This window comes from Sciurus vulgaris (assembly GCF_902686455.1).
Source record: "Sciurus vulgaris genome assembly, chromosome: X".
NCBI classification, from domain to species: Eukaryota; Metazoa; Chordata; class Mammalia; order Rodentia; family Sciuridae; genus Sciurus; species Sciurus vulgaris.
Window position 1 is genome coordinate 48,188,326 of NC_136471.1, and position 144,179 is coordinate 48,332,504.

The window sequence follows — 144,179 nt, forward strand, 5'->3', positions numbered from 1 at the left end:
AGGGTGATGGCAAGAGGCAGACAAAGGCAGCTGTGGGTGTGGGTGAAGGTCCCAGGGGCTGGGGTGCAGGGTCCCAGGTGTCCCTCTCTCCCAGGGTCTCTTTACTTGGTTCCCTCCCCATCTTTCTCAGCTGAGGACCTCCACGGAGTTGGACAAGCTGAAAGGGCTGAAGCTGGAAGAGCTGTGGCTGGAAGGGAACCCCTTGTGCAGTGCCTTCCCAGACCAGTCTGCCTATGTAAGGTAGATAATGCCTGATGATGCCCGTCATCCTTCCAGGGTACCTGTTTCCCCCGGGGGCCTGAGCTGCCCCTGATGTCCCCGTCTGCAGGAGGATGCAGCCCTGGTCCTCTGGAAGGACCACAGGCCGCGCCCTCTCCTCTGTCTGTGTCCCTCAGCTTTGCCTACAGGTCTGCTTTCCTTCCTCCGATCTGCTCCCCGTTTTCTCCTGGACTGCACTGTGTTTCCTGCCCCTCTGCACTGGCCTCCTCCAGCAAGCCCTCCCAAGATGGGGCTGGGCTTCCCTCCCCTCGCCTAGGAGTGGCCCTTCTTGCCTTTCTCCAAAGAGTCCCCCCACCTGTCCCAGGCTGACGTGGAGATTTTCATGCCCCGTGCTGAGGACTGAGGCCCTGGGTGGCTACCATCATGACATCTGATCCTCTAGGCCACTGGTGGGAACTGTCTTCTCCTTGGGGAGAAATGTGGGTCCCTGAGTCAAGGAGCCAGAAGTGGGCCACTGCCAGTGAGCAGAGGGCTTCCCAAGACAGGAGGGGAAGGCAGAGGGCAGAAGAGGAGGAGGAGGATGGGCGGGGGAGGCGGCGGCAGCAGCGGCAGGAGGGCAGGCCTCTCGGGGACACTGCGGCTCCCTCCCTCGCTCCACATCACATCATCCTACCTGGGCCCTCAGAGGAACCTGGGTAGCCCAAGTCAAGATGGTTCCTCGGGCAAGGCACCGACTCAGACAGGCACAGGTGCACAGGGACCATCAGGAGGGAACCTGGTGACCATGAGAGGGGACCACAGACCCTCCCTCCCTTGCTGAGCTGGGGCCTGACCCTTCACTCCTGGTTCTGAGAATGACTCTTGCCCCGGTGGCGGCTCCTTTTCCCATATCTACCCAGCTCTGGGCTCACACAGGAGGCAAAGGCCCCAGCCCAGCAGGTGCATGTTTTCATTCCTGCCTCGGGCAGGCCCCAGGGCCACCAGGGGCAGGTGAAGGAGTGGGCTGCGGTGGGGGAGCCGGTTTCTTCTCACTGCCGCCTTGACCTCCCGCACCAGGGTAGAGCATCTTCCCCTTCCCTCTGCTTTGATTCCTCTTTCCCCATCTCTCCCGCCCCTGCCCTGACTCCCTTTCAGTCGCCATACCCCTGCCTTCCCCTCCCTGCCTCACTCACCAAACCCCCACCCCGCCCCAGCATCCTGTCCTGGGGGGCAGGGGATGACCTGGTCTTGGTCAGGCCAGGCCGTGCCCCATAGAATGCTGGACACCCAGCATGGTAGCAGAGCCCCGGGCCCCCACCCTGTCCCCTGCTCCCTGCAGAGCCTTCCGTGGGCCCTGGACAAGGGGGTCAGGCAGTGTAGGCAGGAGCTACCCAGGGGAAGGAGAGGGAGGAGAGCAACAGGGAGAGAGTCTGCACAACCAACTGTCACATCACTTCATTAGATTTTTCATTTGCACAGCGCCATCCAGGATTGTTTTCCCAAGTTGCTACGCCTGGTAAGTGCTTACCTCTGTTCTCCTCCCCTCTTCCTCACTTACGCGACCCCCACTGCCCCCAAGCCTTGTGGGTCTCGCCTAGATTACGTGTGCACTACGTAATCCTCCATGTTAGAGGACATGGATCCTCCCTGGCGTGGACATTTTCCCCGGGAAGAACACACGTGCATGCACACGCACACCCACCCACGGGATGCATGTAAAGGTCGAGTCTCCCAGGAGCTCATGATGCAGACACCCAGTGCAGTCCCACCCATGGAATTTCCAGGGCCATTGTATACCTGGCCTCTGGCCCTTGTTCCCCCTTGAGTCTATTCATCTCCTTGGCCATGCAGTGCCACCACCCTGAGCTGCACTGCTGACTTCCTCTTCCCTTCTCAAGGATGGCCAGGATTTACCAGTATCAATCGTAATTGACAGCGAAGCACCTGAAATAATAAGACCTTGTAAGGTGAGGAGGGATCATCAAGATTTGAGGTGTTGAAAGGAGGTTTTGTCAATCACAGAGTTTCAAGGTGTCTTCATTTCAGGAAAGCTATAAAGGATCTGATAACCTGAAGAGTCTACTATTGCAATTCCTACTTCAGTAAGTTTTCCTGGAATCTTGAGGAAGGGGAGGGCCGGGACAGGCTGGGCTAACTTAGTACAGGTCTGCTCATAGAGTTTTGAGCTATCATTTGGGGGCTAGACCACAGAGATAGCCTGTCCTCTTTGCTTCTCCACAGGTATTACCTCATCTATGACTATGGAGATAGACAGGGCCTCCTTGATGCTTACCACGATGAGGCCTGCTTCTCCTTGACCATTCCCTTCAACCCTGAGGACCCAGACCCGTGAGTATTGCAATTCAGACTCTGGTCTGGCACCATTTAGCTCTCTCCTGGAAATACCTGTAGTGGTTGGACCACCACCTTCTATTCCTCTTTTTCTTTAGGAACAGCTTGGAAGAGTATTTCAAGGATAATAGAAATATAAAGAAGCACAAGGACCCGTGTAAGTCTGTGATTAGAGAAACTTGGCATGAGAAAATGATATGAAGGACTCAATAACTAACCATAGGGGCAAGGGTATGGCAGTCCCCATCTTTGCTTTTTCCCCATACAGTTCTGCGTATGCAGCTGCTGAAGCACACAAAATATGACATTGTAAACTGCATCAGTATATTGCCAAAAACTCAGCATGACTTTAACTCCTATGTGGTAGACCTATGCGTCCAAACCGTGAGTACCTACTTCCTCCCTCAGGCAAGCGTAGAATTCTCGATGTAAATAGTATATTTCCAAAGAATCATGAAAGCCCTAGAGTTTTGTTCTTCCCTTTCAGGAAATGATGCTCTGTTTTTCTGTCAATGGGTTGTTCAAGGAGGGTGAGTATCTAAAGTGTCTCTCACCCCATGACTCCCTTCTCCTGACTGGTTTCCCTCCCAGGATTCTCTGAGCCTACTTCCTTTTCCTTCTTTTCTTTTGCTTTTTGTTCCCTTCTTTTTTTCCCTCCTGCTATTGGGGACCAGACCCAGGGCCTCACACATGCTAGGCAAGTACTTTACCATTGAGTTCTATCCCCAGCCTCATTCCTTCCTTTCTTTTCCCTTCCCTCATTACTCACTTTTTGTTTTCTCAACCTATTTTTCCCATGAAAGATACTGATCTGTTCTACATCCATGCCTGTCTTCCCTGCACAACTCAGGCATTAGGAACACAGGCTGTGGAGTTTGATGGCTCTCATTCCAGGTTCTTAATGTGTTAACTCTAGCCTGTTACTTAACCCTTCATTTTCCTCGTTTGAAAAATGGGGGCTGGGGCTGTAGCTCAGTGGTAGAGCACTTACCTAGCACTTGTGAGGCACTGGGTTTGATCCTTAGCACCACTTAAAAATAAAAATAAAATAAAATAAATGCATGCTTTCCACCTACAACTACAATTTTTAAAAAATAGAACAAAGAAAAATTGGGTAAGAATACCCATCTGGGGAAGCTGTGAAAAATGAATCAAGCGAGCTTGTGTTTTTCAAGGAATTCATGTTAGGGGGTCTTTTCAGTAGGAGTTGATTTATTTCTACTGTAACTGCCTCAGACCCTGAAATCTCCTGATTCCCAGTAAAAAGTGTTTAGAGTCTGGCTTCCTTCAGGGTGCACAAGAGTATCAAGAGTATCCCCTTACTGGGGAACACTGTGAGTATGTAAACATGAATATGCAGGTCTAAGGGGGTATCATTGTTTATTGTCATTGAAGTGGAAGGAAAGTCTCAGGGTTCTGTTCGTGCCTTCACCCGGACCTTCATCTTAACTTCTGGCACCAATTCCAGGTAAGCACTACGTTGTGGATGGCAGTGGTAACACCATCCAAGCTTCCATCCAATGGTGTGATTAATGTAGTCCTGGGATCTTCTCAACACTGGGGAAAGCCAACAGATAGATTCAAGGGGAAGTCTAGAATGGTAGTTAAGAGCATAGAATCTACAGTCAGAATAAATTCTCTTCTTTACCCCATACTTATTACTTAGCTGTGTGACCTTTGTCAAATTATAAGACTTTTCTGTGGCTAGTTGACTTCCTCTGTAAATGGGGAAGAGGGCCCACTTTTAAATAAAGGGTAAATGGATTGGAGTTAAATCTACAATCTAATGAAGGAAGTAGACAATCTCTCCAAAGTAGGCTCTGTGGCAGGGGTAAAGAAAGGGCACCAGCCAAGGGAGCTAGGGGGTGGGCAGTGTAGGGGTTTGAAAGGAATCTGGTTGCTAAGTAGCAGTGGAAACAGGATCACCATTGTGAGGGTGCGGTTGTCCATTTGTCTAATTATCTTAGGACTCACCTTTCCTCTAGTCTGTGCATCGTGAATGATGAGATGATTGTGAGGAATGCCAGCCCCAAAGAGACCCAGAGTGCCTTCTCCATTCCCATGCTCCCACCTTCCTCCAGCTATGTGCCTGACCAAGAGCAGCAGGGAACAGCACAGCCTTTCTCCACCCAGTCTGAGGAGCAGAATCTCAAGTGCACTCAGAAGTGAGTGCTGGGAGTCTCTGGGGATAGATTTGAGTTGGAAGAAGTGGGAATTTACTAATGGAAATTTTCATTTAATTTGTAAAAATAATTTTTGTTATGTTTTGCTTCCAAAGATGGGCTCATGGAAAAATATATATTGATTTTATTGTGATAATGTAAGTAACTTAAAACAATGCAATGTTTAAATCAAATAGCATGATCTCATATATATCAAATTCTAAGGAAACCACTGAAAACAAAATTAATATGTAAGGTTAAGGTTAGCATTGTTTCGGGTTATACAATCAATATACAAAACTCAACCATATCGCCATATACTAGTAATGAACAATCAGAAAATAAAGAAAAAAATTCAATTTCCAATAGCAACAAAAAGTAGCATATTAGTCCAGGCATGGTGGCACATGCCTGTAATCCCAGCCTTCAGGAGGGTGAGGCAGGAGGATTGTGAGTTTGAGACCAGCCTCAGCAAATTAAGTGAGACCTTGTCTCAAAATAAAAAGGACTGAGGATTTATCTCAGTTGTTAAGCACCTCTGGGTTCAATCCCAAGTATAAAAAAGTAACACATTTAGGAATATATTTAACAAAAAGTGTAAAACATGTACTCTGAAATCAACAAAACATGGTAGAAATGAATTAAAGACTTAAATAAATGGATGTTCCTGGACTGGAAGACTTAATATTGTTCAGATGGCAATACTTCCCAAATTTATATTGCATATTCAGTGTAAATGCAACCTATATCAAAATTTAGCTTCCTTCTTTGTAGAAATTTACAAATTAATCCTAAAATTCACAAGAAAATACAAGAAACCTAAAATAGTAAAATAATTTTGAAAAAGAACAAAGTTGGAGGACTCACTAAAAAGTTGCTGTAAACTTAGAGTAATCAATTTGTACTGGATAGTATAGGCCTAAGAATAGATATGTATATGAATAGAATAAAATAAGGGTCCAAGTACAAAAAACAACCATTATGGTCAGTTGTTTTTCAACCAGAGTGCCAAAATAGTTATGAGGTAAAGAATAACCTGTATAAAAATTGGTTTAGGAACAACTGGGTATCCACTTACAAATGACTTTGTTCCACACTCTCATGCCAGAAACAAAAGCAAATCAAAAGGGGGTCAAAACCCTAAATGTTAAAGCAAAAACATTAAATTTTTTAGAAGAAATCACAGGAGTAAATCTTTGAAATGTTCACTCAGACAATGATACCTGACATATGACAGCAAAAGTGCAGGCAAAAAAGGAAAAATTTAGTGGACTTCATCAGAATTTCTAACTTTTTTTTGCATTAAAGGTCACTATAAAGTGAAAATGCAATCCAAAAATAAGAGAAAGTATTTGTATATTTTGTGTCTGATAAGGGACCCGTATCCAGAATCTATTTAAAAAACTCTTCAAATACAATAATAAAAAGACATGTAACCCAATTAATATGGGTAGAGATCTAAATAGCCATTTGTCAAAAAAAAGACACACAAATACATAAAAAGTACTTGGAAATATACTAAGCATCATTAGTCATCTGGGAAATGCAAATCAGAAATAAACTGAGTTACCACTTGATTCACACCAGAATGATTGTGATTTTTTTTTAAATGGAAATAACAAGTGTTGGCAAAGATATGGATTAATTGGAACCTTCCTACATGGCTAATGAGAATGGAAAATTGTAAGCTTGTGTGGGTTGGCAGTTCCTCACAAGGTTAAACATGGGGTTGCCATATAAACAAACAATTATACCAAGACAGATGAACACTTAGGTTCACATGAAAACTTGTACACAAATGTTCATAGCAACATTATCAGTAATAGCCCCAAAGTGGAAACAACCCAAATGTTCATCAGTTTATGAATGGATAAACGTGAGATACACACACACACACACACACACACACACACACACACAGGCACACACACATATATATAATGAGATATTATTAAGCAATAAAATAGAATTAAATTATAATATACTCTATAACATGGTTGAACCTTGAAAATATTATGCTTAAGTGAAATAGCCAGTCATGATAGACTACAATTATCATATCAGTCCATTTATAAAAAATCCCCAAATGAACAGATCCATAAGGACACAAAGCAGAATAAGGTTACCCAGGTCTGGAGAAAAGTAGAAATGAGGAGTGACTGCCAACAGGTAAGGAGTTGTGTTTGGTTTTGTTAAGATGATGAAAATGTTTTGACATTGGATAATTGTACAATCTTGTAAATATAGTAGAAAACCACTGAATTATACACTTTAAGATGGCAAATACTATAATATATACCTGAATTTAAAAGTGAGTGGAACATTTTTATTTTTGAATTTCAGTTTGTTATTTTTTTGAGCATCTTTGATATCATTATGTGTTAAAATTCTTCATTCTTCTGAACACTCCTGATTTTCTGCTTTGAATTCTGATGAGCATGAATGTTAGTCACAGATATTTTAGTTTTCACAAGGTCTTTATTCATCATTACAATGGTGTTCATTCTGGCTTGTGTGTCCCAGTGTAAGAGGTGCATTAAGAGGCGGCATTTTGTGACCAGTGTGCATGTCCTGTGAAGTCGTAGAGATTGCCTATTTTTCAGGTGCCTTGAAGACAAGAAGGAGGACTAACCAGAGGTGGTCAGGTCTTCACTGTGCTGAAGGTGAGGTGCGGGGATCAATTGGGTGAAAAATGGATGTCTCTGAACCTTTGGGAAGGTATTGGCCTGGGAATGGGGATGGCACTGGAATTCAGGGCACCTGGTTCTTCTAACATCCCAACTCCTTCCTTCCTTCCAAGTCAAGATTCCAGAGGAGGCCTTCAAACAGATGCCCTGAAAGGAGCCTTTGAATGTCATTTTCATTTTAATCCAAATTATTGTGTCTCTGTCACTAACTTAGGGCCATGCCCATGGCTGAGGTTGGCAGCCTGGCTAATCAAGAAGCCAAAGTTAACTTGTAGGCCAGGTAACATAACTATCCAATGTATTTTTTCCCACTGAATATGGCTGTTTATTATCACAATAAAGAGTGATACTGCGTGTTGCATTTGTGCATCCTGGGTTGCTTTTCCCCTGCCCCAGCCATGAGCCAATGGAGTCAGGACTGAAAGGCCATGTGTACCACCATCCCACCCAGTTCATCCCTGCCTGTTTATAATTCTCATGAGAAAGGACACATGCTACTTTAGTGATTGGCTTTTGGAGACATTGAGGCTCTTGGAGATGCTCTTTGAGGAGGCCCACAGAAGCAGGCATGTACCCTGGCACAACAGGTGCTTCTGAAGGGATGCCTCCTGGCTATTGGAGGCTGCAGAAGGAAAGGATTGAGAGAAGGATGGAAAATAGATAGGGAGGTGAGGTCTCACATATTTTACTTCTCATTCCTAGTCATTTGAGCATTTTTGTAAACAATTCCATGCTCAGCTTTGTGATTTGTGCATAGATGAATGGGAAATCTGCCTCACCACAGCTTTCCCCATACTTCCATCTGTCTCCCCACCCATCTTCCCACCCCCTCCCCTTCCTGATGGTGCTCTGGGAGGAGACTCCCATTGTCACCTGCAGAGGGAAGGAGAGTCAGCATGTCTGCCCAGTGCATCCTTCACACAGCTAATTGCAGATGCTCAGTGTCCATGATCTTGAGTGGCTTCAGCCACCTATGTTCTCTTCCAAATAACAACAACATTGTGGTCATTTCTGTGGGACTTTCCTATTGATTGGCAGAAGTACCAAATTGCACATAAGTGGCAAAGAGGTCATCTGCACAGTACATTTTCCACACTTCTGGAAGGCTTGCACTTTAGAAAACAGGCATAATTTTTTAATTAAAATAATAGCAGTACAGTGTTTTCAGTTTACAATCCTATAAATGACACAGGTAAAGTACCACCAGTTGGCAATATTTGCTTCCACTTCTTGGGTGTTTGGCAGAAATAATTTCCTACCACCTGCCACTTTTTGATTCTTGATGTATGTTTACATTAGGGAGCCATATATTGAAGGGTGGATTTCTGAAAACTAGATACTGAGGCAATAGTCAGCATTACATAAAGAATAATAAGGACAACTGTTCTTCTAAATAGGACCCCAATGGTTAGAGCCAAGCTCCTATAACTTACTAAGCCTTGGTCTTCTTACATTGAAAGCAGAATTTCACCACACACTTCTTGGCCTCATAGGGAGGAACAGAGATACTCTCCTGTGGGATTAACAATCACAGTGTCTGGCTCAACTCAGGCTCTCTCGGCTGCCTGGGTTCCCTTGTAGGCAGGAGCCATGGAAATGGCCCCTCTACTTCCTCTCTCTACACCATCGGGCTTCCACACCCTCCACCTCCTTCCCTAGCCAGATCAGACAACAGGGTTTCCTTCCACTCATCCACCTGACAATTCCCACAGCTGCCTTTGGCCCATGCCACCAGGCAAGCAAATGCTAACCCTGAGATGCCCCCTGTATGCATTTGTGTGTGTACACACACACTTCCCCTGTGTGCAAATTTTCCTATTTCTCCATGTGTTCACAACACTTGTTATACCCCCTCCTTTTTCTTTTTGTTGTTCTTTTTTTTGAAAGAGTTGTACACTCACTGAGACCCTCATCAGATAAATGATTTTCAAACATTATTTCTGCTCTGTAGGTAGTCTTTTCACTTAATTCATCCTCTTCTGAACAGTTTTCTACTTTGGCAAAATCCAATAAAGCCTTTTTCCTTTGGTTACTTATGTTTTTGGTGATCTGTACATATTATACACATGCATTAAAATATCACACTGTACCCCAGAAATATGTACAATTATTATAGGTTAGTAAAAAATATTTTACATTTTGAGGTGGAAATACTAACTACCATGATGTGACCATGACACATTGCATATTATATACATGTATCAAATTATCACACTATACTTCATAAAAATGTAAACTTGAAATAATAATAAAGATGTTCATTCCCACATCCAAGTTTCTGTATGTTTTCTCCCAGGAGTTATGGTTTTAGCCCTTTTAGTTTGGTCTTTGATCTATGTTCAGTTAATTTTTGGATATAATGTGCAGAATGGATCCAAACTCACTCTTTTGCATGTGGTTATCTAGTTTTCCAAGCCCCATTTATGGAAGACACTTTTGTTTGTTCTATTGAATGATCTTGGTTCCCTTCCTAAATATCAATTGATCATAAATATGTAGGTTTATTTCCAAACTCTCAATTCTATTGCATTCATCTAATGTGTACCACTCTGTCAGTACCATACTATTTTTATTAGCATACTTTCATACTGTGTTTTGAAATTGGGAGATATGAGTCCTTTAATTTCAGTCATCTTTTTATTTTTTTAATTTTTAATTTATTTTTATTGCAAACAAATGGGATACATATTGTTTCTGTTTGTACATGGAGTAATAGCTTACCATTTGCATAATCATACATTTACATAGGGTAATGAAGTTTGATTCATTCTGTTATTTTTTTCTTCCCCCCAACCCCTCCCACACTTTTCCCACTATACAGTCCCTCCTTCCTCCATTCTTGCACGCCTCCCACCCCCATTATGTATCATCATCCGCTTATTAGTGAGATCATTCATCCTTTGGATTTTTGAGATTGGCTTATCTCACTTAGCATGATGTTCTCCAATTTCATCCATTTACCTGCAAATGCCATAATTTTATTATTCTTTATAGCTGAGTAATATTCCATTGTATAAACATTCCACAGTTTCTATATCCATTCATCAATTGAAGGACATGTAGGTTGGTTCCACAGTCTGGCTATTGTGAATTGAGCAGCTATGAACATTGATGTGGCTGTATCTCTGTAGTATGCTGATTTTAAGTCCTTTGGGTATAGGCCAAGGAGTGGGATAGCTGGGTCAAATGGAGGGTCCATTCCAAGTTTTGTAAGGAATCTCCACACTGCTTTCCAGAGTGGCTGCACCAATTTGCAGCCCAAACAGCAATGTATGAGTGTACTTTTTCCCCACATCCTCTCCAACACCTATTGTTGCTTGTATTCTTGATAATAGCCATTTGAATTGGCGTGAGATGGAATCTTAGTGTAGTTTTGATTTGCCATTCTCTTATTACTAAAGATGATAAACATTTTTTCATATGTTTGTTGATTGCTTGTAAATCTTCTTCTGTGATGTATGTGTTCATTTCCTTAGCCCATTTGTTGATTGGGTTATTTGTATTCTTGTTGTAGAGTTTTTTGAGTTCTTTACATATTCTGGAAATTAGTGCTCTGTCTGAAGTATGAGTGGCAAAGATATTCTCCCACTCTGTGGGCTCTCTCTTCACATTGCTGATAGTTTCCTATGCTGAGAGAAAGCTATTTACTTTGAATCTGTCCCAGTTATTGATTCTTGCTTTTATTTCTTGTGCTATGGGAGTCCTGTAAGGAAGTCTGATCCTAAGCCAACAAGGTGAAGATTTGGACCTACTTTTTCTTCTATAAGATGTAGGGTCTCTGGTGTGATTTCAAGGTCCTTGATCCATTGTGAGTTGATTTTTGTGCAGGGTGAGAGATAGGGGTTTAGTTTCATTCTGTTGCATATGGATTTCCAGTTTCCCAGCACCATTTGTTGAAGAGGCTACCTTTTTTCCATCGCATATTTTTGGCCCCTTCGTCTAGTATGAGAAAATTGTATTTATTTGGGTTTGTGTCCGTGTCCTCTATTCTGTACCATTGATCTACCTGTCTATTTTGGTGCCAATACCATGCCTTTTTGTTACTATTGCTTTGTAATATAGTTGAAGTCCTGGTATTGCGATACCCCCTGTTTCATTCTTCCTGCTAAGGATTGCTTTAGCTATTCTGGGTTTCTTATTCTTCCAGATGAATTTCATGATTGCTTGCTCTATTACTGTAAGGTACGTCATTGGGATTTTAATTGGAATTGCATTGAATCTATATAGCACTTTAGGTAGTATGGCCAGTTTGACAATATTAATTCTGCCTATCCAAGAACATGGAAGATCTATCCATCTTCTAAGGTCTTCCTCAATTTCTTTCTTCAGTGTTTTGTAGTTTTCATTGTAGAGAACTTTTACTTCTTTGGTTAGATTGATGCCCAAGTATTTTTTTTTTTTGAGGCTATTGCAAATGGAGTTGTTTTCCTCGTTTCCCTTTCAGCTGTTTCATTGCTTGCGTATAAAAATGCTTTAAATTTATGCGTGTTGATTTTACAGCCTGCTATTTTGCTGAATTCATTGATGAGTTCTAGAAGTTTTCTGGAGGAGGTTTTTGAATCCTCTAAATATAGAATCATGTCATCTGCAAATAGTGACAGCTTGAGTTCCTCTTTTCCTATTCATATTCCTTTAATTTCTTTAGTCTGCCTAATTGCTCTGGCTAGAGTTTCGAGGACAATGTTGAATAGAAGAGGTGAAAGAGGACATCCCTGTCTTGTTCCCATTTTTAAAGGGAATGCTTTCAGTTTTTCTCCATCAAGAATGATGTTGGCCATGGGTTAGCATAAATTGCCTTTACAATGTTCAGGTATGTTCCTACTATCCCTATTTTTTCTATTGTTTTCAGCATGAAGGGGTGTTGTATATTGTCAAATGCTTTTTCTGCATCAAATGAAATAACCATATGATTCTTATCCTTAAGTCTATTGATATGATAGATTATGTTTATTGATTTACGGATGTTGAACAATCCTTGCATTCCAGGAATGAACCCCACTTGATCGTGGTGCACAATTTTCTTAATATGTTTTTGGATACGGTTTGCCAATATTTTGTTAAGGATCTTTGCATCTATATTCATCAAGGATATTGGTCTAAAATTTTCTTTCCTTGATGTGTCTTTTGCTGGTTTGGGTATGAGGGCGATATTAGCTTCATAGAATGAGTTTGGTAGGGTACCCTCCTTTTCTATTTCCTGGAATACTTTGAGAAGTATTGGAATGAGTTCTTCTTTGAAGGTCTTGTAGAACTCGGCTGAGAATCCATCTGGTCCTGGGCTTTTCTTGGATGGTAGATTTTTAATGGCTTCTTCTATTTCATTGCTTGATATTGATCTGTTTAAATTGTGTATGTCCTCCTGGTTCAGTTTGGGAGGAGCATATGTCTCCAGAAATTTGTCAATGTCTTCGGTAGATTCTATGTTGTTGGAATACAGATTTTCAAAGTAGCTTCTCATTATGTTCTGTATTTCAATGGTGTCTGTCGTGATATTTCCTTTTGCATCATGTATTTTAGTAATTTGAGTCTTCTCTCTCCTTCTCTTTGTTAGTGTGGCTAAGGGTTTATCTATTTTGTTTAATTTCTCAAAGAACCAACTTTTTGTTTTGTCAATATTTTTGAATAGTTTCTTTTGTTTCAATTTCATTGATTTCAGCTCTGATTTTAATGATTTCCTGTCTTCTACTACTTTTGCTGTTATTTTGTTCTTCTTTTTCTAGGGCTTTGAGCTGTAATTTTAGGTCATTTAGTTGTAGACTTTTCATTCTTTTCTGGAATGCACTCCATGCAGTGAATTTTCCTCTTAGTACCGCTTTCATAGTGTCCCAAAGATTTTGATATGATGTATCGTCGTTCTCATTGACCTTTAAGAATTTTTTTATCTCCTCCCTGATGTTTTCTGTTATCCATGTTTCATTCAATAACATATTATTTAATCTCCAGGTGTTGGAGTAATTTCTGTTTTTTATTTTGTCATTGATTTCTGTTCTCAGTCCATTATGACCTGATAGAACACAAGGCAGTATCTCTATTTTTTTGCATTTCCTAAGGGCTGCTTTGGGCATTACATATGGTCTATTTTCAGGAAGGTTCCACGTGCTGCTGAGAAGAAAGTGAGTCCACTCATTGATGGATGGAATATTCTATACATGTCTATTAAGTCTAGGTTATTGATTGTGTTATTGAGTTGTATGGTTTCTTTGGTTGGTTTTTGTTTGGAAGATCTATCTAGTGGTGACAGCGGAGCATTAAATAACATGGTTGACAACCAAGAATTCTATACCGAGCAAAACTATTTTGTTGAGAACATTCTGTAGCACAGGCTTTCTATCTGAAAATTCTTTTAACTTTTGTTTATCATGGAAGGATTTTATTTCATCTTCAAATCTGAAGTTTAGTTTTGTGGGTATAGGATTCTTGGTTGGCAACCATGTCCTTTCAGAGTTTGAAATATGTTGGTCCAGGCCCTTCTAGCTTTTAGAGTCTGGGTTGAGAAGTCGACTGCTATCTGTGTTGGTCTCCCCCTATATGTATTCTGATGCTTTTCTCTTGCAGCCTTCAAAATTCTATCTTTATTTTGAATGTTAGGCATTTTCATGATAATGTGCCTTGGTGTGGACCTGTTGTGATTTTGTGCATTTGGTGTTCTGTAAGCCTCTTCTGTTTGATTTTCCATTTAATTCTTCAGGTTTGGGAAAATTTCTGCTATTATTTCATTGTATAGGTTGTTCATTCCTTTGTTTTTTATCTCTGTGCCTTCCTCATTCCCAATAATTCTTAAATTTGGTCTTTTCATGATGTCCCATAGTTCTTGGAGATTCTGTTCATGTTTTCTTACCATCTTCTCTGTTTGGGCAACTTTATTTTCAAGATTAAATATTTTTCCTCACTGTCTGAGGTTCTGTCTTCCAAGTGGTCTGTGTAGTCTTTTGGTGATGCTTTCCATTGAGTTTTTTATTTGGTTTATTGTTTCCCTCATTTCAAGATTTCTGTTTGGTTTTTTTTGATAATCTCTATCTCTTTGTTGAAATGATCTTTTGCTTCCTGCACTTGCTCTTTCAGCTTATTGTTATTATCATTCATTGCTTGCATTTGCTCTCTTATCTCATCCTTTGCTTCACGAATCATCTTAATCATGTATAATTTGAAATCCTTTTCTGACATTTCTTCTAACATACTGTCATTGGATTTTAATAGAATCTAGATTTGTTTGGATCATTTTCTTCCCTTCCCTTGTTTTTTCCTGTTGTTCATGTATCTTCCCCTCTAGCAGTGCAGATTGGGGTGTTGCAGATTTCCCCCTATCAGCTTATAATGGCCCTATAGGTTTCCAAAACCCTTTCTTTAAGGGGAGATCAATATTAGCAGTGCCCAATTCAGACACTATGCAATCCTAGACCAAATAGGCCCTATGAGGACAATAACAAAATTGTCATAATAGACAGAATGAGTTCAAATATTATCTTCAGTAAAACAAATGGATTTGCAATAAGGTCTGCAGTTTCAAATGGAGGAGAAAGAGGATGCAGAGGGATATAGAATGTGGCTGTTAATGGGATAAGAAAAGAATATACAGAAGTTCTAGATAATAGAAAGGGTGAGAGTGTAATCAAAAGAAATTGGATGTTAGCATGCAAAAAAGGGAGAAAGAGACTCTGAGCGAACAGGTAAACAAAAGGAAAAGAGAGCAAGAAAAGTAAAGAAATAAAAACTTAAACTTTTTTAATAAGGAGAAAAAAGAAAATCTACAGTATAACAGTCATATAGTAATGAAACCTCCCAGTGTTCAGTAGCCTGATGCATGAGAAGTACCTGACAATGGGCTTCAAGTCTCCAGCAGGCGTCTCAGGATGGGATTTGCCCCACCTAAAGATCAGAGCTAGGGCTTCCACGATTATCCAAGATGGCCGCTCTGGCTTCGAAATGTGTTGGCAAATGGGGAGCTGCAGCTCAGGGTGTGGCCATGGTCAGCAGGAAGTCCTGGAGGCGGTATGCGGTTAGTCAGGCAGGGATCCTGGAGGTCAGGTGTGTTTGGTATGGTTGGGGGATCCTGGAGGCTGGGTGCAGTCAGTCGGGGATCCCGGTGATAGGGCGCAGTCAGTTGGTGTGGGCGTCCTGGTAGCAGGGAGCAGTCAGTCGGTGTCGGTGTGAGGATCCCAGAGGCAGGGAGTGATTGGTTGGGCTGAGGGATCCTGGAGATGGGGCTCAGTCAGTCCGGCCAGGGGTCCTACAGGGCTTGGCTGTTGTCTCAAAATGGCGGCAGCCATGTGTAATCAAACCTGCAGGTACTGTAACAGTGAACTTCCAGGCAACAGCAGGCAGCTGGTGCTCCACTGGTGGTCAGCGATCAGTTTGCTGACTGTTGTTGGATGATTGGGAGGTGAACCCCGTGTGTTGGGAGATGGATAGGTGTAAGGCAGGTGATGGACAGGTGAGAGGCAGGCAAATGACGGATGATAGGTACCTGACAGTGAGCAATCTGTACTCACAGATTGATATGCTGGCAGATTGCAGGTGATCACAACAGTCAAATGGGGTAAACAGCAGGGGATCAAAAAAAAACTGCCTTACCAAGAAACAGATATCCTCTGCTTGAAACTGGAGTTACGGAGTGACAAGGAACGCAGCCTCCCTCTAGTCTGCCATCTTGGATCTCGCCTCAGTCATCTTTTTCTAACAGTTACACATTCAACATAAAACTATAGTTAGGCTGGGGGTGTATCTCAGTGGTGGAGTATTTGTCCAGCATGTGTGAGGCCCTGCATTTGATTCCCTGCACACACACAAACACACACACACACACACACACACACACACACACACACACACACACATTCCCTATAGATAGAACTGAAATATGTAAAAAAGAAGGGACTCAACCATGTTCCTGTGGATAGGGATGAGTGATCTTGGGTTATCTTACTCTGATCTTCATTCTCCTTTCGTAGACACAATAGGAAAATTGTCACATTGTCACATGTTCAACTACAGGGTGAAGTAGCAGATATAGGAAAGAATATATAATTAAATGAAAGTTTTCAGATAGGTGTTGTCAGAGTTAATTCGGTCCTATTTTTTTTTCACATTTTCCTTAAACATTAAACCTCTTTTTTATACTAACGTCCCATTCCTTGATTCCTCTAATTTTCTCTTATTTGCATATATTCTGGCATCTTCCTTTCCTTTCAATCATGACTACAAACTCCAGAATGTCATACATACTCAAAGCAAAATTCTCAATTCCCTTGCAGTATCAGTAGGAATGCTAAATCTTAGGATATTAGAAAATATCTTGGGATATTAGAAAGTGGTAAATGCACACTTGTGCCAGGTTCAGTTTTTCCAACACTGAACCACTATGAGTTGAATTCCAACCATTAAATTTCAAAATATATATCCTATCCCTTCCACAAAACAAAAAGTAATGTCAAGTGAAAAAAATTTGGAAAAGTCTTTTATAACTTCCTAATACATTTCCTGTTTCCATACTTTACTGCATTTTTACCATCAGTCAGAACCAATTGGTTTGTGTAACTCCTCTCCCCATTAATGCTAGTAAAGTCATTACTGCTGTGGAAGATATAGTTGACACCTTCATTTCACTTTAAAGCCAGAGCTAGTTCATGATTATTGTTTTCACTGTTCATAATTGCTGAATTCATCATTCCTCTTTACTGTTGGCAATTAATGTTGAAAATGTAATTGTAGGATCTGGGTATTTTAACACTATTTATTGTTTGTAATAGTTGTTACTATTGTTTATTTTGCCCCCATTCTGTGAAGTGCTGGGGACCTAGAGGGACACTAAAATTCATAGGTTAGAGATTCTGCTGCTGAGCTCAAAATTCCCTGCTATTACCCCAACTCAAATAAGTGAGGAGACAAAAGACCCAAACCATCAACAATGACCCAAGGAGGAGCAACCAGAGAGTAAACCAAGTTTCCACCACTTGGCATCTACCCAGATATCAAAATCAGAAAGAAGTCCCAGAACAAATTACACACAAAAGGACATGCACAAAAAAAGTTAGAGGAATCCACTTCAATTGAGTCACAAGACTAAGATATCTGACAACATGAAAAAAACAGACAAATGACCCCCTAAAATCCACAATTCCCCAACAAAGAATCCCACTGATAGTGAAGTAGACAAAACTCAGATAAAGATCATTAAAAACTGATTATCAAAATGTTCAATGAACTAAAAGAAGATCTAAGGAAGGAATTAAGAGAGCAATTAGAGGAGACAAAAGAACACTGTAATAAAGAAATAGAAATAGTGAAAAGAAACCAAGAAGAACTTCTATAAATGAAAAAAATGATCAATCAAATTAAAAACTCACTTGAAGGCATCATTAACAGATTAGATTATGTGGAAAATAGAACCAAAGCCCTTGAAGGCAGAACTTCAGGCACTGAAGATAGGTTAGTTGATATGGAGTAAACAGATGCATGCTCATAATATATAAGCACTCTCAGACAACTTTAAAAGACCAAACCTGAGAATCATTGGGATAGAAGAGAACATGGAGATACAAACTAAAAGTATATAGAACATTTTCAATGAGAAAGATACACAAAATTCTCCCATATGAGAAATGAGATAGACATCCACATACAAGTTGCTTACAGGACCCCAAATCACTGAGTCAAATGAGAAGCTTGCCAAAACATATCATGATCAAAATGCCTGACATAGAAAATAAGGAAAGGAGGTGTAAAGCTGCAAGAGAGAATCATCAGGTTACATTTAGAGGTAAATCAATAAGGCTCACTTATGATTTTTCAGTTCAGACCCTAAAATCAAGGAGGGACTGGAATTAATTATTCCAAGCCCTAAAAGAAAACAACTGTCAGCCAAGATCACTATACCCAGGAAAACCCAGCTCTCAAGTGTGAGGCAGAAGAATTGAGAGTTCAAAGCCAGCCTCAGCAAAAGTGAGGCCCTAAGCAACTCAGTGAGACCCTTTCTCTAAATAAAATACAAAATAGGGTTGAGAATGTGGGTCAGTGGTCAAGTGCCCCTGAGTTCAATCCCCTGGTATCACCCCCCAAAAAGAATCAATCAAATACAAAACAGATGAGTGAAAGGAAGTTTGGTAGAATAGAAGAAGGAGAATGGGAGAGGGGAAGGAGGATGGAAAGAAAAAAGGGTGAGGGAAGAGAGGGGGATCATGAGCTAAATTCAATTTTCATGCAAGTATGAGTGTGTCAGGATGAACCCACCTACTACGCTGTCTTAGTCAGCTATTTCACTGCTGTGACTAAATGATCTGACCAGCACAATTATAGAGGAGGAAAGGTATATTGGGGGGCTCACAGTTTCAGAGGTCTTAGTCCATAGAAGGCCAGTTCCATTCCTCAGGGCTCGAGGTGAGGCAGAACATCACAGCCAAAGAGCATGCCAAAGGGAAACAGCTTGCATCATCAGGAAGCAGAGACTCTATTCTCCAGACACAAAATATATACCCCCTAGCCACGCCCCAATTCCCACTTCCTCCAGTCACACCCTACTACTTCAATTAATCCCATCAGGGATTAATTCACTGATTAAGACTCTTACAGCTCAATTATTTCTCCTCAAAGCTTCTGAACCACATGGTCAGGTTAGTCACAGCAACAATCCCACTTCTCAGTACCAATTTCTGTTTTAATTAGCTTTTTCACTGCTGTGACTAAATGATTTGACCAGCACAATTATAGAGGAGGAAAGGTTTATTTGAGGGCTCAAGGTTTCAGAGGTCTTAGTCCATAGAAAGCCAGCTCCTTCCTCAGGGCTCAAGTTGAGGCAGAACATCATGGCAGAAGAGTGTGGCAGAGGGAAGCAGCCTGCATCATCAGGAAGCAGAGAGAGAGGGAGACTCCACTTGCCAGTGTTGTGCCCAGTGGCTCGAGACCCCACAAAGACCACCAGAGACCACGATCAATGCAAGCAACAAAGAGTCATTTATTAGCAAGCTCGAGCCTGGTCCTCCACGCACTCGGTAACCGGTGACGCTAAGAGGCCCCAAGCCCTTGTTTAGCAGGGTTTTTATAATGAAAGGCAAGCAGTTTTACAGTGTTCTTTTTAATTGGTTAACATATAAAATTGTATACAAAGCATGTTATTTTAAGTTCTGGGTCACCCTGACCTCCGAGAGGAGGGTTATCATTATCTTTAAGTTTGCTTTTGTGCCAGCAAAGTTTGTTTTTGGGTCAGCCACCTAGCCTTTACAGATAAGAGACGAAAATTCTTTGCAGCTTTTATGAGGGGTTGAGGGCAGTTTGGGAAGAGCCTCATATTTGTATTTATACAGGTGCGGGCTCTTTCTATCTTTACACCAGATACAAAATATGTACCCCAAAGCCATGTCCCAATTCCCACCTCCCCCAGCCACACCCTACCACCTCAATTAATCCCATCAGGGATTAATTCACTGATTGTGTTGACTCCTACAACCCATTCATTTCTTCTCTAAACCTTCTTGCATTGTCTCACACATGAGCTTTTGGGGGACACTTCATATACAAAACATATGTATAACTATAAAGCTCTAATAATAATAATAACCAAAATGGGATTTTAATTCATAATGAATAAAAAGGCTATAGCATAAGGGTACACAATAACAAATATGAGGTTGTGGAAAATTGGATTCTTTATATATTGCTGAATGAAATGAGAAAACTGCACAAATATTTTGGAAATTATTTTGGCAAATTGTTAACTATAAAGAAAATTATATGGAGATATTTACAATATCTAAATATAAAAATGCATAATTTTCAGTAAAGGATTCTGGGAAATTCAAAATTTTGAGGAAGGGAGATCCTTTGTATATAAGCCTTTGTTTATGACACTTCATTAAGCACAAATGTAGCTAATTTAAGTTCCATTTAAAAATTTTTAATAATATAGGTCTAGAATTAAACAATAAAAATATATGCAAAGTTTGGAGGGATAAATAATTCCCAAGATTATAAGAAGTGAAAACAACCCCTAAAGATAAACATTTCTGTAAGTTCAGATGGGCTTGGCGGACTCAACGGTGGGACCAAATGTAAACTCAGCGGGCTTGGCGGGCACAGCAGCCAAATGAAATGGGACATTAAGTGGCTGAAGCAAGCTTTATTTTAATTTGGCTCTTGGGTGAAATTCCCAGACCCCCAGGTGTATAGGGACATGGAGAAAATCTCAGGAGGCCCTGGCTGCCCAGGGTTTTTATAGACTAGGATGGGAGGGGGTCCTGTTGAGTGACAGGTGGGTGTGAAGGGTCAGTGGAACTTTCCATCCACCTTGCTGCTATACTTCTAGTCACCTTTGGTGGGCTGGTCTTTGTTCTGGCTGCTCAGCTTTGTCCCCTACAGTCACCTAATTTCTGACCTAACGATTTCCATTTCTTTTAAATTCTTACTTTCTGGAATATCATAAATAGAAGCAAGTTTGAAAGTCAAATAAACTGAGAACAACAATATAAAATGGTCAGCATAAAGATTTAATACAGATAATTATTCTGTGACTTTAAAAATTTTTTTTTGTGTGTGTGGCATTGGGGATGGAACTTAGGGCTTTGTGCATACTATACAAGCCAATTACAACTGAGTCACATCCCAGTCTTAATACAGCTTTGTATATAAAAATTATGAAGTGTACATTAGACAAATGATACAAATAGAAAGTTTACTAGAGAGAAATCATAACTAGTTAACAAATGTGAAAAACCTTAACCTCATTAGAAAGTTTCAAAAATCCAAAGTAAGGCAACTAGATACCATTTATTCTCTATGTTAGGCATTTTGATTATGATGTGTCTTTGTGATTTTATTTTTTGATCTTGTCTATTTGGGGTTGTATATGTATCCTATATGAGAATGCACATATCATTCCTGAGGTTTGGAAATTTTTTGTTATTATTTCACTGAAAAATTCTTTTTTTTTTTTTTTTTTTTTTGTGGTGCTGGGAATTTGAACCCAGGGCCTTGTGCTTATAAGACAAGCACTCTACCAACTGAGCTATATCTCCAGCCCTGAAGAATTCCTAATGCGATTAGCCTGTTATCTCCATGCCCTCTTCAAGTTCAATAACTCTGAAATTTGTTTTCTTAATGTTGTCCCACAGCTCTTATATACTCTAGTCTTTTATTCTTTTCTTACTGTTTGAGTATTCAAGTATATATATCCTGTTTTCAAGGCCTAACGTTCTGTTTTCTACAAAATATGTTAGTGATACTTTCAAATAAAGTTTTTGTTTGATTTATTGTGTCTTTTTTCATTTATAGGAATTCTGTTTGATTTCTTCTCAGAAACTTTCTTTATTGAAATGATTTTTCACCTCCCGTATTTTGCTATCTGAATCTGTTACTTAGATCTTCATTTAGTTCATTAAATATTTTAATAATCAGGTTTCATGGTATTTCTCTGGAATTTCATTCATTTCCATACCTGTGGGTTCCTTTGTTAGGGGATTGCAAATTTTGTGGAGATATTTATTTGCCTTTTTCCTTATGTTTTCAGAGGTCTTAGATTTGTGCATCTGTTGAGATGAATTCCTGTTCCACTTTTTTTTTTAACCTTTTGAAATTCGCTCTTTTTACTCAAGATAATGTCTGTAAGAGTAATCCAAGTTGTTTACATCAATAGTTGATTCCTTTACATTGCTAATTAATATTCTGTTGTTATATGAATCCATTTACTCTTTGAACTCCATTTGGATTATTTTTCTTTTTGGGAAATTATGAATAAAGCCATGTAAACATTTGTGTGCACATTTTTGTGTGGATGTGAGTTAGGTAATTCCTAGGAGTATAACTGCTGCTTCATATGAGTAAGAACTTGTTCAACTTTAGAATAAATTGCCATAGTGCTTTTGGAATGTCTATATCATTTTCCATTCCTACCAGCAGTGTAGGAGAATTTCTCTTGCTCCACATTGTAAATCATGTGGTTGAGACAGATTTTTTTTTTATTATAGTTATCCAAATAAGAGTGTAGTGGTATCTCAATACAGTTTTAATTTGAATATTCCTAATTGTTAATGATGTTTAATATTTTTAATTTATTTTTCCTTTATATATTCTTTTTTAAAATAATTTATTTTGATTCATTATAAAAAAATGGGGTACAACTTGTTTCTCTGGTTGTACATGAAGTAGAGTTATACCATTTGTGAAATGATACATGTACATAGGTGATGATGTTTGTCTCATTGTTATTTTTCCTTCCCCCCACCCTCCCATCCCTCTTTTTCCTCTATACAATCCATCCTTCCTCCATTCTTGCCTCTTTTATGAAGAGACTCTTTTTGTGAGTGGTCCTGTGTTTTAGCTTCAACACATAAGCTCAGTGTTAATTTCAACCTCCAACATCTCTTTGAAAGAAGAGAGTACTAAAGAAACAGTAGTAGTTTAAAAGCAGACCATGTATTAACATATAATATAAATGTAATAACTGATAGTCTTTACAACTCTAGAAACCCAAGAGAAACAGGTGTGAGGATTGCTATAATTAGGGGGGCTGGGTTTGTAGCTTGGTAGTACAGCACTTGCCTAGCCCATGTGAGGCACTGGGTTTGATCCTCAGCACCACATAAAAATAAATAAATAAAATAAAGGTATTGTGTCCATCTAAAAGTAAAAAAAAAAAAATTTTAAAGGGTTACACATTAGTACCATATTGAATTGGAAGACAGGATAAAAAATAAACAAAATAGAAAAAAGGAAAGAAAAGGAAAAAGGGAAAGAAGAAAGTTGGGGAGGGTGAGGAGACAGGTTCAAATGGGAAGTGAAAAGTGAGTTCAGAACATCAGGTTGGATATGGAATAGTTATATATTGGGAAGACTAGTTATTGGTTAATATTAAACATCCAGCAGTTCAGATTACGTTTTCCAGAAGTTTTTGAAATAGAGTCTTTTGTATCTACTGTTTCAAATTTTTGAAACTGCCACTGCAAGGAACCCTTCAAAATTTAAAATGCCTTTGAGTTCATCTCTGATCTAAATGAGCAAAATTTGTTACATGAGTCTACGCAGAATTCAACTCCTTCCTTGCCTGGCCAACATTTTTAGAGTGCATGCGTATAAACAGTTTTTCACTTTCAAAATGGCATTATTGTGTCCTGGGGTGAGAGTGTGAGTCTGTCAGGACAATTGACCAGCTCCTTCACCTGATTCCTCTGTAGACCTATCTGGCTTGAATCACTTCTCTCATTCAGAATCCCTATCTTTAATATGTTTGGGTGGGTGGTCTTGGGACTTTCCTTGCAATCTTCCTTAGTTCCAGAGCCTCATTCCTGTCAGCCACACTCTTCAGCTCACAAATCAGTCAGTCAGTCTATCAATTTACAAGGGAAGTACCCTTTTTTTTCCACTTCAAAGCCTCAACAGGGTCAAAATATCTCTTTTATATTCAGAGTGGGGCTAGGTTTGGGCACCAAACATCAAGTCAAATGTATAGCTTAAGTGGCTGTTTGGTTTTAAATAAACATAATACACTCACACAGTCACATCAAAGTTTATAGCAGTACATTTCACAATAGCTAAGCTATGGAGTCAACCTACGTGCCCTTCAACAGATAAATGCATAAAGGAAATGTGGTATATATACACAACAGAGAATTACTTAGCCATTAAAAAGAATGACTTTATGAAGTTTGCCAGTAAATGGATGGATCTGGAGACTATCATGCCAAGTGAAATAAGTCAAAGGTCAAATGTTTTCACTGGTGTGTGGAAGCTAGCCCACATAAGAGGGGGAGGGGCAGCATAGAAATTCAGTAGAATGAAGGGAAGGGAGGGGGCATAAGAAAAGGAAAAACAATGGAATGGATCTGACATAATTTTCTTATGTACATATATGAATACACCACAGTGAATCTCACCATCATGTCCACAAAAACGAGGTGTTAATTAGAATTAAATACATTCCGTGCTTGTATAATTATATCACAATGGGTTCTACTGTCATGTATAATTAAAAAGAACCAATAAAAATAATAAAATAAAATTTATAAAAGTAATCGTACCAAGTACCAGACCAAAAGAAAGAAAGAAAAAGAAAGAAATTCAGCCACTCAGGCAGGAGAAAGAAAAAAATGTGAGTTTTGAAAAAGAGTGGTAAGCTGCAATAGTTCCAAGTCTGCTTAATAGATCCCATCAAGCTGTTGTCAGTGCTTCCCCAACTCTGATCACCTCTGCTAGACTAGTCAAGTATCGTAGTTGGGGATTATCAGTTGTCTCTCTAGCCAGGAGCCCACAGGCTTTCTCCCGGCTAAGTACAACCCAGGTTTTCTGAGTTTATGATCTGCTCCAGTTGTGGATATGTTGATTGGCATCTGTTTTTCTTAAGCTAAAAAGTGACTTTCTTCTTGATGAAAAAATGCTTCCCTTCCCCCACTGAGTCGCAGCACACCCAAAACTGCCTTGGTCTGTTGCCTCTTTTGGTTTTATGTTCTAGGTACTGCCATGCTTTTTCCTGTTTCCTGATTGCAGTTTGCTGCTGCAGAACTTCTGATTTATTCTTGTAGAGCTGCTGTAGCACTGTGAATTCCTCTGAGTCACAATATTCCTTCTCATTGGACTAAATTTTTAAGTATAACATTGGTTGTGTGTGTGTGTATTCTGTGAATGCATGTGTGCACAAGAACCTGTTCTCTCTACTTTATGCACTTCATGGTTGCTCTCTTGTGGATTTTCCCTTGTCTAAATCCTTGTTCTCATAACTCCAGGTACCAGTCAAAAAAGGTAGGATTTTGTATAAGAAAATTGATACTTGGGGGCTGGGGAGATAGCTCAGTTGGTAGAGTGCTTGCCTTGCATGCACAAGGCCCTGGGTTCGATCCCTAGCACTGCAAAAGAAAAAGAAAAAGAAAACTGATACTTGGACCACCTCCCCTGTTAGTTTTCAGTTTCAGAACTTTGATGTCAAGATCTCCAATGGAAGCAGTGTGGTCCTACCCAAGAATGGCAGATTTTTCTGGGCAATACCTGGCAAAGGATATCTGTAGTAGATAGAGTAACTCAAAACTAAAGAGGAAAAGTACACTCAAACATTGCTAGTGAGACTGAAAGTTGGTGTATGAAAGTTGGAGTATGGAGATTCCTCAGAAAACTTGGAATGGATCCACCATTTGACCTTGCTATTCCACTTCTCAGTTTATACCTTAAGGACTTAAAATCAGCATGCTATAGTGACGCAGCCACATCAATGTTCATAGCTGCTCAATTCACAGTAGCTAGACTATGGAACCAACCTAGATGCCCTTCAATAGATGAATGGCTAAAGAAAGTGGTATAGATATACATACAATGGAATATCATTCAGCCATAAAGAAGAATAAAATTTTGGCATCTGCAGGTAACTGGATGGGGTTGGAGACTATAATGGTATGTGAGATAAGTCAATCCCAAAAAACCAAAGGTCAAATGTTTTCTCTGATAAATGGATGCTGTACGTAACAGGGTAGAGGGAAGGGGTAAGGGAAGAATGGAGGAAGCATAGATTGTGTAGAGGAAAATGAAGGGAGGGGAGGGGGGAAAAGGAAAGACAGTAGAATAAGACAAACATTGTTACCCTATGCACATATATGATTACATGAATGGTGTGACTCTGCATCATGTATAACCAGAGAAATGAAAAGTTGTACTCCATTTGTATACAATGAATCAAAATGCATTCTGTTGTCATGTATAACAAAATAGAACAAACAATAACAAAATACTAAAGGGAAGTATTCTTCAGGTTTTTCTTTTCCTCTTGGGTCCTATTGCAATAACAAGGCATAAATGTAAACAAAATATTTTCTTTTACCTCTTTTAACATTCCACTTAATTACACAAACATATTTTAGATAATCCCATATTTTCAGTCTAACCATAATAGTCCACATTTCTAAACACTTTTAACATTATTAAAACACTTAATGAGGGCTGGGGAGATAGCTCAGTTGGTAGAGTGCTTGCCATGTAAGCACAGGCCCTGGGTTCGATCCCCAGCACTGCAAAAAAACAAACAAACAAACAAAAAACAAAAAACACTTAGTGAATGATTTTATCAGAAACTTCTCAGGAGAAGGCCTGAAAGACATCTTAATGTTATCATCATATTCCCCTTACATGTGTGTTCTGCTTTCTAAAAGAAATCCTATCAGAGACTTGTGTCTCTATTGATTAAACTAATCTCATTGCCCACCCTTGGTCAGACAGAGATCACAGATATACTTTGATCACTTTGCTCTTATTTTCTGGGGATGTGACTAAGTGAATTTCCTGTGGTCTTCAGTAGATTCAAACCATGATGGTACTTTCTGGTCCTTGAATTTCTTGTCAAAGCAGGACTTTGCTGAGACATCTCTTATCCCCTTTCCTTAGTCTTGTGTATATATTGGCAGCTCTGTAAGAATTGGAATGATTTTTACCAATAACTGTACTTTGGTACAGACTTCACCTCACGGTCTGTCTCTGACTTTCTCTGATTACCTGGTAGGCTTTCTATTACATACCCCTGTTTATACATCAGGATGGTCCATATAAACTGAAGCCTTGTGTCTTCTCACTTATTTGTTATCAGCCTGATGTCACTATTTCTTGTGTGACTTTTATTACACAAGAAAGTATGACAAATTTCTGGGCATAGTGGTGCATACCTGTAATCCCAGTAAGTTGGGAGGCTTAGGAGGGAGGATAGGGAGTGAGTTCAAAGCCAGCCTCAGCAATTTAGCAAGGCCCTAGGCAACTTAGTGAGCCCCAGTCTCAAAAAATTAATAAATAAATAAATAAAAGAATAAAAAGGGGTCAATCCAAGATGGCGGACTAGACGGTGTCTGCATCTCCAGTCGCTCCAGAACCCAGGATTCAAGAAGGGGAGGCATTGAGAGACTCGGACTAAAATAGAGACACGGGGTGAATCTCCCCCACCAGGTGAAGCTTGGCCTGGGCGGCAGGCCCGGATTCGGGCAGCTTATTAGAGAAGGGCAGGGCAGCTAGAGTCTTCCCCAGGCAGCCCTGCGCACTCCGGTGGTGGGCTCCTCCCACACAGCCAGCTTCTAGGAGGAGGCCTCCCAGTGAGAGCCTTTCCACAGAGGGCCAGCTCCAAGCCCTGGAACCAGTAGCGGGCGAGGGGCAGATTTCTTTGGAAGCACTGCATTATCAAGTTACTCCAAGAATTCAGGCTACTGAAGGCTGGGAGGTGATACACTGGAAATCTACAGCGACACTATAAGCCAACAGAGGAAATCTGCAATATGACAGATTCCCACTGACATCTGACCAATATGAGAAAACAAGGGAAGAAAATGTCCCAAACAAACCTAGATACTATATCAATAAAACCCAATGACAGCACAGCAGAAGAAATGTCAGAAAGGGAGTTCAGAATGTACATAATTAAAACAATCAGGGAAGCAAACAAGGAGATGAAAGAGAAAATGCAGGCATTAAATGATCACACCAATCAACAGTTAAAGGAGCAAATACAGGAAGCAAGAGATCATTTCAATAAAGAGTTAGAGATATTGAAAAAAAAAAACAAACAGAAATCCTTGAAAAGAAGGAAATAATAAACCAAGTTAAAAACTCCATAGAAAGCATAACCAATAGGATAGAACACCTGGAAGACAGAACCTCAGATATTGAAGAAAAAATATTTAATCTTGAAAACAAAGTTGACCAAACAGAAAAGATGGTAAGAAATCATGAACAGAATCTACAAGAATTATGGGACATGAAAAGGCCAAATTTAAGGATTATTGGGATTGAGGAAGGCTTAGAGAAACAAACCAAAGGAATGAACAATCTATTCAATGAAATAATATCAGAAAATTTCCCAAATCTGAACAATGAAATGGAAATACAAGAGGCTTCTAGGACTCCAAATACACAAAATTACAACAGACCCACACCAAGGCACATTATTATGAAAACACCTAACATACAAAATAAAGACAGAATTTTAAAGGCCATGAGAGAAAGGAATCAAATTACATTCAGTGGGAATCCAATAAGAATATCAGCAGATTTTTCAATCCAGACCCTAAAAGCTAGAAGGTCCTGGAACAACATTTACCAAGTCCTGAAAGAAAATGGATGCCAACCAAGAATCCTATACCCAGCAAAACTTACTTTCAGATTTGATGATGGAATAAGATCCTTCCATGATAAACAAAAGCTAAAGGAATTTACAAAAACAAAGCCAGCATTACAGAACGTTCTCAGCAAAATATTCCATGAGGAAGAGATAAAAAACAACGATGCAAATCAGCAACGGGAGGAACTAGCGTAAAGGAATAGCCGAATAAAGGAAAAACCAAATCATGTCAAAAAACAAAAATGAGTCAAATGACTGGGAATACAAATCATATCACAATAATAACCCTTAATGTTAATGGCCTGAACTCATCAATCAAAAGACAGAGACTGGCAGATTGGATTCAAAAGAAAAATCCAACAATACGCTGCCTGCAAGAGACTCATCTCATAGAAAGAGATACCCATAGACTAAAGGTGAAAGGATAGGAAAAAACATACCATGCACAAGGAAACAGCAAAAAAGCTGGAGTATCCATCCTCATTTCAGATAATGTGGACTTCAAGCCAAAACTAGTCAGAAGGAATAAAGAAGGACATTACATACTGCTTAAGGGAAGCATAAATCAGCAAGACATAACAATCAAAAATATCTATGCCCCGAACATTGGCTCATCCATGTACATCAAACAAATCCTCAATTCCAGAAATCAGATAGACCACAACACAATAATACTAGGTGATTTTAACACACCTCTCTCACCGCTGGATAGATCGTCCAAACAAAAATTGAATAAAGAAACCATAGATCTCAATAACACAAACAACAATTTAGACTTAACCGACTTATATAGAATATACCATCCAACAAAGAACGAATACACTTTCTTCTCAGCAGCACATGGATCCTTCTCTAAAATAGACCATGTCTTATGCCACAAAGCTACTGTTAGCAAATACAAGAAGATAGAGATACTACCTTGTACTCTATCAGATCATAATGGATTGAAATTAGAAATAAATGACAGAATAAAAAACAGAAACTTCTCCAATACCTGGAGATTACATAATACACTATTATATGATGAATGGATAACAGAAGACATCAGGAGGGATATAAAAAAATTCTTAGAAGTAAACGAGAACAAAGACACATCATATCAAAATCTCTGGGACACTATGAAAGCAGTACTTACAGAAAGATTTATTTCATGGGGCGCATTCAACAAAAGAAGTAGAAATCAACAAATAATCGACTTAACACTACAGCTAAAAGCACTAGAAAAAGAAGAGCAGACCAATACCAAAAGTAGTAGAAGACAGGAAATAGTTAAAATCAGAGCTGAAATCAATGAAATTGAAACAAAAGAAACAATCGGAAAAATTAACAAAATAAATAGTTGGTTCTTTGAAAAAATAAACAAAATTGATAGACCCTTAGCCACACTAACAAAGAGAAAGAGGGAGAAAACTCAAATTACTAAAATTCGAAGTGAACAAGGAAATATTACAACAGACACTAGTGAAATACAAAACATAATTAGAAGCTATTTTGAAAATCTATACTACAACAAAACAGAAAACCTCGAAGACATCAACAAGTTTCCAGAGACATATGAATTACCTAAACTGAACGAGGAGGACATACACAACTTAAATAAATCAATTTCAAGCAATGAAGCAATGAAATAGAAGAGGTCATCAAAAGCCTACCAACAAAGAAAAGTCCGGGACCAGATGGGTTCTCAGGCGAGTTCTACGAAACCTTTAAAGAAGAGTTCATTCCAATACTCCTCAAAGTATTCCATAAAATAGAAGAGGAGGGAACCCTCCCAAACTCATTCTATGAAACCAATATCAACCTGATACCTAAACCAGACAGAGACACTTCAAGGAGAGAAAATATCAGACCAATATCCTTAATCAACATCGGCGCAAAAATTCTCAACAAAATTTTAGCAAATCGTATACAAAAATATATTAAAAAGATAGTGCACCATGGTCAAGTGGGTTTTATCCCAGGGATGCAAGGTGGTTCAACATCCAGAAATCAATAAATGTCATTCACCATATCAACAGACTAAAAGTTAAGAATCACAAGATTATTTCAATAGATGCAGAAAAAGCATTTGATAAAATATAGCATCCCTTCCTGCTCAAAACACTAGAAAAAATTGGGGTAGAGGGAACATTCCTTACCATTGTAAAGGCCATCTATCCTAAGCCCATGGCCAATATCATTCTAAATGGTGAAAAACTGAAAGCATTCCCCCTAAAAACTGGAACAAGGCAGGGATGCCCTCTTTCACCACTTCAACAATGTCCTTGACATTACAGGCAGAGAAATTAGACAGACCAAGGAAATTAAAGGGATACGAATTGGAAAAGAAGAACTCAAACTATCCCTGTTTGCTGATGACATGATTATATATTTAGAGGAACCTGGAAATTCCACCAGAAAACTCTTAGAACTCATAAGTGAATTCAGTAAAGTAGCAGGTTACAAGATCAATGCTCATAAATCCAATGCATTCTTGTACGTAAGTGATGAATCTTCAGAAAGAGAAATTAGGAAAACTACACCATTCACAATAGCTTCGAAAAACATAAAATACTTGGGAATCAATCTCACAAAAGAGGTGAAAGACCTCTAGAATGAGAACTACAGAACACTAAAGAAATAAATTAAAGAAAACCTTAGAAGATGAAAAGATCTGCCATGTTCTTGGACAGGCAGAATAAATATTGTCAAAATGGCCATACTACCGAAAGTGCTATACAGATTCAATGCAATTCCAATTAAAATCCCAATGATGTACCTTACAGAAATAGAGCAAGCAATTATGAAATTCATCTGGAAGAATAAGAAACCCAGAATAGCTCAAGCAATCCTCAGTAGAAAGAGCGATGCAGGGGATATTGCAATACCAGATCTTCAACTCTATTACAAAGCAATAGTAACAAAAACAGCATGGTATTGGTACCAAAATAGACAGGTAGATCAATGGTACAGAATAGAGGACACGGACATGAACCCGAATAAATACAATTTTCTCATACTAGACAAAGGTGCCAAAAATATGCAATGGAGAAAAGATAGCCTCTTCAACAAATTGTGCTGGGAAAACTGGAAAACCATATGCAACAGAATGAAATTAAACCCCTATCTCTCACCCTGCACAAAACTCAACTCAGAATGGATCAAGGACCTCGGAATCAGACCAGAAACCCTGCAACTTATAGAAGAAAAAGTAGGTCCAAGCTTCAACTTGTTGGCTTAGGATCAGACTTCCTTTACAGGACTCCCATAGCACAAGAAATAAAAGCAAGAATCAACAACTGGGATAGATTCAAACTGAAAAGCTTTCTCTCAGCACAGGAAACTATCAGTAATGTGAAGTGAGAGCCTACAGAGTGGGAGAATGTCTTTGGCACTCATACTTCAGATAGAACGGTAATTTCCAGAATCTATAAAGAACTCAAAAAACTCTACACCAAGAATACAAATAATCCTATCAACAAATGGGCTAAGGATATGAACAGACACTTCACAGAAGAAGATGTACAGCAATCAACAGATATATGAAAAAATGTTCAACAACTCTAGTAATAAGAGAAATGCAAATCAAAACTACCCTAAGATTTCATCTCACCCCAATTAGAATGCCGATTATCAAGAACATAAGCAACACTAGGTGTTGGCGAGGATGTGGGGAAAAAGGTACACTCATATATTGTTGGTGGGTTTGCACATTAGTGCAGCCACTCTGGAAAGCAGTATGGAGATTCCTCAGAAAGCTTGGAATGGAACCACCATTTGACCCAGCTATCCCACTCCTTGGCCTATACCCAAGGGAGTTAAAATCAGCCTACTACAGAGATACAGCCACATCAATGTTCATAGCTGCTCAATTCACCATAGCCAGATTGTGGAACCAACCTAGATGCCCTTCAGTTGATGAATGGATAAAGAAACTGGCATATATATACAATGGAATATTACTCCGCCATGAAGAATGAAAAAATTATGGCGTTTGTAGGCAAATGGATGAAATTGGGGAATATCATCCAAGTGAGATAAGCCAATGTCAAAAAACTAAAGGACGAATGATCTCGCTGTTAAGCAGATGATGACATATAATGCGTGGTAGGAGGGGTTAGCGGGTTAGTTAGGGTTAGGAATAATAGGGTGGTAAGAATGGAGGAATGAAGGACTGGATAGAGGGAAAAGAGGGGTTGGAGTGGTGGGAGGGTAGGGGGAAGGGAAAAAATAATAACAGAATGAATCAAACAACATTGCCCTATGTAAATTTATGATTTTTAATTAAAATAAATCTTTAATGTGCTAATATTCTTAGCAACACTGGCCAGAACAGTTTAAATACTGAAGATTTTAGTTCTTAATCTGTCTTGTAATGAGCAGTTTATCTGTATGAATAAAAATCAGAAATCTTGTTTAGATGAAAAAAAAAAAAAGAATAAAAAGTTTTGGGGATGTGGCTCAGAGGTTAAGTGCCCCTGGGTCCCTCCTTGGTTAAAAAGAAAAAAAAGAAAGAAAAGAAACGGAAAGAGAGCTGAGTCATTTTGATAACAGGATCATTCCTAAAGTAACATATAAATAACTGTTTCATTGCTCTCCACTTTCATTAATGGAAAGGTCAAAATGTGGTACCGCCCCCAAAAGAATAATAAGAAATTGAAAGGGTATTTCTGATAATCATTATTTTCAGTGGCTACCATTTCTTATTGGGTGTTTTATGAGTGCCAGGAGAGATAATTCACATGACACTTTTGTATTTATTCAATCATAGTCTCCTTAACAAAAAACAAAGTTATCTTTAATAGCAATAGCATTAGTGAGTTTTATGGTGAACTTTCCTAGCAAACTAGATTGTGAATATCTTAAGAGAAATGAGAAGTTAAGGGACTCCTAGAAACCTGTCTTTCACATCTGGAGAGTAAGTCATCTACCTTAATTAATGCAATTTCAGAATTGGAAACATCCCTAAACCAACAAAAGGACTTCTTTCACCATCTTCTACTAACATGTTGGCCCAGCTTGGAGTTGAGGAATGTAGGACTTCTAAGTTAGAGCATTTCTATGAACAAATGATATAAAAGGTTTATATACCCTCTGATTCTAAGGCTTATTTTAATTAAATTAACATGTATTTTTGAATATTTAATGAAAAAATGAGGTTCAAAGTTCAAAAACATTTCACTCCTTTAAAGAATTTTCCAAGTCACCTTCTCATCATTATCTGCTTTCCAATAGGTTACACAGAATGCCCTCCTTTTTATAAATTTACTTATTTGTGGCGCTGAGGATGAAACCCAGCACATCACATATGCTAGGCAAGCGCTCTGCCACTGAGCTACAGCCCCTGTGTCTGATTTCTTGAGGCACCTGTATATTTCTAACAATCTTCCGTGCCCAAGTTCAGGCCCCCATATATTTAGGTGAGAAGACTATCATGGGAATCGGACACACCCACAGAAAGGCGTATTTGGACATTAATGTTTCTCTCTGTTCACCTCTGAGGGTTTCTAGACATATCCCACATTACCTAGGACTGTTTCAATACAAGAAATATGTTGGACAATAAGGGCTAAAGACTCAGGCAAGAGGAATAGGACCAAGAGGAAGAAATTGATATTGATCTGTGATGTCAGGCCAGAGAAGCCTTCCAGACACCGCACTACGACCCCAGATATTTCGGGTAAAAATGAAGTGCTTGAAGGGGCGCCTTTTCCTGTAGAGGGAACACAAAACGTGTGGAACGGGTAAGCATTTACACTCCTATCTCAGTCTGGAGCCTTTTACCCCTGCCCCCGCTTTTAGGCCATAAGCCCTTCCCCTAACGCATCCATTTGAATGGGGTTTGGCTAAGTGTGTTTGTAAACACTAAAACCATTTGATATTCTTCCGCCTCAGCAGTCTACAGCTGATTTCCTGACGCCACAACCCGGAACTGTATGCATTTCATTCTGGATAGAAATAGTATGTGTGTGAACTCTTAAAAGAGTAAAAATAAAAATAAATAAACAATTTTTTTAAAAAGAAAGAGGAGAACTTAATACCAAGACACTTTGGCATTGGTCTCCTTCTCTCCGTTCCAGCGCTGTTTTCTCTTCGTCCGAATCCAGTCTCCGCGAATTCCAGTATGTGCCAGAAACAGCCGGAGTGGGCGGGGCGAATTCCACTGAGGGAAAGCGACGCTGGCAACGCTTGGTATCACTCCGCTTCTCTAGGCCGGATCTCCTTAAACTACACCCCAGCTCCGCCCTTTGCCGATTTCAGTAATGGGGACGTGGCAGAACCTATCCTGCGGAGGAAAAGGTGGATGGTAATTAGTCCCTACGTACGGGTTCCTGAGGAACCCTGGGAACAGTAAAACGAAGAGAATACCAGAAAGTTATAATAGTTTGCCAATCACGGCCCTTTTTCTGATAAAGCAAGTATCTCGTCATAAGTCCCAGGTGCCCAGCCAATCCCCAAACACAGTCGCCGCCATTGTTTCGGGTCTTTGCCTGACTGTCCTTCCCTTCTTCTATGTGGCACGGCACCGCTTGAGACAACGAAATAAGAAAATTGCCTCTGATCCAAGCAGAGCAGGTCAGTGATAAGGCGACATCGCTTGGGGGTATGAATGTGGGTATGGGAGATGAGTGCGGAATACGTGACCTGGCCTTGGGAGACGGGCGGTGAGAAGCCAAGAGGGACTGGAGTAAAATAAGATGGTCAATCTCTTGATAAGTTTCCAAGCTCGCCCTAATTCCGACCATATTTGGGGAAGGAAAGTGGTGTAGTCGCGGCTTCTAGCACGGAAACTGAAGTATGCAAGAGAAAGGAGCTGCCACTATTGATGGGGACAGTTGTCTAAGGACTCCTGAGAGGGAGAGAGCTTAGAGAGAGATTGTAAATGTGTGATAATCAAGGTCCTGTGTTCGAAGAGGGTTTCATATTATGATTGCTTGTCTGATCGTTAATAACCACGTCTCTTTTTTCATTTAGTTTTTGGGTGTGTATCATGCATTTATCTGTGTAGATCAGTTAAGCTTGCAGTACTCCACGTTTCTATAAATACCTGTAGGGGGCAGCAGACCTCAAGGAGAAAGGAGGAGAAGAAGAAAATTGACCTAGCTTCTGTAGAATGGGCATTGCTTGAGGGTGGTAGATGACCAAGACTGGAGCAGGTAGGGATCTGGCATAACTTCTAGCTCTCCTCTCTGCCAGCTTTCAGGACATGTCCTCCCTCACCCCCATTATGTTGCAGAAAAGGATAGGCTTTAGGGGAAGAGGAAGGAAATGTAAGAACTTATAAGAAATGTGGAAATGATATTTTTCATTGTTTTCCCAACTTCTGTGGTTTGTCTGGGCATTTCATCCCTACTAACACCAACTACTACCTTGCAGGGGTGTTTGAGTTGCCTCTGCATGGAAATTGTCAGGCTTTCAGAATGGAGCAGAGGGACTTGGAGGAGATTTGGGAGTGGGGGAAGAAAATGAAGTAGAAAATGTTTGCCAAACAGGTACCTGTGTCCAAAAAGCATCTATGCCCTAGGTGCTGAGGTACTGGTCTCTACCAAGGACTTAGTGTCCATGGCCTCTTGTGTCTCAATTTGTCTCTGTGTTTGTGAATCTCTGTGGGTAGATCTATTCCTAGGTCTGTAGAACTATCAGTTGTTGTGAAGGTTTATAAATTAACCCAACATGAAGCTCGGAAACATTGAAGAAAATTGACCTGTATCAGGCTGGGGTTGTGACTCAGTGATGGAGCACTTGTCTAGCATATTCAACTCTCAGCACTCCATATAAATAAATAAAGGTTCATCAATGACACACACACACACACACACACACACACACACACACGAAATTGACCTGTATCTGTGATGTTTTGGTGTGAGGTTACAGGGATAGGGATGACTGAGGCTAGAGAATCGTATCTCTGTTTTATTAATTTATTAATGACCCCTGTCTGCTCCTTCTTTCAGTTCAGTTGGAATTCTTTGTGTACTTTAGATTTACAGAATGCAAAGAACTGCCTTCTCCGCTCTCCACTTCCTTGTCCTGTTGTTAGGCTCACTGTAATCCAGTTCTAAGCTAGGCAAGTTCCAGAGCAATCATGGGAGACGGAAAAGTTGGGAGAAGGACAACAGCTCTGAAGCAGCAAATGGTGAAGGGGACTGTATGGAGGAAAACATGAGACAAAGTGTGTCTGGAAAGCAAGACTAGGGACTAGGGACCAAGGTCTGTCAACCGAGAGATCAGTTTCCATCTCCTCCTGTTTGTCTATTTGTTTGTAGGTCTGCCTCTAGGTATGCTCTAGACTTATCACCACTGGAAGCAAGCAATCAAAGACAAAAATTATTTCTGATGAGTGAGATTTGTATGAGTGTGGGGACTGCCTGGGTAGATGTGTAGAATGGGGTAGTAGAGATCTGTTTGTCTCTAGCAGGAATCAAGAACTAGCTTAGGCATTCCTTAGCCTATCTCACTCCCATCTAGGTTTCCTACCCTCCATACTCTTGTTTGGTACCAAGAAAGGGTATGGGTAGCACTTGGAGGTATAGAGAGTGGGTGAAATGAGAGAGTTTGCTATGTATCTACTTTCCATGCAGCACTGAATTTCCATACTTTTATATCTCTGTGTGCTAATCAGCATAAGGAGATAAAATTGGAAGAGACTTAAAGTCCCATTTCCTTCCTCCACCCCTAGGTCTAACTTCAATGGCAGATCTGGTATCCTTGGAGTGGCTGAAGACCAACACCCTCTACAGGGATACTCCCAGGCACAGCCATCCTTCCTTACCTTGAGTGAGCTTCCTCAGCATGTTTATATCATTGGCAGAACCTATAGTTGGAAAGGGGACTGAGTGACTACTGGACTTTGTATGAAAACACCAACTTGGGACAGACCTTCAGTCAAGGCTGAGACAGGGGTCCAGTGGGGGTTTTAAAGAGTTTTGCCTTTAACTTGGATCATGATTGGCTCAAGGGCTAGAGCAAGAGATAGAGAAGAGGCTGGGGATGATGATCTGAAAGGTGGATTCAGTGACCCTGCCAATGCTAGAATGAAGACTCAGCCCACAACAGTGGTTGAGGCACAACCAAAAGCAGAATTAGTAACCCAGGGCAAAGCTGGTGATGGAGCAGTAGCCAGGATACAAACAGTGACCTACACTGAGCCTGTGGCTGTGACAAGAGAAGTGAGCAAAATGAAAGATGTGACTAATACTAAACTCACAGCTGAGACTAAGGCAGAACTCCTGACAGAGCCTGGAATAGTGTCTCAGACCAAGTCAAAGGCCATGCCTGTTACTAGGGTTAGTTTGGTAACTAAGTCTGAGGTTAAGGATTGTGCAGGCAGTGAGGCAAACATCAGGTTCTCTGCTAATGCTGATGATAAGGCCAATAATGGGTTCAGGCCTGAGATAAAGGAAGAGACCAACATCAAGTCCAGGGCTGGGAACAAGGCTTGTATTGGGATCAAGTCCACTGATGAGGATGAAGAAAATGTCTGCTCCTGGTTCTGGAATGGAGAAGAGCCTAGTGTAGGGTCTTGGTTCTGGCCTAAAGAAGAGACCCCTACTCAAGTTTATAAGCCCCCACCTAAGATACAGGAAGAGCCCAAGCCCACACACAAACCCAAACTTACTACAAAACAAAAAGCAGCAGCATGGTCCAGGGCCAGGTATATTGTCCTAGTCCCAGTTGAAGGTGGGGAACCAACATTGCCTCCAGAAGGGAACTGGACCTTGGTTGCAACCTTGATTGAAACTCCTCTGGGGATTCGGCCTCTGACCAAGATTCCACCTTACAATGGGCCTTACTTCCAGACATTAGCTGAGATCAAAAAACAGATAAGGCAAAGGGAGAAGTATGGGCCTAATCCAAGGGCCTGCCGCTGCAAATCACGTACCTTTAGTTTAGAGCCTAAAGAATTTGATAAACTTGTTGAACTACTTAAGTTAACTAAGGATCCTTTCATTCATGAAATAGCTACTATGATAATGGGTATCAGTCCTGCTTACCCATTTACTCAAGATATAATTCATGATGTTGGTATTACTGTAATGATTGAAAACTTGGTCAATAATCCCAATGTTAAAGAACACACTAAAGCTTTAAATATGGTAAATGACAACTCTGAGACTTCTGAAGAAACAAAAATGGAAGAATCATATATACATCAAATTTGTAAGGACATAATCTCTTATCCGGTGAATTCCCCTGTGCAACTAGCTGGACTAAAATTATTAGTGCACCTGAGTGTGAAATTTGAGAATCACCACATGATTGCCAGTTATATTCTAGATTTCCTCACATTATTGAACAAAGGAAGTGTCAAAACCAAGTTTTATGTTTTAAAAGTGTTTTTGTGCTTGTCTAAAAATCAAGTCAATACAAGAGAACTGATCAGTGCTGAAGTACTATCATCACTGGTTGCACTCTTTAACAAGAATGAGTCAAAAGCCAATATTCTTTGTATCATTGAAATATTTGAGAATATAAATTTCCAATTCAAAAAAAAGGCAAAGCTGTTTACCAAGGAAAAGTTCACTAAATCTGAACTTATTTCCATATTCCAGGAAGCAAAAGGGTTTGGTCAGAAACTCCAAGACTTAGCAGAGCACAGTGATCCTGAGGTGAGAGATAAAGTTATACGATTAATACTCAAACTCTGAATAGTCATTTGTTTTCACAAAACCTTGAACATATTTTTGCTTTTGGAATATGAAACCAGTGCATATTATTATAATTATAAATTCAATACTTATGTTCTCTGTGTTGGTTGAAGCATGCAGTTTTATGGATACCTGCTAATCTTGCAAGCTTGAACATTTGTTGATTTTTATTGTGCTATAAAATATAAATTGAGATATTTTTAGTATTTCTGCAACATGACCTGATAATGATCCTATTCACCCTTAATAAGCTATATTTCTGTGAATTGATGAAAGTGTATCCTTTTGAGATTTCATTTACCTGTTGTTAATAAAGTTGCATGCTAAACCGGTGAAAACATTGTCCTAGTTCTTCAGTTGAAATGTAGTCAGAGGGATAAAGCACAAACAACAATAAGATGGTGAAGAGATGGTGTCTGTGTCAGTTTATCTGTAGGTGGAGCACAAAACAAGTTCACTGGCAGATTCTTTAGTGCCAACATGTTCAAGGAGTAGAATCACTCCGGAAGCAAGGAGACAGGACTGTGCTACTACCTGTCTAATTTCTGGCTGATAGTGCATCAAGAAGTGAAGCTGAAGCCCTATCTGGGCAGCTCTGTGGAAGCAGAAGAGGACAGACTCAGGAGAAAGGGAACACAGATGATTTCATTCCATTGAGTCCCAGAACTTGTGCTTGGACTTTGATACAGGATATCTCATCAGGACACCATGATGCTTTTAACTTCCAAGAGTATTCATGGTTCTCACCCCCATTCAGTAAAACCATGGGTGACTGTGAAGAAGTGTGGTTCTAAAGGGATCCATCCTCACTGTGTTCTTATCAACTCTCTCCCCTCTGGGGGTACTAGATTTATTGTTTCCTCTGATGTTCCCTCCCACTGATATCCTGGGCCTCAGAGGAGGATCTGGGGTCCACCTATATAAACTGCTTCATAGTCAGTCTCATCTATCCTACCTTGATGACTGTTGACTCATCCTTGCTGTTGTTTTCTGGCCATGCTTTGGAATTGATAATTTGTACCTATTCTTGACAGCAGACCCTTAGGAGTGTATATTTTGTAAGAAATTAATTTCTTTAATTCACTGTTCTGTTTGCACAATTTACAGAGTTGAAGCCATATTGTCTATATCACCTCAGCCTCTCCTATTTATTATTACCAAAGTTAGGTTCTGGACAGAAGTTTGTGGTATAGAATGACAGTATAGATTGGGATTTGGAATTACCTCTGCCTCTCCTATTCCCCCCAAATTCATTTGCTGTTATGATTCTCTTTAATTCACTGTCCAGCATTAGGAACAGTAGTAGATCCTAAGATCTGAATAGAAATGCTGGTATTTTTGTTGAACTTCCTCTCTCTGATTTTGCATGCATCTGGGGGAAGGCCTAAACTGAAAATGTCAACATGGAGTGTACCATTGGTTTTAACAGCTATCCCTAGTTTAATTTCTATGAAGGTCAGGTGTGACTATTTTCATACATCTAAGTTACAGATGAAGGACAATTGGCCATACTTTTATATTGAGGGGTAGAAGCAGAGTAGGTTTTGTGCATTGTGCAGCTTCAATTTAGATGATTTTTGAAGTTCTTCATAACTTGTTTTTTAATCCACAGAGCTCCCCTAGACTATAATACCAGCTGTGGGTACTGCTTTCAGTATTGGAGATCTTCACAATACAAATGGACGAGACTCTTTGGAAATATTCTGTGTCTCAAATGCCCTGTGAAGCACACACTTAATCAGTTGATGGCTATGGAATTTTCCAATGTCAGCTAAAGAGAAGGGTGAGTGTGGGATGTGTATGTATTTGTGTCAAAGCAAAAAGTTGATGGTCTCTCCTTGGGTGGGAATTGTGAGAAGTAGAATCATCACCCAAATTGTTCCTGAGGTATCATCTGTTGATGTACACTTAGATTATTTCCACCTTCTGCCTCTTATGAATAATAGTGCAATGAACATTGAAGTACAAGTATCTGTTGGAGCCCCTAATTTCAATTATTTTGAGTATATACATAGAAGTAGAATTGCTGAGAGCTGTAATTATGTGTTTAGTTTTTTGAAGAATTGCCACCCTTTTGAAGAAGGACTGCACCGTTTTACATCATAAATTGTTAGGATTTATCTACACCCTTTTCAATGCTTGTTATTTTCCATTAGTTTAACAAATTTCCTTTTTAACTTGATACATAGAAACACAAAAATTTCACATTAATGAATACCACAATTGTTTCAATACATGTATAGATTTTGTAGTGCTCAAGTCAGATTAAAAATATCTATTTCCTCAAATATTTACCAGTTCTAATATATTGTGGATATCTATCCCTTGTCTGATGTATAGTTTGCATAAAATTTTCTCCCATTCTGAAGGTTGCCTCTTTACTCTGTTGATTGTTTCCTTTGCTGTGAAGATTTTTAGTTTGTTGTAATCGCATTTGTTAGTTTTTGCTTTTATTTCCTGTGCTTTTGGGGCTCTTGCCCATTCCAGTCTCCTTCAGTGTTTCTTCTACATTTTCTTCTAGTCATTTCATGGTGTAAGATCTTATGTTTATGTCTTTAATCCATTTTGAGTTGAGTTTTATAACTGGTGAGAGATTCTTCTGTATGTGAATATTCAGTTTTCCCAGCACCATTTATTAGAAGACTGTCCTTTCCCCAGTACATGTTATTAGTACCTTTGCTAAAAATCAATTGGCTGTAGATACATGGATCTGTATTGTTTTCCACTGATGTATGCATCTGACTTTATGCCAACCCCATGTTGTGACTACTGCAGTTTTGTAGTATGTTTTGAAGTCAGGTACTTTAGTGCCTCCTGCTCTGTTCTTTTTTGTTTAAGATGTCTTTGGCTATTTGGTATTTTTGGAGAGGGATTTACATATACATTTTAGTTTCATGAAGGATGTTATTGCTGTTTGATAAGGATTGCATTGGATCTGTAAATTACTTTGGTTGTGTGGATATTTTAACAATATTGATTCTTCCAATCCATGAACACAGGATGTCTTTCCATATCTTTTGTTCTTCAGTTAGTTTCTTTCATCAGTGTTTTATAATTCTCATTTTAGAAACTTTTCATCTCTTAGATTAATTTTTTTTTTTTTTTGCAGTGCTGGGGATTTGAACCCAGTGCCTTGTGCTTGCGAGGCAAACACTCAACCAGCTGAGCTATATCCCCAGCCTCTTAGATTAATTTTTTCCCTAGGTATTTTATTTTGTGTGTGTGGCTGTAGTAAATGAAATTGTTTCCCTGATTTCTATTTCACATAATTTGCCATTGGCTTATAACAATGGTATTGACTTTCATGTGTTGATTTTGTATCCTACAACTTTGCTGAATTAATTTTTTAGTTCTAATAGTTTCTGGTGGAGTTTTGGGTTTTCCATATATATGATTGCCATCTGCAAACACTGATAATTTACAACTTCTTTTCCAATTTAAATGCTCTTTCTTCCTTTCTATGGCCTGATTGCTCTGCCTAGGACTTACCGCATTGTGTTGAGTACAAGTGTTGAAAGTGGGCATCATTGTGTTGCTCCAGAGAAAAAGAAAGCTTCCAACTTTTCCACAGTTAGTATGTTAGCTGTTGTCTTATTACAAATGGTCTTTATTATGTTATATGTTTCTATATCTAGTTTGTTCAATGTTCTTATTGTGAAGGGATGTTGAATTTTATCAAGTGCCTTTTATGTATCTGTTAAGATGATTGTGTAGTTTATTGTCCTTAATTTTTCAATGCATTATATGTTTATTGATTTGTACATATTGAATCAAAGATTTGCATTCTTGGGATGAATTCTCTAAATCATGGTGAATAATAATCCTTTCAATGTGCTGTTGGATTCAGTTTGCTGGTTTTGTTGAGGATTTTTGCATCTATGTTAATCAAGGATATTGATTTGTAATTTTTATTTTTTAATTTTTGTGTCCTTAGCTAGTTTTAATTTTAGGATAATGCTGATCTCATAGAACATATTTAGAAGAATTTGTTCTTTTTTGTTTTGTGAAATTACCTAAAGTGAATTGGTATTATATCTTCTTTACATATTTGCTGTAATTCAAAAGTGAAGTCATCTGGTCCTGGGCTTTTTTGTTTTTTTTTTTTTTTTGATGGGAGACTTTTTATTACTGATTCAATCTCAGTACTTGTTACTGTTGTGTTAATGTTTTCTATTCATGATACATTCTTGGAAAATTGTATGTCTAGGAGTCTGTACATTTCTTCTAGGTTATCAAAGCTGTTAGCATATTGTTGTTCATAATAATCTCTAATAATCATTTGTATTTCTGTGATATTAGTTATAATGTCACACTTTCCATATCTGATTTTATTTTTGAGTGTTTTCTCTCTTTTTCTTCATCTAGCTGAGGGTTTTTCTATTTTATCTTTTCAGATAACCAGCTCTTATTTTTGTTGATTTTTTGGTATTTTTATTTGTGGGAGGTGTAGCACTGGGGATTGAAGCCAGGAGTACTCTGTCACTGAGTTACATTTCCAGAACTTCTTATTTTTATTTTGAGACAGTGTCTTAATAAATTGCTCAGGTTGACCTTGAGCTTGCAATCCCCCTGCCTCTTTTTTTTTCCTGCTCTAATGTTTATAATTTATTTTCTTCTAATTTGGGTTTGGTTGGTTCTTGCTTTTCTAGTTCCTTGAGATACAGCAATAGATTGTTTATTTGAGCTCTTTGTGCTTCTTTGTTACATATCTTTCTGCTTTTATTTAGACATTGATTGTATAAACTTTCTTCTTACTACTGCTTTTGCTGCATTCTATAGGTTTTGGTATACTGTATCTCCATTTTCATTTGTTTCAAGAAATATTTTTAATTTTCTCCTTGATTCTTAGTTGTTCAAAATTGTTTTTAAATTTCCATGTATTTGTATAGTTTCCCAAAGTTTTCTTACTGATTTCTAGTTTTATTGCATTGACATCAGAAAAAAATATGATTTCAGTTTTTAAAAATTTGTTGAGACTTGATTTTCTTTTTCTTGTGGTGCTGGGACTGACATGAGGGCTTTGCATATGCTAGGCAATCACTTTTCTACTATGCGGCACTCCCAGCCCTTTGAGACTTGTTTTGTGACCTGTCATATAGTCTTATCTTGAGAGTGTTCCTTGTGTTGATGAGAAAAATGTGTACTCAGAAACCATGAATAAAATGTTTGGTAGATGTCTATTAAGTCTGTTTGATATAGGGTACAGTTTAATTCTGTGGTTTGCTTTGTTAGTTTTCTGTCTGAAAGTGGGGTGTTAAAGTTCACAGCTATTACCGAATTGGGGTCTGTCTCTCCCTTTAGCTTTATTAATATTTGCTTTATGTATTTGTATTCCAGTATTGGGTGCATGTATACTTAGAATTATTTCCTCTTGCTGAATTGACCCCTTTATATAATGATCTTTCTTGTTTTTGATTTAAAGTCTAGTAAAGTCTTTTTTTAATCTCATACTGCATTAGCTATTCCTGCTTTCGTTTGTCTTTCATTTGCATAGAATATTGTATTCTATTCCTTCACTTTTAGTCCATGCATTTACTCAGAGGTACAGAGAGTTTCTTGTAAGTGATTTATATTTGGTCTTGATTTTTAATCCATTCAATTACTCTGTGTCTTTTAATTGTAGAATTTAATCAGTTTACATTCAAGGTGTAATTATTGAAATGTAATGTGTTACCGCAGCCATTTTGTAACTTGTTTTCTATTTTTATTGTGGTTCCTTTTTTGTGCCCTTCCAGTGTTCCTTTGTTTTTCTTGTGTAGATTTTGATTCCTTATTTATAATTTTTGGTCTGTTTTAGATTTTTCTTTGTACTTACAGGGAAGCTTACAAAAATCATCTTTTATTCATAACATGCTATTTTGAAATGATGCCAACTTAACATGACCATAAGGATAAGAACAGAAACAAAAATACAAGAGAAAATATACTCATAAGAAAACTACACTTGTATTCCTTTCAGCCACATTTTTGAATTTTGAATTTTTGATATCTCATTTTATACCTACATTGCCTCTAAGGTATTAATGTATTTGTTATTAATTTTAATTGTATTTTTAGCCTTCATACTAAATACATCAGTAGTTTATATACTATTGTTATAATGTAGCATTCTGAATTTGTATAACTACCCTTACTAGTGAGTTTGTACCTTCCCGTGTTTTCTTATCATTCATTCATGTCTCTTTTATTCAGTTGGAAGAACTTTGAATTTCTTGTAAAACTGGTCTGGTGGAAATATATTCTCTCAGCTTTTGTTTGGGAATATCTTTATCTCTCTTTCATTTCTGAATTTTCTGAATGATAGCTTTGCTGGGTACAATATTTTTGATTGACAGGTTTTTTTCTTTCAGTATGATAAAAATCTGTTGCTACCCTCTCTGGTCCATATGATTTCTGAGATGTTTTCTGGAAGGTGAATTGGGATAGCCCTGTGTGTTATTTTTTTTTCTCTACAGTCTTAAGAATTCTTTATATTTCTCCTTTGAGAGCTCGATTATGACTTGGGGTAGACTGGACTGAGTTTAATCTGACTGATGACCTTTGACCTTCCTGTACCTGCATATTTGCATTCTTCATTAGATTTGGGAAGTATTCTGTTATTATTTCCTTGAATAAGCTTTTTACTTCCACCTCTTTGTCATTCTCAAACTTTCTTGAACCCAAATAGCCCAAATATCTGCTCTTTCAATAGTGTGCCAAAGATCCTGCAAGCTTTCTTCATTCATCTTAATTTTTTTCTAGTTGTTTATTCAAATAACCTGTTTGTACTCACTTCTTCTTTCTTCTTTTTGATCTATCCTACTATTGATGCCTTCTATCACATTTTTAATTTTATTAAGTTTATTTTTTAGCTCAAGAATTTCTGATAGCTCAGTCGGTAGAGTGTTTGCCTTGCAAGCACAAGGCCCTAGGTTCGATCCCCAGCACCAAAAAAAAAAAAAAAAAAAAAAGAATTTCTGTTTAATAGTGTTTAATTGCTTCTATCACTTTGTTAAATCTCTATACTAGAGTATTGAGGTGTTTGTATTTTTAAGCTCATTGAGTTGCCTTAAAACAGCTATTTTAAATTCAAATTCTGTATTTGAGAGTTCTCCTAAACTAATTACTATCTGATTAGTTTCTGGCACCTTATTTTGAGTATTAGTTGAGGTCATGGTTTCCTGAAAGCCCCAATGATTATTGATATGGGATGTCATCTTGGTAGTAATGGAATAGGGATTTATTTCTGTCTTCCTAATCTGTCTTGCTTTGTGCTCACCTGTTTTTTCAGAATTTTTTTTTCTTTTTAATACAGGGGATTGAATCCAGGGGTGCTCTACCACTAAATATACCCAGCCCTTTTTATTTTTTATTTTGAGACAGGGTTCTACTAAGTTTCCCAGGTGGCTTCAAACCTACTAACCTTCTGCCTCAACCTCCCAAATCACTGGAATTAACAGGTGTGTACCACCACGCGAGGCCTTTTCCAGAGATTCCCATCAAGCTGCTTATTTTCTATGAACTTGTAATCACTTCTATTTTAGCACTAGATGGCGTCCAGGTTTCAGGTTTGGCAGGAGTCTGCTATTGTATTTGTCAGTATTTCACTATTAGGGGGATGATCCAAACCCAGGTTTGTCCTGGGTCCAAATACACTCTAGTGTGTTTTTCAGAGTGAATTAGGAGAGTACCTAGAAAGACTTGTTTGTCTACACACTCCTCTCTCTGTGGCTGGGATAGGCCCAGATGCCTTTTCCACAGTTACTGGTCTGTGGTCAGGTACAGTGGAATTCTGCTCAGCTCTGTCACTATTGATGGACCAACCCCAGATTCCTATGTCAGATTGTGGTCAGTGATGCTGCCAAGCTGTATCATATTCTGAGCCCACAACTTGCCAAAAGCAGCACAATACTGGGGTAGGACCAAGGTCTATACTGCTATGTACTGCCTATTGGTAAGGTGGACTTGTTGCCCAAGACTGCTGCACCCAGACCAGGTGATGCTAGCTGGAATAGAAGTCCAAAAGAGCAGGGCTATGCATCTTTTCCTGGCACCAAAGCTCTTCCAGAGGCTTCATATGCAGTCGTACCTGGAGATGAGGGCTCTTATGACCTAGTGTTAGGTTTCATCAGCCCAGCACTAAGTTCCAGGATGAAGTCTTACACTCACTGGTTATCCTACCTCCACCAAATGGGGTCTTGCACCATACTATGCTGCTTGAGGTTGAGGTAGTTTTGATGAAGGCAGTTCCTTGGCTACCTGGGCTGATGCTATGCTGGGTCATGCTTGAGTTTCACACATGCAGGGAAGACTGAACAGTGTGAGAGGTGTATCTAGGCCTACAACATAGCTGGTGGTAATGAAAGCTGGATTCCCAAGTCCATCCTGCTGGATTGCAGGTATCTGCCTGGTGCTGGGACAGTTCCATAGCCCCATCTGTCAGCAGTAGCCTTTGATCATTGTGCCACCCAAAACTGGGGATGGGTGGTGGAGACAGTCCTTTGGCTGTGAATGCTGATGCTAAGGTGGGTTGCACCTGAGTCTCACAGCCACAGGATCATGGCATAGTCCTGGGAGAAGGACCCATATGCCTCAGGCCCATTCCAAGACTGGAAATGGTGCAGGCTGAAATTCAAGTCTGTCCTGCGAATGCCCAGGTCTCTGCCTGATTCTTGGACCAGTCTAGGGACTCCATCTGTGAACACTGTTCTAAGCATGGGACCTTCTTTTTCTACTGGGTGCTGGGTCTCACTGTGGTGGATCTGACATTGAGTTCTAAGACATAGCACTGTGCTAGCTTTTGTGGCCTATTCCCCCGTGGGTTGAGTTTAGCTTCCATCTTTCCTGCCCAACAGTGGAGGAAGGGTAGTAGAAGTAGTCAGTTACCTGGACCTTGTAGCTTGGCCTTGTGGCTCAGTCCATAGGTATTAGATTGTGATTGGTAGTGGTTGTGGGGCATTACCAGCACTGGGTTTCTCCATGGTGGGCCTAGTACAGGGTTTCAAGCCTAAGGCTGAACTTAATTCTTTCTCTGCCCGTGAAGTAGGAAGCATCTCTCTCCAAGTTGGGCTGCTTAGAATTGGGGTAGGGATGAAGTGAACAACTCCATCTTTCTACCTTCTTCATGTGTCTTTTCATTTTGTTAAACTAAAAGCAGGATCTTTGGTCTCTCATCTGATTTCCTTAGCTTTTATGAAAGTAGTTGTGTGTGTGAATACTGTTCAATTTGGTGTGCCTGTGGGGAGAAAATCATTGGAAAGTTTTATTCAGTGGCCATGTTACTCTATCTCCCTCCATTATTTTATTTTATTTTATTTTTCAGTAAGGGGGATTGAACCCTCAGTGCTTAACCACTGAGGTACACTCCCAGACCTTTTTATTTTTTATTTTGAGACAGGGTCTTGCTAAGTTGCTTAGGGCCTCACTAAATTGCTGAGGCTGGCTTTGAATTTGTGATCTTCCTGCCTCAGCCTCCCAAGCTGCTGGGATTATAGGTATCTGGCACAATGCCCAACAATTCCCTCCATTAAGTTTTTGATGGCCGTCCTATTAGATGTGGGACAATATCTCATTGTGATTTCAGTTTGCATTTTCTTAATGACTAATGATGTTGAACAACTTTTCCTGTGTTTTTATTCATTATTTGCTTATCTTCATTGCAGTAATGTTATTCAAGTTCTTTGCCCATTTTTGGTACTTTCCGTTATTGTTGTTACATTGTAGGAATATATATTCTTTATATATTTTGGATATAAGACCCTTATAAGCGATATGATTTCCAAATATCTTCTTCTGTATTTTTCACTTTAAAAAAGTCCTTTAATGCACAGACGCTTTTAATTTTGATGTACTTCTTTATATCTATTTTTTCCTTTTGTTGCTGGTAGTTTGGTTGTCATATCTAAGAATGGAATGGTGAATTCAAGGTCATGACAATTTACTGTATTTATGTTTAGGTTGTTGGTCCATATATATATATATATATATAAATATATATATATATATAATTTTTTTTTTTTTGTGGTGCTGGGGATCGAACCCAGGGCCTTGTGCTTGCAAGGCAAGCACTCTACCAACTGAGCTAGCTCCCCAGCCCTTCATATATTTTTTTATGTGGCGAGATGAACAGGTCTGACTTCTGCCTTTGGCCTATAGAAATCCAATTTTCCCAGCACCAGTTGTTGAAGAGTCTTTTTTTTCTTCTTTGAATTAACTTGACCCTCTTGTCGAAATCAATTGACCATGGACGTTTACATTTGTTTCTGCACTCTCAATTCTATTCCATCTTCCTCTATGTCTGTCCTTATTCCAGTATTGCAGCTTTTTGGTCACTGTAGCATTCTAGTAAGCTTTGAAATCAGCAAGTGTAAGTGTTCCAAATTTATTCTTCTGTTTTAAGATGGTTTTTATTATTGGGAATCCCTTTCCATTCCAAATAAGTTTTAGAATGAGCTTTTCCACTTACATAAAGAGTAATTGGGATTTTGATAGGGAATGCATTGAATCTATAGATTTCTTTGGTGATATTGCTATCTTCATAATTTTAAGTTTCCAATATGTGAACACAGAATAATTTTCTATTTATTAGGTCTTTAAATTACTTTTTGTTTTTAATTCTGTTTCAAAAATTAGTGCATTATACTTATGCATAAAAGTATAATTCAGTGTGATATATTCATAAACACACATGACATTATTTGGTTAATTTTGTTCTGCTGTTCCTCACCTTTTCTATCCCTCCTCATTCCTTCTTCTCCTCATTACCCTTCCTTCACTCCATCATTCTCCCATCTATTTTCATGAGATCCCCCTCCTTTTTAAAATTCCATATTTCACTCTAGCTTCCTCATGTAAGAGAAAACATTTTGACCCTTCACTTTCTGAGTCTGGCTTATTTCACTCAGCAAGATGTTCTCCAGTTCTATCCATTTACCAGCAAATGATATAATTTCATTATTTATGACTGAGTTGAACACCATTTTATTTATTTACACTGTGTGTGTATGTGTGTGCACATGCACGTATGTACACATCTTATTTTTCTTATGTATTCATCTATTAAGGGACACCTGGGTGGTTCCATAACTTGGCTATTGTGAATTATGCTGCTATAAACATTGGTATCCATGAATCACTATATGCTTATTTTAGTTCTTTTGGATAAATACCAAGGAGTGGGCTGTCTAAGTCATATGGTAGATCCATTCCTAGTCGGTTTTTAATTTCTTTTATTACTCTTTTACAGTTTTAGGTGTATAATCATTTACCTACTTAGTTAAATTTATTCCTAGGAATTTCATTATTTGTATCCTATCACAAATGGGATTGATTCCTCACTTCCTTTTCAGATTGTTCACCTCTGGTATAAAGAAGCATAGTTGTCATTTATGAGTTGATCTTGTAACTTGCAACTTTACTGGATTAACTCTAGTAGATGTTTTTGTGAATTCTTTGGGAGTTTTTATATGTAGGATCATGTCATATACAAATAGAAATAATTTTCCTTCTTTCCTGTTTGGATACCTCTCTTATTTCTTTTTTATGCCTAATTACTTTGGCTACAACTTACAGTACAATGGTTAAAAAACAGTGGTAAAAACAAGCATGCTTAACATGATAGTGCCCAGATCCGTCCATTTAGAAGCAAATGTCATAAAGTCATTCTTTATGACTGAGTAATACTCCATTGTGTATATATACCACATTTTCCTTTTACATTCATCTTTCGAGGGCATGTAGTTTGACTACATAGCTTATCTATTATGATTATGCTGCTATAAACATTGATGTGGTTGTGTCACTGTAGTATGCTGATTTTAATTCTTTTGGATATATGCTGAGGAGTGGGAGAGCTGGGTGAAATGATGGTTCCATTCCTAGTGTTTTGAGGAGTTTCCATATTGCTTTCCACAAGAAATTTCAAAAATAATTATAGGTCAGGCATGGTGGCACACACCTGTAATCTCAGCAGCTCCAGAGGCTGAAGCAGGAGAATTGCAAGTTCAAAGCCAGCCTCAGCAACTTAGCAAGGCCCTAAGCAACTCAGTGAGACCCTATCTCTAAATAAAATCAAAAATGGCTGGCTGTGGCTCAGTGGTTAGGTGCCTCTGAGTTCAATCCCTATACCAAAAACCAAAACAAAACAAAAACCAAAAAAACCCAGCAAAAACAAAAATAATCTATAGGTAAATGGCAGAAAGATCAAAGAGGGAAGGGAACAGGGGTGGAGATGGAGGGAAGGGGAAGGAGGAGTACTAGGATCTGAATTAGAATAAGGTGTAATCCATACTTACATAATTATGTCAAAATGGATTCTACTGTCATGTATAACTAAAAAGTATCAAAAAAAAAAAAAAAAACACCCAGCATTCTTGTCTTATTCCATATCTTCCAGTGAAATTTTTAGTCTTTTACTATTGAATATGATGTTAGTTGTGGGTTTTTAAAATAAATGCTCTACCAGATTAAGGACATTTCTTCCTGCGCCTAATTTTATAAGGGTTTTTTTTTAATCATGAAAAGGTATCAGATCTTATGCAGTGCCAAGCATGTGCAGGGCCCTGTATTCAATCCCTAGTAGTGAAAAAAATGTACATATATATATATATATATATATATATATATTTGATATATAGCTAGAATATTTAAATAACTTATCAATCAATAAAAAGATGAATAATACAATTGAAAGCTAGGCAGAGGACTTTAGTAGTTATTTCTCTTATGAAGATACACAGATAGTCAACATGAATGTGAAAAGTTGTTCAACATCATTTGTCTTTAGGGAAATGATCAAAACCACAATGAAACCACACTCACTGATACATCTTATTTATTTTTTAATTTTTTATTTGTTCTTTTTAGATATGCATGACAGCAGAGTGTATTTTGACATATTATACATTCATGGAGTATAACTTATTCCCATTAGGATCCCATTTTGTGCTTGTACAGGATGTGGAGTTTCACTGATCTGTGTATTCATATATGAACATAGGAAAGTTATATCTGATTCATTCTACTGTCTTTCCTATTCCTATTCCACCTCCCTTCCCTTCATTCCCCTTTGTCTAATCTAGTGAACTTCTATTCTCCTACCCTCCCCTTATTGGGTGTTAGCATCCACATATCAGAGAAAACATTCAGCCTTTGGGTTTTTGGGGTCGGCTTATTTCACTCAGCTTGATAATCTTCAGTTCTATCCATTTACCAGCAAGTCCCATAATTTCTTTCTTCTTTATGGCCTAGTAATATTCCATTGTGTATATATACCACATTTCTTTATCCATTCATCTGTTGAAGGATAGCTAGATTGGTTCCATATCTTAGCTATTGAGCTACTGTAAATATTAATGTGGCAGCATCATTATAATTTGCTGATTTTAAGTCCTTTGGATATAAACCAAGGAGTGGGATAACTGGGTCAAATGGTGGTTCCATTCCAAGTTTTCTGAGAAATCTCCATACTGCTTTCCATAGTAGTTGCACCAATTTGTATTCCCACCAGCAATGTATAAGTGTACCTTTTTCCCCACATCCTCACCAAAATTTATTATTACTTGTAGTCTTGATAATTGCTGTTCTGACTGGAGTGAGATGGAATCTCAGTGTAGTACATGTTTATTCTCTTTTTTTGGGAGTGTGCTGGTGATTGGACTCAGGGACACTTGACCACTGAGCCACATTCCCTGGCCCTATTTTGCATTTTATTTAGAGATGGGGTCTCATTGTGTTGTTTAGCACCTTGCTTTTGCTGAGGCTGGCACGATCCTCCTGCCTCAACCTCCCAAGCCATTGGGATTACAAGCTTGTGCCACTGTACCTGTTTGTCTTTATTCTTAAAAAAATGAAAAATAACACCTCTTGGCAAGGATGTAGAGAAATTTGAACCCATGTAAACTTTTTGTGAGAATGAGAAATGGTACAACAAATATGCACAACAATTTGAGTTTCTCTAGTACACTATTTTCATTCACTTCTCATTTATTAATGCTAATTAGTTTTGTTCTTACTGATTACCCTGGGGATTATAATACCTTAATTATATAGCACTCAAGTTTGAATTAATACCAGTTTAGTTGCAATGGTTATAAAGGACTCTGCTCTTTTATAAAGCAATCCTCTTTCTTATGCTGTTATATAAATTCAGTCTTTATGTACTGCATGTCCATTAACAAGATTTAGAATTATATTTTTAGACATTTGGCTTTTCAAACATACAGGTAAAACACAAGAGTAACTGAAGAAATAATACTGGCTTTTATACTCCAATTATGTGCTGCATAGCAATGTTTTGGTCCAAGACTGACCACATACACAACAGTGGTGTGATTACATCACCTTGTTTTACTTCATAACCATCTTAGTTTGTATATACTCTATGTTGTTTGCACAGTGATGATGAAATCATCTAACGAGGTCTTTGTCAGAACTTGTCCCTGTCATTAAACAATTCACGACTCTACTTCTTCCCAATTCTATACCCCTGCACAAAGTTTCACATATTACTGCAAATTTGTATTATTGTGGTACATTTCTTAAAATTGATAAATGAGTATTGATAACATTATTACTAATTAATAATGTATTATTACTTAATAGTATGATAGTATGATTTGGGATTTGCCCTTTGCATTGTACATTAAATTTGTCATTTTAAACAAACTTAACTGTACATTTCAATGATGTTAAGTACTTTCACATTACTGTATAAATATTATCACTGTTTATCTCCAGAACTTTTTTTGTTATGCAAAATTGAAACTGTACCCATTTGAAAAAATATCTCCCCCTTATCCTCTTTTCTCATTTACTGGAAGCACTATTCTACCTTCTATTTCTCTGAATTTGACTGTTCTAGGTATTTCATCTTACAGTATTTTCCCTTTTGTGTCTTGTTTGTTTCTTATAATATGTTTTCAAGGTTCATACTTCTAGTGTGTCTCACAATTTCACTTTGTTTTAAGGCCAAAAATTATTGCATTATATGTACCATGTTTTCTTTATCCATTCCTCCCATGAATGGACATTTTGGTTTCCACCTTTTGGCAATTGTGAATAATGCTTCTAAGAACATTGATTGTACAAATATCTGTTGAGTTTCTGCTTTCGGTCACTTTGGGTATACGAAGAGGTGGAATCACTACATCATATGGTAATTCCTTGTATAATTTAGAAACCGTAATACTATTTTCCATAAGAGCTGCACTCTTTTACATTCTGATCAGTAATGCACAAGTCTTCTAATTTCTTCATATCCTTACTAGTATTTGTTGTTTTCTGTGTTGTTGCTAATTGTTCTAGTCAGCTTTTTCACTGATATGACTGAAGGATCCAACCAACACAACTGTAGAGGAGGAAAGGTTTATTTAGGGGCTCACAGTTTCAGAGATCTCAGTTAATAAGTGACTGGCTCCATTCCTCAGGGTTTAGGGTGAGGCAGCACATCATGGCAGAAGAGTGTGGTAAAGGGAAGCAGTTCATCTGATGTTTAGGAAGCAGAAAGAGAGAGACTCTACTCACTATATTTAAATATGTACCCCATAGCCATGATCCTCCAGCCACACCCCACCTGCCTCCAGTTACCACTCCCATCAGGGATTAATTCACTGATTAGGTTAAGGCTATAGCCCAGTCATTTCTCCTCCAAATCTTCTTTCATTGTCTTACACATGAGCTTCTGGGGGACACCAAACCATAACAGTAATTGTCATCCTGAGGGATATAAAGTGGTATTTTATTGTGGTTTTAATTCACATTTCCCTTAGTGATGCCAAGCAACATTTCCTTGCTTATTAAATATTTGCCTATCTTCTCTAGAAAAATATTCAAGTCTTTACCCCTTTAAACAGTTTTTTTTTTTTTTTGGTTTTTGAGTTTTATTTAATTATACATTCTTCATATTAGTCCTTTGTTATATATTTGATTTACAGATATTTTCTCCCATTCTGTGCATCGCCTTTTCACTCTCTTTATAGTGTGCTTTGATGCATGATGCACAAGTTTTTTACTTGGACAAAATCCAATTTATCTATTTTTTTCTTATGATTCTGATGTTTTTGGTGTCACATCCCATGAATCATTGCCAAATCTAAAATGTCATGAAGTTTTTCCTTATGTTTTCTTCACAGAATTTTAGAGCTTTAGTTTTTAAGTCTTCTCTTTCAAGTTAATTTTTGTGTATGGTATAAAGTAAGGGGACAAGTTTACCTTTTCACATGTTGATATCCAGTTTTCCCAGTAACATTTTTGGAAAAGACTGTCCTTCCCCCATTAAAAGATCCTGATATTCTTTTCAAAAGTCATTTGAACATGTATTCATGGGTTTATTTCTAAGCTTTCCATTTTATTCCATTGTTTTATGTGCCTGTCTTTATGCCAGAACTATAATGTTTAGATGACTGTAGTTATGTAGTTAACTTTGAAATTAGAAAATGTGGATCCTTCTTTTGTTTTTCTTTTACAAGATTGCTTTGCTTATTTGGGGACCTTTGAGAGAGATGTCCTGTGAATTTTAGGATAGATTTTTCTATTTCCACAAAAGGAAAACATCATTTGGATTTTGATAGGGATTATACTGAATTTTTTGGATTGCTTTGGATAGTACTGACATCTTAACATTATTAAGTCTTCCAGTGAGGAATCACAGTATATTTTTCCATTCAATTATGTCCTTAATTTTTTTCAGTGGTGCTTTCTAGTTTTAAGTGTGTAAGCTTTTGGCTTCAATAGTTAAATATATTCATAAGCATTCTAGATTTTTATGCTATTGTAATGGGTTTTGTACATATATAATCATGTCATCACCAAACAGATTATTTTATTTCTTCTATTCCAATTTAGATGCCTTTTATTTCTTTTCCTCAATTAATAGCTGTTCAAAGGACTTGCAATTCCATGTTGAACAAAAATGGAGAAAGTGGTCATCCTTGTCTTTCATAATTGAATATGATGTACACTGTGGGCTTTCCACATGTTTTTGGTTTTTTTTTTTGTTGTTTTTGTACCTGGGATTGAACCCAGGGATGCTTAAACACTGAGCCACATCCCCAGTCCTTTTTATATTTTATTTAGAGACAGGGTCTCACTGAGTTGCTTAGAGCCTCACTAATTTGCTGAGGCTGGCTTTGAACTTGCAAGCCACCTGCCTCAGCCTCCAGAGCCACTGAGATTACAGACATGCCCCATCATGCCCAGCTTCACATGTACTCTTTATCACATTGAGAAAGTTTCCTTCTATTTCTAGTTTGTTGAGATTTTCATTTTCATGAAAGGGTATTCACTTTTGTAAAATGTTATTTATATATAAAAATGAATTGAGATGATATGTTTTGTACCTTCATTCTGTTAATACTATGTTTGATTTTTGCAATTTGAATCATAGTTACATTCCAGGAATCAACCCCACTTGGTCATGGAGTATAATTTTTTTCAGTAGATAGGACCTAGGACCTTGTGCACACTAGAAAAATGCTCTACCACTGAGCTACATCCTCAGCCAGAGTATGATTCTTTATACTGCTGACTTTGATTTGCTAGTAGTTTGTAAGAATTTTATATTAGTATTCATAAGGGATATTCATCTGTCATTTTCTTGTAGTGTGTAATTCTGTCTTTGGTACCAGTTAATACTGACCTTATGAAATAAGTTAGCAAGTGTTCCCACCTCTTCCAGTTTTTGTGAAGTTTGACAAGGAATACTGTGCAAATTCTTTAAATGTAATCCTCTAAAAGTTATATAATTCACTAGCAAATCCATTTCGTCTGCTGTTTTTCTTTCTTAAGAGATTGTTAGTTACTGATTTGATATCTTTTCTAGATATAGAATTATTGAGATTTTTTATTGCTTCATTGTTCAGGTTTGGTAGGATGTATGTTTCTAGGAATGTATACATTTCATCTAGGTTATCCAGTTTGTTGGTATATAGTTGCTTACCATACTCTCATAGTCCTTTTTTATTTCTGTAACATTGGTAATGCTTGTAAAGAAACAAGCTCATTTATGATTTTATTGTCCTTTTATCACTGTAGCTATTGCTTTACCATTTTTTAAAATCTTTCACAGACTAACATTTCACTGATTTTTTTCCTATTTTTTTCTACTCTCTATTAATCTCTACTGTAATGTTTATATTCTTACCTTTACTAGCTGTGGGTAAGTTCATTATTCTTTTTATGATTACTTAAGGTGTAGGGTTCATGGTTGATTAGAAATATTTTTTAAAAAATCTAATGCTTATCTTCTTCAATTTCACTGAATTGTTCTAATTTTTATTATTTTGTTCTGCTCAATTTGGATTTAATAGGCTTCTCTTCTAGTTTTCTAAGGTGGAATTTTAGATTAGTGATGTTAGATCTTTTTTTTCTAACATACACATTCAAATCTAAAAAATTGCTGTTATATACTGCTCTATTTCCATCCCACAAAATTTGGTAAGTTGTATTTTTATTTTGGTGTATTTAAACATATATGTTTTAAATTTTTCTTAAAAGTTCTTCTTTGGCCCATTTATTATTTAGAAATATGCTGTTTAACTTCCACATATTTTTTGGAATTTTTCCAGCCTTATTTTATTTTTTGTTTGCTTGCCTGATTACATTGTGTTCTGAGAGCAGACATTGCGTGATTTCTTTCTTTTAAATGTGTTAAGGTATTGTTTGTGGACCAGAATATGGTCCATTTTAGTGTGTATTCCATGTGAGGTTGAGGATATTGTATATTGTGCTGTTTTTAGATAAACTATTCTATTGGTATTAATTACATCAAGTTGATTATTGCTGGTATTCAGTACAACAATGTTCTTACTAGCTTTTGCCCACTGGATCTGTTCAATTACTAATATCATGGTGTTGGAATCTGTATCGTAGATTCCTGTATTTTTTTTTTTTTTTAAGATGAATAAATTGTGTTTATTAAGATATATATTTTATATTTTGGAAAGCATAAAGGATCGTTAAATATCCATATAAGGAATGTAAATTGGAAAGAAACAAGCTCATAATATCCTCATGCTGGCACATGATTTGACAAAATATCTTCACTGTGGCTACTGATATCCACAAAATTTCCACAGTGTTGTCCCTGTGATTGACAGTATGTCCCAACTGTAACCTCTGACACTCATACAATATTCTTTCTGGGACAGTTGCCTCTCACATACCATCCTCATTTGGTTTTTTTTTTTTTTTTTTTTTTAATTGTAAACAAATGGGATACATGTTGTTTCTCTGTTTGTACATGGCGTAAAGGCATACCATTTGTGTAATCATAAATTTACATAGAGCAATGTTGTTTGATTCATTCTGTTATTTTTTTCCCTTCCCCCCACCCCTCCCACCCCTCTTTACCCTCTATACAGTAGTTCCTTCCTCCATACTTGCCCCCCTCCCTAACCCTAACTCTAACCCTTCCCTCCCCCCCATTATGTGTCAACCTCCACTTATTAGCGATATCATTCGTCCTTTGGCTTTTTGAGATTGGCTTATCTCGCTTAGCATGATATTCTCCAATTTCATCCATTTGCCTGCAAATGTCATAATTTTATCATTCTTTATGGCTGAGTAATATTCCATAGTATATATATACCACAGTTTCTTTATCCACTCATCAATTGAAGGGCATCTAGGTTGGTTCCACAGTCTGGCTATTGTGAATTGAGCAGCTATGAACATTGATGTGGCTGTATTTCTGTAGTATGCAGATTTTAAGTCCTTTGGGTATAGGCCAAGGAGTGGGATAGCTGGGTCAAATGGTGGTTCCATTCCAAGTTTTCTAAGGAATCTCCACACTGCTTTCCATAGTGGCTGCACTAATTTGCAGCCCCACCAGCAGTGTATGAGTGTACCTTTCTCCCCACATCCTCGCCAACACCTGTTGTTGCTCGTATTCTTGATAATCGCCATTCTAATTGGGGTGAGATGGAATCTTAGGGTGGTTTTGATTTGCATTTCTCTTATTACTAGAGATGTTGAACATTTTTCCATATGTTTGTTGATTGCTTGTAGATCTTCTTCTGTGAAGTGTCTATTCATTTCCTTAGCCCATTTGTTGACTGGACTGTTTGAATTCTTGGAGTAGAGTTTTTTGAGTTCTTTATAGATTCTGGAGATTAGTGCTCTATCTGAAGTATGATTGGCAAAGATATTCTCCCACTCTGTAGGCTCTTTCTTCGCATTGTTGATAGTTTCCTTTGCTGAGAGAAAGCTTTTAGTTTGAATCTATCCCAGTGGTTGATTCTAGCTTTTATTTCTTGTGCTATGGGAGTCCTGTTAAGGAAGTCTGGTCCTAGACCAACAAGGTGAAGATTTGGACCTACTTTTTCTTCTATAATCTGCAGGGTCTCTGGTCTGATTGCGAGGTCCTTAATCCATTTTGAGTTTAGTTTCGTGCATGGTGAGAGATATGGGTTTAGTTTCATTCTGTTGCATATGGATTTCCAATTCTCCCAGCACCATTTGTTGAAGAGGCTATCTTTTCTCCATTGCATATTTTTGGCCCCTTTGTCTAGTATGAGAAAATTGTATTTATTTGGGTTTGTGTCCGTGTCCTCTATTCTGTACCATTGATCTACCTTTCTATTTTGGTACCAATACCATGCCGTTTTTGTTACTATTGCTTTGTAGTAGAGTTGAAGATCTGGTATTGCAATACCCCCTGTTTCACTCTTCCTGCTAAGGATTGCTTTAGCTATTCTGGGTTTCTTATTCTTCCAGATGAATTTCATAATTGCCTGCTCTATTTCTGTAAGGTACGTCATTGGGATTTTAATTGGAATTGCATTGAATTTGTATAGCACTTTAGGTAGTATGGCCATTTTGACAATATTAATTCTGCCTATCCAAGAACATGGAAGATCTTTCCATCTTCTAAGGTGTTCTTTAATTTCTTTCTTTAGTGTTGTATAGTTCTCATTGTAGAGGTCTTTCACCTCTTTTGTGAGATTGATTCCCAAGTATTTTATTTTTTTCGAGGCTATTGTGAATGGGGTAGTTTTCCTAATTTCTCTTTCTGAAGATTCATCACTTATGTATAAAAATGCGTTGGATTTATGGGCATTGATCTTGTAACCTGCTACTTTACTGAAATCACTTATGAGTTCTAAGAGTTTTCTGGTGGAATTTCCAGGTTCCTCTAAATATATAATCATGTCATCAGCGAACAGGGATAGTTTGAGTTCTTCTTTTCCAATTCGTATCCCTTTAATTTCTTTGGTTTGTCTAATTGCTCTGGCCAGAGTCTCAAGAACGATGTTGAATAGAAGTGGTGAAAGAGGGCATCCCTGCCTTGTTCCAGTTTTTAGGGGGAATGCTTTCAGTTTTTCACCATTTAGAATGATATTAGCCATGGGCTTAGCATAAATGGCCTTTACAATATTAAGGAATGTTCCCACTATCCCTATTTTTTCTAGTGTTTTGAGCATGAAGGGGTGCTGTATTTTATCAAATGCTTTTTCTGCATCTATTGAAATAATCATGTGATTCTTGACTTTAAGTCTATTAATATGGTGAATTACGTTTATTGATTTCCTGATGTTGAACCAACCTTGCATCCCTGGGATGAAACCCACTTGATCATGGTGCACTATCTTTTTAATATGTTTTTGTATGCGATTTGCTAAAATTTTGTTGAGAATTTTTGCGTCGATGTTCATTAAGGATATTGGTCTGAAATTTTCTTTCCTTGATGAGTCTCTGTCTGGTTTAGGTATCAGTGTGATATTGGCTTCATAGAATGAGTTTGGGAGGGTTCCCTCCTCTTCTATTTTATGGAATACTTTGAGAAGTATTGGAATGAGCTCTTCCTTAAAGGTTTTGTAGAACTCGGCTGAGAACCCATCTGGTCCCGGACTTTTCTTTGTTGGTAGGCTTTTGATGACTTCTTCTATTTCAGTACTTGAAATTGGTCTATTTAAATTGTTTATGTCCTCCTCATTCAGTTTAGGCAATTCATATGTCTCTAGAAACCTGTTGATGTCTTCGAAATTTTCTATTTTGTTGGAGTATAGATTTTCAAAATAGCTTCTAATTATGTTTTGTATTTCCATCCTGTCTGTTGTGATATTTCCTTGTTCATTCCGAATTTTAGTGATTTGGGTTTTCTCTCGTCTTCTCTTTGTTAGTGTGGCTAAAGGTTTATCAATTTTGTTTATTTTTTCGAAGAACCAACTATTTATTTTGTCAATTTTTTGTATTGTTTCTTTTGTTTCAATTTCATTGATTTCAGCTCTGAGTTTAACTATTTCCTGTCTTCTACTACTTTTGGTGCTGTTCTGTTCTTCTTTTTCTAAGGCTTTGAGCTGTAGTGTTAGGTTGTTTATTTGTTGAGTTTTACTTCTTTTATTAAATGCGCTCCATGAAATAAATTTCCCTCTAAGTACTGCTTTCATAGTGTCCCAGAGATTTTGATATGATGTTTCTTTGTTCTCATTTACCTCTAAGAATTTTTTAATTTCCTTCCTAATATCTTCTGTTATCCATTCATCATATAATAGCATATTGTTTAATCTCCAGATGTTGGAATAGTTTCTGTGTTTTACTCTTTCATTTATTTCTAACTTCAATCCATTATGATCTGATAGAATACATGCTAGTGTCTCTATCTTCTTGTATTTGCTAACATTAGCTTTGTGGCATAATATATGGTCTATTTTAGAGAAGGATCCATGTGCTGCTGAGAAGAAAGTGTATTCACTCTTGGTTGGATGGAATATTCTATAAATGTCCGTTAAGTCTAAATTATTGATTGTGTTGTTGAGATCTATGGTTTCTTTGCTCAATTTTTGTCTGGAAGATCTGTCCAGTGGTGAGAGCGGCGTGTTAAAATCACCTAGTATTATTGTGTTGTGGTCTATTTGGTTTCTGAAATTGAGAAGGATTTGTTTGACATACATAGATGAGCCACTGTTTGGGGCATAGATGTTTATGATTGTTATATCTTGCTGATTTATGCTTCCCTTAAGCAGTATGAAATGACCTTCTTTATCCCTTCTGACTAACTTTGGCTTGAAGTCCACATTATCGGAAATGAGGATGGATACTCCAGCTTTTTTGCTGAGTCCATGTGCATGGTATGTTTTTCCCCATCCTTTCACCTTTAATCTATGGGTATCTTTTTCTATGAGGTGAGTCTCTTGCAGGCAACATATTGTTGGATCTTTCTTTTTAATCCAGTCTGCCAGTCTATATCTTTTGATTGATGAATTCAGGCCATTAACATTCAGGGTTATTATAGAGAAATGATTTGGTTTCCTGGTCATTTGGTTCATTTTTAAAATTTTGTTTATTTATTTGTTTGACACAACTTGTTTCCTCCTTTATTTGACAATTCCTTTAGGATAATTCCTCCCTTTGCTGATTTGCTTCTTTGTTTTTCATCTCTTCCTCATGGAATATTTTGTTGAGAATGTTCTGTAATGCTGGCTTTCTTTTTGTAAATTCTTTTAGCTTTTGTTTATCATGGAAGGATTTTATTTCATCGTCAAATTTGAAGGTAAGTTTTGCTGGGTATAAGATTCTTGGTTGGCATCCATTTTCTTTCAGGGCTTGAAAAATGTTGTTCCAGGCCCTTCTAGCTTTTAGGGTCTGGATTGAAAAATCTGCTGATATGCGTATTGGTTTCCCCCTGAATGTAATTTGGTTCTTTTCTCTCACAGCCTTTAAAATTCTGTCTTTATTTTGTATGTTAGGTATTTTCATTATAATGTGCCTTGTTGTGGGTCTGTTGTAATTTTGTGTATTTGGAGTCCTGTAAGCCTCTTGAACTTGATTTTCCATTTCATTCTTCAGATTTGGGAAATTTTCTGATATTATTTCATTGAATAGGTTGTTCATTCCTTTGGCTTGTTTCTCTAGGCCTTCCTCAATCCCAATAATTCTTAAATTTGGCCTTTTCATGATATCCCATAGTTCTTGTAGATTCTGTTCATGATTTCTTACCATCTTCTCTGTTTGTTCAGCTTTGTTTTCAAGGTTAAATATTTTGTCTTCAATGTCTGAGGTTCTGTCTTCCAGGTGTTCTATCCTATTGGATATGCTTTCTATGGAGTTCTTAATTTGGTTTATTGTTTCCTTCATGTCAAGGATTTCTGTTTGGTTTTTTTTCAACATCTCTAACTCTTTATTGAAATGATCTTTTGCTTCCTGTATTTGCTCTTTTAACTGTCGATTGGTGCGATCAATCAATGCTTGCATTTGCTCTTTCATCTCATCATTCAATGCTTGCATTTGCTCTTTCATCTCCTCGTTTGCTTCTCTGATCATTTTAATTATGTATATTCTGAACTCCTTTTCTGTCATTTCTTCTGCCATGCTGTCATTGGGTTTTATTGATGTAACATCTAGATTTGTTTGTAGCATTTTCTTTCCTTGTTTTCTCATGTTGTTCAGATATCAGTGGACCGCTGAGATATTGCAGATTTCCTCTGTTGATTTACAATGACCCTGAAGATTTCTATATATATCCCCTCTTAGCCTTCAGTAGGCTGAAGTCTTGGAGGAGGTTGATAATGCGGTGCTCCACAAGGAAGCTGCCTCTCTAGGAGTGGTGGCCTTCAGGTGGGGTATATTCCCTGCTAGGGGGCAGAGGTGCCTCCACTTGTTGACCAATGGTCATCCAAAGGGGACCTAGGCTGTGGGCTGAGGCAAGGCCTGTTTGGGCCTGAGTCTCTGGTTTTACCGTCCTTGTGGGAAACGTCACCCAGCAGGGAAGACTCACCCGGTGGGGAGGTCTCGCTGGTCAGTTTCCTCCTAGAGGTTCCCCTCAATTTACAGCTACTGCCTGGGCTGGGCTGCCTTCCTCTGCAAAGTTTCCAGGGGCCCGGCCCTACCTCCTGGGCCTGGGAGCCTCACCCTTCGCAGATGAATCTCCTTAGGCTGCCCCTCCTCAGAGAATTTGCCCATAGGCCTGGAACCTTCGCTCCGCCCTAAGCCTGTCTCTGTGCGGCTCTTCCACCCAGAAGCCTCCTAGATCCTGGGACCCTGTTCTGCACCTAATCGCCTGGCTGCGTGGCCCCTCCTCTGAGCAGCCACCTGTGGCCCCGAACAATCGCTCTGAGTCCCAGAGACCCGCCACAGGCCTCTTCCTCCAGACAGCCGCCCAGTATGCCGGTGCGGTCACTAGGAGTCCAAGAAACTCACTTCGTGCCTCCTCCTCCCACCAACCACCCGTAGCCCGGGGCAATCAATCACTCCGAGTCGAAGTGACCCTGCCCGTTCCTCCTCCTTCTCCAGATAACCCCCCGGGTGTTCAGGAGCAGTCCCTCTGAGTGGCTCTGAATCCACGTGACCCGCTGCACGGGTCCTCTGGGCAACGGCCCGGAACTCTGGTGTGGTCCCTCAAGACCAAGCGTCCCACCACGCTTCTTCTCCAGGCAGCCCCCCTGTGTTCAGGAGCTGTCACTTTAAGACCAAACAACTCACCACTCGCCTTCTCCTCTGAGCAGCCGCCTGGAGCGCTAATGCAGTCACTGCGAGTCCAAAGGACCCGCCGCGCTCCTTCTCCTCCTTCTCCTACTCCTCCGGGCAGGCCCTGGGGTTCAGAAGTGGTCAGAGTCCAAACAGCTCGCCACGCAGCCCCTTCTCTGGCAACCGCCTGTAGCTCCCGTGTGGTCACCCGAATCCAAGCGGCCGCTCCTCTTCCTCCTTGTCCTCAGGGCAGGCCCCGGGGTTCAGAAGCGTCGTTCTGATTCCAAACAGCTCGCCGCGCGGCTTCTCCTCTGGCAACCGCCTGCAGCTCTGGCGCAGTCTCTCCAAATCCAAGTGGCCACGCTCCTCTCCTCCTCCTCAGGGCAGGCCCCGGTGTCCTGAGTCCACACAGTTCTCCCCGCCACTCCTCCCCCGGGCAGCCGCCGGAGCCCCAGTGGCTGCTCCGAGTCCCAGCGCTGTGCCGAGCGGCCTCCTCTATGGCGCTCCAGCGGGGGGAGGGGCGTCTCGCCGGCAGTTCTACTTCACAAAGTTTCCTGCGTTCCGGGACCCCCGTCCCATCCGGGATGCCCCCCCAGGGGGTGAGAGTCACCCGGCTACTTTGAGTTGGTCCCAAGCGTCTCAATATCTCCTCTCTTGAATCCTGAGTTCTGGAGCAACACGTAATGCAGCCACCCTCTAGGCCGCCATCTTGAAAAACCCAGATTCCTGTATTTTTTCTTACAGTCCTATCATGTCACACTTTCTTTGAGATTTGACTGATTCATCATTACAATTTGCCTATCTTTATCCATAATAATTTTCCTTGCTGTGAAGTCTACTTTGCCTGAAGATAATATAGCCACTCCAATTTTCTTTTAGTAGTATGGTATTAACATGATATAGCTCTACCACTGAGCTACATCCCCCACTTCTTCCTCACTTTTGAAGAATTATTTTCCTGGATACAAGTTTTCACATTAGTGTTGGTATTTTTTCCCTTTAACACTTTAAATACAATCTTCTTTTTTTAAATTATTATTTATTTATTTTTTAATTAAAAATCATAAATTTACATAGGGCAATATTGTTTGATTCATTCTGTTATTTTTTTTACAATCTTCTTGATTGCATGGTTTCTGAAGAGAAGTCCAGTATAATTCTTAATATTGTTCCCCCATAAGTACTTATTCCTCTGTAAGTTCCTCACTGTCCTAAAAATCCTCTGAACTATGCTTACTCATTCTTCCCTTCCTCTTGTTTGAATGGTCATTATAAAAAAAAAGATAAAGCAACTGTTTGTCTTTATGAAAGCTAAACAAGTGTTGGCGAGGATATGGACAAAAGGGAAGCCTTGCACACTGTCCGTGGGAATGTAAATTAGTATAGTCATTATGGAAATCAGAATAGAGCTTCCTCAAGAAAATAAAATGGAACTACAATATAAATCAGCAATCCAACTGCTGGATATATATCTAAAGGAAAGGAAACATTATGAAATATGCACTTCCATGTTTATTGTAGCACCTAAGCATTCATCAACATATGAATGGATAAAGTATGGTATGTATATATATGTATACATAATGGAATGCTATTCAGCTTTTTAAAAGAAAGAAAATCTGTGATTTGGGAAAACATGGATGGACCTGGAGGACATTATGTTAAGTGAAACAAATCAAACACAGAAAGACAAATACTGTATGATCTTATATATACACAGAATCTAATAAAGTTGTACTTGAAGAAGTAAAGTGTAGAATGATGGATACCAGTGGCCCTGGAAGTGTAGAGGAATATGGTGGTCATTGGTTACAGAATTTCAGTTAGGAGGAATAAGTTTAATAATAATAAGTTAATTGATAATAAGATCAATTTTAAATCATGATGACTATAGTTAACAATAAATACTCACCAGTATTATATTGTATACTTGAAAAAGGCCGAGAATGAATTGTTAGTGTTCTGATGACAAAAAATGATAAGAATTTGAGATGATGTATATGTTAATTAACTCAGTTTAACCATTCTTCAGTGTATACAGATTTTAGAACACAATGTTTTACATGATAAATATAATTTTTATCAATTAAAAAGAAAAAATCAAAACATTTGCATCTAAAGTGAACCTAGAATGAACTGAACTTACAATGAATGAAAATCTCTCTTTTCATCTGCCCCCCCCATTTTAATTGATTACATAAGATTCAATAAATTTAGGGAAGAGTGGGAAGGCAGCTCTGAACAAATTTGAAATAAAAATTTAAAAATGAAAACACCAACTAGGTGAGACACTTTTACCTTCACCAGGAGAAAATACTATCACCAACAAAATAATTAATATAAAGTCTTTTTAAAGGAGTGCTTCATAGTTGGTCATATATATAAGCTTAAAATCATAATACATTTTTCCAGATTTTAAAACATTTTATAATCTTATATGATTTATATATTTGGCAGACAAAGATATCCCTTGATCCCAAGGACCTTTATATATTCAACAAATTGAACAATTTGTTATGTGTCAAGCATTGTCGTTTCTAGGTTCTAGGAATATAGCACAAATAAAAGAAAGTAGTATCCTCATGGAGCTTATATTTTAGAGAAAAAACCAGTTAATATTAGTTATAACTGCTACAGAGAAAAATAAAACAGGGTATAAAAGAGAGTATTGGGATGGGGAATACTGTTTATTTTTCCATGCCTATTATTTATTAATTTTTATTGGTTAGTTATAATTATATATAAGTGCGGGATTCATTGTGCCATATTCTTACATGCAAGTAACATAATTTGGTCATTTTCATTCTCCAGTACCTTCTCTTTTCTTTCCTATCCTCCCTCCCCCACTCCTCTTCCGCTACTCTACTGGTATCCCTTCTATTTTCATGTGATCCCTTTTCTTTCTTCCCTTTTTCTCTCTACTATCCACATATGAGAGAAAGCACAACCCTTGACTTTCTGAGTCTGGTTAATTTCACTTAATGTAATGCTTTCCAGTTCCATTCATTTTCCTGCAAATGACATAATTTTGTTCTTTTTTAGGGCTGAATTAAACTCCATTGTGTATACATGCTATGTTCATCTGTTGATTGACACTGAGCCTTATTCTATAGCTTTGCTCTTGTGAATTGGGCTGCTATAAACATGAGTGTGCATATATTGCTATAGTATGTAGATTTTAATTCTTTAGGATAAATAACCAGGAGTGGCATAGCTGGGTCACATGGTGGTTCCATGCCTAGTCTTTTGAGTAACCACCATACTAATTTCCATAGTGGTTATACTAATTCACAATCCTACTGACTGTGTATAAGTGTTACTTTTCTCCTGCATCCTTTCCAGCATTGTTACTGTTATTTGTATTCATAAGGCTTGCCATTCTGACTGGAGTGAGATAAAATCTCAGTGTAGTTTTGGTTTGCATTTCCATGAATGCTAAAGATGCTGAATATTTTTTCATGTATTCGCTGGGCATTTGTATTTCTTCTTTACTTCATTTGCCCATTGGGTTAGTTGTTTTTTGGTGTTAAGGTATTTGGGTTCTTTATGTATTCTGGATATTAGCACTGAATCAGACAAATGGCTGGCAAAGATTTTCTCATTTTCTTGTTTTTTAGAATCTCTCTTTGTGCTCTTATTTCCTTTGATGTACAGAAACTTATTAATTTGATGCCATACCACTTACAGATTCTTGGTTTTATTTCCTGAGCTTTAGGGATCCCATTGCGGAAGTTGTTGCCTATGCAACAACTTTATGTTTTCTTCTAGCAGTCATTGTATTTCTTGTCTAATTCCTAGGTCTTTAATCCACTTTGAGGGTGAGATAGGAATCTAGTTTCATTTTTCTACATATGGATATCCAGTTTTCCCAGCATCTTTTGTTTAAAAGGCTGTCTTTTGGGCTAGGGTTGTAGCTCAGTGGTAGAGTGCTTACCCAACATGTGTAGCACTGGGTTCAATCCCTGGCACCACATAAAAACAAATAAATAAAGGTTAAATTATTCTAAAAAGAATGTCTTTTCTCTAACATATGCTTTTGCTGCCTTTATGAAGGATCATTGGACTATATCTGTATGAGTTTGGTTCTTTGTCTTCTGTTTATTCCACTGGTCTATGTGTCTGTGTTTGTTGCAGTACCATGGCATTTTTGTTAAAATAACTCTGTATGTAACTTAAAATTGTATAATTTGATGCCTCCCCTATTGCTCTCTTAGAATTATTTTGGCTACTTGGAATTTTAATTCTTCCATATGAGTTTTAGGACTCTTTTTTTCTAGTTCTTTGAAGAATGTCATTGGTATCTTGATTGTGATTGCATTGAATCTGTAGATCACTTTTGGTAATAGGGCCATTTTAAATATTAATTCTGTTTTTCTATAAACATGGGAGGACTTCTAGTGTCTTCTTTAATTTTTTTCTTCAGTGTTCTATAATTTTCATTTTAGAGGTATTTCACCTTGTTAATTAGGTGTATTCCTACTTTTTTTGAGACTATTTGTAAGTGGGACTGTTTTCCCAATTCCTTTTTCAATGGATTCATTAGTGGCATATAGAAAAGCTGTTGTTTTTTTATATTGTTTTTGTATCCTACTACTTTGCTGGATTTGTTTATCAACTCTAGAAGTCTTATGGTAGATTTTTTTCTCTTTTTTTGGTATTGGAGATGGAAACCAGGGACACTTTACCACTGAGTACCTCCACAGTTCTTTTTATTTTTGAGACACCATCTCAGTAAGTCTGTGAGGTTCTCACCAAATTGCAAAGGCCAACCTCAATCTTGTGAACCTCCTGCCTCAGCCTCCCAAGTTGATGGGATTACAGGTATGCACCACTAAACTTGGCAATTTTTGGATATTCTAAGTATAGCATCATATCATCTGCAAACAGTGACACTTTTACTTCTTTCCTATTCACATCCCTTTTATTTCCTTCTCTTGCCTAATTCTTTTGACTAAAATTTCACTCCTATATTGATTAGGGGTGATGAGTGAACATCTTTGTCTTGATCCTTATTTTAGAGGAAATGTTTTCAGTTTTCCCCCATTCATTAGGCTATTGTCTTTGGGTGCACTGTATATATAGGCTTTAGGGTAAGTACTGTCTATCCATAGTTTCTTCAGCATTTTTATCATTAGTGGGTGATGACTTTTGTTGAAGGCTTTTTGTGCCTCTATTAAGATGATTATTTGATTTTTGTCCTTAATTCTATTTATGTGGTGAATTATATTTATTTGTGCATGTTGGAACATTCTTGGATCCCTGGAATGAAACGATTTGATAATGATGTATGCTATTCTTAATGTGTTGTTGCATGTGATTTACTAATATTTTATTAAGGATTTTTACATCTAAGTTCATCAAGGATATTGGTCTGTAGTTTTGTTTTTGTTTTTTCCCTTCATGTTTCTTTATCTGGTTTTGGTTTCAGGGTGATACTGGCTTCACAGAATGAATTTGAAAGTGTTTAAAAGGGGTAGATACTGTTTTAGATGGGATAGTCAGAGAAGTTCTAAGCACATAAGAGAATAAAATGAGGGAACAAACCCTGAAGTTTTGTGATGGAGAAATATCCTAGCTTTGGAAACAAGTGAAGAGGTCCTAGGGTAGGAATGTTCTTGGCTTTTCAAGAAACAGGCAAGGAGGCCTTTGTGGCTGAAATGTAGAAAGCAATGTGGAGATGAGCAGAGCTGATTTTAGAGTAATATCCAGGGGCCACATCATGTAAGATATTGTAGGCCATGGAAAAATGATTAATTTATTACCTTTCTTACAGAAAGAGGGGTTTGACAAAGGGAGCAGTGTACATGATGTATACTTTCAAAGGGTGATCCTGGCTACTATTCAGAAAATGAACTCTAGAGAAATAAAAATGGAAGCAGGATGAATAAGCTTTGGAAATGGTGGTAGTTTGCAGCTTTGGGATATATATTGGATTTAGAGCAAACGATGTTGTAGATGGGTTGCATATAGAGTAAGAAAGAGAGGAGTCAATGATAATTCTGATGCTGGGCAGCTAAGTGAATGAAGAAGTAACTTATTGAGATGGATGAGGGCTGGGAGAGACAGGTTTTAGAAGAACAGGAACTCAGTTCAGGATATGTTGAGTTTGAGATGCCTTTTAGACATTTTATGTAGATGGGAAGTACATAGTTGGATATATGTCTGGGATTTTTGAGAGAGGTTCTAAACAAGATAGAAATTTCGGGATCATCAAGGTATAGATGGTGTTAAAGCCATGAGACTAGATGAGATAACTAAGGAATATAGATACTGTGGGTAGTAAAGGTAGAAGTTCAAAGATTGAGCTTTGGAGCATTTCAGTGTTGAAATACAGGAGATGAGAATGAATCAGCAAAAAACAAAAACAGAAAGCTAAGAAGGTGCAATCAGATATAACCAGTAAGGTAGGAGAAAAACAGGAGAGTATGGTGTCTTGGAAGCTAGGTCAAGAAGATATTTCAAAGAAGGATTGATCAATTCTTAACACTACTGCTAGGTAAGGTAACCAGATTTCCTTAGACAAGGACATTATACACGCATGGAGTATAACTTATTCTAATTAGGATCCCATTTTGTGGTTGTACATGATGTGGAGTTTCACTGGTTTTGTATTCAGATATGAACATAGGAAAATTATATCTGATTCATTCTGTCTTTCCTATTCTAATTCTCCTCCCTTCCCATCATTACCCTTTGTCTAATCTAATGAACTGTTATCCTCCCCTCCCTTTATTGGGTGTTAGCATCCACATATCAGAGAAAACATTCAGCCTTTGGGTTTTTGGGATTGGCTTTTTTCACTTAGCATGATAGACTCCAGTTCCATCCATTTACCAGCAAATGCCATAATTTCATTCTTCATTAGGGCCCTAGTAATATTCCATTGTGTATATATACCACATTTTCTTTATCCATTCATCAGTTGAAGCTGTAAGGAATCCCACGGAAACCACGCCGGACATGGGAAATCATGTAAGGGAGTTTATAAAGCAAACAGAATGTCTCCCTGCCGGGTAAGAGAGAAAATGAGAGGAAAAGAAAGAGAATGAGAAAGGGCACATGCTAGAGAGAGTGTGAAAGCCAGGAGGATAGAGAAAGTGAGAAGGAGAGACAGAAGAATGAGAAAAGATGGTGGGGTAGCTACAGTAAAGCAATTGAATTCCGCCAGGCTAACAGGGGACCAATATCGGAGAAGGACACTTGCAAGCTGACTGATGAACCAACAGCTAGCTAGGATGTTCACAGACTGACAAGAAGTTGGGAGGCAGGGAAAATGGCTGCAACAGAAAGGGTGGGGAGAGCAGCTTTGTACATTACATTCCCCCATTTCTGTTTTTATAAGAAAATCTTTTGCTCTCCAGTTCTTTCCAAAGCCTTCTCTCTCCTTCCTGCCTCAGTGACTGGGGCTGGTTTTGCAGGTGAGATGTAAAAAGTCTATTCTCCTTCCAGACTTCCAGAGGCAGATGGTTTTCATGGACTTCATTTCCTCGATTTGAATGATCCCCTATTTCTACACTAACTGCCTGTCCCCAATTCTGACTTCATTCACCCCTCTAATTTTAGGAACTCCTTTACTGTGTAGGGAAAGGGGGTGATGACTGATCTGGCTTCTTAGAGCTGGAAGTGGGCAGCGTGGGGCAAGCAGTTTGGAGTTCCCTTTTTAGAAATCGGGTCAATTGAGGGGTCCAAGGTAGGAGTCCGGTTGGGGAAGAGCAGGTTGTAAAGGCATCTGGGGATGGGCACTTCTATGAGAGAAGAACAAAAAGACATGAGTACTGAAATGAGATTAATACAATATAAATGTTGCAGAATCTGGAACATGCCAATGAATATCATAAAGATGACAGAAGTCAATAATTCCTCACCAGGGGGTGGAAGAACTGAGAAGTTGTTCCCATAACAAGGCCTAGTAAAGGCTGGAGAGGACAAGGCGTTTATTTGGGAACTTTAACATTGTCCAGGTTATCAGGAATGTAAACACAACATTTAGTAGAGATCTCTATACTTCTGTTACTAGCAAACATAGATTAAGCCTACCTGTGTCTGTAGGGTTTAAACTGACTAAAACTTCTGACTCTGGCAGTTTCTCTTGATAGTTATCAGGCACATTTGCCTAAGAATCTCTTTTGTAGCTTTTAGTCTTTATTCTAGTGGGCTAACACAAGTGTACATCTTAAGTTACATTTAAGTATTATTTCTTTTAATGCCCAAGAATGGCTATATTTTGGTTTTAACTGTTTTGCTAGTTGTTTAAGATCAAGTTGGTCAAAGTGACCTGTTCCTGTCTGTTAGAGTCAGCTGAGTTCCCACAGGGGTCACTCATAGAGAACTTAAGAGCAGCTTCTTAGCTCCATTAGTGCCATTAGTTAGGCAGGGTCTCCTCCATGAGGTAGCTTCCCTTGAAAGCACCAGGGATGTCTCCCTTTTTCCTTGACCCTCCTCTGCAGCAGGTACACTGAATGGCTTTTCCTCTAGTGGCCTCATCAATATCCTTGATCAGGAGGTTGTGTGACCCAGAGTTGCAAACCTCCTTAGAGAAGTCCTCTTGTTCCCTGGTTCAGGCTGACTTTGAGGGCAAGACCCAAATATGGACTTTTCTTGACTTCTGTATTTAATCTCAATCTCTAAGTTTGATCTTAACCATCAAGCAAGTCAGTCTCACCAGTCATAAAGTAAGAGTACTGGGCTTTAGCTTCAATGTCTATAACTTTACTGTTAGTTACCCCTTTTTATGTAATTGGGGTCTACATTATCTGTCCAATAGGTGATGGTTTTTCAAGTTAATCTATGGTGTACTTCTGCAAAATATCAGGCAACAGAGTTTACAAGGAAATAAAAAATGGAATCACCAACAGTAAAACATTCAGTTTGTGCAATAGCTATCTTGAATTTTGGCTGAGTTATTCATTATATCCCCTGGTTGAGATCACAGTAATCTTTACAACAAACATCAAACTTTTGAACACAACATTAAATGAGTTAAAATCTGGCTTACTTTGGAGCCATTCTAACGTGCAGCAGGGTTGTGAGGCAGAGCCTTATCTCAGGTAAGGCGGGGCTTCCTCTTTTGCCATGACCAGCATGACCAAATTCTCAAGTTCAGTGAGGGACAAAGGAGTATTAGAAAATAAAGGTTTATAAACACAGATTTTGAACATTAAGCCGAGATCAGATGGAACTCTGTTCTCTGATGGAAATGCAGATCTAAAGAGTTATGACAGCAATCGTTGTATATGTATGTAAGCATTATTCTTTGTTTTCAGGAAAGTTACAGAGACTAGGACATTAACGTAACTTTTTTCAGAGCTGCAAAGTGTAATGTTAGGAGCTCTGTGTAGCTCTTAAGGAAGACTACTGTTCCAAGTTACTGTAAGGTGGGCAGGAACCAGAGATCAATGGACTGCCACAGCAGTTAGGCATCTTGTGCCCCTGCACAGGAGCACTCCCAGGCACCAGGCATGCCATAGCCATGAGGTCATCAGAGACCCCAATCTCAGTCACTGTTGTCCCATTTTTGCTACTGCACATTACACTCTTTGTTAAATGTTATTTTAAGAAGTTTACATATATTGACTCCTGAGTCTTTATGAACATTAGTTAATACAATTTAACATTATACTTAAAACATGAATTAAAGAAAGGCTGTGAGAGCTTTTAAGTTTCCTTTTGTGTGGCAAAGTGGCAAAATGCTTTCATGTTTAACCTTTACATAAATCAGGCTTTCAATAACTTTTAGAAATACATTTAACAAATTTTACATATACCCTATTGATGACAGGTCCTATAATAGAACACTAAATGATAGGTTTACCATTATAGACAAGTTTAATTTGGAGAATAGCAGCTTGATAAATTTTCTGCTTTAAAGGCTTGTATACCTGGAAAATATGAACAGATTTAATATACAAAGAATAACGTTTTTAAGTATGTTACTCCATGGAATAACTTTGTAAATTAATTAGATGTCTCTAACAAACATGTTTGAGTAATCCCATACATGTCAACTCTAATTCACTATTCTTATTGTAAAAAAAAACCCCAAGATATCAGACAAGTGTAAAAAAACAAGATGTCAGACAAGTGTAAACAGTATTTGCCGTCTCTTTGCTGTTGAAGAAAAGTCCTAGAAAAATTGATGTTAGACATTTTATAAACATTAACATTTTATTAGTGTGACCACCTAGAGACTTGTGAGTTAATTTTAAAGACATTTTACTTATATTAGTTTACCCAATTTAAATTGAACCTCTTTAAATCACGTGAATTAAAAATATTTGGATCCATTTTTAAAATTTTAATTTTTATGCACACTTATATTTAACACAAAAGTAAAGGCCTTGTAATATTTATCTCCATTGCAATGTAACAGATGTTCAAAAATAACTCGAGTTGGATAAAAAGAAATGATCAAAAATTATTAACCTAGATATGTAGGATCAAAATTGTAAGCTCAAAAATATAGCATTTAAGATAAACAAAAGTCCTAGAAGGAAAATGATAATGGCCATTAATTAAAGCATGAGAAAATGAGAAGGAGAGAAAAGGTGAAAGAGAGAAAAGTATTCTGAGTTGTAGCCCAGGAGAAATTTAAAATGGACACTTTTTTTTTCCTTGGGTTTGAGACTGGTCTCCCACTGTGCCTTCCTCCATTTACATTTCAATGTAAGCCTTGACTGAGATCTGAATCTGAAAGGGGCTAAAATGTTTTAGAAGAAACTTGATGTAACCCTTTTTCCTGGTTAGTAATTAATTTAGGTTTGGACGCAGAAAATTGTCAAACAATTATCTCCCACTACTTGTGGGGAATGGGGCTGCTTATATTACATGGGGGAGCAGGGGAAGATGGAGAAGCAGGGTCTGGAGGCGCTTGAGCCTGCAGGAAGAGCCAAGAAGCGAGAAAGAAGAGACTTGAAGATAAGGAATCCCTTTCCATCTGCCCGCTGGCTCACGGAAGCTGTGTGCCATTACACAAATGAATTTTGATGGTTTTAAGTCGGGGGTCGGGCGAAGGGTTCCCAGGGTTGAATCTGCCAGATTGGAGGACCCAGATTCCATGGTGGGGACTGATACAGCCGAGTCTGTGCCCCGGCGTCCCGAGGCCACAGAGTAGTCTACTGAAGACTAGAAGGCGGCACATAGATGGTGTCGTCACACAAACATCCATGTGGGCCAGGCAAAAGCAGAGAAGAGTTGAGAACCTGATACCAGGGTTTTCGAGTGCGAGTGCGTGAGTGCGAGATGAGCCTCAACCCTGAGAGAATCTCCACCATAAAATCAGGAATCCACCAGGCAGATAAGACTGACTATAGGGGCCTGCTGTAACTATAAAAGTTGTGGCTGGGGGTACCCCCACCCCTCAGCCGCCTCGAGGGTATAAATCAGCCTAGGGGAACCGGCCTAGAGGACTCACCAATTTGAAGTCCCGTGATGTATGCAGAGCAGAGCGTCCGGGAGAATGGAAGGTGGGACTGTGTCCGGGGGGTACTGGGGCTTAGATGGGGTTCCACTTGCTTAAGAGACAGTGGAAGATCCCATCCCAAGTCACGGCACCAATGTAAGGAATCCCATGGAAACCACGCCAGACACGGGAAATCACGTAAGGGAGTTTATTAAGCAAACAGAGTGTTTCCCTGCAGGGTAAGAGAGAAAATGAGAGGAAAAGAAAGAGAATGAGAAAGGGCATGCGCTAGAGAGAGTGTGAAAGCCAGGAGGATAGAGAAAGTGAGAAGGAGAGACAGAAGAATGGAAAAAGATGGTGGGGTAGCTACAGTAAAGCAGTTGAATTCTGCCGGGCTAACAGGGGACCAATAGTGGAGAAGAACACTTGCAAGCTGACTGATGAACCAATAGCTAGCTACGATGTTCACAGACTGATGAGTGGTTGGGAGGCGGGGAAAATGGCTGCAACAGAAAGGGTGGAGAGAACAGCTTTGTACATTACAGAAGCAAGTTTGGTTTCACAGTTTAGCTGTTGTGAATTGAGCTGCTATAAACATTGATGTGGCTGTGTTATTATAATATGCTGATTTTAAGTCTTTAGGTATAAATCAAGGAGTGGGATAACGTGGTCAAATGGTGGTTGTATTCCAAGTTTTCTGAGGAATATTCATACTGCTTTCATTTGTATTCCCATCAGCAATGTATGAGTGAACCTTTTTCTCCACATCTTCATCAACATTTATTGTTACTTGTATTCTCAAAAATTGCCATTCTGACTGGAATCAGATAGAATCTAGTATAGTTTAAATTCCTTTTCTTGAATTGCTGGAGATGTTGGACACTTTTTCATATATTTTTTGATCCATATAAAAAGCAGTCATGAAATTCATTTGGAAAAATAAGAGGCTCAGAATAGCTAAAGAAATTCTTAGTGAGAAAAGTGATGCAGTAGGCTTCAAAATACCAGACTTTATACTACAGAGCTATAGAAACAAATTGGCATTGTATTGACACCAAAACAGACTGAAGACCAGTGGAACAGAATAGGAGACACAGAGATAAACCCACATAAATACAGTTATCTCAGATTACACAAAGGCACCATAAAGATACATTGGAGAAAAGATGACTCTTCAACAAATGGTTCTGGGTAAACTGGAAATCCATATGTAGCAGAATGAAATTGAACCCCTATCAGTCATCCTGCACAAAAGTCAACTCTAAATGGATCAAGTACCTAGACATTTAGACCAGAGACTCTGTGCCTACTAGAAAAAAAAAAGACCATGTCATCTTGGGAACTAACTTCCTCAACAAGACTCCTAAAGCACATGAAGTAAAATTAAGAATCAATAAATGGGATAGTATCAAACTACAAAGCTTCTTCACAGCAGAGGAAACAATAAGGAACATGAAGAGAGAGCCTACACAGTGGGAGAAAATCTTTGCCACCTGCACCTGAGTTAGAGAATTCATCTCTAGGATATACAAAAAACTCAAAAAACTTAACACCAAGAAACCAAATAACCCAATCAATAAATGGGCAAAGGAACTGAACATGCACTTCACAGAAGAAATATGAATGACCAAGAAGTGTTCTTTCTGGATTTCACACTAAGAGCATGTTTATTTCTGGAAGGTACTGCCAGACTGTCTTCAAAGTAGGTGTACCATTTTGCATTTTTATCAATGATAAATGAGATTTCCTGTCACTCCACATCCTTGCCAGCATTTGGTCCTGTCATGTTCAGCATTTTGGCCAAATAGGTTGTTACTATTTAGATAAGAGGTGTCCCCAAAATCTCCTGTGTTAATGAGGGCGGTAACACGATCAGATCATGAGAGCTGTTAACTTAATCAGTGGATTAAACCATTCGATGCACCAATAATTTAAATGGACTGCTGGGCCTGGTGGCACATGCCTAAAATCCCAGCAGCTAGGGAGGCTGAGGCAGGAGGATCACGAGTTCAAAGCCAGCCTCAGCAAAAGCGAGGTGCTAAGCAACTCAGTGAGACCCTGTCTCTAAATAAAATATAAAATATGACTGGGGATGTGGCTCAGTGGTCCAGTGCCCCTGAGTGCAATCCCCAGTATGGCCCCCGCCAAATAATAATTTGAAAGGACTAACTGGATGGTAACTATAAGCAGTTGGGGCATGGCTGGAGGAGATGGGCCAGTTGGGGCATGCCTTGGGGATTATATATTTTGCACCAGGGTCCTTGTACACTCCCTCTGGTAACTGGCTATCATGAGGTGAGCAGCCTTCCTCCACTATGCCCTTCTGCCATGAAGCTGTGCCTCACTCAGGCTTAGGGCAATGGAATTGGCCAACTATGAACTGAAACCATGTGCTCAAATAAACTTTTACTCCTCTATGTTTTGTTCAGGTATTTTGGTCACAATGATGAAAACTGATCTAACCCATAGGTATATAGTGGTATCTCATTGTTTTGATTTGCATTTCACTTATGACATATGATGTAGAGCATCTTTTCATATATATATTTGATATCTGTATATCTTCTTTATTGAGGTGTCTTTTAAGGTCTCAGGTTCATTTTTTAGTCATGTTTTCTTATTGTTGAGATTTAAGGGTTCTTTGTATATTATAGATAGCAGTTCTTTATCAAATATGTTTTTTGGAAGACTTTTCTCCTAGTTTGTGGCTTAGTTCTAATTATCTTGATAGTGCCTTTCACAGATGAGAGGTTTTAAATTTTGATGAGGTCCAGCTTATCAACACTTTCTTTTATGAACCATGCCTTTGGTGTTGTATTTAAAATGTTGTGGCTATACCTAAGGTCATCTTGATTTTCTTTTATGTTTTCATCTAAGAGTTATAATTAAGGGCTGGGGAGATAGCTCAGTTGGTAGAGTGCTTGCCTTGAGAGCACAAGGCCCTGGGTTCGATCCCCAGCACCACAAAAAAAAAGTGTTGTAATTATGTATTATATATTTAGGTCTGTGATCCATCTTGAATTAGTATTTAAGAAATGTCTAAGATCTGAATCTAGATTAATTAATTATATGCCATCTTCCAACTATGTATACATAGTTTGTATTATATTGCATTTGCACATTTATCAAATATCAGTTCATTGTATGTGTATGAGTCTATTTCTGTACTCTCTGTTCTCTTGTGTTCATCTATTTGTCTACTCTTTTTCAAATACCATAATATCCTGATTACCATAGGTTTATACTACATCCTACAGTCATGCAGTGTCAGTACTCCAGCTTTGTTGCCCTTCATCAATATTGTGTGGGTTATTCTAGTTTTTTTCCTTTTCCATATAATCTTTAGAATCACTTTGTTGGTATTCATAAATATATTGCTGGGATTTTGATTGGGATTACATTGAATTTATAGATAAGTTTGGAAGAACAGACATGTCAACATTATCAAATCTTCCTATCTGTGCACATAGAATATTTCTATATTTAGCTCTTCTTTTACTTTTTTCATCAGTGTTTTGCAGTTTTCTTTATAAGTTCTTGTGCATACTTTGTTAGATTTATGCATCTAAGTATTTCAATTTTAGGAGCTAATATAAATGTTTTGTTTTTATAAATTCCACATATTTATTGATGGTATTTAGGAAAGTAATTTCTTTTGTTTATTGACTCTGTATTCTGCAACCTTACTATAATCACTTAACTTTTGCCAATTTCAGATTTCCTATATAGATGATCATGTCATCTGCAAGCACAGTTTTTTTTTAATTTATTTTTATTGTAAACAAATGGGATACATGTTGTTTCAGTTTGTACATGGAGTAACAGCATACCATTTGCATATTCATATATTTACATAGAGTAATGATGTTTGATTCATTCCGTTATTTTTTCCTTCCCACCCCTCCCACCTCTCTTTTCCCTCTATACAGTCCCTCCTTCCTCCATTCTTGTCCCCCTCCCACCCCCCATTAAGTGTCATCATCCGCGTATCAGTGAGATCATTCCTCTTTTGGATTTTTGAGATTGGCTTATCTCACTTAGCATGATATTCTCCAATTTCATCCATTTGCCTGCAAATGTCATAATTTTATTATTCTTTATAGCTGAGTAATATTCCATTGTATATATATACCACAGTTTCTTTATCCATTCATCAATTGAAGGGCATCTAGGTTGGTTCCATAGTCTGGCTATTGTGAATTGAGCCCCTATGAACATTGATGTGGCTGTATCTCTGTAGTATGCTGATTTTAAGTCCTTTGGGTATAGGCCGAGGAGTGGGATAGCTGGGTCAAATGGTAGGTCCATTCCACGTTTTCTAAGGAATCTCCACACTGCTTTCCAGAGTGGCTGCACTAATTGCAAGCACAGTTTTATTTCTTCATTCCCAATTAGTATATTTTTATTTTTTGATTTATTTCATTAGCTAGAACTCCCAGTGCAATATTAAAAAGCAGTAGTGAGAAGGAACATCCTTGACATGTTTCATATCTTAATGGGAAAGATTCTCACCAATCAGTATGATGTTAGCTGTATGATTTTTTGATGTTCCTAATCAAGTTGAGGACGTTTCCCTCTACTGTTTTTTTTCCTTGTGACAGCTTTATTCTTTTGCATGTGGTTGTATCATTGTTTCTGAATCCCATGTAGTGAAAGGACAGGATTTTCAATAAATGGTGATTGAATCCACTCAGTGAGATATGAGTGGAAATCATATTAGCATTACCTGACCACGAATTTTAAGAAGGAAGTAGACCAGGTCTACTCTCCTTGGTCCAGTGTTGCTGACTGACTGCAGGCTATGATGAGGTCATGTTTTGAAAAGTTAGGAAGTGATGGATTTGGTAATAAGTAACACCAACAAACCAGGAATGGTGGCACACACCTGTAATCACAGTTGCTTGGGAGGCCGAGGCAGGAGAATTCCATCTTCAAGGCCAGCCTCAGAATTAGCAAGACCCTGTCTTAAAACAAAAAGTAAAAAGGGCTGGGGATGTAGTTCAGTGGTAAACCACCCTTGGGTTAAATACCCAGTACCCAAAAAGAAGAAAAAAGAAACCCTAATGTTGATTTCTTATTATTTTTTTCTATTTTGAAAATAATTTGACATTCCATTAATTTCAAGTATTTTCTGGCATTGTTAAAATCCAGGATTTGTTCTCCCTGCAAAGCTCCTCTGCCCAGCTCCTATAATTCTGAAATTCCTCAAGGAATATTTCCCATGTACTGAATTTTACTGGTTTTCCCATGATTTTTCCAATCGATGCTATCATTCTAAGCTTTATTGCCAGGCATTTTAGCCCCTTCAGGTTTTCACCCTTATGTTCCCAACCACTACCAAATACACAGACTCATGTTATCAGAGCTGAGCAGTAGTCACAACTTTAAAGCCATTTTGGGGGAGGACAGTGGCCTGTCTTTAAGTTACTCTTTCTTAGTGGGATATGCACACTGGAGTGTTACAGAATTTATTTGGAAACAGTTCTTTCTGAGATTACTTATAAACCAGCCTTTACTATGACAGTTTGAGAGCTTTACTTTGCAGTTGAGAGGTTGTGTGGGAATGGCAAAAATAGGATTCCTAATTCCAGTGCTGTCATTACAATGGCTGTATTTCCATAATGAATATGCATTGTTCATAGGCTAAAGTCATTGTGCTAGACGCTCTTCTCTCAGGATGAATTCTCTCGAAGTTCATCTCCGTAGGATGTGAACATATTTTACATTAAGGCCTCTCCACCAGTTATACAAGTGTAACCTATCTCAAGTAGTAGACAGGCTGAGATATTTCCCAGAGCATTTCCAGCCTGCATTAAAAGTAGATATGGTTGAGGAAGGACTCTTCACCAGTTAGTTCACTAGACCCACTCCAGTTTAGTTGGTCCTGACTACAGGGGATGTTAATTCCTGTGTACAGTATATTAGTTTTTCATTACTATTATAAAATAAATGAGATAATCAACTTATAAAGAGAATAGGTTTATTTTGGCTCACAGTTTTGGAGGTTTCAGTCCATGATCAATTGGCCCCATTGCTTTTGGACTTGTGGTAAGGCAGCACATCTTTTTTTTTAATTAAAAAAATGTTTTTTTTGGTTGTAGGTGGACATAATACCTTTATTTTATACTTATGTGTTGCTGAGGATTGAACCCAGGGCCTCATGCATGCCAGGCAAGTGCTCTACCACTGAGCCACAGCCCCAACCCAAGGCAGCACATTTTATGAGGACTGCATGGCAAAGTAAAACTGCTTACCTCATAGCCACATAGCAAAAGTGAGGAAGGAGAAAAAAGACATGGAACTTTGGAGGACATTCAAGATACAAACTAACACTTATAGCTTCTGAAATTCAGGTAGAGGAGAAGGGATACATTCCAAAAATACATAGGGTTTGGCTCAAACTAGGCTAGAAAAGAGATCCCAAAAGGAAAATTTGTCAGAGAAACAGTGAAGGTTGGTAGAGAGGTTAGTTAGGCCAAACGAATCAAAACAGATCCTTGAGCATGGTGACTGAAAGGGGTAAGAGGCATTATGTGAGCTATACAGACAAGGGATATGCTAGCAAGCAAATTCGTGAGGACACATGGGGAGAGGGGTGGTATTAGGGGGAGAATACTGGATAAAGTGTGGTAAGGGAGCACAGCTGCCTTTGAATCCCAGGATTACTGCTTGAGGGTTGTTTCTGGAATTTAGAGTTCAGGGGCAAGTCAGTGTTACACAGATGCTAGAGGAGGCACTAGGAGAAGAATGATGGCAGTTGCAATCTGTTGAATTATATTCCACTTTTGGAAGAAGTAAATAGTGCTTAGCTGTCAGGATATAGGAAGCATATTAGTTTTTTATTTGCCTTCTCATTTAGAGATAATAATCTGATCAATGCAAATCAAGTGGTAAAACACACAAAAAAGTTTAAATGGGGCCTTTCTCAGTTCAATTAACATTAACCAGTAAAAGACCACGCTTTTTAATGACGTGACAACAGATTATCAAACAGATGTTTCAGAATTTCATACAGAAAACCTGTCAGCTTTGGGTGGAACTGCTCCTCTCTCAGTAATTACCTTGGTGTAGTACTTCCAAAATTATGAGAGAAGAACAATGTGGGTATAATTTTAGACGAACATATGAAATAGAATGAAGGGAACTGGAAGTTGTAGTAGTGAGAGATGAGACAAAAAATAAATAGACCCAGCACTGAAGGAAAGGTAAACAGATAAGGGGAGTGGAGTGCTTTAGGATGGTAACTGTATTTGGTTCCTACCACTGCTATAACAAATTACTACAAATTGGGTATTTTAAAATAACACAAATTTCTTATCATTCAGTCATGTATGTTGTAAATTGAAATGAGGTCTCATTACACTAAAACCAGCTCTGTAGGCATAGCTGATTTCCTTCTGAAATTTCTAAGGAAGAATTTGTCTTTTCCAGCTCTGGAGAGAGACTGCATCCCTAGGCTCTTGGCTGCCTTCCATATTGCAAGCCAACAGTGTCCTGTCTAGTCTTTCTCATTCTGCTTCCCTCTGACATTTGACTCTTCTGCCTCACCTTGCCCCATGTAAAAAGTCTTTGGACTGCTTGCAAGATAATACAGCATAATTTTATAAACTGAGCCAATAAACAACCTTAATTCCATATGGTAACATAATATGTTTATATGTTCTGGAGAATAAAGTGTAGGCATCCTTCCAGGGCCATCATTCTGTCAAACACAAAGAGGCATTTCAAACTGCTTTAACTTGGACAGCGGTAACAACACCATGTATGTGCTTAACCCCATTGCTGTGTTTGTCCCATGCAGCAAGCAGGGAAAAGACAGGCTCCAGAGTAAAGGAAGGATGTAGGGGTAAAAGGAGAGGATTCAGAAACAGCCCAGTTTGTGTCTTGAGGAAGGGGGAGCACAGTGGGTCCTTCCCCTGAGAAAGATATGGTTATGGGCAAGATTCAAGCTGATTAGAATCCCCACATTCCTACAGTGCCAAATATCATAAGGGCTTGGACATGACTGGCAAGAGAAAAAAATCAAAGAGAACGTACAGGGATCCAGGACAGGTCCTAGCTGGTGCCTTACACTTTGCAGGGGGCAACAGGGGGAGGAGTGTATAACCCCTCTTGCTGGTCCTGGGAGAGCAAAGCCCTGCCTTGGACAGCTGGGGGACGACCCAATGGCCAAGTGAATTGCCACTGGGAACGAGATACTGCCAGTGTGGCAGAAAGGGTAACTGTTGGCGCAGAGCAGCAGTGGGTCTCTTGGGGCTAAGGGTCTAGGTCAGTCTTCTTTGGAAGGGGCACAGTGGTGAGGCCTTTCAAAGGATTCCCCCACTTCAGTTCTCCAAGCAACAGGAGGAGTGCCTTCCTCCCCTTCATGGCTCCAGGAAGCAGTGAAGGAAAAACATGGACGAGCCAGTCCAGAGCCCCCTTGGCGGTCTGCAGTGAGGTCACCTGTCCACCCCCCCAACCCCGCAGCCCGCAGTCGTGACACCCCCTCCCATTAGCGTCTGGAAGGAGGGGGAGTGGAAGGAGGGGGCAGGCACTGCGCAGTCTGGGGTGCAGGCACACCGAGGGGCGGCTGGTATCCATCCGCTGCTCCCTCCAGCGCGGCTCTTCCCGACCTCCCGATCCCGCTCCCCGCAGCCCCCAGCCGCCCGCCCAGCCGCCGGTCCCACCGGGGTAGCAGCGCGGGACACCGGGCGGTGGTCTGCACGCTGAGGTGCGCGGGGAGCGACTGAGGCAGCTGGTGTTAAGCCGCCCCTCAGACCGGGCTGGCGCTGGCCCCGCCCACCTCTGGGTCGGAACTACGGTGGGCCTGGGAGGGGGCGTCGAGCCCATTCGCGCCGTATCCCTCCGCCCCCTTCCCGACACCCTCGCGGCGAGCGGTTCTTGCCGCATCCTGCGCAGCCCCTGCCCGGTTTGGTGCAGAGGCGTGGGGGCGGGACGCCTCTTTGCAATTCCGAGCGCACGGAGAGCGGGGGGAGTCTGAGTGAGGAGCTGCCAGAGGAGAGCAGAGGACCGGATAGGAGGGGGATCCCGACGTCCTGGGCCCTGAGCCTGTGAAGGCAAGTGGGGGCGTGCAGGGGGCGTGGGGTGGTCTTTCACTGTGGCCGGCTGACAGCCCTCCCCGCAGACGCTGGCAGCCAGGCAAGGAGGCGGCGAGGTGGCGAGGTGGCGGAGCCGGGCCCTGAGAGGGGTTCGCGGAGCCTGGGGACCCCTGGCGAGGAAACTGCAGTGACCCGCGCTGGTCGGGGCAGGGGGCGGGGTGGCCTGAGAGTCTCGGCCAGAGCCTCCGGAGGCCAACTGCGCCAACCACTTCCCAGCCCGCTTTCCCAGCGCCCGCGCGCCGCCCTCGACGGTGTCTGTGCCCGGTGAGAGCCCTGGCGGGAGGCTGTGAGGGAGAAGTGGTGGCATGGGAACTAAAGCAGCGGCGGGTGGGGGTGGGGATGGGCGCCCGAGAGGCCGAATTGGGCCAAAGCAGGCGCTGGTGTCCAGGCTCTGTCCAGCCCAGCAGTCAGAGCAGGAAGTGGGTCGAATTTGCCACTCCGCCGATCTCGAAAGGGGCCTGATGGACCCAGCGTCCCAAGTGCTGTCCCTTCCCACAGACTCCTGCTTGATGTCAAAGTCTCCCGTGTGTGCAGTAGGTCTGGTGCCTGTTTGAAAGGCCAGAGTGCGCATCTGTAGAGGCGAGGCTTGAGAAAAAAAAGGAGAAGGAAAATGGCCTGGATTTCCGGAGGTGTGTGCGGATGGTGGGTGGGCACTGGGCACTGGGCACTCAGTGGAGACCCGAATGGGGGTGGGGTGGCTGTGACCAGACCTGACCAGGCATCTAGTAGCATGCCCCCATCTCCTAACAGCTGTCCAGGCACTCCCCCTACCTTCTCCCTCACCCTCCCTGATTGGGGTCCTGAAAAGATGGGTTTTGCCTTGGGTGGGAGGACTGGGGTGGTGGTGAGGGAGTCACAAGTACCACTTACTCCACCACCTGTTTTCTAGAATGTGCGGTGCCCTTCCCCCATTTTATGCTGCGCAGGGCAATGGGATATGGCGCACCTAGTGGTGAATCCTCAGAATTGGAGAAGGGAGTAATGGGAAGAGTATGACGTCAAGAGAAGGTGGTGTTACCTCTGGAGCCCTGCAACAGGGCCTAAATAAAACAAGAGTATTCCACCAGCAGGGTCCTAAATGTGGAAAGACTGATAATATGGAGACTTCTATCCTTGGTGTTGGTCTATCCACCAAGCACAGTTGCTGCTGTTTTTTTCCCCTGACTCTTACCATTTTATCTGTTTGTCCATAGACCTGCTTTAAGGCTGTTCAGTTCTGCAAGAAAGGAAAGAGGAGGAAGAGACTGGCTCAAATCTCTGGAGGTTGGTGAGAGGGGTGGGGCGGGGGGGGGGGGGCACCCAGCTACTGAGGAAGAGCATGGCAGGTGGCGTTGGGCTTTGTTCCAAGTGGGTGCAGGACTATCTACTTCTCTCTGCTAGACTTGCACACTGCCACAGCAGCCTTTGTTTCTTCTGGCCAGAGATATTAGGAATGTTGAGGTAGGTGTAGGTTGGGCCCTTGTAGACCCAAGAGCTGGGACCAGGAGACAGGGAACTTTTGGACAGATTGAACCCTTAAACTGAAAGAGAGATATTTGTTTTGGGCCAGGGCGTGTGCCTGTCTATCAAGCACTCAGACTCCATTCTCTCCTGTATGTTTGTCTGTAGGACCCCCTGTGGTCAGCTGTGGGGCATAACACCACTTGAACAAAGAAAGGAGGGGGAAATTGCACCACATCAGTGAAGGTTGGTATGGGAGTGGGTTCACTTTTGGGTGGGGTAGTGGAGACCAGCCACTACTGGTGGGGTCCAGGAATTATTAGGATCTGGTTCGAGGCTCTTTTGCCTCTCTATGGACAACACACTTTCCCACCTTACCTGTACCTATTTTGCAGCAGGCAAGAGGAACAGAGATTTTCTTATACCTGAGCTGTCCCATTTAGCATCAGCACTAGTCTCTCTGTGTAAGTCTCTGCATGAGGTGGCACAGTTGGATGAGACTCAATCCCCCATTTCGTTCTCTCTCCCTAGATCCACCTCCAGTGGCAGCTCTGGTGGTGCTGGAGTTGCTGCAGACCACCACCCTCAACAGGTCCGCACCCACCCAGGAACCATCCATCCTTCCCCAGCTCGGTTATGCGTCCTCCGCACTGTATCTATATTGTTGACTGAGACTGTGGTTGGGTAGAATCCTGATTGACTACTTGATTGCCATTTACTCTAATTTTTGTTCCAGCCTTATATCCTAAATTGCTAAAAGTTCTGAGTGTGAAGATAGCATTCTTTGACAGATCTGTGCCTAAGGCTGAGACTTGGGTAATATATAATTGTACTTTGTCCAATTTTTACTATGACTGGGGCAGATATTGAGCCTGGAACCCAGGCTATGCCTGAAAAGAAGTCTGGGGAAGATGTTGTAGGCATAGCTGAGATAGAGAATGAAGTCCCTCTGGTGGTCCGACCCAAGGTTAGAATACCCAACCAGATAATGACTGGAGCAAGGCCCAAAACAAAGAGCAAGCTCATGCCTGGAGCACGGTCCAAAACTGAATCCAGTACAGTAGTTGGGGTACATAATAAGAGTAAAACTAAGGCAAACCTTGGGTCAAGATTCAAGGATGATGGCAAAGCCTGGACCCAAAAATCATTTGGGACTGAGTCCATGTCAAAGACAGACGGAATGCTCCAAAACAATGCCAAAGACTCTCCACTGTTCTGTAGTGATTCTGGGTTTGTTACTAAAACTAAGTGCCTGTCTATGGGTAGAGAACTTGTTAATATGAACATTGAGAACTTTCCTAGAAAGAAGACTCATTCTCAAGTGGGATTTCAGCCTTCATTCGGGTTAGAAGAGGTAACCAATATTGGGTCCTGGTGCTGTCCAGGTCCTATATCCAAACAAGAGGCCTCTCAGAATTCTAATTTTAAATGGGTAGACAGATCTGTGAATACCTGGTTCTGTAGTGGAAATGAAGTCAGTACAAGATTTCATCCTAGGAACAGGATGAAAACCAGTACCAGGTCCAGGCACATGGCCAAACAAGAGGTAGATACCATGTCTAGGCAGAAAAACAAGCAGGAGCTTTATATGGTGTCTAGTTCTGGTTCTGAGGATGAGTCTGTTAAGACATCCTGGTTCTGGGACAAAGAAAAGACTAGTTCCTGGTCCAGGTCCAGGTCCAGGGAGGAGGCCAATAGTAGGTCCTGGTTCGAGTCTAAGAAAGAATTCTATGTCGAATCCAGTTCTGGGTCTGATTGTGAAAATAACATGAAGACCTTGTTCTGGGCTAGAGAGGAGGCCAAATCCAGGTCCAAACACAGAGCCAGGAATGAGGCCAATAAAAGGGTCAGGCACAGTGCTAGGCGAGAACCTAGCATTGATGTCATGTCTGCATCTTTAGATGTAATAAAAAAAGAGTCCTGGTTCTGGCCTGAAGAAAAGGCTAATTCATTTTTAAGATCCAAAACCAAGAAAGAGTCCAGGGCCAGAGCACTGGCAAAGGAAGAAGCCAAAACCAAGGCCAGAGCCAGGGCCAAGCGAGAAGCCAGGTCAGAAGAGGAGGTCTTCATTGGGACCTGGCTCTGGGATACTGAAGAGTCCAGCATGATGAATGGGGCCAGTGTTGATTCAAGTTCACAAGTGGAGGATGAGTCTATTTTTGGGACTTGGTTCTGGACGAATGAAGAGACCAATATGGAGACTGAGGCCAGAAATAAATTCAGACCTAGGGCTGAGGAGGAGCCTGTTGGTGATTCCAGTTTTGAGGCTGGGGGAAAGACAAGTATGGAAATTGGGGCTGAGGCCACTTCTGAAACTGTGCTAGCAGCTAATGATGAAGAGGCCATTGTTGGTTCTTGGTTTTGGGCTAGTGAAGAAGTTAAACTAGAAGCTGAGGAAGAGACTATTTTTGGGCCTTGGTTCTGGGGCATTGATGAACCCAGGGTGGAATCTGGTGTTGGCTTGAGCTGTGAGTCCAGGCCAAAGTCTGAGGAAGAAATCATTGATCCCTGGTTCTGGGCTGGAGAAGTCAACTTAGAATCTGGGGTTGGAGAAGAGACCAGGTCAGAATCAGAAGAAGAGACTGTATTTGTGTCCTGGTTTTGGTCTGAGAATCAGACCCCTATGAATTCTGGAGCTGAAGCTAGTTGTGACATCATGCCAGGAACTGAAGAGGAGGAGGAAGAAGATGAACCCATATTTGGTTCCTGGTTCTGGGCTGGAATAGATGCTTGTGTGGAGGCTGAGGTCAACAACAAGTCTATGCTGGAGGATGAGGATGAGGCCGTTATATCATCTTGGTTCGGGGCCAGAGAAGAGACCAGTATGAAGTATGGGGCTGGTGGCAGATACAAATTTATTGCAGAATCCAAGGATACTGATAATAAGTCTTGCTTCTGGGCAGAAGAAGAACCTTGTATGTATCCTAACAGAGGAAGTTGGAAGTCTAGACCCGAGGAGGAGGAGGAGGACACTGTTGATTCATGGCTCTGGTCTAGAAAATATCCAAGACCAGAAGCCATTGCAGGGTCCTGGTTATGGGCTGCAGGAGGGAGCAGTATAGATCATGAGACTGGAGAAGAGGCCAAGTTACCAGCTGAAGAGGAGATCATGATCAAGTCCTGGTTCTGCAAAGAAGAAGAAGCCATAGATGCTACCAACAGAAAGGAGTCCAGTCCAGTAACTGAGGAGGAAGATTTTATTGGTTCTTGGTTCTGGGCTGGGGAAGAAGACAGGCTTGGGGCATCAGCTGAGGCAAAAGAAGAGAACAGGGTAGCATCTGAGGAGGAACCTATGGTTGGGTCCTGGTTCTGGGCCAAGGAAGAGGCCATTAGAGAGACTGAATTTTGCAGCAAATACAGTTCCAAAGCTGATGAAGAGGAAGTCATTGTTGGGTCTTGGTTCTGGGAAGAGACCAGTTTGGAGGCAGTGGTGACAGGGGACATCCTGTCACAGGAGTCCAAGCCTGAGACTAAGGAGGCGGAAATCATGGTTGGGTCCTATTTCTGGACTGAAGAAGCCAGTGTAGAGTCTGGGTCTCAGGTAGTAGAAGAAACCAGGTCAAAGACTGAAGAGACCATTTTTGGGTCCTGGTTATGGGCTAGAAAAGAATTCAATAGAGAAACAGAAATATGCTGTGTGTCCAAGCCAGAGGATGACGAGGAAATGATTGTCGAGTCCTGGTTCTGGTCTGGAGACAGGGCCATTAAGGAAACTGAAACTGTGACCTCCTGTAAGTTCATGCCAGAAAATGAGAACGGGGTACTTCTTGGGTCTTGTTCTGAATCTAAAGATGAGGTAAATTACAGTACTGGTAATGAAGCCAACTGTGAGTCCTGGACATTAGCTGATGAAGATGAGGCCATAGTGGGGTCATGGTTCTGGGCAGGAGATGAGGCCCATTTTGAATCAAATCCTACCCCTGTGTTCAGGGCCATTTGCAAGTCTGGGTATTCCACTGAGCAGGGACCTGATCCTTCACGTAGACCCCAGAGCTGGGAAGAGGTCACTGTTCAGTTCAAGCCTGGTCCGTGGTCTAGGGTTGGCTTTCCATCCATAAGCCCCTGTGGATTTCCAAAAGAAGCAGCATCTCTCTTCTTTGAAATGTTTGGGGGAAAGCCAAAGCATGTGGAACTTAGCCCAGGAGGGGAAGAGCAGGAATCTGTACATCAGCCTGAACCTGAGTTCCCATTTCAGTATGATCCCTCCTACCGCTCTGTGCGGGAAATCCGAGAGCATCTTAGGGCCAGGGAGAGTGCAGAGCCTGACAACTGGTCCTGCAGCTGCATACAGTGTGAGCTTAGAATTGATTCTGAAGAGTTTGAAGAACTTCTTTTATTAATGGACAAAATTCGAGATCCTTTTATTCATGAAATCTCTAAAATAGCAATGGGTATGAGAAGTGCTTCTCAATTTACCCGTGATTTCATTCGGGATTCCGGCATTGTCTCACTTATTGAAACTTTACTCAATTATCCATCCTCCCGAGTTAGGACAAGGTTTTTGGAAAACATGATTCTCATGGCTCCACCTTATCCAAATCTAAACATGATTCAGACATATGTATGTCAAGTGTGTGAGGAAACCCTTTCTTATAGTATAGATTCCCCTGAGCAACTGTCTGGATTAAGGATGATTGGACATCTCACTACTACTACTGACTATCATGAACTGGTTGCCAATTATATGTCTGGGTTTCTTTCCTTACTAGCTACAGGCAATACTGCAACAAGGTTTCAAATTTTGAAAATGCTACTGAATTTGTCTGAAAATCTTGTCATGACAAAAGACCTTATCAGCACTGGAGCAATGTCAGAATTTATGGATATCTTTAATAGGGAAGAGACAAATGATAATATTCAAATTGTTCTTGCAATATTTGAGAATATCAGTAACAATATCAAGAAAGAGACAGTGTTCACTGATGATGATATAGATCTTGATCCACTTATTTCTGCATTCCACGAAGCTGAGAAATTTGCTAAGGAATTACAAAGGAAAATAAACCATCAAAGTGACCCTGAAGCAGGTCAAGAAAAATCATATGAATAATCACTTGCCTCTGATTGTCCTTATGTTCCTAAATTATGATCCTTGGGTAATGTTTTGTTTTCCACAGTTGGTTCTGTGTTGCAGTGTACATCTTTAACTTTACCCAACCCTGTGTGTAATCTGGATCATTTTTCTCATGCCAAATGAATATTGGAACTGAAAAACATATTTGTTGATATTTGTCTTGTTGAGATTGTGATAGTTAGTATTTGAGCTTATAGTGAACTGAGCCATCATAAATAAGCTACTCTTCTGATTGTTGTTCTAATGTATAGATATCTATTAGTCTTCTTTGTGTTTCAATAAAGTTCTGTGTAAAAGCAGAAATCATCCTTTCACTTGAACTTAAAATACAGTTGCAAAAATGACACATGAATATCCATGTACAGGTAATTAGTATATGAGTGATATGCCCATTGTAAAAGCTTTTTCTCATCTTGAATCTCAAAGGCATGTTTCAGAGCAAAGAAACTACTTAAGTTGGACCCTAAAGTGTAGGAAAAATATTGGTGATGTGAAGAAAAGCATGGAGTTAGGAAGAGTTCCTGTGGAAATGAGGTATCCATCTGCCTGGATTGGGTAGGAGGAGTATATTGAGAGATATAGCAGATGAAGAGCTGAGAGGTTGGATTTTTTCTCTTCAGAGAATCTTTTTCTACAGTGCTACCTAAGGGTAAAAGAACAAGACAGGAAAGCCCACAGATTCAATTCAATCAGAAAGGTGATTCAGTCATGATGGTACCAGTGGCAAATGTTAAGACAGTATCATATAGCCATTTAAAATGATAACATAGCCTCACGCAGCAGTGTACAACCTGTAATCCCAGTGACTGGGGAGGCTGAGGCGGGGTATTGCAAGTTTAAGGCTAGCCTTAGCAATTTAGTGAGACCCTCAGCAACTTAGCAAGACTCTCTCTAAATATAAAAGGACTTGGGATGTAGCTCAGTGATAAAGCATCCCTGGGTTCAGTTCCCAGTACCAAACCAAAAAAAAAAAAAAAAAAAAAAAAATGATGTATATAGAATTTTTAATGAACTAGAAACCTTAATGTTTTCCATAATTTGTAAAAGAGATGTGTCATACATGGAAAGAGTGATCCCATTTTTAAAAATAGATGTAAATGGACTAAATTTAGGCAAGTTTTATTATTTGATCATGGAAAATTCTACAGTGATTCTGAACATATCAAAGGAATTAAAAAGTACAAGAGACTACTGGCTTGCCAAATAAAAATACAAAATTATCTAAAGGGAATAAATTGTAAATTTGTCAGTTACTTAACTTATTCCACAATGTTTTTTACATTCAAAATCAAGAAATTCGTTATATGTTCAGACAGCAACACGAGTCAGGGATAAAGTTAATTGAAGAGAAAGTCCAAGGATGAGGAGAGTTATCAAAATGTTTTCTTTCTTTAAAAGAACTAGACAGTAAGCCTTTTAGTTTTAATTTGTCTTAGAGCACAAGATACTTTTTCCACCTGACTGTAGTATAAGAAGGTTAATGAAAGTAGCACAAAGTGTCAGTTTAGCATCCCTTTGCAAACCACAAATATTAACAGAGGTCATTCCAGTGGTGGAAATTGGAATTTGAATGCTTCATGAATTTTCAAACAGGTTGGGCATGGTGGTGCACACCTATAATCCCAGCAACTTGGGAGACCTGAGGCAGCAGTATTGCAAGTTCCAGGCCAGCCTCAGCAACTTGGTGAGGCCCTAAGTAATTTAGTGAGTCTCTCTCTCTCCCCTAATATATGTGTGTATGTATACACACACACACACACACACACACACACACACACACACACACACACGTAAAAAGATTTTTTCAAAAGAGATTGTGTGTGTGAGAGAAAGACAGGAGACGGGGTGAGAAAGTTTTCATTTGTTACCCAAACATTACACAAAACACTTAAAATTCAGTCTGTCTCCCAAATCCTCCTGGAGTAACCCTCACTGACTGAGTGGTGCTACAGAGCAAGGCCCAAGCCTAGGGCCAGAAGCTGGTTCCTAATCCAGCCTGCCTTCTAGTACTCTTATCTTCACCAGGGTTAGGAGCTTTCTACCAAATAGCTCAACCCCACAGTCAGAAGATTCTCCTGTCCAAGCTGCAGGGCTGCTGCAGACAAGCTCACTGAGTGGTTATGTTAGGCACTGAGTGGGTCATGTAACCAGGCTGCTACTTGAGCAGGCAGAAAGGCATGTTTACTTGCATGAAGAAGGGACTGGAAAAACATACCATTGATACCACTGGCAATTGAGACATTGTGACAGGTGGGACAATTTGTGGATTGTTTGGGTGGGTAGGTAGGTATCTGCTTGCTGCATTATTTTGAAAACTTAGTTACTCGGGCAACCAGAATTTCACCATTTGTTGTTCGAGGAAACAATCCCTCAGCCAATTGCATGCGTCTTAGGTCTGTCTTTTGTCCAGGAGCTCAAGAAGTGAGGAGTCATCCCAGGAAGCATTTTTGCAGAGAAGCAACAGTTGCTGTTGGTGGAGGTGGGTGCAAGGCCAAGAAATGGCATCCTTGGGAGGTGGTGGCTGAGACTAGATCCCAGTACTTAAAGTTCCTCCAGTCCTCCCACTTCTTCCTACCTCTGAACATCCTCTTCCTCTGTCTACCTCAAGCTACCCACTCAACATGGTGTGTGTTTCTGTGTATGAATGGGGGAGTTGAGTTTATAAACAAAGCCCAGAGAGGAAACAGTGAAGTGACAATTCATGAACACCTGTAGCTCTGCATTAGGAAAGGCAGGGGTGGGGATGAAAAACAGGCTACACTACTATTGTCTTTCTTCTGCAGTGTCAGCACTTAACTCTCTACTGTCTCTCTGTCTTCCTTAATGACAATATTTAGGTGGTGGAGATGACTGAGACACAGCTCAAAACTGGGAGAGGGAGTGGGAAGAGAGGGGAACACATCTGCCTTTTGCTTCAGAGTTCCAGCTTGGTGGAGGTGCAAGAGAAGAATGAACCTCAACCTGCACAGGGTGAGGGTGTGGGGCACAACCTTAAGGGAAAGGAACCCATATGCTTTGAACTTTTCACATAGATTTCTCATTGGGGTTATTGCAGGCTTCTCAATCCCCAAGATGATTTCCGGGCAGCAGCATCCCAGGAGTCTTCCTTGGATGGTAGGTTCTAAAAAGGCCCAGTCATCTTCAGTTTGCTCTAATCTGATGACACAGGGTTACTGTTTCATTAGATGCTTCCTGCCCCTAAAGCCCTGGGTCTCAGAGGAGAGTCTTTCTGGAAACCACCTATAGAAACTACTTTGTGGTCAGGAATGATGGTGCATGCCTATAATCCTAATGGCTTGTGAGGCTGAAACAAGAGGATCACAAGTTCAAGGCCAGCCTCAGCAATTTAGCAAGGCCCTAAGCAACTTAGTGAGACCCTGTCTCAACAGGAAAAAAAATTAAAAGGAGTTGGGGAAGTGACTCAGTGGTTAGGTTTTTGTGGATTAATTCCCTGGTACAAAAAAGAGAGAGAGAGAGAGAAGGGGGGGGAGAAAGAAGAAAGAAGGAAAGGAAAGGAAAAGAAAGGGAGGAAAGGAAGGAAGGCAGGAACGGGAAAAAATCACTTTGTGGATTGTCACACAGATTCCCCTCTGTGGACCCTTTGCTATCTTCCCTGCTTTTGTTTTATTGTTGATGCTTTAGGCTTGGTGGTTTGCACTTGTTTTTGATGGTACCCCTTGTTTGTGCTGATCCCTTTTTGTCAGACCTCAGCTCTATGAGATAGTCACAGGGTACCAAAGTTCTTTATTTTTTAGAAAAAGTAAATTTTTCTAAGACCATGAAGCTTTCTATATTTCCTTATGCATTTTATGGTGCTAAAGTTTTAAGTTTATTGAATTTTTTCTGTTTTCTATTTCATTGATTTCTGCTCTTCTATGTGATTATTTTCTTCTGTTTACTTGGTTAGTAAATTATTATGTGATTTGAGACCTTTCCTCTTTCCTAGGATGGGCATTTTAGTACCGTAAATTTCCCTCTACTACAGTTTTAGCTACATCCCTCGAATTTTACTATGTTGTGTTTTTTCTTTAATTGAAATCACTCACAAATTTCTCTTTTGGTTTCTCCTTTGATCCAAGAGTTATTTAGAAGTAAGATGTGTAGTTCCCATGTATTGGGATTTTTTTCTGGTTATTGATGTCCTATTTAGTTCCATTGTGGTCAGAGAACATCCTTTATGTGACTTGAATCCTTTAAATTAATTGAGATTTCATTTATAGTCCAGAATATAGACTATCTTAGTAAATATGTCATGTATATGTAAAGAGAATGTGCATTCTTCTGTTACTGTGTGGATTGTTCTCCAATTATCAATTATGTCCAATTTGTTCCTAATGTTTTTATGTCTTCTCTTATATATCTTTATTTTGGCTCAATTTGTTATTGAAAGAGGAGTGCAGAAATCTTGAGTATAATTGTGGATATGTCTATCTATAGTAGTGAATATACCTATCTCATTCAAGTTGTATCAGAATATTTTGTTACTGCTTTTTTAATAATACTGGATTTAACTTACCATATTTTTCATTCTCCATCATGAATAAAATTGGGGAATAATTTTATGGTTTTATACCATAGTTTTCTTATCTCTTTTTGTTATGTTAGACTAAGTGATTTTGGATATCTTTTGTTATTTTTCTATTGGCAGGAACAGTTTGAATTAGAGAGGTTGTCTACACCTTAAAGATACCTTTGAATTTATCTCTAAAACCTTTTGTACATGATGGCTTTTAGAATAACTCATACAATACATAATGCTTTACAAATAAAAATAGGCTTTTCACATTATCTGCACCACAGCTTATTTACACAGTTCCTTTTTCTTGGAGGACCTACCTTTCTCACCTTTCCTTTTTCCACTGGTCAACCTTACCTCCCCATAATCCCTGCCTATCAAAACCTGTCCATTTGTTAGTTAGGTTTCTACCACTGTGGTAAAATATCTCAGATAAACAACTTACAAGAAGGTAAATATTTGTTTTGGCTTAGTTTCAGGGATTTCAGTCCATGGTAACCTGGACCCATTGCTTTGGGTCCTGTGCCAAGACAGTGCATCATGGTGGAGAATTCATGGTACAACAAAACTTCTCACCTCATGGTGTCCAGGCAACAAAAAGAGAAAAGAGGCCAGAATTCCAATATCCCCTTCAAGGGCACACCCCTAATCACTTGACTTCCTTTCAGTAGGCCCCACCTTCTAAAGGTTCTACCACCTCCCAATACTGCTACAGGCTGGTATTAAGCTTTTAATGCATAAACCTTTCAGGGACACTTCACATCCAAACCGAAACACCATTCTTCCATATTTTCTAGAAGTCCATCCACCCTTTTCCTGGTGATACTCTTGATCCCTTTTATCTTTTGAGTCTACCTCCTAACCTGTGGTTTTATAGTTTTATAGTTTCACTCCAGTGATGACCTGTTCTATTTATGATTAGACAGGCATTCAGTTATCTTTGTGTTCTACCCTAACATTCCTGATCCTTCCTTCTCTGTTGATAATTTATTTATTAATTTTTTAAAATTTGTTCTAATCTTTGTGTATCCTTGGTTCGGGTGTTCAGTGCTGATCCAGGTCATTGGTCATGTCTTACTAAATAAGCAAGATATTCTTCCTTTAGGATAATGCTATAAGCTGATAGTTTGTCTTAGAAAGTGACAGTGGACTTGGTACATACTGTTTATGACCCTATAAGTGTATATTTATTGTATAGTCTTAATTTTAAGTTCTTTACTCATGGCATTAGGGAATGTGATACTGCTTTTTATTTTCATGTTATTGATGGGATTAAATGTATTTTCAGGTGTTTATTATCAGATGAATTTTCTTTGTTATGAAAGGAGTTGTAAGTTTTTTTCCATTTGCCTTTTAGATATTCTTGGTTTAGAGATTGTTAAAGTTCAAGAAAACCTTGGATTTCTGTGCATGCAGAAGACTATAAATAATCTAAAAGTGTTTTGAAAGAAAAATAATATGGGGAATGGGCAGAAATTCAAAATTTTTATCAATCCATGGTTATTAAAAAAAGTAGAACTCGGATTGGGGTTGTGGCTCATTGGTAGAACACTCACCTAGCATGTGTGAGGCACTGGGTTTGATTCTCAGCACTGCATATAAATAAATAAAAATAAACATCTGTCAACCACTAAAAAATATTTTTTGAAAAAGTAGGACTGATTCAGGAAACGATAAACAAAATACAAATAGAAACTGCATTTGTGGAGGTTTATATGAGGGTGACAATTCATGAAGAAAAATGAAATATTCAGTGTGCCAAGCATCCTTAAGACTACCCACAGGCTTAGTGATTCATTAGCAGAAATTATGGGACTCAGTATATAGTTCTGCTCACAGATGTGATTTATTAAGAGTGGAAGAATACAAAGCCAAATTAGTAAAGGGAAAAATTCATCAAGACCAGAAGAAATTAGGCTCAAGCTTCCAAAAGTCATTTTCCAGTGTACATCCCACAGGATAGATTTAATTCTTCCAACAAGTAATTGTGATATGTCTGAAATGTTGTCTACTAAGAAACTCATTATAATGAGACTTAATGCCCTTTTTTTTTTTTTTTTTTTGTGGTACTGGGGATGGAACCCAGGGCCTTGTGTATGGTAGGGAAGCATTTTACCACTGAGCTACATACTCAGCCCATGCCCAAGAGTTTTACTGGGGGCTTTTTACATAGGTGCCTTCTGCCTAGCATGTACCCAAATTCCAGAATTCCAAAAAGAAAGAAGTTGTTTAGCATACATTACACAGTTTGCACAGAAAAGTTTAGGCTCAGTGATCCATTCTAATCAGTTCTAAGAATGGTGGGGATTCTCCCTTAGCCCAAATTCCTAGACTCCAGCTAAGGGCTAGTCTGGCAAGCCGGACTTTTAGAGGAGAGCTAGGCCTGCTTTGTTAACTCTTTTTTGCACATTCACTTAATGGTGTTGGAATACTTTGCTAGTCATTTGAGAAAACAAGTTTTCCCAGTACAAACAAATTCTAGTATGAACACATTCTTCTTCCTGGAATTTGTATTCTTCTACTCTTAATAAATGTTTTAAAATTTGGGAGAAGAGGAAGAAATACTAATTTCGAGGGCTTGTGGCATGATAGAAATATCATATATTAAATATTTCCTCCTCCAAAAATTTCTCATGTCACCTTTGTAATACGTGGAGTTATCTTCACATGTGTTTCTGAAATAACTGCTCTCTGGTGTTACAAATACACCATTTTGCTTACTACATTTTTGGGGTGGTATGAAGGACTGAACTCAGGGTCACTCAACCACTGAGCCACATCCCCAGCCCTATTTCGCATTTTATTTAGAGACAGGTTCTCACTGAGTTGCTTAGTGCCTCACTGTTGCCGAGACTGACTTTGGATTCTTGATTCTCCTGCCTCAGCCTCTCGAGCCTCTGGAATTACAGACGTGTGCCAGTACACCCAGCTGCTTATTACATTTTATAATAAACATTATGGTTTCTCTGAGATGTTACATCAATAACTTGTGTGCATGGTTGAATACTTCAGTTTATTTTATCATTTTATCTTTAGTATCCTATTCATCAGATTTATTGGTGGTGAGGGACATCAATATTCTCATATAACTGCCTTTGGTCTGTGTCTGTGTTGTCAGGTGTGCTGAACGTCCTCGAAGTCTTCCCTGATAATGCTCAATACTTTGATGGTTTTACAAAAGTACACCATATTTGACTCTCAACCATATTAGTTCAGAATCTCTATTTCCATACAACAGAAAAACAAGATCCATCTATATGGGGAAAATTCATATAATAAGATTGTAAGAATTAAGAAAATTCAGAACATCAGTTTATTAATTTGTAAGAAGAAATATTAGCATCAAAAAACTAAAATACTAGCATCCAGTTGATCTTTTACTGTATACTGACTTAGAAGAAATTAAAATTAGAATGCCAAGTAATTAATTTGGATCGACATATGAATACTTTTTATATTAATTTAAGTGTGTAAAATTTAATTATATCATTGGAGTATATGATAACTTTTGAATGATGCTGCTTAAAGAACTAGCCTGAAATTTGCAAAATGAATTTGTGCCAGTACGTAAACTGTCTACGTCAAATTGCACATTATTTTTAGATGTTATTTTTAAACGAAAATAGCAGTCATCCCCTGTACATTATGATGTAAGTTCTTATGTCTTCATGGACTGGTAAAGAACAGTTTGCCACCTATGGAAAAAGAGTTCATGCATTCACTTTGAAAAGGAGTATTGCTTTATGGAATATTTGGACAAAAATATGAGCCCTTCAGAGGAAAACAAGTAATTCCATTTAGAAATCCACCAGCTCCAAAAGAGAAAAGGAGCAAAAAGGAAATATACCAGCTGTGATGATATCCCCAATTTGTTAGAGAGAAGTCATGAAAATATGCAGGCTCATTTGAGAAACAGTAAAAAAAAAAAGTGACATTTTGAATTAGAAGAGAGTGGGACAAAAGAGTCCAGATATATCATGGCAACAATATAACTATTTATAGGAAGTAAACTCAGAATTCCACCCAAAACATACACCTAGTAAAATCAGATGGGATGAACTTTTCAAAAGTTCCTTTTCCTCTTTGTTACAAAAGTAATTCACATTTTTATAAAAAAAAAATTATGAGCATGCTAAAGTTCTTCCTACATATGACAACAAAAGGAAAAAATATGAGAGACTGAGTGATTTGGCTGCATAAAAGTGTATAACAATAGGTATGATAAATTGTTAATATATGTATTATAAAATAACTTTCCAATCAATAAAAACCTATATATCCAAAAATTTTAAAAGAGGTTTCAAAGGCCATGTTACAGTTGAGATGTGAAGTGTCCCCCAAAAGCTCAGAAACCATAAGCCCCCAAATTAACTTTCCCTCCTCTACAATTGTGCTGGTTCGGTCTTTAAGTCACAGTGGTAAAAAAGCTGATTAAAACAGGTCATATCACATAAGCAAAAATATAGTAATAGCCAATAAGTGTCTGAAATTATGGGAAAACATTTTTCACTGTTCAGTGTTCCAATTGAGAAAAAGACATGTTGAAATTACAGTTGAAATTAATTACCTGTTATTTCTCACCATTCTAAGGTTCTAGATATTTTTCCCTAATCAATCCCATCATGAAATGTTAGTATCTAAGGTATATTGAGGTATATGCTGGTGTGTGTGGAAATTCTGTTTACTTATTGATAAATGGCCAAATTGCTTTCTACAGAACTGCACCATTTTACATTACTATGAGCAATGTCATAATTTCTCCAGATTTTCTCTAGCATTTGTTATATTCTATTATTATTGTTATCATCCTCATCATCCTAGTAGGTGGGAAGCAGTACCTCATTGTGATTTTGATTTTCATTCCTCTAATTACTATTGGTTTTATCATATGCCTGTTTGGCCATTTATAATATTTTTCAGAGAAATATATGTATGTTTTTATGGAGAAATGTCTATTCAAGTATTTCGCCAATTTTAAATTGAGTTGTTTATTTTTGATTTGTACAATTATATCTTCTGGTAAACAGACTTTTTTTTGCAGTACTGGGAATTGAAACCAGGGGTGCTATACTACTGAGCTACACCCCCATCCCTATTTACTTTTTATTTTTATCATTAAGTTGCTGAGGCTGGCCTCAAACTTCTGATCCTCCTACTTCAGCCTCCTGAATAGCTGGGTTTACATGTGTGCACCACCATACCCAGCTGGACATTGGACCTTTATCAAATATATGACTTGCAAATATTTTTTTCTTACTTTGTGGGTTGTCATTTCACTTTCTCAATAGTGTCCCTTGATGTGTAAGTTTTTTTTTTTTTTTTTTATGAAGTCCAGTTTGGTTTTTCTTTTGAAGCTTAAAAGCTTTTCATGTCATATCTAAGAAACCACTGCCAGATCCAAGGTCATGAAGATTTATCTCTATGATTTCTTCCACTAGTTTTATAGTTTTAGTTCTATATTTAGGTCCCTGGTTCATTTTGAGTTAAAGGTGAAAATCTAAATTCAACAGTTTGCATTTGTATAGTCAGTTGTCCCAGCACCACTTTTTTCTTTTTGGATACCAGAGATTGAACCCAGGGACACTTCATCTCTGACCTACATCCCCAGTCCTTTCCTTTCCTTCCCCTCCCCTCCTCTCCCCTCCCCTCCCCTCTTCACCCCTCTCCTCTCCTCTCCTCCCCCCCACCTCTCTGAGAAAGGGTCTTCCTTAGTTGATGACGCTGGCCTCCTCCAACGCGCAGTCTTCCTGTCTTGACCTCCCAAGTCTCTGAGGCTTGCACCATCACACCTGGTTCCAGACCACTTTTTGAAGACCGGTTTTCCTCATTGAATAATCTTGGTACCATTCTCAAAAATGAATTTCCACAATGTGCTTTTATTTATGGACTCTCAGTTTCATTTCATTCATCTGTATGTCTGTTCTTATGCCAGTACCACACTGTTTTGATTACTGTAACTTTGTAGTAAGCTTTGCAATTGAGAATTGTGAGGTCTCCAAATTTGTTATTCCTTTTCAAGATTGTTTTGTCTATTGGACAAACGCTTAATATAGTATATGAATTTGAGAATCAAACTTTTTATGTATCCAAAAATAGTACTGTGATTTTTCATAGGTACTGAATTGAATCTGTAGATCAATATGGGGGAAATTGTCATGTTAAAAATGTTGTCTTCCAGTCTTAAAACACAGGAAGTCTTTTATTTAATTCCTTTCCTTTTTCTTCGGGTGTGGTGCCAGGGATGAACCAAGGGCCTTGAGCATGCTAGACAAGTGCTTTTCCAGTAATGATCTTGCATCTTGCTCAAATTAATCTAAATGTTTTATAGTTTATATGCTGTTATAAATGGGATTTCTCTCTTAATTTCCTTTATAGGTTGCTCATTGCACTTGTACAGAAACATGACTGCTTTTTGTGTGTTAACCTTGCATCCTTTAATTTGTCTGAATTTATTAGCTCTAGTACCTTTCTTGTGGATTCTTTATAAATTAGATCATGTTATCAGTGAATAAAGATGGTTTCACTTCTTTCTTCCAATTTATATGCATTTAGTCCATTTGTCTTGCCTAATTATCTAGCTAGAATATCCAGTATAGTTTTTAATTGATGTGGTAAAAGCTGTTATCCTTGTATTGTTTCTGATCTTGGGAGAAAACCTTTCATCCTTTACTATGATGTTAGCTAGTATGATGTTAGGGGTTTTTTGTGGGTTTTATTTTCCATTGTTGTTTGTTTTGGTACCAGGGATTGAACCCATAGATACTCAACTATTGAGCCACATCCCCAACCTTTTGTTTTTAATTTGGAGACAGGATCTTGCTAAGTTTCTCAGGGCCTCACCAAGTTGCTAAGGCTAACTTTCAACGCACAATCCTCTTGCCTCAGCCTACCAAGTTGCTGGGATTACAGGTGTGCACCACTGTGCCCAGCAGATATTAGGTTTTTAATAAATGCCTTTTATTTTGTTGAAGAAGCTCCTTTTCCTAGTTTTTATATTTATATTATGGTATAGAATTGGATATTGTTAATGGCTTTATTTCTGTATCAGTTTATAAGATAATATGTTTTTCCTTCATTTTCCTTCATATTATATTGATTGACTTTCATATATTGAACTCAATTTGTATTTCTAGGATAAGTCTCAGTCATGGAGTATAAAATATGTTTTGTATTTAATTTGATAGTTGTTTTTGCGAATTTCTGCATCTGTAGTCATAAGCGATATTGATTTTTAGTTTTTCCATGATATTTCTGTCTGACTTTGGTATCAGATTACATAATGATTTAGGATGTGTTCCATCCTTCTCTGGATTTCAGAATACTTTTTGATATATTTATATTAATTTTTAAAATTTTGATAAAATTCACCAGTTAAATCACCTGATACTAGACTTTGTTGGAAGACTTTTGGCTGCTGATTCATTCTCTGTACTTGTTATATATGTTTCATTAGATTTTCGGGTTTTTTCTTGAGTCAGCTTGGTTACTTTATGTGTTTCCATGAAGTTATCTGCTTCATCTAGGTTATCTAATTTGGTACACATTTCATTCCATTTTTATACTAATTTACTGAGATTATTGATATGTAAAATTTCTATATATGCAATTTTTACATTGTCATTAAGGTCACAAATATATTCATCACTTCCCCAAATTTCCTTCTATTCCTTTTATTATATTATTGTATATTTGTGGTAAGAATACCTAATATAAGAACAACCATATTAGCTATTTTAAGTTTGCTTTATAGTAAACAAATGGGGTACAACTTGTTCCTCTGGTTGTCCATGAAGTAGAGGTGTACCATTTGTGTAATCATACATTTATATAGGGTAATGGTGTTTGATTCATTGTTATTTTTTTCCTTTCCCCCCCTCCCACCCCTCTTTTCCCTCTATACAGTCCCTCCTTCCTTCTTTCTTGCCCCCTCCCACCCCCCCATTAAGTGTCATTATCCACTTATCAATGAGATCATTTATCCTTTGGTTTTTTTGAGATTGGCTTATCTCACTTAGCATGATATTCTCCAATTTCATCCATTTGCCTGCAAATGCCATAATTTTATTATTCTTTATGGCTGAGTAATATTCCATTGTATATATATATACTACAGTTTCTATATCCATTCATCAATTGAAGGACATCTAGGTTGGTTCCACAATCTGGCTATTGTGAATTGAGCATCTATGAACATTGATGTGGCTGCATCACTGTACTATGCTGATTTTAAGTCCTTTGGATATAAACCGAGGAATGGGATAACTGGGTCAAATGGTGGTTCCATTCCAAGCTTTCTGAGGAATCTCCACACTGCTTTCCAGAGTGGCTGCACTAATTTGCAACCCCACCAGCAATGTATGAGTGTACCTTTTTCCCCACATCCTCGCCAGCACTTATTGTTGCTTGTATTCTTGATAATTGCCATTCTAATTGGGGTGCCAACACCTATTGTTGCTTGTATTCTTGATAATTGCCATTCTAATTGGGGTGAGATAGAATCTTAGGATAGATTTGATTTGCATTTCTCTTATTACTAGAGATGTTGCACTTTTTTCATTTATCTGTTGATTGCTTGTAGATGTTCTTCTGTGAAGTGTCTGCTCATTTCCTTAGCCCATTTGTTGATTGGGTTATTTGTATTCTTGGTAAAGTTTTTGAGTTCCTTATAGATTCTGGAGATTAATGCTCTATCTGAAGTATGAGTGGCAAAGATTTTCTCCCACTCTGTAGGTTCTCTCTTCACATTGCTAATAGTTTCATTTGCTGAGAAAAAGCTTTTTAGTTTCAATCTATCCCAGTTATTGATTCTTGCTTTTATTTCTTGTGCTTTGAGAGTCATGTTAAGGAAGGCTGATCCTAAGCTGACATAATGAAGATTTGGACCTACATTTTCTTCTATAAGGTGCAGGGTCTCTAGTCTAATTCTGAGGTCCTTGATCCATTTCGAGTTGAGTTTTGTGCAAGATGAGAGATAGGGGTTTATTTTCATTTTGCTGCATATGGATTTCCAGTTTTCCCAGCACCATTTGTTGAAGAGGCTATTTTTTCTCCATTGCATGTTTTTGGCACCTTTGTGTAGTATGAGAAAACTGTATTTATTTGGGTTTGTGTCTGTGTCCTCTATTCTGTACCATTGATCTACCTGTCTATTTTGGTGCCAATATGCCGTTTTTGTTACTATTGCTTTCTAGTATAGTTGAAGTTCTGGAATTTCGAGACCCCCTGCTTCACTCTTCCTGCTAAGGATTGCTTTAGCTATTCTGGGTCCCTTATTTTTCCAAGTAAATTTTATGACTACTTGCTCTATTTCTATGAAGTACATCATTGGGATGTTAATTGGAATTGCACTGAATCTGTATAGCACTTTTGGTAATATGGCCATTTTGACAATATTAATTCTGCCTATCCAAGAACATGGGAGATCTTTCCATCTTCTAAGATTTTCTTTAATTTCTTTCTTTAGTGTTCTGTAGTTCTCATTCCATTTAGTGTTCAAAAGAGGTCTTTCACCTCTTTTGTTAGATTGATTCCCAAGTATTTTTTTGAGGCTATTATGAATGGGGTAGTTTTCCTAAAAACTCTTTTTGAGGATTCATCACTTATGTATAAAAATGCATTAGGTTTATTGATTTTATATCCTGCTACTTTACTGAATTCATGTATGGGTACTAGAAGTTTTCTGATGGAATTTCCTGGCTCCTCTAAATATAGAATCATGTCTTCAGCAAATAGGAATAGTTTGAGTTCTTCTTTTCCTATTCTTATCCTTCTAATTTCTTTTGTCTAATTGCTCTGGCTAGAGTTTCAAGAACGATGTTGAATAGAAGTGGTGAAAGAGGGCATCCCTGCCTTGTTCCAGTTTTTAGGGGGAATGCTTTTAGTTTTTCACCATTTAGAATGATATTGGCCATGGGCTTAGCATAGGTAGTCTTTACAATCCTACTATTCCTATTTTTTTCTAGTGTTTTGAGCATAGAAGGGGTGCTGTATTTTATTGAATGCTTTTTCTGCATCTATCGAAGTAATCATGTGATTCTTGACTTTATGTCTGTTGATATGGTGAATTATATTTATTGATTTAGGGATGTTGAACCAACCTTGCATCCCTGGGATAATACCCACTTGATTGTGGTGCACTATCCTTTTAATATGTTTTTGTATACAATTTGCTAAACTTTTCTTGAGAATTTTTGCGTCAATGTTCATTTGGGATATTGGGCTGAAATTTTCTTCCCTCGATGTGTTTCTGTCCTGGTTTAGGTATCAGGGTGATATTGGCTTCATAGAATGAGTTTGGAAGGGTTCCCTCCTCTTCTATTTCATGGAATACTTTGAGGAGTATTGGAATGAGCTCTTCTTTAAAGGTTTTGTAGAACTCGGCTGAGAACCCATCTGGTCCCAGCCTTTTCTTTATTGGTAGGCTTTTGATGACTTCTATTTCATTACTTGAAATTGATCTATTTAAATTGTGTATATCCTCCTGGTTCAGTTTAGATAATGCATATATCTCTAGAAACCTGTTGATGTCTTCAAGATTTTCTATTTTGTTGGAGTATAGATTTTCAAAATATCTTCTAATTTTGTTTTGTATTTCACTCGTGTGTGTTGTGATATTTCCTTTTTTCCTGAATTTTAGTAATTTGCATTTTCTCTCTCCTTCTCTTTGTTAGTGTGTCTAAGGGTTTATCAATTTTGTTTATTTTTTCAAAGAACCAACTTTTTATTTTGTCAATTTTTTCGATTGTTTCTTTTCTTTCAATTTCATTGATTTCAGCTCTGATTTTAGCTATTTCCTGTAAACAAGAACAAAGATACAACATACCAAAATCTTTGGGACACTATGAAAGCAGTACTTAGAGGAAAATTTATTTCATGGAGCACATTCAATAAAAGAAGAAAAAAATCAACAAATAAATGACCTAACATTACAGCTCAAAGCCCTAGGAAAAGAACAACAGATAATTTTAAATTTTATGTAGTAGTCTGTTAGGAAACTATCAAAGTGTTTTTCCTATTCTTACTCATTCCACTCAACAACACAGAAAACTTTTGTGGCTAAAATGTGTGGATATTTTTCTTCGTATACCAAGAAGAGGGATAATTCAGTTTTCTATTAGTATGCCTTTAATTTCTTTCTTGTGACTATTTGCTCTGGCTAAAACTTTTAGTACTCTATTGAATGAAAGCAGGGAGTGTGGCCATCATGTAGTATTTCTCTTTCTGTATCTTGTTTATTTACTATAATGTACCAAAGCTCTATCCACATTGTCAAAAATGGCAGGTTTTTCTTCTTTCTTAAGTCTGAAGACTGAATAATATCGTGCGTGCACACACCCATGTAACTTCCTAACAGGTATGATGCTATATCTCATTGTGTTTTTGATTTGTATTTTCCTGATGATTGGCGATACTGAGCACATTTTCTTATATCTGTTGGCTACTTGTATTTCTTAAGAGAAATGCCAACTCAAGTCCTTCACATATTTTTAAACTGAATTATTTGATGTTTTTTGTTGTATTTTGCTATTGAGTTGTAGGAGTTCCTTATATGTTTTGAAGATTAACCCTTTATCAAGTATATGGTGTACAGATATTTTTCTCATTCCATAGCTTACCCTTTCATTTTGTTGATTTTTTTTCCTTTCTAGGCAGAAACTTTTTATTTTTATGTAATTTCACTTACTTATTTTTGTTTTATTTGCCTGTATTTTTGAGGGTCAAAAATTTTATTTGCCAAAACCAGTGTTAGGGATTTATCTCTTATGCTATCTTTAGGAGTTTCAATCAGCTTTTAAGGTTTTAGTCCATTTGGGGTTGACTTTTGTGTATGGTATATGACATGGGTCCAAATTAATTCTTTTTCAGATGAATTTCCAGTTTTCCTGGCAACACTTACTGAAGAGACATCTTTTCCCTGTTGTATATTATTGTTACCTTTTCAAATATTGGTTAACCAAATATGCTTAGGCTGATTTATAGACTCTTCTTTTCCATTGGTCTTTGCACCTATTTTGTGTCAGTATGAATTTTTTAGTTTACTTTAGCTTTGTAGTATATTTTGAGTTCAGATAGTGTGATACCTCTGGCTTTTTACCCCCTTGATTGCTTCAGCTATTTGGGGTATTATGTGGTTCCATTTGAATTTTCAGATTGTTTTTTCTATTCCTGTGAAAAATGCTGGTGGGATTTTTATGAGGATTGTTTCAAATATATATTATCACTTTGTTAATAAGGACATTTTAACAATATTAATTCTCCCCATTAATGAACATGAGATATTTTATAATTTATTATGCCATCTTCAGTTCTGTAGTACATCATAGTTTTCAGGGTATAGATCTTTCATTTGCTTGATTAAATTTATTCCTAAATGTGTTTTTTCTTTTGATACTATTGCAAATATAGGCTGGGTCATTGTTAGTGTATAGATATAATGATTTTTATACTGATTTTGTATCATGCAAAAATACTGAATTCATTTCATGGTTCTAACAGTACTTTGATGGAATTATGTAGGACTGTATATATAAGATGATATCATCAGCAATCAGAGACAATCTCACTACTTTTTTCCCTATTTAGATGCCTTATATGTTTTTGCCTAATTTCTTTTGCTAGAATTTCTAGTACTATATTGAGTAGAGGTGGTGTATCTGGACATACTTGTCCTGTTCCTGATTTTAGAACTTTGAAACATCTTTATGTCCTTGGAATAAATCCCATTTGATCATGGTTAGATGTTTCAGTGTGTTCAAATCAATAAACATTTGTCATGTCAACATAAAGGTAAAAAAATTATATGATTGCATAAAAAGCATTTCAATAAAATTCAGCATCCATTCATGATTAAAGCTCTGAACAATTAGGTGTAGAAGGAATGTATTTCAAAATAATAAAGGGTATATATGAAAAACCCACAGCCAACATTCATATTGAACGGGGAAAAACTGAAGGCTTTTCCCTTAAAATATAAAACAACACAGGATGTCCACACTTACTGCTTTCGTTCAATAGAATATTAAAAATTTTAGAGCAATTGGTCATGAGAAAGAAATCAAAGGCATACTGATAAGAAGTTGAATTATCCTTGTTTGTAGATTATATGATTCTATATGTAGAAAAAACTGGAGTCCACCCAAAAAACTATTTGAACTGATAAATGAATTCAGTAAATTTGCTGAATAGAAAATCAACAAATAAAAATCAATAATAGCATTTTTATAAACCAATGATGAACTTGCTAAGAAAGAAATATCCAGTTTTCCCAGCACCATTGTTAAAAAAAAGACTATCTTTTCTCCAATGTATGTTTTTGGCAACTATGTATCAGGTGACTGTATCTATGTGAGTTTGTCTTTGTGGTTTGTATGGTTTCTATTTTATTCCATTCATCTTGATGTCTGTTTTGATGTCAGTACCATGCTGGTTTTGTTACTATCACTCTGTACTATAATTTAAGGTCTGTTTTGTGATGCCTCCAGCCTTGTTCTTCTTATTCAGTATTGCTTTCGCTTTCTGGGTATTATATTTTTCCAAATGAATTTTAGGATTGTTTTTTCTTGTTCTGGAAGAATGTCATTGATTTTTTTTTATGGGAATCACATTGAGTCTGTATATCACTTTTGATAATATGATCATTTTGACAATATTAATTCTGCCTATCCATGTACACGGGAGGTCTTTCTATACTCTATGGTCTTCTTCAATTTTTCTTCAATGTTCCTTCGTTTGCATTGTAGCAGTCCTTCACTTCATTGGTTAGAATTACTCCTAAATATTTTTTTAAAGTTATTGTAAATGGGATATTTTTTTCAATTTCTTCCTGCCTGATTCCCTATTGGATTATGGTAAAGCTATTGGTTTTTATGTAGATTTTATATCTTGCTACTACTCTGAATTTTTAAAATCAGCTCTAGAAGTCTTTTGGTTGAGGTTTTTGGGGTCTTCTACATATAGGATCATGTCATCAGCAAACAGATAATTTGAGTTCTTTTTTCCCCTATTTGTATCCCTTTAATTTCCTTCTTTTGCCTAATTTCTCTGGCTAGAGTTTCAAGAACTATATTAACTAGGATTGATGAGAATGAACATCCTCATCTTGTTCCTCATTTTAGAGGAAATTCTTTCCTCTAAATGGAAATTCTCCATTCAACATTATTTTGATTTTGGGTTTTCAGTTATAGCCTTTATAATGTTAAGGCACATTCCTTGATTCCTAGATTCTTCAGCATATTTAGCATGTATGGGTGCTGGATTTTTTTTTTGGCAATGCTGGGGATCGAACCCAGAGCCCTGTGCTTGTGAGGCAAGCACTTTACTAACTGAGCTATCTCCCCAGCCCACAGGTTCTGGATTTTGTTGAAGGCTTTTTTTTTTTTTCCCCTATTAAGAAGATCATGTGATTTTTGTCTTTAATTCGGTTTACATGCTGGATTACATTTAATGATTTGTGTATGTTGAAACAACCTTATATCCCTGGGATAAAACCAAATTGATAGTGGTTTTCAATGCAGATTGCTAGTATTTTTAAAGGAGTTTTGCATCAAAAATCATCAGGCATTTTGGTGTGTAATTTTCTTTCTTTGATGTATCTTTCTGGTTTTGGCATCAGGGTGATACTGGTTTCGTAGAATGAATTTGGGAATGTTCTTTCTCTTTTTATTTCATGGAATAATTTGAGGAAGATTGGCATTAGTTCTTTTTTACAGGTATGTTTGAACTCAGGTGAGAATCCATCTGGTCCTGGTTTCTCTTTGTTGGCAGGCTTTTAATTACTGTTTCAATTTCATTACTTGATATTGGTCTTTTTAGGTTTTCTATATTTTTGTGGTTCAATTTGGGCAGGTTATTTGTGTCTAGAAATTTGTCAATGTCTTCTAGATTTTCCAGTTTATTGGACTATAAATTTTCAGCATAATTTCTAATGATCCTCTGAATTTCAGAAATGTCTCTGGTGGTATCTCTTTTTTTTCATATCTAATTTTGTTGATTTGGATCTTCTGTCTCTTTCATTCTATTAATTTAGCTAAGGATTTAGTAATCCCGTTTTATTTTCAAAGAACCAACTCTTTTGTTTCATTAATCCTTTGTATTGATTTTTTTCTTGATTTTATTAATTTTGGTTTTGATCTTAGTTACTTCCTATCTTATACTGATTTTGGAATTAGATTGTTCTTGTTTTTCTAGAGCCTTTAGGTGTCACATTGCATTATTTTTTTGGAATCTTTTTATGTATACACTCAATACTATAAACTTTCCTCTTAAAACAGCCTTCATACTGTCCCAGAGATTGTGATATGTTATATCTCTCTTTATCTTTTTTTCCAAGAATTTTTAAATTCTTCCCTGTTTCTTCTGTGACTTTCTTCATTTGAAAGCATTCAGTATTCAATCTTCATATGTTACTCTTTTCTGTTTTTATCTCATTATTGATTTCTAATTTGATTTTTTTATGACATGACAGGATGCAAGAAATTCTTTTTTTTTAATTTGCTAAGACTTGCTCTGTGTCCTAAAATACCTATTATAGAGACAATTCCACATGCAACTGAGAAGAAGGTGAATTCAGTTATCAATGGATGAAATATTATATAATATCTATTAAGTATATTTGATTAATAGTATTTTTGTGTTACCGGAGATTGAACCCAAGGGTGCATAATCACTGAGCAACATCCCCAGCACTTTTTATATTTTATTTAGAGACAGGATCTCACTGAGTTGCTCAGGGCCTCCTTAAGTTGCTGAGGCTGACTCTGAACTCACAGTCCTCCTGCCTCAGCCTCCCGAGCTGTTGAGATTACAGGTATGCACCACCACACCCAGACAATTAATAGTATTTTATAGTTCTGAAGGGTCACTACCTAGGTTTTGTCTGGCTGTGACCTGTCTATTGGTGAGAGAAGTGTGTTGATATCACTCAGTATTATTTTATTGAGGTCTATTTGAGTATTCATATTGAGCAGGGTTTGTTTTATGTACATAGGTTCACTGATGTTTGGGACATAAATATTTACAATCATAATTTATTGTTGTCAAATGATTTCCTTAACCAGAATGAAGTGACCATCTTTGCCTCTTCTGATTAATTTTGACTTGAAGTCTACTTTGTCTGATATCAAAGTAGTTACTCCTTCTTGCTTTCTGACTCAGTTGCTTGGTTTATCTGTTTCCATCCTTTCTTCCTCAACCTGTGGATGTCTTTGCCTGTAAGGTGAATCTTTTGTAAACTACATATGGTTAGGTCTTGTTTTTTAATCCATTCTGCCAAGCTATGTCTTTTCACTGGAGAGTTTAGACCATTTGCATTTAGTGTTTTATAAAGATGATTTTTTATTTTCTTCCATTTTGATTTATTTCTAATGTTTAATTGGGACTTGATTCACCTTTGATTATTTTCTAATGATATTCATTCATAACCTGGCTCTGATATTTATTTTTCATTTCTTTTCCATGTAATTTTTGAGTATATTTTGTAATATTTGTCTTAGTAGTTATGAATTCTTTGAGATTCTGCTTACCATGGAAGGTTTTAATTTCATTTTCAATTCTGAGAATATCTTTGCTGGCAATAACAATCTTGGTTGGCACCTGCTGCTTTCAGGGCTTTGTATATGCTATTCCAGATGCTTCTAAATTTTAGAGTCCTTACTGAGAAATCAGTAGGAAGTACAATTCGTTTAGCTCTACATGTGACCTGCCTTTTTTCTCTTGTGCCCATTCTGTATATCAGACATTTTAATCATTTTGGAGAGGCTCTTTTTTGATCTTACATATTTGGGGTTCTAAATGTCTCTTGTATTTGGATTTCTCTTGTATTTGGACATTTTCCTGATATTATTTCATTGAAAAGATTGTACATACCATTATACCTTATTTTATACCAATGATTCTTAGATTTTGTCTATTAATATTATCCCAAATGTATTGAATATTCTAATCTTGGTCTTTCAACATATTTTCTTTATTGTCAACTTTATTTTCAAGATTATATACTTCATCTTCAATGTGTGAAAAGTCTTCTATGTGGTCTAATCTATTGGTGATTCAACTGAATTTTAACTTTGATTTATTGAGTCTTTCATTTCCAGGATTTCTCTTTGGTTCTTTTTCAGAATATCACTTTATTGAAATATTCTTTTACTTCCTATATTTTCTCTCTTAGTCCATTCCTTACATATTATTTTAGTTAACTGAACATTTTTACTATAAACTTCCTAAGTTCTTTATCTGATGTTTCCTCCACTTTAGTGTCTGTGAGATCTGTTGTTGAAGTGTTTTAGGCTGTTTGGAGTGGCTTGTTCCCTTGCTTTTTAATATTGTTTGTATTTCTATCCATCTGCTGGGAAGATTATCTATTTTACTTTTATGCAAGGGATTATTTAGTATCTTTCTCCTAAGTGGCTCAGGCTGGGCAATTATCTAAGTTTTGCTACTCCCACTCAATGAATACCCACTGCTATGCCCAGTGTCCAGCCCCACTTTGAGAGAAGATATTAAACAATTATTACCCACAATCACTGCAGAGCAGAGCTATACACTAAGAAACCTTAGAGTAAAATGTTCTCTACAATTCTTCTAATCCAAGTACAAAATTGGAATAATATTCTTGAATAGGTTGAAATAATTGTTGCTAGAGATAATAAAATTTATTATCCGAGCATCAGATGAAGACTTCATTGGGGTTTATAGTAGCTTTCTGCTTTTGGAGTCCAACCAAGAAGGGAATTTGAAAGTTGTTGTATGCCATTACTAATTGTCTGCCCGTGTCCTGTCTGAAATACCATGATTATTTATGAAAAGTATCTTTAATAAAGCAGGATAGGGTTTGGCTTAGGAAAAAAAGCAAAGATAAAAAGAATGGTTCTAGTTAGTGCTTTAAAATTATTGCATAGAAGAAATGCAATTAATTAGCTTGAGGACTATGATATTAAATAATAGTAAGGGAACACATCAAATTAATACAGAAACAGTAGTATCTATAAAATTCAAACTGGCATTAAAGCTATTTATGATATTCCATGCCAAGCTATTTGTGCTGGGGAGATTTCTTATTCAGTCTTCCTGATTTGGATTTCATCAGGATTTGGGACTTTTAGAAGGTGCCCACCATTCTTTGGCTTTACCTCTAAGTTTCCCTGGGTGCAGAGGTAGTGATCATACCAGCTTTACTCTGATACAATTCTAGGAGGCTTCCTTCTGATCTTTGTTTTCCAGGTACCTGCTAGTTTTCTGGTGGGACAAAAGAGACAGTCCTTAGTTGTTGTCTGTGACATAGCCAGGTTAGGGGGTGCAGTGTTGTGTGACCTTCTGTGGAAACACTGTGTATACAGTGCTGTTGGATCCAGTATGGTCTCTCCTGTGTGTATTTTAGAGTGTGCAGGGTATGTTGATCTAAGGTTGAGTATTTTGGTTCAGTACTTCCAGTAATGTGGCACTGGGTGGCCTCTGGGAGGTATAGGACTGCTGCCTTCCTGGAATGTGCAGGTTGCAGGTTTATGTACTTGTGTCTTGACACATTGGGCTGTGCTGGGGTCTGTGGGATGCTCCTCTGCAAGCCCCTTTGTGAGGTGTGCCACATTGAGTGTGAGTGAAGTTCTCTGCTGGCTTCTTGGGTGGTATGCTCAAGAAATGTCTTCTGCAGGTCTGTGTATCTGAATGAGAATTGAATAAACTGGCAACTCTAGGATTCAGCTGTGGACCCTCTGAGAGGTGCCGGGGCACAAGAGCTACTTCCCTGGTTGCTAGTATTTTCTTGCCAGCCAATGCTTGTTAGACAGCCCAGAGGCCCATGTCTGTGTATTTAGAGGATACTACACCTGCTGACTGCTTATGTTCAGTGTGAGGGCACAGAGTGCAGGGCTCCGGGCTTTTCTGACTTCCATGAATACTAAGCACCTGCAACCTGTGCTGCAATTTGTTTGTAGTGGCCCTATCTAACCACTTGGTGGCTCTCAGAAACTGTGGAGCCTGTAACTGCAGGCTCTCTCTGGAAGTCTGTACCCTGGCTGCAGCAGCTCACCAGGGTTTTACCCCATCACCCTGATGGGGTAGAGCATCACTTCCTCACTTTCATCTGAGTTCCTATGACCTGCAGCTGTGAGTTCCTGAACACCTCCTCCCTCTGCTGGTGCTTGTTTTTACTGACCCCATCTAAGCACTTGGTGACTGTCTGCCACTTTGGGGCCTGTGGCTGCAGGCTCTCTGTGAGCAGTCTCTGGCACAGAAGCCTCCACCCTGGCTGATACAGCTCACTGGGGTTTTACCTATCAACACAACAGAGGTAGGATATCAGGGGTAGGGTATCAGTTGGCTTGACTTCACCTGAACTCGTATGGTGGAGCACTCCTCAGGAGTGACTCTTGGGTCAGTTCACCCCACTCACTAACCTTGTCTGAGGGTAAAGAGGAAGAGGTTTTGGTAACTTTCAACCATCCTTCTACAAGTTCCTTCTAGATCAATTACTGAGACATCCCAATTTAGAGGCATTCCCTCTGGTTTTGTTACTATCAGTAGGTGGGGACAAGTGGTATTGATTTAATTTCTTCTAGGGAGGCTGGTTAGCTATTGACTACTTCTTCTATAGGAAAATTCTTCTATGGGGAAGAACTACATTTCAGAATCTCAAATAAGTATAATTATATAATATGTAGCCTTTGGGGTCTGGGTTTGCATGCTCAGAATGTACTTGAGAAGAATGCACTGGTTTTTGTTTTTGCTAAGTATTATTCCTTTGTATATGCGCACCATCATTTGTTTTTGCGTTCAATGCTCAAAGGACATCTGGGATGTTTTCAATTTGGTGAATATTAATAAAACTGCTATGAAAAGTCATATGAAAGTATGCCCTGTGTGACATACTTTTCTTGTTGGGGTATTTAGCCCCCTTGCTCTTCTTGACCAGCAACAAGGGAAGGGAGCACTCCCCAACAAGGCCAGACCGGGAAAGGTAAGGGGACTGACCACGTACCCAGTCCTCCAGGCGGAGGACAATCAGACGTGTCAGGGAGACCAGTCACAGCAGGAAATCGTTTATTGAGGAAGTCACACAGCTTTTATGTAGGGGGGGGTTCACCCAGGTGAGAGTCCATAGGACTATATGGGAAGCACGAGCTGCTCACGTTCATGGAACTGTTGTTAACCAATCCCTGACGGTGGTCCAATTTATCATCATTAACTATTTTTTTTATTGTAAACAAATGGGATACATGTTGTTTCTCTGTACATGGAGTAAAGGCATACCATTTTGTGTAATCATAAATTTATATAGGATAATGTTGTTTGATTCATTCTGTTATTTTTTTCCTTCCCCCCACCCCTCCCACCCCTCTTTTCCCTCTATACAGTCCTTCCTTCCTCCATTCTTGCCACCCTCCTTAACCCTAACCCTAAACCTAACCATAACCCTAACGCTAACCCCTCCCACCCCCCATTATATGTCATCATCTGCTTATCAGTGAGATCATTCATCCTTTTTTTTCTTGAGATTGGCTTATCTCACTTAGCATGATATTCTCCAGTTTCATCCATTTGCCTGCAAATGCCATAATTTTATCATTCTTTATGGTGGAGTAATATTCCATTGTATATATATGCCACAGTTTCTTTATCCAATCATCAATTGAAGGACATCTGCGTTGGTTCCACAATCTGGCTATGGTGAATTGAGCAGCAATGAACATTGATGTGGCTGTAACTCTGTAGTATGCTGATTTTAAGTCCTTTGGGTATAGGCCAAGGAGTGGGATAGCTGGGTCATTCCAATACTCCTCAAAGTATTCCATGAAATAGAAGAGGAGGGAACCCTCCAAAACTCATTCTATGAAGCCAATATCACCCTGATATCTAAATCAGACAGACACATCAAGGAAAGAAAATTTCAGACCAATATCCTTAATGAACATTGATGCAAAAATTCTCAGCGAAATTTTAGCAAATCGCATCCAAAAATATATTAAAAAGATAGTGCACCACGATCAAGTGGGTTTTATCCCAGGGATGCAAGGTTGGTTCAACAACCAGAAATCAAAAAAATGTCATTCACCATATCAACAGACTTAAAGTTAAGGATTGCATGATTATTTCGATAGATGCAGAAAAAGCATTTGATAAAATACAGCATCTCTTCATGCTCAAAACACAAGAAAAAATAGGGATAGTGGGAACATTCTTTAACATTGTAAAGGCCATCTACGCTAAGCCCATGGCCAATATCATTCTAAATGGTGAAAAACTGAAAGCATTCCCCCTAAAAACTGGAACAAGGCAGGGATGCCCTCTTTCACCACTTCTATTCAACATCTTTCTTGAGACTCTAGCCAGAGCAATTAGACAAACCAAAGAAATTAAAGGGATAGGAATTGGAAAAGAAGAACTCAAACTATCCCTGTTCGCTGATGACATGATTATATATTTAGAGGAACCTGGCAATTCCACCAGAAAACTTTTAGAACTCAAAAGTGAATCATTAACTTTTGAAACCGCCTTTGAGGCCTTGACCTTGTTCACCCACCAGGGAGTAAGGAGTCCGCCTGAGTTAGTTAATGTGTCATAGTCCCAACATTTTCTGTCAACAATTTGGGCTGAATCGTACAATCTCCTTCACTGTTTTTGCTGCTCTTGTCCCATTTTAACTTGATCTGCTTTTCTTTCCAGATGTGAAATAAGTAATATTTGTGGGTGTTTCCTCTTTTTCTTTGTTGCCTGCCCCCAGACCAGATTTTCTGTGTTCTTATTCTATTATTGAAGGTGGGGTATTGAACTCCAACTTCTTTTGTAGAACAAGCTATTTCTTCCTTCAGTTTCTTTTTCTTTTTAAAGTTTGTTCTTTTTAAATATACATGACAATAGAGTGTATTTTGACATATTACACATACATGGAGTATAACTTATTCTAATTAGGATTCCACTTTGTGGTTGTACATGATGTGGAGTTTCACTGGTTGTGTATTCATATATGAACATAGGAAAGTTTTGTTTGAGTCATTCTACTGTTTTTCCTATTCCCATACCCCATACTTCCCCTTCATTCCCCTTTGCCTAATCCAATTAACTTCGGTTCTTCCCTCCTCCTCCCTTATTATGTGTTAGCATCCACATATCAGAGAGAACATTCAGCCTTTGGTTTTTGGGATTGGTTTATTTCATTTAGCATGATAGTCTGTAGCTCCATCCTTTTATCAGCAAATGCCATAATTTCATTCTTCCTTATGGCTAACACTCCATTGTGTATTTATACCACATTTTCTTTATCTATTCATCTATTGAAGGGCAACTCGATTGGTTCTATAGCTTGGCTATTGTGAACTGAGCTGCTATAAACATTAGTGTGGCTGCATCACTGTACTATGCTGATTTTAAGTCCTTTGGGTATAAACCAAGAAATGGGATAACTGGGTCAAATGGTGATTCCATTCCAAGATTTCTGAGGACTCTCCATACTGCTTTCCATAGTGGTTGCACCAGTTTACAGTGCAACCATCAATGTATGAGTGAACCTTTTTCCCTACATCCTTGCCAACATTTATTGCTACTTGTATTCTTGATAATTGTCATTCTCACAAGAGTGAGATGGAATCTCAGTGTGGTTTTAATTTGCATTTCTCTAATTACTAGAGAAGTTGAAGTTGAATTTTTTTTTTTTTTTTTTTTTTTTTTTTTGCTGTGCTGTGGATTGAACCCAGGGCCTTGTGCTTGCAAGGGAAGCAGTCTATGACCTGAGCTGTATCCCAGCCCACATTTTTTTCATATAAGTGTTGACAATTCATATTTCTTCTTCTGTGAAGTGCCTGTTCATTTACATTGCCCATTTATTGATTGGGTTATTTGTGGTTTTGGTGTTAGGGTTTTTGAGTTCTTTGCATATCCTGGAGATTAATACTCTGAGGTGCAGGCGGCAAAGATATTTTTCCCATTCTATAGGCTCTCTCTTGTTCTTGATTGTTTCCTTTTCTTGAAGAAACTTTTTAGTTTGATACCATCCCATTTATTGATTACTGATTTTACTTCTTATGCTTTAGGAGTATTGTTGAGGAAGTAGTTCCTAAGCCAACATGATGGAGAGTGGGGCCTGTAGTTTCTTTTAGTAGGTGCAAAGTCTGTGGTCTAATGTGCAGGTCCTTGATCCACTTTGAGTTGAGTTTTGTACAGGGTGAGAAATAAGGGTTTAATTTCATTTTACAGTATATGGATTTACAGTTTTCCCAGCACCATTTGTTAAAGAGGCTATCTTTTCTCTAATGTATGTTTATGGCACCTTTTTCTAGTATGAGATATTTGTATTTATGTGGCTGTGTCTCTGTGTCTTCTATTCTGTGCTCTTGGTCTTCATGTCTGTTTTGGTGCCAATACCATGCTGTTTTTGTTACTACAGATCTGTAGTATAGTTTAATGTCTTATATTGTGAGGCCTCTGCTTTAATTTTCTTACTAAGAATTGCTTTGGCTGTTCTGTGTCTGTTATTTTTCCAAATGAACGTCATGATTGCTTTTTCTATTTCTATGAGGAATGCAATTGGAAGTTTAATAGGAATTGCATTAAATCTGTATAGAGCTTTTGGTAGTATAGCCATTTTGACAATATTAATTCTGCCTGTCCAAGAACATGGGAGACGTTTCCATCTTCTAAGGTCTTTTTAGTTTCTTTCTTTAGTGTCCCATAGTTTTCATTGTAGAAATATTTCATCTCTTTTGCTTGATTAATTCCCAAGTATTTTAATTTTTTTGAGGCTATTATGAATGGGATAGTTTTCCTAATTTCTCTTTCTTCATTGTTGTATAGGAATTGATTGATTAGTGGATGTTAATTTTATCTCCTGGAACTTTGATGAATTAGTTTATGAGTTCCAGAAGTTTTCTACTGGAGTTTTTTTTTTTTTTTTGAGATTTTGTAAATATAGAATTAGGTCATTGGCAAATAGGGGTAGTTTGAGCTCTTCTTTTCATATTTATATCCCATTAATTTCTTTCATCTGTCTAATTGTCCTGGCTAGAGTTTCAAGGACTATGTTGAATAGTGGGGAAAGAGGGCATCCTTATCTTGTTCCAGTTTTTAGAGGGAATGCTTTCAATTTTTCTCCATTTAGAATGATGTTGGCCTTGGGTTTAGCATATATAGCTTTTAAAATGTTGCTGTATGTTCCTCCTATCCCAGTTTGCCTAGTATTTTGTACAACAGATGCCATGTTTTGCCAAAAGATTTTTCTGCATCTATTGAGATAATCATGCAATTCTTATCTTTAAGTCTATTGATGTGATGAATTATGTTTATTGATTTCTGTATGTTGAACCAACTTTGCATCCCTGGGATGAACTCCACTTGATCATGGTGTACTCTCTTTTTAATATTTTTATGTGATTTGCCAGAATTTTATCAGGAATTTTTACATCTATGTTCATCAGGGATAGTGTTCTGAAATTTTCTTTCCTTGGTATGTCTTTGTCTGATTTTACTATCAGGGTGATAGTACCTTCATTGAATGAGTTTGGAAGGATTCTGTCCTTTTCTGGTTCATGGAATAATTTGAGCAGAATTGGTGTTAGTTCTTCTTTGAAGTTCCAGTAGAACTCGTCTAAGAATTCCTGTGGTCCTGGGCTTTTTTGGTTGGTAGGCTTTTGATGGTGTCTTCTATTTCATTGCTCAAAATTGATTTGTGTAAGTTGTATATGTCCTCCTGATTCAGTTTTGGTAGATCATATGTCTCTAGAAATTTATTGATATCTTAAAGTTTTTCTATTTTATTGGGGTATAAATTTTCAAAATAGGTTCTGATTATCATCTATTCATCATGATGTTTCCTTTTTCATCATGAATTTTAGAAATTTGAGTTTTCTCTCTCTCTTCATTAGCTTGGCTATGGGTTTATCAATTTCATTTATTTTTTTCAAAGAACCAACTCTGTTTTGTTGATTTTTTGATTTATTATTTTTTTGTTTGTTTCAATTTCATTGCTTTTGGCTCTGATTTTAATCATTTTCTGTCTTCTGCTTTTCGTGTTGATTTGTTCATTTTCTATGGTTTCGAGGTATAATGTTAGGTTATTTATTGGATGACTTTCTATTCTTTTAATGAATGAGCTCAATGTAATGAAATTTCCTCTCAGAACTGTCTTCATAGTGTCCCAGAGATTTTGATATGTTGTTTCCCTATTCTCATTTACTTCTAAGATTTTTTTTATTTCATCCCTGATTTGTTCTGTTATCCATTGGTCCTTCAATAGCATATTTTTTTAGTCTCCAGGTGTTAGAGTAGCTTCTATTTTTATTTTATTGAGATTTTTAATTTCATTCCATTAAGATCTGATAGAATATAGGGTAGTATCTCTTTTTTGTATTTGCTAAGAGTTGCATTATGGACTAAGATATGGTCTATTTTAGAAAAGGATGCATGTGCTACTGAGAAGAAAATATATTCAGTCATTGATGGATGAAATATTCTATGTGTGTCTCTCAAGTCTAAATTATTAATTGTAATTTTTAGTTATATAGCTTCTTTAGTTTTTGTTTGGAGGATCTATCCATTGGTGAGAGTGGTGTGCTAAAGTCACCCAGTATTATTGTGTTGTGGTTTATTGATTCTTGAAATTGAGAAGAGTTTATTTGGTTTATGTAGATACTCCATTGTTTAGGGAATACATATTTAAGATTGGTATGTCCTGTTGATGTATAATTCCTGTAAGCAGTATGAAATGTGCTTTATCCCTTCTGATTAACTTTGACTTAAAGTGTACTTCATCTGATATGAGGATAGAAATCCATGTTTGTTTACAAGAGAGGTGCATCTCCTGGGGACAGCATATTGTTGGGTCTTGTTTTTCAATCCAGTCTGCCAGTCTGTGTCTTTTTATTGATGAGTTTAGGCCGTTTACATTCAATGTTATTATTGATAAATGATTTATTCCCTGTCATTTTGATTTATTTCTGGTTTTTGACTTAGTTCCTCCTTTGATTAAATATTCTTTTAATGTATTGCCTCCCTTTGCTGGTTTTCACTTTTATTTTTCATTTCTTCTTCATGAAATATTTTATTGAGTATGTTTTATACTGCAGGCTCTCTAGTTGTGAATTCTTTTATTTATTTATCATGGTAGGTTTTTAATTTATTGTCAATTCTGAAGCTTACTTTTTCTGGGTATAGTATTTTTGGCATGCATCCATTTTCTTTTTTTTTAATTTTTTTATTCATTTATTTATATGTGGTGCTGAGACTAGAACCCAGTGCCTCACACATGCCAGGCAAGTGCTCTACCACTGAGCCACAACCCCAGCCCAGGCATCCATTTTCTTTTACAACTTGGTATATATTATTCCAAGACCTCCTAGCTTTGAGGGTCTGGGTTTAATAATCAGCTGAGATCCAGATTGTTTTCTCTCTAAATGTGACCTGTTGTTTTCCTCTAGCAGCCTTTAAAAGTCTATCCTTATTCTATGTGTTAGGCATTTTCATAATAATGTTCCTTGGTGTGAGTCTGTTGTAATTTTGTACAGTTGGGGTCCTATATTTGATTTTTCCATTCATTCTTAAGGTTTGGGAAATTTTCCAATATTATTTCATTGACAAGGTTGTGCATTCCTTTGGTTTGTATCTCCAAGCCTGTATCTATTTCCAAAAATCTTATATTTGTTCTTTTCATATTATCCCATATTTCTTGGAAGTTCTATTCATGGTCTCTTAATATCTTTTCTCCATAGTCAACTTTATTTTCAAGATTATACATTTTGTCTTCATTGCCTGAAATTGTCTTCCAAGTGATGTACTCTGTCAGTGATGCTTTCAACTGAATTTTTATTTTAGTTTATTGATTTCTTCATTTCAAGGTTTTCTTCTTCTTTTTTTTTTCAGAATCTCTGTCTTCTAGGTGGTCTAGTCCGCTGGTGATGCTTTCCATTGAATTTTTAATTTGACTTATTCTTTCATTTTTAAGGATTTCTGCTTTTTTTTCAGAATATCTATTTTTTTATAATGTATTTTTTTTATTGTAATCAAATGGGATACATGTTTCTCTGTTTGTACATGGCGTAAAAGTATACCATTTGTGTAATCATAAATTTACATAGAGTAATGTTGTTTGATTCATTCTGTTATTTTTTCCCTTCCCCCCATCCCTCCCACCCCTGTTTTCCCTCTAAACAGTCCTTCCTTCCTCCATATTGCCCCCCTCCCTAACCCTAACTCTAACCCTAACACTAACCCTTCCCTCCCCCCATTATGTGTCATCATCCACTTATTAGCGATATCATTCGTCCTTTGGCTTTTTGAGATTGGCTTATCTCACTTAGCATGATATTCTCCAATTTCATCCATTTGCCTGCAAATGCCATAATTTTATCATTCTTTATGGCTGAGTAATATTCCATTGTATGTATATACCACAGTTTCTTTATCCATTCATCAATTGAAGGACATCTAGGTTGGTTCCACAGTCTGGCTATTGTGAATTGAGCAGCTATGAACATTGATGTGGCTGTATCTCTGTACTATGCTGATTTTAAGTCCTTTGGGTATAGGCCAAGGAGTGGGATAGCTGGGTCAAATGGTGGTTCCATTCCAAGTTTTCTAAGGAATCTCCACACTGCTTTCCAGAGTGGCTGCACTAATTTGCAGCCCCACCAGCAATGTATGAGTGTACCTTTCTCCCCATATCCTCGCCAACACCTGTTGTTGCTTGTATTCTTGATAATCGCCATTCTAATTGGGGTGAGATGGAATCTTAGGGTGGTTTTGATTTGCATTTCTCTTATTACTAGAGATGTTGAACATTTTTTCATATGTTTGTTGATTGCTTGTAGATCTTCTTCTGTGAAGTGTCTATTCATTTCCTTAGCCCATTTGTCGACTGGATTATTTGTATTCTTGGTGTAGAGCTTTTTGAGTTCTTTATAGATTCTGGAGATTAGTGTTCTATCTTAAGTATGATTGGCAAAGATATTCTCCCACTCTGTAGGCTCTTTCTTCGCATTGCTGATAGTTTCCTTTGCTGAGAGAAAGCTTTTTAGTTTGAATCTATCCCAGTTATTGATTCTTGCTTTTATTTCTTGTGCTATGGGAGTCCTGTTAAGGAAGTCTGATCCTAAGCCAACAAGTTGAAGGTTTGGACCTACTTTTTCTTCTATAAGACGCAGAGTCGTCTCTGGTCTGATTCCGAGGTTCTTAATCCATTTTGAGTTTAGTTTCGTGCATGGTGAGAGATATGGGTTTAGTTTCATTCTGTTGCATATGGATTTCCAATTCTCCCAGCACCATTTGTTGAAGAGGCTATCTTTTCTCCATTGCATATTTTTGGCACCTTTGTCTAGTATGAGAAAATTGTATTTATTTGGGTTTGTGTCCATGTCCTCTACAGAATATCTCTTTATTGAAGTGATCTTTCACTTCCTACATTTTCCCTCTGATTTCACTCCTCATATCATCTCACAGATGAGTTTAATTATGTTTTTTTTTTTCTGATACTAAGTCAAGTTTTTTCGTCCCAGAAGTGATGGCTAAGGGGAAGGAGAGGAAGGCTAGAAGAGGGAGAGAGAGAGCCAGAGAGAGCAGGGAGACAGGAAGAAAGGGGACAGTAAACCACTGTTTTATAAGTCTCAGGAGACAAGTGCTCAAGGTAAAACAGAGTCCTGGAGAATCCACTGCAGCTGCGGGAGCACTTCGATTTCCTTCTGTTCCAGTCCTTGGGAAGGCTGCTGCCACTGCTGTTGCATTAAATATTTATGTACATGCAGAGAGTCCCAGGCCTGGACATGTGGGGAGGGGATCATTTCACCAGGGGCCAAGTCTTATCATCATCACCACACTGGAGGGCTTTGTGCTTTTTCACTTCTGCCATGTACTTGGCCCGTGCGTCACCTTTACTTGTTAATACCTCAGCCTGTCTTCAGGGCTAGTTTGTTCCTGCATCTGTGTTTGCCCATGAAGCTGAGTGTGGGGCCCGGGTCACTCTTCCTCTTCGAAGGGCATGGGCCTGCAGCTGCAGTAGCCGGTTGGTCCGGTTGGCAGGTCAGGGGCAGCTCCTCCAGTCCACTGCTCCTCCTCTATCTTCTGCTTGAACAGTTCCAGGAAGCTGCCATCATTGGTGAACAAGTTCACGACGCCCAACACTGGGCCCCAACTGGTGCCCAGCAACTTTTGACCCTGCTCTTGGGTAACGTCCCTGGCCCCAACTCAGCCCATCGGCTCCCTCCACTGCCCGCAGGGCCTGTTGCCTCCCAGCTCGGAGGCTCTGGGCCCTGTGTACCTTGGGCAGCCATTTTGTCACCAGGTGATGCAAAGAACTCCAGGAAGGCCCTAATTATGTTAATTGTAAACTAATTCTCTGATACATTTTTTTCTGCTGTGGTGTTGATGAATCCTGTTATTTAAGTATATTGGTTTATGGATGATTTGTTCCCTAGATTTTTCATGTTGTTTGTCTACTCATCTAGCAGTATGGATCTAAGGCAGTAGAGTTTCTACTCTGTGAACTTATACTGTTTCCCTAAAATTTTCCAGTACCTCACTTTTTAGGGGGAGAGAAATTATAAGAACAACCAATGCAGACAATATATAGCATTAAGCCAAATAGTTCCTGCTATGATATCTATAATGTTAATTGCCACAATAAACAGAAATGATATGATCAGTTATTGCCCAGTAAAAACAATAAGTTTGCCAAAGAGTTTACAATTTTGAATGGTGGACAGGAAGATAACAGAAGTGAGATAGGAGGTAATGATTCTGAAGGAGGAAGGGAGAAGATATAAGTAAAAAATTAAAGGAAGAGTGAAAGAACAGAAGAAATTGACATTTAACAGATGAAAAGAGAAAGAGAATCAAGGGAAACAGATAAATGAGAGAAAATATATACAAAATAAAAATTTTAAAAAGAAAAAATAACAAACACAAATCTGAAATATACTAATCAAACATCCTAGTCCTCACAATACTGATCTATGAAAAATAACTATCTTCAGAGATGCTAAAAATGAGAAAAAAACAAATATGAATATGTCTATGTCTAAGTATCCATGAAACATTCAGGTCATAGTGAAAAGAAAAAAGAAAAAAATGTAAATTAAAAGATACTGATGAAAAGTTAAAGGATTATTTCCATTGGAGTTCAAAAGATTCTCAGTTTCCCTTCTCAGCAGTGTTAAGTGTGGTGGGATGGAGTGTGATGCTTGCTCTACATCAGGATTCCCAGAGTATGAAAGGAAAATCCATAGGTAGAGCTCCTGGAGGCAGGGTTTAGGCTTAGATTGGTTCCAGATTCCTGAATGGTGATTGGTCTGAAGATTTTTTGTTTTTGTTTTTGCTACTGAAGATTGAATGCAGGTTTGTTGCACCACATAGTCACATCCCCAGTCCTTTTTGTATTTTATTTAGAGATAGAGTCTCACCAAGTTGCTTAGTGTCTCACTAGGTTGCTAAGGCTGGCCTTGAACTTGTTATCCTCCTGCCTCAGCCTCTGGAGCCTCTGAGATTACAAGTGTGTGCCACTGTGCCTGGCTGGTCTGAAGATTTTAAATCAGAGAAACTCCAGGGCCTAGCAGTTACTGGTCCACACTGGCAGAATGTACCCCCTGCATGCTACTAGTGCAGTGGAGGAGCTGATTATAAGTCCCCACTTCACCTTCAGATCCCTCGTTTCCTGGTCTGTGGGGTTGTCTCCAAACTCAATCTTTCCCATCCTTGCCCTTTTGAATTCCCAGCCAGGCATGTCTTTCTCAGTCAATCATGCAAGCAGCCAGATTGAATATGGTAGTGGGGAGCCAGGTGGTTTCCTAACCAGTAAACTCCTCTCCACATTTCATTTTCTTCTGGTCACTTAGACACACTCTATGTCATGCAGTGTGGGTTTGCCAGACCTATATTTTGGGCCAGACTTGGGATTGCCAGGAATTGGCTCCCCAAGTTGCTGGCCCCCATACTGTGGCTACAAAATGATTCCTTCCTCTCCTCCATGGGCAACCAGGAGAAATGCGGCTTCTTTCCTGCGCGAGGATATTGTGCAGCAAGCCTTTCAGTTTAGTTGGGCAGTGTCTTTGATCTCTTATCTCCCTGTACCTAGACATGCCTCAGCCTCCTAAAAATGTGGGTTCCTTTCATTCCCTTATTCCTCTGCTTTGGCAGTAGTGGCAGTGGCACTGGGGATTCTTTTCTTATTTTTTTATATCCAACCTCCTGAGTCCCTGTTCTGCTTTGATGTCTAGTATTAAATCCCAGTAAAGTCCCCCCAACCCCTTTTTTTCCACCTACCTTGCAGAGAAGTTGCCTGTCTGCTTTCTTGGTTTCATGCCATGGAACAGCCAGGAAAGCAACTTTCTCTGTTCTACCATCTTGAAATCCCTCTATCAGTTTTTGCCTCACATATTTTGGGTCCATGTTATTAAGTATCTCTGTGTTGATAATTGACATCTTTTTCATGGATTGGCCCTTTTATTAATATATACTGTCTTTAACTTGAGTAACATTATTTTACTATTTGCTCTCATATAAGAGCTTCAGCTTTCTTTTGGTTACTATTTGCATAGATTATCTTTGTTTCCAGCATTTTACTTTCAACTTATTTGAATCTTTGGAGCTAATGTTATTCTCTTTTAGATAGTACATCAATGGATCATGACTTTTTAAAATTTTATTTTAGTTATTGATGAACTTTTATTTTATTCATTTATTTATATGAAGTGCTAAGAATCAAACCCAGTGCCTCACACATGTGAGGCAAGTGCTCTACCACTGAGCCACAACCCCAACCCTGGATCATGATTTTTAGAATCCATTCTGCCAGTCTCTGACTTTTGATTGGAGAATTTAATCTGTATGCATTGAGATTAATTATTAATAAGGAAGGACTTGTTATTTTGCTGTTGGTTTTCTCTGTGTAATGTATCGTTTTTATTCTTCCATTACTGACTTCTTTTGCGTTTAATTTTTCCTAGAGCATTATTTTGATCTCCCTCTCATTTCCTTTTGTATATAGTTTTAAGTTATTTTCTTACTGGTTAACTTTCTATATTTACAACAGTCTGATTTGAATTAATATCATTTACAATAGTATATAAAATTCTTCTCTAAACAGCTCTTATTTTTATAGTTACTAATTTCATTTGTATATACATGCGTGTTTACATAGATTTATAATCATTGCCTTATGTATTTGTACTTTGAATCACGTGGAAAAATGAGTTGTAAATCAAAAATGCAGTAATACTAGCCTTTATATTTACCTATGTAGTTATCTTTACTCATATTCTTTTTTTATTTACATGGCTTCTGTTTACTCTCTATTGTCATTTCATTTCAGCATTTTTATGGGGTAGGTCTACTAGCAACAATCTTTTAGTTTTTATATGGGAATATCTTAATTTCATCTTTTATCTTTGAAGTATAATTTTTCCATATACAGAATTCTTGTATGACACTTTCTTTTTCTTTTAGCATTTTAAATATATTTCCCAACTACCCTCTTGCTTCCCTCTTTCTTAGGAGAAATTGGACATTTTATATCAGTGATAACTTCTTGATTGAGATGAGTTGCTTTGTCCTTCTCTTTTTAAGAGTCCCTCTTTGCCTTTGACTTTTTAAAAATTTAACAATTTTATTTATAATTGTTATAAAGTTGAACTGCTGAAACTTGTTCACTGAAACATTTTGACTTGCATTAATGCTTTATATCCCTGCATTTATATTAAAAATTCAGCCATAAATGAAAATGGAAAAATGGTTGATACCTGCTTTCTGTCCCTGTTTTCCCCTTGGAATCATATACTTAGGTAACTTTTGACCCCATGAAGAAAATATCTAACATTCAGATCTACCAATATCAGGAAGAGAAAAAAAATTTTTTTGAGAATTACATGTTTCCCATCATAGTGAATTCTTAAGCATGTTCTCCAAATATGCTGAATGCTAGTTGGATGTCTTTTGGCATAATTGTTACACATTTGGCATGGATAGCACACAGTTTGGTGTCTTCAAACAGGTCACCCAGATAGGCCTCACTTACCTCCTGCAAAGCACCAATAGCTGGAAAGGCAGATCTGTTTTGAAGTCCTGAGCAATTTCTTGCACAAGATACTGAAAAGGATGCTTGTGAATCAGAAGTGTAGTAGACTTCTGGTAATGTCTAATTTTACTGAGTGCTACAGTACTAGACCTATAATGAAGAGGTTTCTCCAGTAGAGGGTGCACTTTTGCGAGAAGGTTTAGTAGGCAGTTGTTTCCTGAGTGCTTTACCACTCAGGTTGATTTTCAGGTAGTCTGCTTTGTATGAGCCATGGTAGAAAGACCTCCTTACTTACCTACCTTCTCCTTTGACTGGAGCTTGGTGAGCTAGAGGTGGCACTGGTGTTAGAGAACCTGTCTTTGGCTTTTGACAGTTCAGCTACAATGCATCTAGGTATGGATGATCATTTCTTTTTTATTTTTGAACTTCATTGAGCTTTGTAAATGTGTAGATTCATGTCATTCACCAAATTTGGTAGGGTTTTTTTTTTTTTGCCATTACTTCTTTTTTTAATTTATTTTTATTGTAAACAAATGGGATACATGTTGTACATGAAGTAAAGGCATACCATTTGTGTAATCATACATTTATATGGGGTAATGGTGTTTGATTCATTCTGTTATTTTTTCCTTCCTCCCCACGACTCCCACCCCTCTTTTCCCTCTATACAGTCCCTCCTTCCTCCTTTCTTGCCTCCCCACCCCCCATTATGTGTCATCATCCACTTATCAGTGAGATCACTCATCCTTTGGTTTTTTGAGATTGGCTTATCTCACTTAGCATGATATTCTCCAATTTCATCCATTTGCCTGCAAATGCCATAATTTTACTATTCTTTATAGCTGAGTAATATTCCATTGTGTGTGTGTGTGTGTGTGTGTGTGTGTGTGTGTGTGTGTGTGTATATATATATATATATATATATATATCACAGTTTCTTTATCCATTCATTAATTGAAGGACATCTAGGTTGTTTCCACAATCTAGCTATTGTGAATTGAGCATCTATGAACATCGATGTGGCTGCATCCCTGTAGTATGCTGATTTTAAGTCCTTTGGGTATAAACCGAGGAGTGGGATAACTGGGTCAAATGGTAGTTCTGTTCCAAGCTTTCTGAGGAATCTCCACACTGCTTTGCAGAGTGGCTGCACTAATTTGCAACCCCACCAGCAATGTATGAGTGTACCTTTTTCCTCACATCCTTTCCAACACCTATTGTTGCTTGTATTCTTGATAATCACCATTCTAATTGGGGTGAGATGGAATCTTAGGGTAGTTTTGATTTGCATTTCTCTTATTACTGGAGATGTTTTGCCATTACTTTTTTAAAGACAATTCTACACCATTGTCTCTCTCCTCTATGGATATCCCCTTGTGTGTGTTAGTGTGTTTGGTACTGTCTCACAATTATCTTAAGCTATGTACATTTTTATTCATTCTTTTTTTCCTTTCTACTCTTCAGAATAGATATCCCTGATTGACCTACTTTTCAAGTTTGATTTCTTTTCTTTTTCCTGTTTAAATCTGCTCTTAAAATTCACAACTTCATCAATATCTTTGTGTTAAATGTGCATTAGGCTTGACTCAAACACATGTTGTTACATGTTCAAGATAATGCTTTCAAGGTTTTCATTTTGTAGACAAACTATTCAGGAGGTGAGAATGAAACTTAATAATGTGTCACAATATTTCCCATGTTTCAGGTTTTTAATTCATTTGTTATTTTCTGGCTATAAGTCATAAATGCTTGTTGTAAATTAAAGCCAACAACATGAGAATACATCCCTTATATCTTCCCTTTTTCTCCCTTCCTATAGAAAATACTATGTCTTGATATTTTTTAACATTGTATCTAGTCTATGTCTTTGTGCTTTTTCATTTAACAATATATCTTTCCTGTTTTTCCACTTCATGTACATGTCTAGTCTCTTTTAAAGACTTTTTTTACATATTTATAAGGAGCTTATTGAATAATCCCTCCCACCTGAGTGAGGAGCATTGTGTTTTTATATTTTCACTACTACAAACTGGTGTAGTAATAAACGTTCTCTATGCAACTTGTACTTCGGAATATTTTTTCATGTCCTAGATCTACATGAAAAATTGTAGACCTAAAATTTTTATCAGAAAGTCTGAACATTGTATATTATAATATTTGTTTCAAATTAATCTTCTAAATGTTGATATTTATATTCCTGGCAACAATTATCACAGTGCATAATTCTCTATATCTTTTTAAATACTAACTGTCCTTGATATTCTTAATTTTGTAGGAAAAAATACTCTTTCCATTATATTTATTTTTATGGTTCCATAACCTTCCATACTGTGATATGATTGAACTAATTCATACTGTTGACTGTATAAGATGGTTATGATTTTCCATATAATAATAAAGTGATGAACATTGTGGAAGGTTGACAAATTGTCTCCCTAATTACTAGAACCAATGAATATTGCCTTACATGGCAAAAAGTGGGGTTTTAAAAATGTGATTACATTAATGATCTTGAGATGGGGAGATTATCCTGGATTATCAGAGAGGGATTTAAATACTATCAAATTTTCCCTTTTAAGAGGAAGGCAGAGGGAAACCTCACACAGAAGAAGAGAAGATACACACAGGAGAGGAGAGGTAATGTTACCACAAAGTCAGAGATTGGGGTAATCCATCTGTAAGCCAATTAATGCAGGCAGCCACTAGAAACTGGATGAGGCAAGAAAGGTATTATGGTTCAGATTTGAGGTGTCACCCCACAGCTCATGTGTGAGACAATGTAAGAAGGTTTGAAGGAGAAATGATTGGGTATTGCCTTAACCTAATCAGTGAACTAATCCCCTGATGGGGATTAACTGAGTGGTAACTGAAGTGGTAGGATGTGGCTGGAGGAGGTGGAAATTGGAGTGTGGCTTTGGGGTATATATTTGTATCTGGTAAGTGGAGTCTCTCTCTGCTTTCTGAACATGATGTGAGCTGCTCCCCTCCACCACACTCTCCTGCCACGATATTCTGCCTTGCCTCAAAGCCTGAGGAATGAAGGAGGCCTTCTATAGATTAAGACCTCTGAAACTGTGTGCCCTCAAATAAACTTTTCCTTCTTCAATATTTTGTTCAGATCTTTTGATTACAGCAGTGAAATAGCTGACTAAAACAAATTATTACTAGAAGTGGGGTTGTTAACTGCAGCTAACCTGACCATGTGGTTCATAAGTTTTTTGAGCATTTTGGAATTAGCGGGAGGAATTTGGAGATGTGTAGCAGGGCAAGTTGGAAATGCTTTAGATTGTTGTAAGTGGGGATTAATGGCTTATTCTTGTGGGAGCTCAGAAGATCACAATGCCAATAGGACCATAGTCAGTGAAGACAGGGCTCAACAGAGTTTAGAAAAGGAGAACTATATTGGAATTTGAAGTAGAGGCCATTTGTGTTATGTTCTGAGAAGTTGCCTGTGTTTTGCCCATTTCCTGATACTTTCTGTGAAGATGATTTTAAAAGTGATGGACTTCTTAGGCAGAAGAAATATCTAGGCAGCATAGCATTAAGGTAGTGATATGTATTAACATAAAAAAAAACTGGCCAGATGCAAACATCATGGGTCGTCTTAGCCTTTTATTCAGAAATGAAGTTTCCTGTAGGAATTGGGTATGCAGTAATGGGGTGGTGTGCCTCTGAGGGACCCACTTTCCTGGTGGAAAATGAGCCACTGGCCAAAGGAGGAGTTTGGTCTTATATAGGTTAGACTGAAACCTGATTTAATGAGGGTGTCAATTTGGGCACTCAGGAAATTGGGTTTTTGGCTTAGGTGGCGGGGGGTCTGTGGCCAGCACCTAGAGAGGATTTATCTTGAAAAGAGTAATGTTTCCCAGAGACTATCATTCTAGGTTTGATGAAACACTTCCTCCCCACCTGTGGCCAGCATCTGAAAAGTATTTATCTTGAAAGAAATGAAAACTATCAATGTATGGCTTTCTTTTACACTCCATTTTTCCAGGCTACACTATCTTGGGGTTTTTCATTTTCCATATCTAAAATTCCAGACTCTGAAAGGAAGGAAGGAATTAGATATCAAGGTCTCTAGCTGCTTCCTGCTTGAAGGGGTTACATGGGGGGAGGGCTTCCTTTCAGAGTTCTGGAAATGAATATGGGGCTCATGCAAAAGGGGGATGTGTGGGGTAAGTTCTGGAGCCATCATAAGTGATGTGAAGGGCTGGGGAGATAGCTCAGTCGATAGAGTACTTGCCTTCAAGTACAAGGCCCTGGGTTCAATCCCTAGCACCGCAAAAAAAAAAAACAAAAAAAAAAAAAAACAAAAAAAAACATAAGTGATGTGAATTCTCTTTGTTCTGCTCCAGAAGATCAGGCAGTGAATTCGGGAGGAGAGATGCATATTTCCCGGCAGTTGTGTCTAAGCTGAACATTTTATCAAGAAACTGTAAATCTGAAATAGAGAAAAGAAAAACATCATAATATGTGAAGATTAACTAGTTTGTTAGGTTAGGGAAAAAGATTGTAGCATACAGAATGAATACTAATTAGCTTACTAACCTTAGGAGAAAATTCTAGCTTGAAAGATGAAGACTAATTTGCTAGTGTTGGGAAAATGGTTTTGGCATGCAATATAATTGAGGACTCCATTATTCTTAATTAAGGCCCAATCAGATTTGGAATGTTCTTCCCATGATTCCAGGGGTCCAGTTCCTTTGGAGCATAGCAAGCATGATTAATCTTGGAATCATATTTTCCTGGTGGTTTAATTGTTTCCATCCTGCTCAACAAATTACCTGAAACAAGAACAATATAGAACCTAGTAATCCAACTATATGTGTAGAAGACTACTTAAAAGGGTCAAGGGAAGAAATTCTTTCAGCTAAACTGCCCCAGATTTCTTCATTATCATAAGTAGGTGTTTTGGCATTAACCATGGCCTGAACCTGAGATTGTAATTTTAACATATCCAAAGAAACATTATGAAAGGGATCAAGTCCCATTACATGATTGTGTGCACTTTGCCATTGAATCTCAGTGTCTTTGTATGGAACTCTACACAAAAGTGAGGAATATTATTATGGCAATGAAGTATCTGAGTCCACCATAAATCTTGTACTTGTTCCCCCAGCCATATAACAGAATCTTTTAGTTGCTGGACCATGCTCAGAACTTTCTGATCAATATGTACTGGAGTTTGACAGGTTTCAGTGTAATTATTATGGATTTGCTGAAGGTAATGCATTGTTTGGACCTCTTGGTGTAAGAGCACTGCTGCTGTGGAGGCAGAGGCAATGATGCCAGCCAAACCAATACCAGCTATTAATATCCTGATAAATCATTTAGCCCATGCTTTAAATGTCTTAGCAACTCTTAAATGAATGCTACTGAAGGTGTTTCCTGTCAGGGTCCTTTCAATTTTACAGGGATCCAGGCAGCTTCTGGCCTTTTGAGAATCATAAGAGTTTGTTCTGGGCTCTGCCATATGGTTTGATTGATACAGTGCTGAAGCATATAGTTTTTACATTTAACATGATATGTGTTTTGTGAGGCATTAGATTGTATCTTAATGGACCCAGATAATAAAACATAGGGATTTAATACATGTTATGAGGTAGAATTCTTTATGAAGGGAAGAGTTAAGATAGATAACAATTTTTGATTTTCCATATTGAGACTCACCATTTCAGTCTCAAAAATGCTCCTGAGTTAAAGCTGTTTTCCATATGGAGTCCTGAATTGGTTCAGAATCCATTCTTAGGGTGGGAGGTGATAAGTCCCCTTTGTACAAGTACTTGATGATGCTGGAACCTATGTTATTTCTATAAACATGAGTTAAGTTGCCCACATGAGAGTTTTCATCCTGTATCTCTAGATTGAGCATCCATCAGTACCCCATGAGATCCCAAATCTATAACCTGTTTTCTTGAAACAGAAAGATTTCATGGATAAGGTGTAACACATTTAGTCCATTTTGACAATTTATGTGAAAGGTCCCCGTGATTACGGTGAAGGCATAGGGGTCTGTTTAATGAATAGTTAACATTAACTTTCTGCAAGACTGGAGAGCCGCTGCCCATGAGAAAAGTAAGCCTGGTCTCTTGATTCTGTTCTTTAGAGACGTGATGAACCCAGGTTTGAGGCTTGGTATAGAAACAATATGAATTAATGAGAGAAATGCAAAGTGGAGGTCGGAAGGACAATCATGAGTAAGTAAAAATTGTTGGGTAGACCCAGCAGTTAACAAAGGACAAGCAAAAAGTGGTGGAATTAAGATAAATTGAAGGAGGACTATAAACCATGATACTGGTGGCAATAGCAGGCTGTGGAATATGGGCCAAATAAATCTCTGTGCCATTAGCCATGCCTATAGTCGTGCATATGAAGAGAATCAACATGATAAACCTGTTAATGGGAATAGTAAATTGATCTATTTTCCCTATTTCAGGTGGTCCTGGAGCCATTTAATCTTATCTCTTACCACTCCCGATTGGTTTACATAGAAATAGCATTCTTCTGTCTGGTTGGCAGGATGACAGATGCCAGGGATGGATTTCATAAATTCAGTACCAAATCAGTGACCTGTTGGATATCTACAATAACCTGGGCTATTTTTATAGCAAATAGAGGTTCCTAATCCCACTGCTCCTGTGTTAATCCCAGTGGATATTTCTAGCTCTATGAGTAAGGGAATAATTTGGGGTCTCTGATATACCCAGTGTGTGCTATTATTGGAATGGGTAAGTTTTGGTTGTGGGCTTAAATGTCAGTTGAGGAGTAAAGAGAATTAAAGTACAAATGGTAATTTAATTTTGGTAGGCAGGGGAAAATTTGAGACGTGCAAAGGACGAACCTCAGAAGCTTGGGGGCAACAGATCTATGGGACTAACACAAGTATACATCTTAAGTTCTATTTAAAAAAAAACTATTGTTTTCCTCTAAAATGCCCAGGTATGAGTCTATTTTGGTTATAACTGTTTTTGCTAGATGTTCAAAACCAAGCTGGTCAAATTGACCTTGTTCCTATCTTCTCTTAGGAGTCAGCTGAGTTCCCACAGGGGTTACTGTTGGGGAACTTGAGAGCAGCTTCTTAGCTCTTTTAGTGCCATCTACTAGGTTTGGTCTCTTGATGAGGTGGCTTCCCTTGGAAGCATCAGGGATGTTTCCCTTCCCCAATGACCCTCCTCTTTGCAGCAGGTGCACTGATTGGCTTTCTGTTCTCTAGTGGTCTCATTAATCTCCCTGATCAGGAGGTCATGTGGCCCAGAGTTGCAAAGTTCCTTAGAGAAGTTTTCTCATTCCCTGGGTTCAGGCTGACTCAGAGGACAAGAACCAAATATTGGTTTTCTTGGTCCTTTTTTTTAAACCTTAACCTTTAAGCCTTGGAACATCTAGCAAGTCAGGCTCACCAGTCTTAAAGTAAGAATACTGGGCTTTAACTTCAATGCCTATAACTTTATAGTCACTCCTTTTATTTAGTTGGATCTGTATTCATACTAGAAGTTAGCTTTATATCCTCTCTGTCCTGTAGGTGATGACTTATTATCTTAAATTAACCCAGGTTGTGTGTTCTTGAAGTAGTACCTCTGCAAAACATTAACAGGAAACAGTTATAGAATTTATAAGGAAAATAAAAAATTAAATTAACAAGAGTAAAAACATGTTCAGTTTGTGTAATAGCCATCTTGAGTTTCAGAAGCATTATACATTACATCCCTGTTGGAGATCACAGTAATCCTTACAACAAACATCAGTCATCTGAACAACTTTAAATGAGCTGAAGTCTGGCCTATTTTGGAGCCATTTTAATATGCAGTAGGGTAGGAGGCAGAGCCCTATCTCAGGTAAGGTGGAGTTCTTCACAAATCTTAGGTGAAGTGTTCTAGTTTTGAAGCTGATCTTTGCCTCTTTCTTAAATGTGAGTTTACAAAGTTTGCATATATTGTTTCTTGAGTCTATAAGAACATTAATCAACATAATGTAGCATTACATTTAAAACATGAATGAAAGAAAGGCTGAGATAATTTTTAACTTTCCTTTTGTGTAGATAAGTAGCAATGTTTCCTTGTTTCACAGTATTAACCTTTAAACAGATTAAGTTCTCCTTATCTTTTAGAAATACATTTATATTTTTACCCCAGTGTAAAAAGTAACATATAATTTAGGTTCAGTTACAGAACATTAAAGGACATAAATAAATCCCCAATTGAATTTGTTATTCTTATTAGTTTAAAGTTACCATTACGGACAACTTTAGTTTGGAGGACAGCAGTTTGATAAAAGTATTCTTTTAAATCTCCTGCTATAAAGACTTGTATAGCTGGAAGATATGAACACATTTAGTATGATATACTGATGTTTTTATATTAACCAAGTTTAGCCTTTGAAGGAAAATTTAGACTCTGTAATGTAGTGTAATACGCGAAAATAACAGTTGTTGCTGTATAACCAGTGTTGTATAGATTCTAATTCCTTTAAAGAATTGCTTTAAAGAATAAAACTTAACAGACTCAATGTTAAGCATAAATTAATGTTTTAAGAAATCCTTGTCAGGTTAACATATAGAGTAAACCTTGGTTTTATATCAGTAAAAAATTGGTTTTATATTAGTATTTGACTTTAGAGAAAAATCTTAAATAGCTTTAACTGATTGTTCCACATACATATAACCCAAATTAGTTACACATAAACTTGTTGAAATATGCCCTTTACTTACATAGAACCTCATGTTGTTTATTTCATCACACAAAGACTTTCTTACCCAGAAACGGTTTTCCTTCTATTAATTCCCATACCTAGAATCTTAAAATTTCTCTTTCCTATCTGTTGACTCTTATTTTTGTTCACATTCTGAAACAACCCTTGTAAATTTCTGAATTTAGATAAATTACTCCATTTCAAAAAGATGAAATAATGCTATTTACAGTATTCTAATTGAAACACAGTTGAAATTTTTAGAATCATTTGTATATAGAATTAGACCTGTTAGGACTTTTAACTCTTAGTAACCTTGTTTTCAGAGATGACACAAAGCAATTTTAAACCTTTTAAAAAGTGTACCAATCTATGAAAACACCATTAATGTTTAAGTATGTTCCCCTATGGAATTCAAGCAGTTAAGATTACTTGATGTTATATTTAATAGTTAGCTTTTTAACTTTGTAAATTAATCAGATGTCTCTAACCAACACATTTATGAAGATTAATCCCATATAGGTCAATTTAATTTACTTATTAACTATAAGAATCAAGGTATCAGACAAGTGTATTGGACAGTACTAGCCCTCTCTCCCTTTTTGAGGAAAAGTCCTAGAGACAATGGATATTAGACATTTTATAATAAACAATATTAAAAGCACTCAATGCAAACAATATGCAGCATTAAACCAAATAGCCTCTATTAACACATTTACAGTTTTGTTGCAATAAACAGAAATGATGTGTTTGAGTATTATCTACAATGTAAACAGTAGGTTTACAGTAGGGTCTATCGTTTCTACTGGTGGAAAAGGGGGTGGTGTGTAGGATGTGAAGTTAATGAGGTAGGAAGTGAGAATATAGAGGTATTAGATCATAGGATGAGTGAAAGAGGAATCAAAAGAAGTTGGCTATTAGCAGGAGAAAAGAAAGAGACTCCAGGGAAACAGGTGAGAGGAAAAAGAAAAGAAGTAAAAATAAAAGAATATACAACAAGACTGTAATATATTATTCCAACATCCCTGTCCTCAGTAGCCTGTTGTATGAAAAGTACTTGATTTCAAAAATGTTGGGGATGTAGAGCAGGAAACAAAAAAAGAAAAAAGAAAAAAAATCTCAAAGGAAAATTGAACAGTTGTTTCTGTTGGAGTTCAATATCTTTTCTGCTTTCCTTCTCATCCAATATGTGGGGTTGTCTAGAGTTTGCTGGTAATTCCACCCTCAGGATGGTGAAGATTACTAGGGTGGGAGGGTTAGACTTGGAGGTAGTCCTCCTGGAGGTGGGCCAGTTCTGCTGGAAGACTGCACCCCAGAAATCCCCTTTGGGGTCCAATGGTGTGATGTAGGAGCCTGGTCTTCGCCCATTACAACACTTGTGGACACAATTCCTTGTCTTTAATTCAGCCTCTAAATTGTATCTCTCCCACCTGCACTCTTTCAACTTCCCAATCAGAAAACTTTCTCTCTGGAGGTCCTGGGGCTGAGCACTGGGATCTGTGTGCCTGTCATAGAAAGCTGTTCTGTATCGGGCAGATCAGGACCAGGCATTGAGAGCTGTGGGCCAGTCATGTAGCTGCACGTGCTGGGCCAGGTTGGTGGCTGGGGTGGAGGGGGGGAAGTTTCGGAGACTGGGGATTGAGGAACTAGAGGGCCCTGTTGATTGCCAAACTGGTGGGACTACATGATTGGTGGATGTCAGATTGGGGAGGTAGTCCAGGACTAGGTTGGTGTCAGGTCCCAGCATGTGCTGCTTGAGTTGGCCCTAGGATCCCAGTGGGTCCAGGCTAGTTGGCAGGGTGATTCAGGATCAAGATGCCCTCGCACCCTCTACCTACCTACCGACCCCATGCAAGGATCTCTCCTGCTTCTGCAACAAAATGGTGGCTATTAACACACTTAGCAGGGATACCTCAGGTGTAACCAAGCCTTCAGGGACCTTGGTGATGGTCTTCTAGGTCCTGGCTGTTGTCTCTAGATGGAAGTGGCCACATCTGTAGTTGCCGGTGGCAGCAGCATCAAACCTGTAGGTACCTTGATGTTGAAATTCCAGGCCCCGGCCAGTGTCCGAAGATGGAAGCTGCCCCAACTAAAGATGGTGGTGGCTGCTGTAGATATGACCCAAGATGGCAGCAGAGGTTTCCTAAGATGGAGGTGACCACTTTCAGAGATGGGGCTGCAAGGGTGGGCTGTGTGGTGGCATTGGACAACCTATTCAGATATGCAGCGGTGTGGCAGGCAGTGCTGTAGTGGGCAGTTGCCTCCAGGACGTGTCCATTGTCTCAACGTAGAGGCTACCATGTGGATTGGGCTATGGTGGCGGCTGCAGTGTCCCAAGATGGGGGCAGTGGTGCGAACCACCTTTGGTAGATGGGGAACCACATTGTTCATTGCTTCACATGGGCACTGTTGTGGTTTTCACTCTGCATGGCATGGTGAGAGGGGTGGTCATTGCTCCCCCATATCATTTTTTTGTTGTTTTTTTATTTGTGGATGGGCCCAGTACCTTTATTTTTTCACGTGGTGCTGAGAATCAAACCCAGTGCCTCACGTGTGCTAGGCAAGCGCTCTACCAATGAGCTACAGTCCCAGTCCCCTGTATTGTTTTTAATAAATTTTTTAAAAGTCCTAAATTTTTAAGGAACAACAAAAGACTTCAAACAGCCAAAACAATCTTTAGGAAAATGATAAAATGATTTAAACATAAAACCTGAAATTATAAAGCTACTAGAAGAAAACATATGGAGAAATATCCATTATATTAGTGTGAGCAATTATTTTTTGTCTCCCAAAGCACAAGGAACAAAAGTAAAAATAGACAAATGGAATTTCATCAAACTTAAAAGGTTCTGCATGGCAAAGGAAACAAGATGAAGAGACAAGCTACAGACTTGGAGAAAATATTTGTAAACTGTATGATGAAAGTTAATAACCAAAATATGTAAGTAATCTGAACAATTCAATAGCAGGAAAAATAGCTGGGTGCAGTGGTGCACACTGACAATCCCAGTAGGCAGAGGCAGGAGTATCATTCATTTGAGGCCAGCCTCAGCAACTTAGGCCCTCAGCAACTTAGTGAGACTCTGCCTCAAAATTAAAAAAAAAAAAAAAAAAAAAAACCCAGGGATGTAGCTCAGTGGCAAAGTGCCCCCAGGTTCAGTCCCCAGTACAAAATATAAGAGAGAGACATCAAGAAAATAAATAATCTGACTTTTTAAATGGACAAATCATCTGAATAGATATTTCTTAAAAGAAGACAGACCTGCAGATGGCCAACAGACATATGAAAAATGCTCAATATCCCTATTCAACAGTGGAATGCAATTAAACCTACAATGTCATCCCCTCATATATGTTAGAATGGCCATTACAAAAATGATAAGGATAACAAATGTTAGGATGTGGAGAAAAGAGAACCCTTCTACACTGTTGGTAGAAATGTAAATTAGTTCAGTAATTGTAGAAAACTATGAATTCTCCACAGAAAAAATACAGCCTTTCCACATGATCCAGCAATATATTCAAAGGAATTGAAATTTGAATGTCAAAGACATATCTGCTGTCATAAGTTCATCACAGTATTTTTGTAATAGTCAAATAAATATGTAATCATCCTATGTCCATCAAGCAATAAATGCATTATGAAGTTGTAGTTTATGTACACAATGGAGTACTATTTGGCCTTTAAAGAAAAGGAAATTCTACCATTTCTGACAACATATTTGAACCTGAAGAGCATTTGGGAAATTATATATCTGATAAGTGATTTATATTCTGTCTATTCTGAATGTTTATTCAATAAATGTCTATTCAAGTGAAGCACTTCAGTGAAGACATTTTTCCAAAGGAGTTACCAGTTCATATCTACAATGATGGCTAAAGGTTAAAAAATTTAAAATATCAAATGTTGGTGAAGATGTTGAGAAACTGGAACATTTGTGCATTGATTGTAGAAATATAAAATGGTGTAAGCATCATGGAAAATATTTTGGCAGCTTCTCATAAGATTACACATAGAGCTACCATGGACCCATAAATGCCACTCCAAAGGAATTAAAAGCAGGAACTTGAACAGATATTTTTACACTAGTATTCATAGCATCATTATTCACAATAGCCAAAAGGTGGTCCATTACTGGATGAATGGATGAACAAAATGTAGTGTATATGTACAATGTAATATTATTTAGCCATAAGTTAAAATTTTGATTTATGCTACAACATAAATTGATCTCAAAGACATTAATCTTAGAGAAATTAGGCAGACACAGAAGAACAAATATAATTCTACTTATATGAGGTACCTAGATTAAGTGAATTTATAGAGACATAAGGGAGAATAGTGGTTACCCAGGGTCTGGGAGATGAGGTACAAGGAAGTTATTGTTTAATGGGTATAGAGGTTTTGTTCAGAATAATTAAAAGTTTTGAATATAAATATTGGTGATGGTTCTACAACACTGTGGATGTATTCAAATTTCCTTTTTTTCAAATTCTACATTTAAAAATAGTTAAAACGATTCACATTATGTTGATGTGTAATGTCACCACAGGTTTTTAAAATGCCATTGGTCAAGTGGTGATCTGTTCAAAGAAAAAAAAATACTCTAACATATATTCCACCACAATAAGTTTACATGAACTTGGTGAATGTAAATACACATTTGAATTCAAAAGTACTAAGCATTAGATATTCATTCTTATTTATATTCTTTAAGGTAGAAAATGTTATACTTGGTTAGATAGAAATCAATGGGACATTTAAAGATTTGATAGTTGATTAATACTGTTAACATGATTTATAGTGCCAAAAACATCTGCAGGTGAATTAATCTTATTTTTAACAATCTTAAGATATCCACTAAAAGCTATTCAAACTAATTAAGTTCAGTAAAGTTATACAAAATATTAATATACAAAAGTCAGTTTTATTCCTCTAGTGGTAATGATCAAGTCAATAATAGCAATGAAAAGAGTTCTAAAAACTGAGGAGTAAGTTTTACCTAGAAAGTGTAATATTTGTACACCAGAAACTACAAAACTTTGTTGAAAGATATTTAAGAATACTTAAATAACTGGAAAGATCCTGTGTTCATGGATTGGAAGACTTATATTAAGATATCAATACCAGCAAAATTACTTTTATCTACAGATCTAATACAATTCTTACCAAATTTCTGCTGACTTTTTGCAGAAATTTGCAAAGTGCTCTTAAAATTTACATGGAAATGCAAGAGATTCACAATATCCAAATAAAAAAGTCCAATTGGAAGACTCATATTATCCAATTTCACTGTAATCCAGATTCTATGGTACTGATTTAGGGGAGACATAAATATGAACGGAATAGAGTCGAGGGTCCAGAGTAAATACTCACACATATTGAATTTTGGTGAGGCAACAAGAGCCATACGATGAAGTAAGAATTATCTTTTCAACAAATAGTGTTGAGACAATTGGTTAGGCACATGTGAAAGAATTAAGTTGACTCCCTATCTCATACCATATATAAAAACTAACTCAGTCCCAGGCATGGGATTACATACTTGTAATCCCAGCTACTCAAGAGGCCAAGGGAAGATGATTACAGTCTGAGCAACTGTATTAGTCAGGGTTCTCTAGAGGAGGAGAATCAACAGGAAGTATGATTATAAAAAGGGAATTTATTAGATTGGCTTACACGACCAGAAGCTGGATAGTCCACAATGGCTATCCACAGGCTAGAGACCTGGAAGAACCAGTAGCTATGCAGTCCAAGAGGCAGAAGCTCCAGAACAAGAAGGATCAACAGTGCTATCCTAGTCCAAGACAAAGGCTTCTGGAAACTACCTGGAGAATCACTGGCAGAGTCCATTTTGGAAGAGTGAAGAAGTGAGAGCCCAATGTCCTCAGACAATCGAAGCAGCAATCAACCCATTCAAGAAGAGTTGATCTTGCATCTGCATCCACTTCCTTGTTCTTCCAACTTTCATTCCATTCAAGCAACCATCTTATTGGGTAGTGCTGCCCATGCTTAGGGAGGGTCTCCACTTCAGTTCACTATCCCACTTTCCAATCATTCCTAGACAGGCCCTCATTGACATGCCTGGAAGCCTCTTAATCACTGGCATCTCTTAATCCAGTCAAGTTGACAATTGAAATTAGCCACTACATCAACTTAGTGAGACACTGTCTCAAAATAAAGACAGTTTCTTTTAAAAAGTGCTGGTATGTAGCTCAGTGACAGTGCTTGCCTAGCATGAGCAAAGCCCTAGGTTTGATCTGCAAGGAATAAACAGCAAAAATGTTTTCTCTCATATGAAAGTGTATGTCTCCCATTGCACATTTTTGGTAAAATTTATTCCTCAGTTTCTACAAAAAAAATCCCTTGGAATTGATCAATCAAGACCTAAAGGTAGGAGCTAATCTATAAAACTTGCACAAGAAAACACAGGTATAAATCTTGATCTTGGACTAGGCAATAGTTCCTTACATTTGATACCAAAGCACAGCAACAAAGGTAAAAATAGGCAAACTCAATATGCTC

The 144,179-nt window shown here is 38.3% G+C and overlaps 3 protein-coding genes and 1 pseudogene across 6 annotated transcripts in view; 3 read left to right on the forward strand and 1 right to left on the reverse strand.

Annotated features, from left to right (window-relative positions):
* Positions 1-7,668, forward strand: part of LOC306651088 (nuclear RNA export factor 2-like) — a gene marked incomplete at its 5' end in the record, with an annotated part of 16,709 nt that extends 9,041 nt beyond the window's left edge. The window contains 12 exons of the mRNA XM_079123613.1: positions 131-240; positions 1,678-1,714; positions 2,097-2,165; positions 2,245-2,300; positions 2,440-2,547; positions 2,649-2,707; positions 2,819-2,934; positions 3,038-3,080; positions 3,946-4,018; positions 4,536-4,715; positions 7,316-7,380; positions 7,513-7,668. Of these exons, the coding sequence (XP_078979739.1) occupies positions 131-240; positions 1,678-1,714; positions 2,097-2,165; positions 2,245-2,300; positions 2,440-2,547; positions 2,649-2,707; positions 2,819-2,934; positions 3,038-3,080; positions 3,946-4,018; positions 4,536-4,715; positions 7,316-7,343 (879 nt within the window). The 3' untranslated portion in view covers positions 7,344-7,380; positions 7,513-7,668. The remainder of the gene's footprint in view (positions 1-130; positions 241-1,677; positions 1,715-2,096; positions 2,166-2,244; positions 2,301-2,439; positions 2,548-2,648; positions 2,708-2,818; positions 2,935-3,037; positions 3,081-3,945; positions 4,019-4,535; positions 4,716-7,315; positions 7,381-7,512) is intronic.
* A 29,542-nt stretch (positions 7,669-37,210) lies between these two features.
* ARMCX5 (armadillo repeat containing X-linked 5) lies at positions 37,211-40,073 on the forward strand. Its single transcript, XM_079124711.1, has one exon. The coding sequence runs from the start codon at positions 37,385-37,387 to the stop codon at positions 39,086-39,088; it is 1,704 nt and encodes a 567-aa protein (XP_078980837.1). The 5' UTR covers positions 37,211-37,384; the 3' UTR covers positions 39,089-40,073.
* Positions 40,074-40,730: 657 nt separating this feature from the next.
* GPRASP1 (G protein-coupled receptor associated sorting protein 1) lies at positions 40,731-93,196 on the forward strand. Of its 3 annotated transcripts, none has more exons than XM_079124701.1 (5): positions 84,782-84,922; positions 85,463-85,593; positions 86,158-86,227; positions 86,573-86,650; positions 86,936-91,780. In XM_079124701.1, the coding sequence occupies exon 5, from the start codon at positions 87,255-87,257 to the stop codon at positions 91,452-91,454; it is 4,200 nt and encodes a 1,399-aa protein (XP_078980827.1). In that variant the 5' UTR covers positions 84,782-84,922; positions 85,463-85,593; positions 86,158-86,227; positions 86,573-86,650; positions 86,936-87,254; the 3' UTR covers positions 91,455-91,780. The 3 variants fall into 3 exon arrangements, with proteins under 3 accessions (XP_078980825.1, XP_078980827.1, XP_078980826.1); XM_079124700.1 differs by lacking the exon at positions 84,782-84,922 and adding an exon at positions 85,208-85,228 and having other exon boundaries at positions 86,936-93,196; XM_079124699.1 differs by lacking the exons at positions 84,782-84,922; positions 85,463-85,593 and adding an exon at positions 40,731-40,871.
* Positions 93,197-124,457: 31,261 nt separating this feature from the next.
* Positions 124,458-127,918, reverse strand: LOC306651847 (telomerase RNA component interacting RNase-like; annotated as a pseudogene). Its single transcript has one exon. The product of its transcript is annotated as a telomerase RNA component interacting RNase-like (transcript).
* Between the last annotated feature and the right edge of the window lie 16,261 nt (positions 127,919-144,179).

Bases quoted from the DNA above. Each gene is read 5' to 3' on its own strand.
- GPRASP1 (XM_079124699.1), top strand. From the start codon at position 87,255: ATGACTGGGGCAGATATTGAGCCTGGAACCCAGGCTATGCCTGAAAAG.
- ARMCX5 (XM_079124711.1), top strand. From the start codon at position 37,385: ATGATTGGCTCAAGGGCTAGAGCAAGAGATAGAGAAGAGGCTGGGGAT.